General features: G+C 45.0%; 1 protein-coding gene across 1 annotated transcript; it reads right to left on the bottom strand.

Annotated features, from left to right (window-relative positions):
* Positions 1-134,518: 134,518 nt before the first annotated feature.
* On the bottom strand, positions 134,519-137,442 carry BPHL (biphenyl hydrolase like). Its single transcript, XM_078673994.1, has one exon. It carries the CDS (start codon positions 137,229-137,231, stop codon positions 136,368-136,370), a length of 864 nt encoding a protein of 287 aa, XP_078530120.1. The 5' UTR covers positions 137,232-137,442; the 3' UTR covers positions 134,519-136,367.
* Positions 137,443-144,179: the final 6,737 nt, after the last annotated feature.

The raw sequence follows: 144,179 nt of genomic DNA, 5'->3' as shown, positions 1-144,179 counted from the left end.
TGCAACTCTCTTGCCTCTTTCTGCAGTTCTCTTGCTTACTTCTGCATCTCGCTTGCCTATGTTTGCACCTTTGCTGGTTTTTTTGCACTGCTCTTGCTTCTTCTGCATTTCGCCTGCAAATTACTGCACCCCTCTTGCCTCCATCTGCATCTCTTTTACCTGTTCCTGTACCTCTCTTGCCTCTGTCTGTACCTCTTTTACCTCTTTTTATACCTCTTTTGCCTGTTTCTGCAACTCTCTTACATATTTCTGCAGATATCTAGCCTCCTTCTGCACCTCTGTTGCTTCTTTCTGCACTTCTCTTGCCTGTGTCTGCACCCCTTTCTGTACCTCTATTGCCTCTTTGTGTACCTCTCCTACCTCTTTCTGTACCCCTCTTGCCTCTTTCTGCACCTCTGTTGGCTCATTCTGCACTGTTCTTGCTTCTTTCTTCACTGTTCTTTCCTCTTTCTGTATCCCATTGTGGTATTGGGTTCAAATCAGGCCTACATACTCTGCTAAACTCTCGAACACCTTAGTATAGAAGTTGGCACGGACACTGGAAAAGGTAAAAGACAAATTTATTAAGACCCCATGGGGTGGTGATACATTCCCACAGCACCCTTCGGTAATGTAAGAAGTAGCACACCGAACATTGGTGCGCGACCTCTTTTATACAGTTTATTAGCAATAAAAAGATAGGCGGTTACAAGTTACACATTTTAGGTACATATAAGGTCATTTTTGGAACACGGCCAACATGTGGGAGGAGTTTCAACAGCACTGGTCAGTTAGTGTGAACATTCCTAAAGAGTGACCAATTGGTGCGTAATGCGCATGTGCGCTTGACCAGTACTAAAAATAGCCTGTTGCCGAGCAGACTAGTGACCATGGGTATCGAGAAAGGACAAAAGGGCACACTGACCACGAGGCAGCGTGTTCATAGGAAACGGAAGTCAGAGGGATTCAAAATGGCCCCCGTTCGTTTTGGTCAAGTTAACAGAAAAGACCGTGTAGCTGTGCTAAACGCTAACTCAGGAGCTGCCAAAACACGACAGACGGCCCTTTTAGCGTTTAGCAAAAGCTACCTCATAGTGAACGTAGTCAGAATGTTCATCCTCAATGTCAATAGCCATTATTTTCAATATTTCATCATTGATCAGTTTCTCTTGCTTAACAACAGCTCGTTTGGACGGAATACAGGCTGTGATACATACAGAACATAATGTAGGGACACATTGAATACATAGACAAAGGAAAAATAGTACTCCAATAAAAACACAGAGAATCGTTAATAATTTCCAACCCCAAGTACTAAGCAGGGTCCAGAACCAACCAGAAAAGGTCCATGTTCCATTTTCTGGATGGATCTCAGCAGCTATTTTATGTAATTTTGTAATCGAATCATATACAGAAGGTGAGTTATCTGGTACGTAAACGCAACAACTACTTCCGATGACGCGGCATGCTCCACCTCTATCAGCTAGTATCACATCTAGAACCATTCGATTCTGGAGCGCTACAATTCTGGTAATTTGTAATTCCTCAGTAATATTCCCTAAAGCAGAGGCGGTTTCATTAGCGACGGCTTCCACCACACGTGTAAGCCGCCTTATCTTCCTGCTATTTAGTGCAGCTCCTACGAATGAAAATAACCCCAAATTGAAATCTACATATTGTTGTAATGTGGTATCAGTCTGGTCTATTTCATCAAAATCTATTGTTCGTTTCACTCTATTCAATATGAAATCATGGTACAAAACATAATCATTGTGATACATGGGAGGAGCAATAAATACAGGTGGTAATACAAAAGCTATATAACACGTTCCCAACCATCCCAATGGTAGACGGTGGTATCCCTTATTTCCACAAATGAAATATGTGTTACGTGAGGCTACAAATGCAATTCCAGTTGGTGTATCAAAGGTAAGTGTAATATTACATTCACTGCGGCCTACAGGGATTGTACCTTTATTTCTAATACACAAATCTGCTTTTGTATCAATGACTGTTATTATATGCATGTTCGTCACATTTATAAGTCTTTGATTCGTATATACGCGAGGTGTAGAAACATTGTCCGGACGGTACTCTTCCCATTCGAATTTAGTTCCTTCAGCGTGTGGATAGCCATCTTTATCGTTATAGCATATTTTATTCAACCGAAAAAGTAGTCCACCTTTCGTTGGCCATCGCAGAGTAAAAAGAAGAGTGTACCAAGCATGACAAGAACCATTATGAGTAAACGGGAGAGGAATGAGTGGTGTTCCTCCCTTCTTCTGATGTCCGGGCAACATTCCACATACCCAACAATTGGACGTGTTGGTCATATTATGAGTATGATGCAAAATCTTAATAAAGCTGTTGTTCAAATAAGTCTGCCTATGTCTTTCTTCGTGAAAAGGCAGAGTGAAATTAAAATGTTCGGATGGACTTGGAGTGGTGGGCAGCAAATGTTCTCGTACAGGAAACAACAGTTCTATAGTCCAGGCTAATACTGCGATCACCACTACGGTCAAGACAAATAAAACAGCACCAAGAATTCTCCCTCTTCGTGTCGAAGGAGATGTCATAGTTCACAAAACAATACTCTTCAAAAACAACACTAAGCCGGAAAAATAAAAAAAACGATGGTTCTGAACCGAGGCTGCCGTTGATTTGTTCTCCGGGATTCAAGACGGGTGTCGCTACACTGGGCAGAACTGATCCCCCCCCCTTGATATTCCCGGCTTCCGTTTCACAAACCTCAGAGCGGTTACCAACCAGTTTCAAAAACACAAAAGGAATCTTATTTCCTGGGGCGTAGATTATACTTCACTTTATCAGAAACAACGTGGTCCGGGAAGGCTCCCTCCAATTCATCAGACGTAACAGCCGGGCTCTTTTCTGTATCCAAAATCTTTCTGTAGTCGGATAGCACCACAGGGCTCACCAGGTCCGGAGAGACACGTCGGCAGTGCGTTGAATGTATCCACCGCTTCTTGTTGGTGACTCTCACAGCAGTTCGCGTAGCCAGCAGCACTTGCTCAGGGCCATGCCATCTCGGTTCCAAACTGCTGGATCGCTCAAAGACTTTGACCATCACGTGGTCCCCAGGGCGGAGATCGTGAGCCTCACCAGTGGAGTTATCAGGGAGCGCCTCTCGAACCTGTTGATGAATAGAAAGCAAATCATTTGTTAATCGTGCCAGATAATCGTTCATCATTATACAAGGCATATCATGTATCAAACGAGGTTTTGGAACTCCCCAAATATTCATAGGCCTTCCAAACACCACTTCGTAGGGTGTGAGGCCAGATCGAGAATGTGGCACTGATCGAATGGACAGCAATGCCAAAGGCAAAGCATCCGGCCATTTCAGAGATGTAGATGCCACTATCTTTGCTAACTTCAGCTTCAGAGTTGCATTGTATCGTTCTACTAAACCTGCTGATTGCGGATGAAAGACAGCATGGAATCGTTGCTTGATTCCCAATCCTTTCAGGACGTATTCCACTACTTTCCCGATGAAATGAGGGCCATTATCACTCCACATAAGTTTACAAACACCGTAGCGCGGGAAGTACTCTTTCAGTAACACCTTAGCTGTTGTCAATGCTGTATTGTCTTTCGTAGGGTAAGCCTCAATCCATTTGCTGAAGGCACACACCACTACTAGGACATACTTGAGAATATTACAGCGCTCCAGCTGGATGTAATCCATTTGTAGTACTTCGAATGGTGCAGTAGGTGGAACAAACCCACCTTTAGGAGTATGAGTCCCTTGTCCAGGATTGTGCTGCAAACATATCAGACAGGTCTGCACTACTCTCTTAGCCGTGCTAGCAATGTCAGCATTTTCCCAAACTCGTGTAAGCAATTTAGTAATTGCGAGAGCTCCAATGTGTGCCAGCCCGTGTGTCATTTGCACCATTGTTTGTACATAGGCCATGGGTAGTTTCCATCTCTCCATATCTTTACTACGCCAGCAACCCTCATCATCCAATACTCCTTCAGTGGCCCATTTCACAAGTTCGGCCTCTGATGCTGACTTCTGTATATCTAGTATTTCTTCTCTAGCATCATGCCACCGCTCAGCTTGTGACTTCACCACATACATGGGGAAATTATTTTGCAGCATAGCGGTCTCTCTCGCAATGCGGTCTACGAAAGCATTGCCTTGCCCTATTTTGTCCGTCACCTTTTTGTGTGCACTGCACTTGACTATTGCAACTTTCTTTGGGCATAACAGTGCATTCAGGAGATCGCGTACCAATTCTCCATGCATGATGTGTGCTCCGTGTGAAGTCAGGAATCCTCGTTCCTTCCAAAGTAGGCCAAAATCATGCACTACTCCAAAAGCGTAACGACTATCCGTGTAAATGTTCACATATAGTCCAGCACTTAACTCACATGCCTTCGTTAAGGCTATCAACTCAGCCGCTTGAGCCGATTTTTGGGGTATTCGTGCTGCTTCTACCACAGTCTTAAGTGTCGTGATCGCATAAGCTGCGGAAGTCGTACCATCTGGTAACCTCACGCACGATCCATCAACCCACAGTTCCCCATCTACATCTGGAAATGGCGTATCCTGTAAGTCGATACGACCCTTTGTCTGTTCCTCAGTCAGAAAAACACAATCATGTTGTTCTTCCTTCTGGGTCTCAGCAACAGGGTCCGGCAATAAAGTAGCAGGATTTAGTGTTGCACATCGTTTTAATGTGATGTGAGGCGCCAACAACGTTAGCTCATATCCTGTAAGTCGGGCACTGGTTTAGATGCTGCGTTTTCGTTTGATTCAGTAACGCATCTACCGCATGAGGAACTAGCACCAACAATTTGTGTGACAAAACTATTCCCTCACTTTGTCGTATCGCAACTGCTGTTGCTGCAACTGCTCGAAAACATCCAGGCAATCCTCGAGCCACAGGGTCGAGTACCGCCGAGAAGTATGCACAAGGCCTCTGTTTGTCTCCGTGTGTCTGCACTAAGACTGACAATGCGCACCCATCCTTCTCGTGTACATATAATGTGAAAACCTTCGTATAATCAGGTGTACCTAACACTGGTGCAGAACAAAGAGCTTGTCTCAATTGTTCAAAAGCATTCTGACATTCATCCGTCCATTCAATGGGAATCGGTGTATCTTTAGACAACAATGCTAACAATGGTTTAACAATATGCGAAAAACCCAATATCCATTGCCTACAAAAAGACGTCAAACCTATAAAGGCGCGAACATCCTTCTGAGTGCGAGGGACTGGAGTATCTAGAATTGCTTGAATTCGATCTGGTGTCAATGCACGGCCCTCCTTAGACAAAAGATGACCGAGGTAGGTCACCTTTGGTCTACAATATTGCAGCTTTTTCTTCGAAACTTTATGATTATGTTTGGCCAGGAAGGAAAGCAAGGAAAAGGTACTCTTCTCACATTGTTCTGGCGTATCTGCAGCAAGTAAGATATCATCTACATATTGAATGAGAACCACTCCCTCCTGTAAGTCAAAGGAATCAAGCTGTCTTTTTAATGCCTGACTATAAATGCTAGGACTTTCAGTATAGCCTTGAGGAACTCGACAGAATCTGTACGATTTATTATTTAATGTAAAGCCGAATAGATATCGACTGTCAGGATGTACAGGGATCGAAAAGAAGGCATTCTTCAAATCGATGACTGTAAAAGTAGTTGCCGTCGGTGGAACCAACGTAAGCAATGTGATGATGTCAGACACCACTGGATACTGAGGCACTACTATCTTGTTTATTTCCCTCAAATCAATAATGAAACGGTAAACCTTAGCATCTGTATCTCTTTTAAGGATTGGTAAAATTGGGCTATTACAAACATTGTAGGGGACTTCCTCAACTACTCCTGCCGAAATTAAATCATCTACAATGTGTATCAAAGCAAGTTCACCTTCTCTGGAAATCTTATATTGTGGGACACGTGGCAGAGATACTCCCTCCTTTACAGTAATACGCACTGGAGGAATTATCATCTGCCCTACATCCGTATCGGAAGTGGCCCACAACGTTTTCGGTAAGGAGGCCAGAACTTCAGATTCATGGAGAAAACACACTCGCTCTAATTCCGGGTAATTCTCATTCAACACAACTCGCACTCCTTCTGGGGCACAGCGAATAGTAGCTCGAAAGTGTTTTAACATATCGAGTCCAATAATATTATCTGGTGTATTTGGAGACAACAAAAAGGGACAAGGGGCAGCAAATTTATCAACATGAAATGTAACTGGTTGAGACAGTGGGCTAGAAGTAGGTGTTCCATCGAACCCTATTGCTGTAATTACCTCGCCAGACAGGGGAGCCCTTGGAACCAAGTATTTGGACAAAGCGCTACGAGTAGCTCCTGTATCGACCAGAAATTTATCAGTGGAATCCAGAACATGTGCTTCTATGTATGGACCCCTCTGATCAACTGGTACCTCAACCGATTCCACACCCCATCCTACGCAATCCTATGCGTAATGCTCATCCCGTGGTTCAGCAGGACCACCCTCATTTATCTGATATTGATTGCGATTATCAAACGTATTATAATCTGACTGACCACGACCCCTTGCTCCATATCCTCCACGATCATTCATGCCATAACCTCCTCTTGACCCTCCATAATAGTTCCTAGATCTCCCACTTCCTCGTCCCCTCAAATTACGCTGCTCTCGAAACACCGGACAGTCTGCAATCCAATGCCCAAACTGTTTGCAGTATGCACATTGATTCACAGAAATGTCAGAACGAGGGGGAGGAGCATTACTGTATGATCCTCGCCCTCCTCTACTGTTTCCCCTCGTAGCCTGAACCTGAGCTAACATTACCTTCGTTTTCAATTCCTTCGCCTTCTTTTCACTACTTTCTTTCGCCTCCAATTCCTGTCTTTCATAATATTGAGCCATAGTCAATAAAGAAGCAGGGGTTGCTGTGGTCCATGAACTTTCACTCGCTTTTAATCGTTTCGCAATCTCCGGTAGGAGATTGGCTACATACTTGTCAACGAATAGATGCCTGCCAGTATCTTCTGTCAATAATTGACCACTGTAATCATGGAACGCTTCCTCGAAGCGAGAGAAAAAATCGGAAACTGATTCATCCGTTTTCTGCTTACACGAGGCTAATATAGTCCAATCAATCTTTTTAGCGGGAGCAAGAGTCTTTAGTTTTGTTAGTATGGCCCCTGGAAGGTCTAATATTAATTGACACGGCTTACATGCTGGTTCTCTGTCTAAATCAGCCTGAACAAGATCTTTCCAAGTGGCCCCGAGAGTCGTGAGGTCATCAAACCTACGAATTACTCTCCACATATCAGGGGGCAATATCAACCCGAAAAATAGATCAATATCAACTAACGTCATGATACATGAAGAAATTGCACTTTCAACATTTTCATAAAAAGCCGCAGGGTTTTTACGGGGATCAGGTAAAGCATTCTTAAGCGCCATGACATCTGCTCTATTCCAAGGCGTATAAACCCAATTATATACAAAATTCCCTTTCGCGTCTTTGGATCTTTTATCATCATCTGTGCCATCCCCTTTATGAGGGACATATAACGGCGCAGCTTCTCGCATAGGTCTAACATTAATCGCAGCGATCTTATCTGTTTCAAAAATAGGGCATTCTTTGGATATCCCCGTCGCTCCGGACGTAGACGAATTCTTCGACTTTTCCAACTCCCGTAGTCGTGTCGCCTCATTACGCAGTTCAATCAAACGCTTGAAGAAGTCATCCGCATCTGAAAGAACAAAAAGACCTTTACGAAAATACTCACGACCCTTGGATATCTCCTTCGGTTCTAACTCGAGAGAATATTTTCTATACCGCTCAACAACTTCATCTCCAAAATGATCTAAAAAATACAGTCGTTCCTTATCAGGCCACTGTTCCATTTGTTCAGTAACGTCAGAAACAGTAACAGTATTAATATTTAGTTTTCGTGCAAATGAACGTAATTCCGCAGCTCGTTCCGCATGTAACCTGGTACGCTGTGTTCGATCACTATCCTCGTCTGATCCCTCGCTCGGAGCCGTTGGCGTGACGTACGGGGGCGGACAACGATCTAGTAATGAAAAATCATCCGTTTCATTAGTAAGGACTGGATAGAGAGGACGCCTGATAGGGAATTGACCATTAACCTGTAAATTGCGTTCTCGTCTCTCCCTCTCTTTCTTTTCCTGTAATTCCTTCTCCTGTAGCTGTAAAGCTTTGTCATGTGCAGCCTTCCGCTGCACTTTCTCCGCCAAGGCTTCCTCACGCTTCGCTCGTTCACGCACCTCTTTCTCCCACATGCGCACACAATCAAACATATCTTGTCTAGACCTTCGCTGAAACAAACACTGTTCCACATACTGTACCTTTCGAAGGTCAAACGACCCATATAGTGGCCACTGTAATTCACGATCAGTTTTAGTATACTTATGCCATAATGTACTATACATTATTGGTGGAATACCGAATTTGACATACATTTCACGATTTGGAGTCCCCTCTGGGGGAGCCGGCTGTTTTGCACTTAATCGATAATTGGTACCATTTTCAGAACAGCACATCCTACGGAGTGTGCTAAAAACAGGCATGTTTCAAAAGGTACCACGAAAACGCGATACTACAAAAATGCCACCTAACACGGTGTACCGTTCAAATCAAATAAATCAGAGAAATATCCCTACATGCCTGCCTATGTGAGGTGCACTTCACATATTCAAATTCAAATTCAAAGATTCAAAACGTTAGCTAACAAATTCAAATTCAAATTCAAAGTTTCAAAAAGCCACAGTGAGTGTCAGCAGACTACCTCATCAATCAAAAGCTTACCAATTTCTTTTCAAACGTCCAAAGTCCAACTGCCAAGTTCTGTGGTCAAATCAGCCAAAACGGCACATCACGACAATCCAAGATCAGAATCTCAGTCGAAGACCGGCGCCACCTGGAAGGTCAGATCGGAAGGACGGGAAAACACACCGTGGGTGCCGAGACTCGGGTCACTCAGTGGCAGCGTACGCGTCCATGGCGAGTTTCCTGACCTTCGTCACGACCTCTCCTTCGGGCATCCGAGTCGCCGATGAGTCCCTTCGTGGTCGCCAATTGTGGTATTGGGTTCAAATCAGGCCTACATACTCTGCTAAACTCTCGAACACCTTAGTATAGAAGTTGGCACGGACACTGGAAAAGGTAAAAGACAAATTTATTAAGACCCCATGGGGTGGTGATACATTCCCACAGCACCCTTCGGTAATGTAAGAAGTAGCACACCGAACATTGGTGCGCGACCTCTTTTATACAGTTTATTAGCAATAAAAAGATAGGCGGTTACAAGTTACACATTTTAGGTACATATAAGGTCATTTTTGGAACACGGCCAACATGTGGGAGGAGTTTCAACAGCACTGGTCAGTTAGTGTGAACATTCCTAAAGAGTGACCAATTGGTGCGTAATGCGCATGTGCGCTTGACCAGTACTAAAAATAGCCTGTTGCCGAGCAGACTAGTGACCATGGGTATCGAGAAAGGACAAAAGGGCACACTGACCACGAGGCAGCGTGTTCATAGGAAACGGAAGTCAGAGGGATTCAAAATGGCCCCCGTTCGTTTTGGTCAAGTTAACAGAAAAGACCGTGTAGCTGTGCTAAACGCTAACTCAGGAGCTGCCAAAACACAACACCTGTTCCCTCTTTCTGTACCTTTCCTGCCTGTTTCTGCACCTCTCTTGCCTCTTTCCGTAACTCTGCTGCTTTTTCTGAACTTCTCTTGCTCTTTCTACACCGTTGACGCCTCTTTCAGCACCTCTGTTTCTTCTTTCTGCACCTCTTCTGCCTCTTTCTGTACATCTCTTGCCTCTTTGTGCACCTCTCCTACCTTTTTCTGCACCCCTCTTGTCTCTTTTTGCACCTCTGTTGGTTCTTTCTACGCTGCTCCAGCTTCTTTCTACACCGCAATTGCCTCCTTCAGCCATTATTTGCATCTTTCTACAGCTCTGTTGCTTCTTTAAGCAATTCACTTGCCTCTTTCTGCACTTCTCTTCCTTCTTTTTGCAACCCTGCTGCCTCTTTCTGTACCTCTCTTGCCTCTTTGTGCACCTCTCTTGCCTCTTTCTGCACTTCACTTGCTGTTTCTTCACCCTTCGCGCCTCTTTCAGCATCTCTGTTGGTTCTTTCTGCACTGCTCTTGCTTTTTCCTGCACCTCACTTACCTCTTTCTCCACTTCTCTTGCTTCTTTCTACACCTCTGTTGCTTATTTCTGCAATTCACTTGCCCCTTTCTGCACTTCTCTTCCTTTTTTCTGCACCCCTCTGCCTCTTTCTGTACCTCTCTTGCCTCTTTGTGCACCCCTCCTACCATTTTCTGCACCCCTCTTGCCTCTTTTTGCATCCCCGTTGGTTCTTTCTGCACTGCTCTTGCTTCTTTCTGCACCTCACTTGCCTCTTTCTGCACTTCTCTTGCTTTTTTCTACAGATCGGTTGCTTCTTTCAGCAATTCTCTTGCCTCTTTCTGCACTTCCCTTCCTTCTTTCTGTACCCCTCCTGCCTTTTTCTGCACCTCTCCTACCTCTTTCTGCACCCTTTGTGCCTCTTTTTGTACCTCTGTTGGTTTACTCTGTACTGCTCTCGCTTCTTTCAGCACCCACTTGCTTCTTTCTGCACTCCTGTTCCCCCTTTTTGTACCTTTTCTGCCTGTTTCTGCATCTCTCTTGCCTCTTTCTGTACCTCTGTTGCTTCCATCTGTACTTTTTTCCTTCTTTCTTGCCCCTCCTGCCTCTTTCTGTATGTCTCTTGCCTCTTTGTGCACCTCTCTTACCTTTTTCTGCACCCCTCTTGCCTCTTTTTGCACCTCTGTTGGTTCTTTCTGTGCTGCTCTAGCTTCTTTCTGCACCTCACGTGCCTCCTTCTGCACTTCTTTTGCTTCTTTCTACAGTTTTGTTGCTTCTTTCAGCAGTTCTCCTGCCTCTTTCTGCACTTCACTTCCTTCTTTCTGCATCCCTCCTGCCTCTTTCTGTACCTCTCGTCTCTTTGTGTACCTCTATTGCCTCTTTTCGCACTTCACTTGCTCTTTCTGCACCCTTTGCGCCTCTTTCAGTACCTCTGTTTGTTCTTTCTGCACTGCTCTTGCCTCTTTCTGCACCTCTGAATTAGAGGTAGTTTTAATCCCCCTGCCCTATTTTGTAATAGGGCCTTACAGGGGAGGTCATGCCTATCACAGGTGTACCCTAGTGTATGCAGGTATTTCCACTGTATTCCAGGTGTCTTTCACCATACCACTGGCTCCGGGCCTAGTTAGTCAAAGTCAGTTACCACCAGTACCAGTCAGCAAAAAGCTGGGGGCACAGGATAACTTTGCAACAAGGCCTCATTATGCACTTCTGTTGGATCTCTTGCTTCTTTCTGCACTTTCCTTCATCTTTCTGGACTTCTGTTGCCTCTTTCTGCATTTTCCTTGCTTCTTTCTGTGCCTTTATTCCTCTTTCTGCACATGTCCTACCTCTGTAGGCATAGTTTGAAATTAGCATTTAAAAAACCTTTGAAATTCACTGAAAAAACATAGGTTTCAGGGACATTATAGTTAGAAATGAGCATTTAAAAAAACTTTGAATTTCACGGAAAAAAACATAGGTTTCAGGGACGTTATAGTTAGTTGGACATTTCACTTGTACAAAACCAGAGAAATTCAGCCGTTATAGTTAGTTGAGCTAAGTATAACTCGCAGCCCGCAATGCACTTCTGATCACATCACATATTACATCACTCATTACATGGTCAGTGACATTACTGATGACATCACTGATGACATCTCAAATGACATCATCCATGTGATCCTCTGATGCACCTCCTCACAACCTAATATAACCTTTGATACACCCACTCTAAAACACAGCCTGCCATTCTCGAAACCATAGACGTACCAATACCAGTTACCACATACCCACTCACTTATTCCTAGGTCTACACACACATCTACTCACTCACCCATACAGTCACTCATACAGTCACTCATCAATACAGCCACTATCATTTACACTCATACACCTATACAGACACTCACACACCACCACTCACCCATAGAGTTACTTACACAGCTAATTAGTCATGCAAAGAATCAATCACAATCTCATTTACACACCTATACAGTTATACACACACCACCTCACTTATTCACACAGATACTAACACATACTTAATCTCTTATACAATCACTGACACAAGCACACACTCATCCACACAGTCACTCTCACAATCACTCACTCTCACATATAGTCATGTAAACACCCCAACACTGACATATACTGCCTTTCACATATGTAGTTACTCACATATGTACCACTGAGACATCCATTCACTCACCAACACAGCCATACACACACTCACCTACCCATACAACCCCTCACAGATGCACTCTTGAACCCATACACCCAGTGAATCATCCACTCACACATCCATGAAGTAAGTCACACACACCCAACACATCCACACAGACACTCAGGTACGCATATAAAATACTCAGACAAGCAATCAATAACCCATATAGACACTCATGTAGCTACTCACCAACCCAAGCAACTGCTTACACACCAACAGACTGACTGATACAGGCATTCACACAGTTTAGTCACTAACCCATGCATTCAGTAAGACATGTTTAATCACTCACTTATACAGTCAGTCACACACCACCTAAATCATCCATTCAGTCATACACCCACTCATTCTTCAATACACCTTGCCTTATATATATGTACAAAACATATTTAAACTTTACAGAAACACACAGTCACTGGATGATATCATCAGTGATGCCATTTGAGATGTCATCAGTGATGTCACTGACCATGTCATGAAGGATGTAATATGTGATATCATCAGCAGTGCATTGCGGGGGCACAAGTTATACTTAGCTCAACTAACTATAACGGCTGAATTTCCATGGTTTTGTACGAGTGAAATGTCCAACTAACTACGATGTCCATGAAACCTGTGGTTTTTCAGTGAAAAAAAAATATATATATAGTGAGCAAGGCGGGAGGAAGCCGCCGAAACGCGTCTGAGCAGCAACTGAAGTTGGAATAAACAGTTTGAACTAAGATTCACGGAGTCAGCGCCTTCTTTTTGATGGGAGAAGTTTGGTGTGGTAAAGAATATATATATATATATATATATATATATATATATATATATATATATATATATATATATATATATATATATATATTACCTGCTGGCGGTCACCAGTAGGTAGTTATAGTTAGGACCTAGTTTCCATAGGAAATCCGCAACATTCTATTGGCAATAACTTTGGTGCCGGTTGATGAATCTTCGCAAATTTCTCAAAGAAGATGGCCTGCTCGGCTCTGCTCCTTCCCTGAAAGTTTTGGGGGGATTCGTCAAGTGGGGGCTGAGAAAAAAGGGGGTCCCAAAACGTGTTTTCCCCTTGTTATTTTCCATAGGATGATTAGACACGGCTACAGCCCGAACTGCTGAACGGAATTACAAGAAATTTGGCAAAATTGTAGAGTCTGATTCGCAGATCACGCTTTTGCTCAAATGGTGTAAATCCCTCCAGTAGTTCATGAGAAAATCAAAAGAAAAAAAATATATATATCTAGGCGCGAGAACCGTACGCGTACCTTCCCGAGCAGGAGCTGCATGCTGATTGGCTGTCAACTGGCTGTCAACACTCCGTCCTTATGGGACCCCCTGAGCAGGCCTAGGGGGTCAGGGTGCTTCTATCCTGCCCCCTTTCCGAGCACGAGCTGCATGCTCATTAGCTTTCAACACTCCAAACCAGGAAGTGTTGGCAGCCATCTTGTGCTCGGTAGACCAAGGCACAAGAAAGCAGAAAAACTAACATGTAGAACGGAAAAAGGGAGCAGGGTAGAAACACCCTGACCCCCTTGGCCTGCTCAAGGGGTCCCACACGGACCCCCAAGGCCCCAATTTTTTGTTTAAAAAAACCCGTTCTGCTTCTTTTCAAATTACCCCCGGGGGTACCAAATCCCAGGGGCATAGTGAAAAAGAAGTGTAGGGGGGGCCAAACCCCCCCACACTGCCCCGGGGACCGCCAGCCATGGGGCAAAGCAACACAGCCCTCTGGCGCATACTGGAGGTTCCAAGGGGATTTGGTTCCCCCTCTGCAAACGTGCCAGGGGGCTGAGTTGCAGAGAGGTGTAAAAAGGGGCGTGGTCTCATTACACCTCTCTGCAATGCAGTCCCCTGGCGCATACTGGAGGTTCCTGGTGGGCTAGTTGGCCCCTATGGTCCCCCAGTATGCAAGGGGAATTAGTTTCCCCTCTGCAAACGCGCCCGGGGGCTGCGTTGCAGAGAGGTGTAAAAAGGGGCGTGGCCTCATTACACCTCTCTGCAATGCAGCCCCCTGGCGCATACTGGAGATTCCTGGTGGGCTAGTTGGCCCCAGGGACCCCAGTATGCAAGGGGAATTAGTTCCCCCTCTGCAAACGCACCTGGGGGCTGCGTTGCAGAGAGGTGTAAAAAGGGGCGTGGCCTCATTACACCTCTCTGCAATGTAGCCTCCTGGCATATACTGGAGGTTCCCGGTGGGCTAGTTGTCCCCCAGGGACCCCCAGTATGTAAGGGGACTTAATCCCCAAACTTAGAACACTCTACAGGGTGCGTTAGCACAGTGGTGAAGGTAGGGGGTGGGGCTTGAGGTGATGTGAGTGCAAACATGCCCTGAGGCGCGTTTTAAGTTGGGAAATTAATCCCTGTTCAATCCAGAGGTCCCCTAGGGGGCAACTAGTCCAACACGTATCTCCAGTAAGCGCCACAGAGCTGTGTTGCAGAGTGTTGTAAAAAGGGGGCGGCACTTTGAACACCTCTCTACAACACAGCTGCCTGGCGCATACTGGAGGTACCTGGTGGGCTAATTGGCTCACAGGGGACCTCAGGATTGAAGAGGAATTAATTCTCCAATCTAGCTCACTACTATTCCTGAAAAGTAAATTTAACTGTACTTACCAGTAACTTGAATTTCCTTCCATAGAATATCATTGCCTGCTATATAAAATATATATACATTAAAAAATATTAAATTAAAAAAATATATATTACAATTAAAATATTGTTAAAACATTTTTTTTCAATTTATATTAAAAATATGTAATGTAATTTAAAAAATAAAACATCTCAAAATAAATAGTTTAAAATAATGTAGTAAATCGGTATAAAGAAATATAACAATTAATACATTTAATAATTATCATTTACAAAACCTTTGAAATTCACTTAAAAAACCATAGGTTTCACATACGTTATAGTTAGGAATTAGCATTTAAAAACCCGTGCGAATTCACTGAAAAAACCATAGGTTTCACAGACGTTATAGTTAGGAATTAGCATTTAAAAAACCTTTGAAATTCACTGAAAAAACCATAGGTTTCACACCAGTTATAGTTAGCTAGACATTTTACTCATACAAAACCATTGAAATTCCCCCGTTATAGTTAGTTGTACTCACTATAACTCGCGTGCCCGCAATCCACTGCTGATGATGTCACATATTACATCATTTATGACATGGTCAGTGACATCACTGATGACATCACTGATGACATCTCAAATGACATCACTGATAACATCATCCATGTGACAAAGAAATATACCTCATCACACACTAGTATAATATTTCATCACTCACTGTAAAATAGAAAGTTCCATATTTCAAACCATTGACACACCAATAGTAATTTCTAAACCCCCACTCAGTGATTCATAGATCTATACACACACCTAATCACTTACCTATAGATTCAGAGTTATATGCAGTGAATAATTAACAGAACACTATCAAATATACTTATACGCCTATTTCAACATTACACACCAGCACACATTGTATTCACTTATAAAGACAATCTTCTGACTTATGCAAACAATTGATTATACTTACATTTACTCATCTACACACTTATACAAACACCACTTCATCTATTTATATAAATAGTAACTCACACTTAGTGTGTTATACAATCACTATTGGAAGTATACAGAAATCCATATAGTGACTCATACAATCACTAAGTCGTAAGCACACTTAATTAGATATAACTGTCACATACACTGCCTTTTTATTTCAAGTTAATGGAGATGTACCATTGAGAGAAATATTTCATCACCACCACACCCATACACTATACACTCACTGAAAAAACTGTTATAACATACAGTCTTAACCTCATATACCTACTGAATGAACTATTCACACATTTTTGAGCAATCACCCCCCCCACCAAACCACATAGACATTCATCTACCCATACAAATACTCAGTTAAGAAACCAATAACAAATATACAGGCAGATGCATCAACCAAAATACTTCCCGGTAAAATAGCGATTCGCTAAAACAGGCTGATACCGACCGCAAAATCCCTAAATGCAATGCATCAACACAAATCAGTAAAAAATAAAGAATCGCTAAAAAAATCCCCCCCGGTAAATTACCGAATCGCTATCCAGCCAATCGGAAATAACGAAAACCAAAGCAGGCCCCGGAAAAACCGAATCGCTAAAAAAGAATCGCAACGGAATACATCAAAAATCGTAAATACCGAAAACCTCAAAAATCGCTATTTAGCATGAGCAAAATAAGGGGAATCTCAAACTGGAGGTAAAGTTATTCGAATGAAGAAAAAATAATAATAATACTGACCCTGGAAACCATGTTAGTCAACCAAAAATGGCTGCCCCCTACGTGCTTGCTCGGAGGAGGAGAATCAATGCCCTGGCCCAGCGAAGGAGGATGATCCAGGAAAGGGTCTTCAAGGTGCGCATCACATTGCTGGGGCAAACAGAGGAGCAGGTGTACGATAAGTACAGACTCAGCCCTGCCATGATAATGCGTCTAATAGCAGATCTGGAACCACAACTCCAGCACCAGACCCTTAGGACCCACGCAATACCAGCCCATGTCCAGGTCCTATGCAGCCTGCACCTGCTGGCGTCTGGAAGCTTCCAGGGGGTAATAGCAGAAGCCGGAGGCGTGTCGCAAAGCGCACTATCACGCTTCTTCCACAGGTTCCTGGATGCCATGCTAGCATCGATACATCGCCACATCACCTTCCCCACGACCCCCCAAAAGTTGAACCGCACCAAGCATGAGTTCTACCAGGTGGCACAATTCCCCCATGTGATGGGGTGTGTCGACTGCACCCATGTCCACATCTGTCCTCCCTCAGCCACCGAATACATCTTCGGCAACCGGAATTCATACCATTCCATTAATGTGCAGGTTGTGTGCAATGCCAAGCACATCATTACGGACCTCGTAGCCGAATTCCCAGGGAGCACACACGACGCATACATCTTCCGTCACAGTGGCATCCACAGGCGCCTGATCAACGGTGATTTTGGAGTTGGACACCTACTAGGCACGTATTGATGCAACACCATTTAATCCATCCCCACATGTACCATTGCATTCATGCCGCTAACCATTCTCTCCCAATCCTGCAGGTGACAGCGCTTACGCCTTGCGTGAGTATCTACTCACTCCCTACCTCAACCCACCAACACCACAAGAGCAGCGCTACAACAGAGCACACATCAGCACAAGGAATGTTGTAGAGCGCACATTCGACATCCTCAAGAGTCGCTTCAGAATATTGCACAAGACAGGAGGTGCCTCGCAGTATGACCCAGTGACCTGCTGCCAGATCATAGCTGTCTGTGCCATCCTGCATAACATCGCAAAAAGAAGGGGGATACCCATAGAGGTGTACGGTGAGGACGCGCTACGTGCACACAGCAACCCCCCCTGCAACAACGACAGGCACATGTGCCCAACACAGCAGAAGGGCAAAGGAGGCAGACATACATCACACGGCATCACTTCTGAGACAGGTAAGAAAGAGCCATGACAAGATGATATGCATTGCAAGGGTTTAATGCCCATTAATACCTGACTGGTGCTGAATAATGTAACAGAAACATGACGCAGCGTAAATTAGAACAAAAAAGAAAATGTCCATTGACAACACAGGTGCTGCATGTGGCACTACAGTTGGCCCATGGTTACCTCACCATGGCCAGGGAGCCATTGCATCATGGCAATTTACGTTTGCCATGGACACCCAGCCTCCTGTCCCGTGACTCCTCAACATCTCCTTGATGACTTTCAGTGGCTGGCGCGCTGCGCCTCCTCCCGCTTGTCTCAGGCATGGTGACGCTGCTCACACTTGAGGCTGCCTCACTCACCTCATCCCCTCCCACACTGCTGATACTGGCAGTTCCAAACTGCAGGTGCTCCACTGCAGTGGTCACTCTCTTGAGGGTCCTTGACACATCTCCACAATAATGGCCCATGTCCACCTGCAGGGACACCGATCGGCGGGCTACCACAGCTGTGCTGTTGCACAGCTTCTTAATGGCCTTAATTGTGGCATTGGTACTGAGTGAGTACTGCTCATGTCTCTGGCGCTCACTCCGTTGGCCTGCAACAACGGCGAAAATCTGCTGGACATCCTTGTCATGCTAATTCTCATTGCACCCATGTGTTTTGCCTGCAGGCGCTGAACACGCAGCATCCGGCTCTCCACGACTCCATACACATCTGCAGGATCTGCTGTTGTCGCTGCAGCCCTACCCAGGGATCCGGCCTGCTGTCTAGCTCGCAGACGTGCTGCTGGTCGTGCGGTTGGGGTGACGACAGCCTGCTGCTGTACATTAGTGGCTGCTGGCCTCAGCTCCGTCTCCATCTCCTGCAGGGAGGGGACATTTGCCCTGCGGCTATGTGTGGTTGGCAGGACTTGTGGAGGTGGAGGTGGTGTTGGTGTTGTGGTCCACGGTGGTGGTGGTGGAGGTGGTGTTGGTGTTCTTGGCCGCGGTGGTGGAGGTGGTGTTGGTGTTCTTGGCCGCGGTGGTGGTGGTGTTCTTGTCCACGGTGCTGGTGGTGGTGGTGATGTTTGCGGTGGTGGTGAAGGGGAAGGACTGCCTCCATGTTGAAGCGTGTTCTCCGCATCGGTCACCACTGGGGTCCCACAGATGACTACGCGGCCGCTGTCATCTGATTCCATGGGGGAGGCCTCTGTGTGTGAAACAGAGCATTGTTATGAATTTGTGGATATTGTAATATTTGCTTTTGTCATCTACATAAAGGACATATGGGAACTGACATTTGGCCCTTGGCTGCTGTTTTCATGTCATGCACCTCAGGGGTCAGACAGGAACCCTGTCATGTTATGACTACAACTCCCATGATGCAACACTCTGTTGAGGGATTGTGCTTTAGGCACGGCTACTTGTGCACTGTGTTTGGCTTGGGGAAATGGGCAGGGGTTGACAAGACGCTGCATATCTGCGCTGGCATGCATCTTACCTTGTCCGCCTTCGGCAGCACCTGAGGTGTCCAGATGGGTGACCCCCACAACAGCTTCCGGTTCGATTGTCGACTCCACAAGGTCCTCGAGGGCTGTGTTCGGTGTCACATTGGAGGACCCACCACCTGTGGCAGCCGCATCCTTCACCCTTTCCGCAATCCTCTCCTTAGCTCTTTTGCGGAGGTCGTACCACCGTTTTTTAAGGTCCTCGAAGCTGCGGTGGGTGACTCCCACAGCATTCACACTGTCCTTGATGCACAGTCACATCCTGCGCTTCTCCGCCTCTGGCACCTTCAGGGAGAGTTTGCCAAACAGTCTTTAATGCCTGCTGCTGACACCCTCTATCAGAATCTCAAGTTCCTTGTCAGAGAACTTTCGTTTTCTCTTCCTGGGGTGTCCTTTCCCTTGGGTGCTTCTTTCTCCATGATGCACTGCTGTGCAGGTCCTGGTCACTGCTGGCTATGTTTTGCTCCTCTGCTCCTGTGCTCTGCCTCCGCCTCTGAGCTCCTCGGGCACCGAGTGAAGCATGGGCTGTGCTACTTCCTGGCTGTGATGTCATCAGCCTGCTTCCAATGCAACGCGTTTTTTTGCGATTTCGCTAATACCGATTTCGCAGATACCGATTCGGTATTTGCTAATCGGTTTCTCACAGACATCTCGCAATGTATTACCGATTTGTACCGATTTGGTAATATTTACCGATTTTATTGATGCATCGCGGTTTGCATGTCCTTATTAGCGATTCCTTATTTTTCGCTAATAAGGACTTGGAATACCGATTTTTTATGCATCTGCCAGATAGTCTTTAACATACCAATTAAGACAAAGCCATAAAGACTTTCACACAGTTTAATAACTACACATTATATATAGTGAGACTCTACAAATTAGTCAAGGTCACAATCAATGACACTGTTACTAAATCCACCATTCACACATTTATATTTATATATCCACTCATTCTTCAATGCAAAGTAGTGTATTTATAATACATATTTAAATATAAAAGCAAACTACATTCACTGGATGATGTCATCAGTGATGTCAACAGTGATATCATTTGCGATGTCATTAGTGATGTCATCAGTGATGTCACTGACCATGTCATGAATGATGTAATATGTGACATCATCAGCAGTGGATTGCGGGCGCGCGAGTTATAGTGAGTACAACTAACTATAACGGGGGAATTTCAATGGTTTTGTATGAGTAAAATGTCTAGCTAACTATAACTGGTGTGAAACCTATGGTTTTTTCAGTGAATATATATATATATATATATATATATATATATATATATATATATATATATATATATATATATATATATACACACACATACATATATAGAATTTATACTTACCTGTAAAATACTTATATTTTCAAACGTAACTTTAATCACGCATATGCCTTTACCTATCATGCTATTACAACAAAATTTGTTGTAAAGGCATGCTTTGTAAAGGCATATGCGTGGTAAAAGATTGCGTTGTTACAACCATATTGTAATGGCATGCGTTGTAATGGCATACAATGTGGTGTTATACAACCCTTAATCCTTTGCACTCAAAACTACTCCAGTGTGTGATCCTGCTCATGAGATGTCAGGTCACAGGAGATGTCACAACCCATAGTGCCTGTGCCAGAGGAAGAGCTACAATTGGCCCTATTGTCAGACCATGAGGATGGACATGAACTTTGCCCTCAACCCAGGACAGCAGTTCTGAGGCAGAATCTGGGTTGGGGGACTTACTTTTATTTTATGTTTGACTCATTGGACTTTAATTTGAATCTGGACTTTACTTAGGTACTTGAGAATATTTGTTTGGACTGTTGTTTTGTGGATGGATCCCTTGATACTAAATGTAAAAGACAGATGTTTCATATTCCTTTCACATGAAGAAACTGATACATGGACAGACACTTTATGAAATGATAAAGGGAAAAAATGAGTTGCAAATGGGTGCAAATAGTAGTAAATGTTTTAATGGCCGGCCACAGACTTATCTGGCACACAGATGGCTGAGTTCCTGCCTGCAGCAAGCACGTCCTCCTATGTGGTCTAATGGGTGGGGCATTTTGTTGACACTAGCAGCTGATACATTACTGCAGTTGTGGAGGGAGACACTTACAGGTATTGAACTATGCCAACACACATAGTACAGGAATATTGGAACATATTAGTGTTAGATAATATTTAAAGATCCACAGAGTCCAATCCTTTGCACTAACACAAGGCCTGCCTTTGGTCCCACTATATAGAACAAGAGGTCTTAGCCCTGACAGTTCTCCACCCAAAGGTCTATTTACTGGACGGGGGTTTGAAGGATGGAGTGCATGAAATCTGCGTTCCAAAACAGGTGCATGAACGTGTTCAGCTGGTTCCCAGGATCTATCTTCTGGGGAATAACCCACTTAATCTATAAGGTACTGTAATTCACCCCTGTGTCTTCGGGAGTCTAGAATGCGTCTTACTTCATATTCCTTCTCTCCCTCTATTATAACAGAAGGAGGTGGTTCTTTTGGTTCAAGAGGGGGGGGGGTTATACTTCCTAATTAATGAACTGTGAATCGCAGGATGGATGCACATTTCTTCTGGCAGTTGTAATCTTAAAGTAACAGGAGTTATCACCTTTTGTACCACATAAGGTCCTATGAATCGGGGCCATAACTTTCTAGAGCCCTCTAACCTTAAGTTTCTAGTAGATAACCAGACCTTCTCTCCTATCTCATAGGTAAGAGCAAGGCGACGGTGTTTGTCTGCCTGCTGTTTCATCGCTTCTTTGACTCTTTGTAGTTCCTGTTTGGCATTTTTCCATACGGATAAAAGGGATTCATGGTGGGCTTTGACTGCAGGGATACTTTCTACCATGGAGGTCAGAGAGAAAGGTAAAAATCTTGGATGGTGTGCGTGAGAAAAGAAAAAGGGAGAGATTCCAGTAGAAGAATGTGTAGTGTTATTATAAGCGACTTCTGCCATTGGAAGGGCCTGTACCTAGTCGCTTGTGATGGTGGTTAATAAACGACGTAAAAATTGTTCCAGGGTTTGGTTTGTTCTTTCGGTCTGGCCGTCGGTCTGAGGGTGGTAGGCTGTAGATAATCTATGGTCAATACCAAGGGCGGTACACATTCCTTGCCAAAATCTAGACACAAATTGCACCTCGCTATTGGATATATTGATGGAAGGGAGCCCATGTAAGCAAATTATTTGTTCAAGGAATACGTTCACTAGCTCTCTAGGTGAGGGAATCTTTTTTAGAGGGATAAAATGAATTGGCCATCTTGGTGAGCATGTCTACTAACACGAATATTGTGTTGTATCCCTGACTTCGTGGGAGATCTGTGATAAAAATCCATGCTAATGGATGGCCAGTGTATTGGAGGAACAGATGTAGTTCGTAACAACCCAGCAGGGCACAATGCGAAGATTTTTGTCTAGCACATATCGAACATGAACTAACAAAGGTTTTTACATCTTCAGCCATCCCCTCCCACCAGAACCATCTTTGGCATGTCTGTAAGGTCTTTTCTCCTCCGGGATGCCCTGCTACTGGGCTATTGTGACACTATTGTATTATTTGGACCTGTAATGCAGAAGTGGGTACAAACAACTTGTTTTCATGATAGTACAACCCATCTTTAACTTGATTTACAGGGTTTCTTTCCCATTCATCTGAAGGAATTTCAGAACAGGAATTGATTAACCATTCCAAAAATATTGAGGGTTTGGAATCCCTAAGGTCTCCTACTCCAATGATTTTAGGACAGAGGATGACTGGAGGGTGTGAATCTAGAGTAGCTGTTCTTTCTTGTCCTATTATGGATAGCGCATCAGCCTTTCCATGTTGTAGCCCAGGACAATAAGTGATGACAAAATCATATTCAGAAAAAATGAGACCAATCTCATTTGTATAGGTGTAAGGGCTCAGGCAAATCTAAACAAGCATTTACAATGCAATGGTTTCGCCTTTGGAAAAGTTAGAGCTATTGGCAATGTAAATGACAATGCCATTTATTTATCTGTTTTCAAAACCAACACATAAATACAAATTTAGTCATTTACAATGCCAATAGCTCAAACTTTTCCAAAGGCGAAACCGTTGCATTGTAAATGCTTGTTTTAAATATGGTATAGTTATAAAAGCTCCTTCTGCAAAATTGTGCATAAATTGAGTACTTTTAAGGCAATAATAAAAGCGTCAAGATATCTCTGGTGATTAATCTTCCTGCTGGAGAGAGCTGATGTTTATAAGTAACAATAGTAATCTATCACAGTAAGCTATGAACTGTCAATAGCCGAACCACATGCTAAAGGTTAGAAAGTTATGTTTTTTTCACTCTTTCATTTTCCTAATATTGCTAAAACGGGTTTGTTTGGGTAGAAATAAATTTGTATTAGTAAATGTAACCCTAACCACTGTGTTACATGTTAAATCCTGTTTGTGCTTCTCCAGCAAAAGCACTCTTAAAAATGCCTAGACCTCGTAGTGTCCTTTGTCTTATGTAACATTTCCTATACAGTGGAGAAGTGTGGCTCAGGGGTTAGAGGCGGCAGACCAGGAAGCTGAGATCGGTCCTGGACCAGGGTTCAATTCCCCGCCTCGGCGTGTCTTGGGCTCAAAAATTCCACGGACTCGATAACTCTCGTTCCGATGCCTACTCGACTCACGGGTTCACACTCTGCGACTCTGGGCAATAGCTTGCTTAATCTCCACTACGGCCCCTCGTGGCGGGATGCCTGGCTTTCACCTTGTGGATACCCTGCTGGGGTTATCTCACAGGGGAATACCAGGACGGGTTCCCAAGGCAAGCGCCTTGATGCCTTCGGGTGAAACGTGCGCTATATAAATCGCAATACAATACACACACATACACTGACTTACACACGCATTATTCATTGTCTCTATGTGAGTTTGATGTAAAGTACTCCAACCCCATAATATGGTATGAGAGGCACTGTAAAACAAATTAAAGACTTGTGAGATAGGAGCTATGAAGAGATAGGAGGCACTGTTGCAAGGAGAAAGTGAGGGAACCATTAAAAGGTCCCAATAAAGATTGTTGTATCCTGGTGCATTATAAGGTCATCCATTACTATGCTTTAAAAGCTTTTACAATCAACTATATAATGAAAATTTGTTTTAGGAAGCACCATTTTTGCTATTTCCCCCAAATTTTCATGTAGGGAGAACACCCCCAAACCCTCCTTGTAGTGGTTGAGCTCCCTCATTGTGCTCGTTCTCGACGCAACGTACGGGGGCTGGTCTAACAAAATGTGCCAGGGCTACTTTGGGTTCCCATTTTGGTCCTGCTCACATGACAAACACAGCTTCTCCCCAAAATACCACTACACTAAAACAACTCCCACTCCCTGAAATGCAACCCTAGTCCTTGACATCTAACTACCCTGGACACACAGTTATGCTGAAACTCCTGTGCTCTTCCTAGTAACCCACTCCTCCCCAATTCCCCTTTGCTCTCTCTCACACCTATCCAATCTGGGATCCCTTTCCCCCTTTCAAAATAGCCCTGCCCTCTTAGCACTAAGCTCCTCTCTCAAGCTTCGCTCCCTCCCCTTTCACTCTCCTCTTCTACCCATCACACCTGCCTCCTGAGGTATATCCAGTCATGTACCAGCACCCTATTTGCTGGTGGTGATGGCGAAAGTTGTTGTGTGTGCCTGATGTGATTTTACAGCCTGACTGACGCGGAAAATAATACTCTACACAGAGCGGAATTCCACTTGAGTTCACAGGTGTGAATATCGATAAGATGTGCTTGATCAGGTTATTCCCGTTATTATAAGGGTCAGAGACAAACTCTGCCCTTCATTGAAGGCTGAGAGGCAGTGATCATTTGCCTTCTATTTAACCTCTACCGACAGCTTGGTTCCTGTCACTTTAAAGCTCAGATGCAGCTTTTCCAGTTACCTTTAAGACCTCTTTCAAATCAAACGATCGGGGTTTTTATGTTGCACTCAATTTGCGTTGGTCTCATTTATGATAGCGTTAGCATAATTTCCCGTTTCGTGAAAGATCAGCAATCGCATTTCTTATTTAAAGTTCGGAAATAGTCTTTTCTGCAACTTTTAGGATGAGGCGCACTTTTGCCTTCTGTTTTACGCCCCGACGCGGTCAGCCCCCACCGCCTCTATTTAAGGCCCGGAGACCTGCGAGCCTCCGTTATTTACAGCTCAGAAGCGGTCTTGCCCTGTCGCTTTAACGGTCCCAGACCGTCATTTCCACTTGTTTCCACGGCTCGGCGAGTCATTTCCCAGTCCCCGTAAAGCCCTGGGGTGCGCTTACAAGGGATGTTGTATTGCTCCGGGACACGCTTTCTCCTGTCCCCACACGGCGGCGGGACATACCTCCTAGCACCCCGGGGGCGCCCGCGCGCTCCCCGCGCGGCCAAAGTGTGCGCGGAGAGCAGGAAGCGGCGCCCGCGAGGACGGTGCGCAATGAATAATGAAGCGTGTCCCTGTGATTGACTTGAACGTTTCCTCGACGCCTCTGAGGGGAACTCAAGCACCCGCTCCCCCCTCCCGCCTTCCACCGCACCCTGATAATCCACCGGGCACCCGGAAGCCTGCACCCCTTCAGATAGCGCCCTTTCTGAGGAAAGCCCCAGCCCCGCGCACTGCGCGAGCCCAGGATGGAGCGACAGCCCTTCCATTGTCATCCCGGCATAATTCATGGCAGCTCCGGAGGTCTCGCGGCAGCAAGCTTTGATGAGCCGAGCCCGACTCAGATCGTCCATTTTTTTTTCTCTCCGAGGGCAGCCCCTCTCCTCCAGCAGCGCGAGCCTGACCTTGAGCCGCCCAGAGCGCACTTGTTATCCGCCCTCCCGGCTCCCCAAATCAGCGGCACCCGGCCCCGGGCGGCGCTCCGTGCCTCAGGCTCAGCTCCCCGGACTCCCTTCCGGCACCCCCAGCCCACACCCAGCGCGGCGTCCGCCCGGAGAGGGTCTTTACCTGCTCCCGAAACTCTTCCAAGTCTTCTTTCTTGGGGGAAAGTCTCCCGAGTCCCGGTGGACAGGCAGCACCCCGAGCCTCGCCAGCCCCCGCGCCGGCGTTTAGCACAAGTAATCAGCAATAAAATGACGCTCATCTGCACTGTAACCTTGTGGCGAATTTAATGTAAATAAGCCAGTTATGTTGCCAATCGCAGGCACACAAACACATAAAAGGTCCTCGGCTCTGCTTCCTCCACCCGCTCAACGCTGTATTTACAGACACACAAGGCATCGGATAATGTTAAAACAATGCCACTGCCAAATGATTATTAAAATATGATTGTAATTAATCACGTAGTAGGCAAGGAAATTAGCATACGGTAATTAAACTTAGAGAGAAAGGGAGAGAGAGAGGCAACGTCATCGAGTTGCTCTGCCTTAAAGGTTGGGGGTAAACATACTCGAATTTGGGGTGGCGGGGGCGGTGAAGCGGGACACGAGCGTCCGAGAAATAACTTTTCATATGTCGGGGGAGCAACTTTGAAAAGATTTATGCCCCGAAGTTGGGTCCTTTGGAAACAATGTACATTGATGCTTAACGTGACTGGTTAATTACGTTTTTTTACGGAAAAATGCAATTATAAATTACGAGTCCCATAGTTGACAAAAGGACAGTGCATGAATGGATTCTTTGTTTGGGGGATTATATAATGTCCGGAGTCCAATTATGGGGTGAAAGGATTTTAGTAATAAAGAGAAAATGTATCAAAACACACAAACGAGCGGCGTCTTTAAAAGAAAATGCTGGCATGTGACATTGGGAGCATGTTGGTCACAGAGAAAAACAAGTCAGGTCCCGGGCCGGCAGCCAATCACAGCGCGGCCCGGGAATGACGTCACGGGGGTGTCCCGGGCCGGCAGCCAATCGCAGCGTGGCCCGGGACAAAGGGGCGGGGCTTAAAAAAGCCCGAGAAACGCCCCCGAATCGCATTTTCCCCGAGAAAGCGCGATTGACAGCCTCTGTCTCCCAATGGCTAGCCTCCATTTATGGAGCTAGCCAATGAGAGGCAGAGGCGGTGCCGACATCCATACTGTAGACAAAAGTTTTCGATCTGGGAGGGGCACTTCGTGCCCTCACCAGGTCGAAACCTAAAAACTGTAGATTTCTATGAACTGAGTAAATGGTGACAGTGTGTGGGGTGCCCAAAAGATAGTGTCTCCATTCCTGGAAAGCTGGTTTAATTGCTGGTAGTTCCCGCTCTCCTATAGTATAGTTCTACTCTGCCGGTAGAAGAGCCTTTGTAAAATAGGCAACAGGATGCAGCCACCTGGTGTCTTGAACTCTTTGTTATAAAACCCCTCCCACCGTGTATTGGGAAGGATCTGCTTCTACGTAGTAGGGTTGTTTATTATCAGCGTGTTTGATGATGGAAGCCGTAATGAATCGCTCTTTCAGTGTTACGAAAGCTTGTTCTGCTTCTTTAGACCATACAAACGAGGCACCTTTACAAAGTAGTCGAGTGATGGGAGAAAGTATTTCAGAAAAAATGGTCACTGAACCTTCAACAGAAGTTATCAAATCCTATAAAGGATTGCACTTCTTTTACATAACTGGGACTGGGCCATTTTTACTAAAGCTTCTATTTTCTTTGGATCCATGTGGACGCCTTCAGGGGTAATCACAAAGCCAAGAAAATCCACCTGGGTGGTATGAAGAGTGCTTTTGTCTAGCTTGGCAAACAACTGGTTTTCTTTTAGTCTTTGCAAGATCTTTTTTACATGTACAACGTGTTCTTGTTCTGATTGAGAGTAAACCAATATATCATCCATGTAAACGATAACAAATACATCAATGTATTCCCTCAGGATCTAATTACAAAAAACTGAAATGCAGCGGGGGCATTCCAGAGGCCGAACAGCATCACAAAATACTCATAAAGACCAAACTTGGTACGAAAAGCGGTTTTCCACCTGTCTCCCTCTTTTATCCTGATCAGATGGTAGGCCCCACTAAGATCTATTTTAGTAAATATCTTTGCTCCTCGCACTTGCTCTAGTAAGATCAACGTAGTGCATGGATTTGTCAAACCTCTGGCATTAAAGAGCTCAATCACCCCTTCACCCACTCTCTGTGAAGACCTAGCCAGCTATTTCCAGGAGAAAATCCAGACAATTTATAGTTCCTTCTCACAGTCGGAGAAGATAGACAAACCACCCAGTCCTTCCCAATCATCTAATCGCTGGTCAGAATTGTACCCTTTTAGCCTGGATACTTTACTTGCTGATCTAAAGAGCATAAGCTCAGGCTCACCAACCAACCCTTGTCCGGCCAGGTTTTTTAAGCTACTAGCCACTTGCCTACACCCGATCCTGAACTCTATTTGGAACTCCTCTTTGAGATCAGGTTCCTTTCCTGCATCCTGGAAGGCAGCATATGTTAGACCTATCTTAAAGAAGGAGGATGCTGACCCTGCCATTCTCAAGAATTATAGGCCGATCTCTTTACTCCCAGTAACCTCGAAAATCTTGGAGAAAGATGTCCAGAGACAGTTATCAACCTAGCTGGAGTCTAACTCCCTCCTACACGACTCGCAGTCAGGCTTCACGACTGACTATATTACAGACACAGCTCTGCTTGAGGTGGCAGAGACTGTGCATGTCACAGTTGACCAGGAAAACTGTGCAATGTTGGTGTTACTGGATCTCGTCGCGGCCTTTGGCACGGTCTCCCACCGGAAACTGATCAAAAGGCTGGAAATTATGGGAGTAAAGGGTACCGTACTTGCTTGGTTCAAATCATTCCTTGAAGACAGGTATCACCTAATCTCCCTTCATCCCCACATCTCATCGACAAAAGCCCTAACATGTGGTGTGCCTCAGGGGTCGGCATTGAGCTCGACCCTCTTTAATGTCTATCTGGCCCCTTTGGCCTCTCTGGTTGAGGAATGGGGTGTTAAGGCTGTCTCCTACGCTGATGACACCCAGCTGGTGTTCTCTTTTAAGGAGCACACGGAGGCAGCATTCTCCAACTTCAGGCAGTATCTGCTCAATATTTCATCTTGGATAACAGACAACTGCCTGAAGTTAAACACCGATAAAACAGAGGTGCTATTTTTCAACCAGATGCAGCGGCTAAGATCAGAACTTTGGAGGCCGGTTGAGCTCAATCCCCCTCCTGAACATGTACAGGTGGCAAAAAACCTAGGTTTTATATTTGACTCTGCACTCACCGGCAAAGCACAGGTCAATTATTTCTCCTCTCAATGTTTCTGGAAATTAAAAACTCTACGTAGGTTTCCTCATTTCCTCCCTATGGGCAGCAGGAAGACGGTAGTTCATGCTCTGATCACCTCAACTAGACTATGCCAACAGTCTGTCGTTGGGCCTTCCTGCATATTTAATTAGGAAACTTCAGATTATCCAAAACTCAGCTGCAAGACTGATCAGGAACGTCCCACTCCGTCATCACATCTCCCCCCACCTACGGAGCCTCCACTGGCTTCCAGTAAAGAAAAGAATAGAGTTTAAAGCACTAACCATAGAATATAGGGCTCTGAGGGAGAGAGACCCTAACTATCTTAAAGCAAGAATACAGAAATATACCCAGACTAGGGCCCTAAAATCCAACCTCCAGGAACTATTAGTAACTCCTTGTTACAAAAAAGCGAGAATCGGTGGATGCTCGTTCTCTGTAAAAACAGCTGCACTATGGAACACCATGCCGATACACATAAGGAAAGCCAATACAGAGAGATTGTTCAGGAAAACATTGAAAACCTGGCTGTTCAGCCTTCCATGAACCGTTCAGCTATCGCTATCTCTGCTGCTGCTAGCGCCGGGACACCAACGCTGGGGGTAGCAGTGCGATTTATAAGTGGTAATAGTAATATTAATAATATTAAGACCGAAATAAGAGGGAGGGGATACTTCTTCGTTATGGTTACCTTATTCAGGGCACGATAATCCAAACAAGTGCACAACCCTCCTTCTCGTTTGGGAATAAAAATTAAAGGATAGAATACAGGGGAGGTGGAGTGTCTTATAAATCCCTTCTCCAGCATTTCAGTAATATATTTTTGCAAGCACTCAGGCTTAGATGCTGTTAGGATGTATATGTGACTGACTGGCAATTCTGCTCCTGGTACGAGAGCGATCCAGCAGTCATAACTTCGATGGGGAGGTAAAGCAGTAGCTTTCACTTCATCAAAGACTTCTTTTTATTCCTCGTACATAGCTGGATGACTGGGCGTGTCAGATACCATGTTCACGGCATAGCATAAAGAGTTATCCCACTCACTGGCTTCTTTGTGGCAGTGCAACATACAGTGGTGAGATTTCAAAGTAACTGTATGGGAGGCCCAATCAATGTGAGGATTGTACGTTTGCAACCATGGAAAACCAAGGATAGCACCAAAATTGGGTGTGTCTATTAGATCAAACCTAAAGGGATTCTGAATGACCGTTACCACAAACCAAAATGACCTGAGGAGTCTGATAGGTGATCAACCCTGAAGACAGCTCTGTTCCATCTACCGCTCTCACCGGTTCTGGATGAGCTTTAGTTGAGAATGAAATCTCTAATTCATGGGCCAACTTGATAGCAAGGAAGTTCCCAGTGGCACTTGAATCCAATAAGATAGATAAGGTCTTCCTATTCTGAGAGGAAATAATCAATGTAACAGACAAGGTAAAATGTTTGGGTATGAGTGTAAGGGTATTTGCCAACTTTTTTGAGACCTTAAAGATCACAAAACTTGAAGAACCGGTCTCTTGTTTCTCCAAGTGTTCTAGTTTCCTGCTGGGGGTGCATAGTTCTCACTGCTCGCTATGTTCTTAGGAGCAGAACGGGGTCTTACAGGACAATCTCTGGCATAATGCCCTCCGTTTCCACAGTATAAACATAGGTTATGCTTTCTTCTCTTTTCTTTTTCTTCCGTTGATAGAGGACGCTTTAGTCCGCCTATATGCATGGGTTCACAAACATCCTTGGAGTCTTTACTCTCCTTTTTCTCTGTCCTGACCACTAGAAACCTAGAAGGGACACTGCAGGATTTCTCACCTTTTCTTTCGTTCAATCTATGGTCTAGCCTTATGACTAAATAAATAGGACAGTCTCTGGAGGGTCTATGATTTGAGACAAAAGATCTTTGAGCTTATCACATAATCCTCAATAAAACTGAGAGGTTTTTATCTCTTCCGGCCAGTGCCTCTCTGCTGCCAACCTATTGAAACAGGTGATGGATGAGATGTCCTTAGATCCTTGTCGTAGGTTAAGAAGAGCATTATCGCTGCCCTGCATGAAATTATGTTTAGCAAAAAGGCTGCTCATCTTTTCCTGAAACAAAATAAAGTTATATAATAAGGGATCATTATTCTCGACCAAAGGTATGGCCTAATTGGCAGCATTAACTACTAAATACAAAATAACAAAAGCGACCTTGGCCCCGTCATCAGGGAAGGCAGCAGCTTAACATAGAAATTGGAGGTGACATTAATTCATAAAGACACTGAACTTAGAGCTGCCTCCATTAAATCTCCCAGACATTTTTTGGGGAACAGGACTAGGTGTATGTACCATAAAATGCACAGGAGAGATGCTTCCTTTCCCTTTTTTTGGCGCACGTGCATTATGAGAAGGCACAGAAAAGTGAGCAGGTTGTATGTAGCTTCTTTCGTTCTTTTGTGTAGTGCCTGAAGCTATAGTTTCTGGGGGGGTCTGTGATTTAATCTGGATTAGCTCTGTATGAAGGCGTTGATTCTCAGACCTCAACCTTCCTACCTCAGCCTGTAAATCTACTAATGCCACCGCAAGCTCCTCTACTGAGTGGCTCTAAAGGGTGGATTGCAGCGATGTGTCTAAGGGGGCGCAAGCCCTGTTTGGGTTCATCTTCATTCGGGTGGAATACAATTCTTGGCCTTGGCTTTCTGTCGCTCCACAGGCCACTTGATGGACCTGTATCTTGAATAGATTCCACATGAACGAAGATGCGTTCTCCACACTCCCCGAAAACAGTGTCTGGACGAATAGTAAAAAGACTCCTTCACAGGTAACTGTCTCCAAGGAGTTGGGGCAAGGATTTAGAGAGTGACCACCACTCTTTCCCCTGTTGAGGAACTGGTAACGCTTGTGAAGAAGGACCGGGAACAATAAGGGCTGTTTGGAAAATAGGGAGACCTATTAGTACTGAATATAATGGAGTTAGTTACAACATAAGACTGTGGTAATGCATGTCAAGTCCATGGATGTAAATCCACTTACTTGCCAAAAGAGCCTCAAAAGCTTCCCTAAAGAAGAGATGGAGGAGTTACCGTCACTTACCTTGAAGCTGCAGGAGCAGGAGGCGTGTGTCGAAACTTGACAGTATCAAAAATAATATAAATGTAGTCCATCCTTAGACTAACAGGCTGCCGAACCCTAGGGCGACGAAGCACAGAATGATAAAAGGAGGTCCTCACAGTCTGTATTCACAAATGGGTTAGCAACATTAATGGAGTCCTCTAAAGCAAGGCAATTGACAAGGGAATAACAGGAACAGAGCTGGAGTGCTGAGGAGGCAGAGCATTGGAGAGGCGGGTACGAATATCAGCCTGGGAATACCAAGAACTGAAGCAGAGTGCTCAGTAGTACCAAATGTGGGAGATCACAGAAGAGGAGTGGATGTTTTCTGCCCGGGAGGTTTTCAAGTCTGCAGCCGATTGTGAATGCGCCATGGGCGGGCAGAGCGGCATAGAGCTTCAGGTAATGGCCGCGCTAATCTGTCTCATCGGCTGGATCCAGCTGAGCAGAAGCACAGATTTTAAGGCACACGCAAATACGGGACATACAATTCTTGGCAGGAGGTCACGGGGCGGACGAGCTAGGTAAGCACAATAAATGCAGATTTTAATGCCAAAGGCGAGTGGGATACATTGTAGCAATTCCTTCCACAGTTGATAAAAAAGAGGTGTGGTTACGGGGTCGGAACAGTAAGCCAAACAGTAAGCCAAGAAAAGGCTTGTTCCTGGCATGTCACTTTAAACAAAGGAGGGGACAAGTCAATAGATACACTGTTATTCGCACACACTCGGAAGCAGTAAGGGATCGTCTAAAAAGAACATACATCCTTAAACACAACATGCACTAACACAAAGCCTGCCTTTGGTCCCAGTATATGGAACAAGAGGCCTCAGCCCTGACAAAACCAACCTGAACATGTCCGTGCCTGGATGGCGCCAGGTGATGGGGAAATACTGGCACCCTCCCAGAAGCATATGAATGAAACTCACCAGACATAGCAGGTTTGCTCAGAAACAGAGTGAAATTTATTTAATGGTGCCAAAAGCATGCATCATTGCTAATTAGCAAGGAAGAAGTTAGATCTACCAACTTAGGGGCTCTCAGACCGCTTCTTCCCAGAGTGACAGATTTCTAGGTGTTATATACCTTGAGTAATGCCATGTCAGTGGAACTAGAATAAGGCACCAAGCCAAATATGGCTGACATGGATGTGCAATGTCTGCACCATGCAAAACAACCAGATATGGGCAGACCAGAAAGGTAGGCTCTGCACTGTGTAACACTTGTATATCATGTAGTCAAAGACAAGCAAAGTGACCTCTAAGGGGGTACAGAATAGCTTGTTGAAGCTTGTCCAGTCAAGGTCAGATAGGAAGCCCTTTTGAGCTCCAGGCCTCATGTTAATGTGATCTTATATAAGCAAGAAGCAAGAAATCTTTGGAAGTACATGCAAATGAATTTATATGGATATTCATATACATTTTGTAACAATCCCCCCTTTTGGATAGATCTATCCAACATTAATGTAAAACCAATATATATATATATATATATATATTAAGGAAACATTAGTTACATATCTTTGGATGGCATTACACAGTGTTTGCATACAATGCATGTATTGTCACATTGATACAGCTTGATGAGATCAGTATCATATCAGCAGGCTGTTGTTATACCAGCAGTAAGTGTTCAACAAATATTTTTCTATGTTCAATACATAGTGCTACAGTGCCACTTTAGTCACTCAGTTTCTGGGGACTTTTTGCAAGTGTCAGTAATTTAAAGGCACGCAGTGAGCGGTCAGCTGCTTCTCCTCCTGGTCCGCAGTCATCTTGTTCAGGGGCAGTGTCACGGACCTGCCCTGCGTTGTCCTCATCAGTCTATTTTTCTGTAGGTGTAGACCATCATGTGGGCTTCACTCAACATCATCAGTAGATGTAGATGTCGTGTCCCTCTGATACTTTATGAAGGGCCCTCATGGATCGTGGAAATGGTCTGGTCTGTCCTCTTCTTGACTGCTGTGTTGCTCAGGTCCTCTGGTGACAGATGGTCATCACTTTCTGGTACTGTCCTCTCAGGCGTTGAGGCGCTGCCTTGCGTCTTCTCCCCTCAATCCATTCATGGCGTTGGTTCACCGTCTGTGGTCCAGTCCACCTAGAACTAAAAGAAATACCTTTTATTTTTCTCGCAATCACCATGTATCCATAATCACTTCAGAAGTCTTTGCCATATTGCAGGCAGCACTAAAGTCAGAGCATCAGGCCTTTTCAGGAATGTTCTATCAGTTGCTTTTACTAATAATTTATTTATTTATTTTTAGGTCTCGACTATTCTATCCCGCAGGGATAAATAGACGAGAGTATAGTAGGCAAAACAAGCTCTTGAACCACTGCGGATTTAGTACAGTTCATATGAACACAATCACGCGCATTCTCCCCACGGGCATTTTTTTCAAGAGCTTTCATTGGCTCTTCACATTGTGCACGCTGCATTCAGCTGCCCAGTCATCCCACCCCCTGCCTCTCCAGCGCGCGCGTCTCGCTCATCACACCCCCTCCCTCTCCAGCACGCCAACACGCAGCCCACAGCCTCTCTCCCATTGCGCATTCTCCCCACGGGCATATTTTTTCAAGAGATTTCATTGGCTCTTCACTTTGTGCACGCTGCATTCAGCTGCCTAGTCATCCCACCCCCTGCCTCTCCAGCGCGCCAACACGCAGACCACAGCCTCTCTCCCATTCAGCTGCCCAGTCATCCCACCCCTTCCCTCTCCAGCGTGCGCCTCTCGCTCATCACACCCCCTCCCTCTCCAGTGCGCCAACACGCAGACCACAGCCTCTCTTCCATTCAGCTGCCCATTCATCCCACCCCCTCCCTCTCCAGCGCGCGCATCGCTCTCCATTTGTTTACAAACGCCAACAATCAGCCCACAGACTCTCTCCCCAGCGTGCGCCATTCTTTGTTGCCACGTGACACAAGCCCTCCTCCCTATGTTCTTTGTTACAGTTGCAGGCAGCCCACCCCCTCCCTCCTTTCCAGTGCGCGCCTCGCTCTCCACAACATCAGTGCACACTTTTCCACCAGGCACACACACCACCTGCTGTTAGTGTACACTTCCCCACCAGGCACACACACCACCAACAGCCAGTGCATGCTTTTACACCAGGCACACACACAACCAGGCCATCAGTACACTCATCCGCCAGGCACACACTACACCAGCCATCAGGGCACGCTTCCAACAGGCACACACATCACCAGCTGTCAGTGCACGCTTCCACCACGCACACACACCACCAACAGCCAGTGCATGCATTTACACCAGGAACACACACAACCAGGCTGTAAAGGGAATACTTCCACCACCACAACACCACCAGCCGGCAGTTCATGCTTTTGCACAAAGAACACACACCACCAGCCATCAGTGTACACTTTTCCACCAGGCACACACACCACCTGCTGTTAGTGCACACTTCCACACCAGGCACACACACCACCAGCCGTCAGTACATGCTTCCACCAGGCACACACACCACCAGCCATCAGTGCATGCTTCCACCACGCACACACACCACCAACAGCCAGTGCATGCTTTTACACCAGGCACACACACAAACAGGCTGTCAGTGCATACTTCCACCACCACACACACCACCAGCCGGCAGAGCATGCTTTTGCACGAGGAACAAACACCACCAGCCATCAGTGCACACATTTCCACCAGGCACACACAGCACCTGCTGTTAGTGCACACTCACCCACCAGGCACACACAACACCAGCCGTCAGTACATACTTCGACCAGGCACACACACCACCAGCCGTCAGTGCATGCTTCCACCATGCACACACACCACCAACAGCCAGTGCATGCTTTTACACCAGGCATACACACAACCAGGCCGTAAAGGGAATACTTTCACCACCACACACCACCAGCCATCAGTGCATGCTTTTGCACCAAGAACACACACCACCAGCCATCAGTGCACACTTTTCCACCAGGCACACACACCGCCTGCTGTTAGTGCACACTTCCACACCAGGCACACACACCACCAGCCGTCAGTACATGCTTCCACAAGGCACACACACCATCAGCCGTCAGTGCATGCTTCCACCACGCACACACACCACCAACAGCCAGTGCATGCTTTTACACCAGGCACACACACAACCAGGCCATCAGTACATGCTTCCACCAGGCACACACACCACCAGCCGTCAGTGCATGCTTCCACCATGCACACATACCACCAACAGCCAGTGCATGCTTTTACACCCGGCACACACACAACCAGGCCGTCAGTGCACACATCCACCAGGCACACACAACACCAGCCGTCAGGGCACACTTCAAAAAGGCACACACACCACCAGCAGTCAGTGCACCCTTCCACCAGGCCCACACACCACCAGCTGTCAGTGCACACTTCCACCAGGCACACACATCACCAGCCGCTTGTGCACGCTTTTCAAACATGCACACACAGGACCAACTGTAAGGGCATGCTTTCACTACCACACACACCACCAGACGTCAGTGCATCCTTTTCCAGCAGACACACACACCACCAGACATCAGTGCACACTTTACCACCAGGCACACACACCACCAGCTGTTAATGCACACTTCCACACCAGGAACACCACCACCAGCTGTCACTGCATGCTTCCAACAGGCACACACAACAACAGCCATCAGTGCATGCTTCCACTAGGCACACACACCACCAAATAATACATACCCGAAAACACACACACCCTCACACACACACCCTCACACACACACCCTCACACACACACTCTCACACACACACTCTCACACACACACTCACACACACACACGTTCAACTCGGTCAAATGACCCAAACCCACAAAAAAATAAGAGACACAGGTGAGTCGATAATCAGTGGATAAAAACAGTCAAAATCTCTCGCACTGTTGGAACTTAGGCGCAGCTCCATGTTATTACTGCAAAAAAAAAAACTAACACCCCCCAAATGTTCATATTGATTACATTCATGCTATATTTGAAACATACATATTTGGACGCGTTTCAGCTTAAAAAAAACGATACTTGCCTGTTTTAAAAAAAAAAAATTCTGAAGAAACAAATATGGAGTTTAAGATCAAACGCATCTAAACATATCCTGTTAAAGTCAACAAGAAATATCTAAACAACTTAGCATTGCAATAAGTATACAACTTTACAAATGGGATCAAAACACAAAGTATACGTAACAACAACCAAAATTACCCACAAAAGAAACAAAGCACAAGAAAGTTCACAAACTATCACAACCTAAATCCAAATAAACGACACCTACAAAAAAGTCTTTACCTCAAACACAACGCTAAACAAACACAAATTAATGAAGGTTGTTGCATACCGATAGTGTGTAAATTCTTCTCATCCTTAATTAATAAAAATCATTATAAACACATAATAAACGTGCAATAAATATAAACACAATAAATACTACATACCCAAAAACAAAATAATAATATTAAAATTCAAACTTACCTGTCAGACGACGCAGCAACAACACAGGAAACACGACACGCCTTTCACACATGACTGTTCTCGAAGATCTGGGAATTTCCCCGTTGGCGCACAACAATCGCAACGCTATGTAACAAAACCTAGCAATGCGATTGGGTAAAATAAACGTCAATCAAAAACAAAAAAGGGAAACTAAAAAAAGACTAGAACGCTAACCTAAAAAACTTAGGTAGCGTTTAGGAACAAAATTGCGTCCGCCATTTTTAAATTAAAAAGTACATCCGCAAAACAAAAAAAGGACTCTATTACATACTATCACACACGCCACACACAAAATCAACACACACACAAACACACACACATACAAGTTCACAGCAACAAAACAACACACACTTCCAACACACTTACACTCACACAACACTATCACATCATCAACAACACACATCACACACTCAGCATAACACCACAAACAACAATACACTCAAATAATGATCACATTCACACTACATCAACATCACACACTCACACACACATACACACCCTCACTCACCCTCTCACCCACCCTCTCACACTCACACACCCTTTCACCCTCACACACCCTTTAACACTCGAGCACCCTTTCACCCTCAGACATACTTTCACACTCACACATACTCTCACCCTCACCCTCACACACACTCTCACCCACCCTCAACACCCTCACCCTCAAACCCCCTCACCCTTATACACCCTCTCACCTACTCTCTCACCCACTCTCTCACACTCACACACCCTTTCACCCTCACAACCCTTTAACACTCGAACACCCTTTCACCCTCAGACACACTTTCACACTCACACATACTCTCACCCTCACCCTCACATGCACTCTCACCCTTACACACCCTCATAACCCACACTCGCACATCCTCACACACCACTCACTCTCACACCCCCTCACCCTTACACACCCTCATAACCCACACTCGCACATCCTCACACACCACTCACTCTCACACCCCCTCACTCTCACACCCCCTCATCCTCACACTGCCTCACCCTCGCACCCCCTCACACACACTTGCACCCTCACACACCCTCTCACCCTCACACACACTCTCACCCTCACACAACCTCTCACCCTCACACACACTCTCACTCGCACACTCACACCTCCACACCCTCACCCTCACACACACTATCACCCTCACACACACTCTCACCCTCACACAACCTCTCACCCTCACACACACTCTCACTCGCACACTCACACCTCCACACCCTCACCCTCACACATACTATCACCCTCACACACACTCTCAACATCACACACTCACTCTCCCACATCCTCACATCCTCACTCACCCTCTCACACACTCAGAATCCAAATCCACCCTACAACTCATAATCCAAATCCACATACCAAAACCAAACTCCAAATCAAATTTCAAAATCAAACCTCCAAATCCACCCTCTAACTCCACCCTCCAACTCCACCCTCAAAATCCACCTTCCAACTCCACCCTCCAAATCCACCCTCCAACTACACCCTCCAACTACACCCTCCAAATCCACCCACAAACTCCACCCTCCAAAATAAGACTCCAACTCAACACTCAAAATACACCCTCAAAATACAACTTCCAAATCCAAATTAACACTCCAAATCCTCCCTCTAACTCAACACTCCAAACACACCCTTCAACTCAACCACTCCAACTCCACCCTCCAAATCCACCCGCCAAATCTACCCTCCAAATCCACCCTCAAAAACCACACTCCAACTTCACCATCCAAATCCACCCTACAACTACAGCCTCCAAATACACCCTCCAACTCCATTCCCTCCGAATCCACCCTCCAAATCCAACTCCACCATCCAAATCCAAATCAAAACTCCAAATACAAATCCACCCTCAAACTCCACCCTCCAACTACAACTCCACACTCCAAAATCAACTCCACCCTCAAATTCCAAATCCACGCTCCAAATCCACACTCCAAAAACAACACTCAAAATTCACCATCCAAATCAAAATCCATCCTCCTAATCAAAATCCACCCTCCAAATCCACACTCCAACTACACCCTCCAAAAGCAACCTCAAAATCCAAATCCACAATCCAAAAACTAATCCACGCTCCAAATACAACTCAAAACTCCAAATGAAAAACTAACCACCAAAACAAACTCCACCCTCCAAATCCACCCTACAACTCCACCCTCCTAATCCTACCTCCAAATCCACCCTCAAACTAAACCCTCCAATTCCACCCTCAAACTCCACCCTCCAACTCCAACATCCAACTCCATCATCCACCCTCCAACTCCAAATGCAAAGAAACCACTCCAAAAACAGCATCAAAATCCACCCTCCAAATCCACCATCTAACTCCACACTCCAAAACAACACTCTAACTCCACCCTCCAAATACACCCTCCATATCCAAGTTCCAACTCCTCCCTCCAACTCCAGCCTCCAACTCCACCCTCCAAATCCAACTCCACCCTCCAAATCCAAACCAGTGTTGTTTGTAATATCAATACATGTAAGTCACATAAATACAACACATATTGCATTACAAATTACTTAACTCCCTGTTCTCTTCTCATGTGCTGATCTGCTCCTCTTCCACCCACCTCCTTATTTAACTACATGTTCTCTTCTCCTGTGCTGATCTGCTGCTCTCTTCCACCCCACCTCCTTCTTTAACTCCATGTTCTCTTCTCCTGTGCTGATCTGCTGCTCTCTTCCACCCGCATCCTTCTTTAACTCCATGTTTTCTTCTCCTGTGCTGATCTGCTACTCTCTAAAACCCGCCTCCTTCTTTAACTCCATGTTCTCTTCGCCTGTGCTGATCTGCTGCTCTCTTCCACCCGCTTCCTAATTTAACTCTATGTTCTCTTCCCCGGAGTGAATCTGCTGCTCTCTTCCACCCGCCTCCTTCTTTAACTCCCGGTTCGGTTCTCCCATCCTGATCTGCTGCTCTCTTCCACCCCGCCCCCTTCTCCAAAACTCTGTTCTCTTCTCCCGTGCTGATCTGCTGTTCCCTTCCACCACCTACTTCTCTAACTCCCTGTTCTCTTCTCTTTTCCTGTGCTGATCTGCTGCTCTCTTCCACCCCGCATCCTTCTTTAACTCCATGTTTTCTTCTCCTGTGCTGATCTGCTACTCTCTAAAACCCGCCTCCTTCTTTAACTCCATGTTCTCTTCTCCTGTGCTGATCTGCTGCTCTCTTCCACCCGCTTCCTAATTTAACTCTATGTTCTCTTCCCCTGAGCTGATCTGCTGCTCTCTTCCACCCGCCTCCTTCTTTAACTCCCTGTTCGGTTCTCCCATCCTGATCTGCTGCTCTCTTCCACCCTGCCCCCTTCTCCAAAACTCTGTTCTCTTCTCCCGTGCTGATCTGCTGTTCCCTTCCACCGCCTACTTCTCTAACTTCCTGTTCTCTTCTCCTGTGCAGACTGCTGATCTCTTTAACACGCATCCTTCTTTAACTCCCTGTTCTCCTATAATATGCTGATCTGCTGCTCTCTTCCACATACATCCTACTGTAACCGCGCACTCACATACACACAACCATGCACGCACACACATACAACACACATACAACCACACACACACACAACCACACACATCTATCTATCGCCCTCACTCTATCTATCGCCCTCACTCTATCTATCGCCCTCACTCCATCTATCTATCACCCTCACTCCATCTATCTTTCGCCCTCACTCCATCTATCTATCGCACTCACTCCATCTATCTATCGCCCTCACTCTATCTATCTAACGCACAACAACAGCATCACTCAGGGGCACCACAACATCACTATGCGCTACCACAGCATCACTGAACGCCACAGCATCACTTGTCGCCACCACAACATCACTCAGCGCCACCACAGTATCAATCTGTGCAAACATTCAACAACAACTGGTTCAAATATGTTCTCTCAATGTTTCAAGCTTTATTACAAATGTCACAAAATATTTTGATATTTCTCTTCTTTTCTTATATTTTAGTCACGATAAAATACACTGAACATTATCTTCACAAAAGTTATTTACAAAAGTTTAAGCTATTGCCATTATAAATTACAATAACTTTTATTTAAAAAAAAGAAACATTGTTATTTGTAAAATCAATACTTTTAAATCACGTAAATACAAAACATGTTGCATTAAAAATGCTATTGGTGTCACATTGTCAAAAAATAAAAGTATTAGCATTGTAAATGACAAAGCTATTCATTTCACAATTTTCAAAAATAACACATAACTAACAAATTTGTCATGTACAGGACAAAAAACTCAAACTTTCCTAATGCGAGACCTATTGCATTGCAAATGCTAGTTATTTTAATTTTTATTTTGGAGTTCATTTATTCCTCTTGGCCTCAAGTTGGAGGGTGGTATGGGGTATGCATGTAATACTTTATTCCCAAAAACAACCTCTTTAGCATAAATGTAGTCACTAAGTGATCTCCTTTTATCACTATTTATGGCCTGGTGGGTCCTAACCTTGTAGAGATGGCTTTACTGAAGTACTGTGCCTCAGTTGCTGCAATATTCTTCCCTGTTGGATACACCTCCATTCATTTTGAAAACATATCCACCCACACCAGCAAATATTTAAATCCATTCACTGGGAAGCAACATGCATCTGCGCATTCATCCTCCCTTGTGCAATATCAGAGGGTCCCTCCTCCAGTCTTGTAAGGGAAAGGAACATACTGAGTAGGGACACAGGCATCTATCTCATCCTGGTAGGCCCATACTCTCTTCATTATTCGGCTCGCATCCATCATCAATCCTCCCTCTATGTTCATTTGTTGTTGCAGACCATTGTGCTTCCTTTACATTAGCTTGCTTGCTACAATTGTTTCTGAATGAGCTGTATTTTTGGAATGCTTTATTCATTAGTCCCATCTGCACTGGCTGAAACATGCTTTCATGTAATGCTGTGCCAGCAATGGCGTTATCTTTGGCTAACTTAGTATTAGCTCCTGTGTATGCTTCACATTTTATTACCGCTATCTTGGTGTATAATAGTATTGCTTTTAACAAGATCCTTACTAAAGGACCATTTTTTAATAAGACGCCCTGCTTCTGTTATGAATCTGTGATATTTTCACCGCTGGCCACAAATAAGAACTGCAAAGCATAATGCGAGTCAGTTTAAATGTTCACAGTTTTACCTTGGACTAGTATTCATGCTTTTGTCACAGCATACAGCTCATCTTATTGGGTAGGTGTTCCAAGTGGCAGAGCTGTACTTTAGCTATCGGTATAGAGCTGTACTTTAGCTATCGGTATAGCATACCCTGCTCTGCAATCATTCTGCTAGAGGAACCATTAGTGTACCACCCCTATAGTCTACCTTTTTTAATGGTGTCTAATCTTTGTGTGGTGCCGTTTTCTACAATCTCAACACCAACTTACTTGGGGCTCTTATCTGTTTCTAAGAGAATGGATCTCATCAGAATAACCTATTACAGGTAATATTTTTGACAAATTAACAGGTGGGCATCTTATTATGACATTTAGACAATGCCATTATAACCTGTGTGCCTGTCAGCAGAAAATGTTGTGTTGATCCAGACAACAACAATCATACCAAATGTGGCACCTAGACAATACAGGTATAGTCCAACACAATGAGAGCAATCCTCTCCACCATCACAGCTGCTGACCCCTAATCACTGCAGAAAGCAAAGTCACATAGTTGTGTCCCACGGGCCTTTCTTTTCCAGCTGTGTCAGCACATCATTGGCAGCATCACTTCATTTGCAATGTTATTTTGCTCTGAAACAGAGATGGAAAGGCAGTTTGTAGTCCAGCAGTCCCCGTGAAGGTATAGTACACAATGTCTCTTTCAATTTCTTGAAACAGTTTGCAAGTTCATTTTGTAACAGTCATAGCATCTGCATTTATGGACCCATTGATGGCTGCAGTTCATTATCCCCAGGAAGGACATCATTCCTTTTGTTGGTGAGCAGGAGCTGATTGCCCTGAAACAATTTTATTCTGTCAGGTGATAAGCGGCGTGTACCTTGGAATATCACAAAACCCAGGTAAGTTACCTCTTTTTTTTCACAGCACTGGCATTTTGACAATGAGTCTCCTCTTCTCTCCTGGAGGTAGTTCAGCAGAGCTACAGTGTCTTTTGTCACAGGCTTTCACAGGCCTCAATTGATGGAGAAGTCACAAGGAGGTTATCAGCATAGATGGTCCAAGTCTCGCTTTACTGCCTGCGCATTGACATTGGGACTCACAGTGAACATAGTGGACTTGGTATCTCAGTATGATGGCAAAGAGGTTTCCACCCAGTGGATGGACTTTAATGCTAAAAACCCACTGAGGAGAGAAAAATACTTTGCCTCTACAGGTATAAATAATATCATACTGGTGTCAGGCACAACAGGCTCTAAGGGAACCACAAGTTCATAAGGTAATTACTTTATGGGGACAACATGTTTTCACCAGCCTCTCTTTTTAAAATCTTATTTATTTTAAATATCACTTTATGGTGAGGGCATTTTTCCAAACCTCTCCATTCCCTAGATCAATAACCTTATTGTTAGTTATGTGTACATCCATCCATTTCCTTTTCATATGTAACAAACTGCAGTCTAACCGCATCATTCATCATATCTCAACACATCCACACGTGCTCTACAGGGGGTGCATACAACAGAGAATCCATACTCAAGCAGCAAGCAGCAAGTGCCCTGTTCTAACCTATCGTTAGGTATTTGTGAGAAAAAAAAAATATATATGTACTGTTGCAAAATTATATTTATTTATATTAAAGTTGTGAAATGTATCCCTTTATCTCCCACATTAGTGGAAATACCTTCCACTTTAGTGAAACCATGAGATTCTCCTTGGGCATGTCTGATATCTTCATCTTGAAACACTGTGCAACAATAAAACCGATACCATACTCTTATCTACTCTCTGATATCTACGCTGCACCCCTTGAAAATTTTATTCAGTGGAATAAACCCACCCTGCATATCTCCAACAAAGGTATTATTTCTCAAGAAAACAGTGATATCCTAAACGGATCTGTGGTGTCCAATCTAGCTCCCAGGAGGCCTAATCAAGGCCATAATTTCACTATGTAAAATCTTTCATTCATTAAATGTAGTTAAATTACTAATGGTGATATCCCTAATAATATTACCATGAAGTGAGAATTAATTGTGACCCTAATTTTCCTAGGCTATTATAGATTTAGACATCATTAGAGCAAAATTTACATTTACCTGTAGTGTTGTACCCTACAATGGTAGAATCCGGATATTTAATTAATATAAAGGAATTTAAGTTGTTAAACTACTCTTCAACATTACAAGCAGGTATTATATCCATGTTTTTTTCTTTTAGAACAAGTTGCACTGGAGTTTGCATTTGCTTTAACTCTTATTTGCTGTAGGCCAAAATAGAAAAAAATCTGCTAAAAAAAGGAATATGTTCCCCGTTCAATCAAACGCAGCCCTGTACACACACACAGTGGCTTAACCTCAGATAAAAATGCTCAAAAACTCCCTAAACTATGTAGCATGAGAATACCCTACAATAATGGTGTTATCACCTGAAAATATTAGAACAAAACTACCCAAATCTAGTTCCCCTTAAAGGTCAAATAAGAGAAAAGCAATGTAGACTACTCATCCTTTCAGTGAAACATTAGACAAGATGGGCAGTAACATAGCATATATATATTTATTTTATTAATGCTAACCATTTTTAAAACAGTATAACGGAATAGCCAATTAAATGTATCATGGCTATTTCATAGACAGTTTAGACAGGCTCAAAAGAGATTGAGAAAAAGAGAGAGCAACCATATTTTTTCTTACCCTTAATTTGTAGAGGAGCTAGCCTCCTTCCCCCATTTTGACAGTAGGAAACCTGAAACAGGTTTCACTTCTGTCAACACTATCAACCCCTATTCGTAGAAACTGGGCATAAACCATCTCTGAGGAGGTAAATAGTATGTTGAAGCTTAAAACATGAATACGTTGAAGCTAAAAACATGAATACCCAACCAGCAATTACCTTAGCATGAGTGCGTATAGTGCTTCTTTTTGCCCCCCAAAAAAAGCAAACGTCTCCTTCTCTCCCTGCGCTGCATCTCGGCTTTCAAAAAGTTTCAGAGGTCAAAATGTCAAAGGCAACCCTTGCAGTGAGCCCTGGTAGGCTTCTAAATGTGGAACTAGTCCTTTTAACCCATTAGCAGCTGTTCCATCTTGTGTGCAAGGCTTTCCATGCAGCCTTCCCCATGAGGCCATCACAGTTCAATTAACTCTCGAGAAGCATGGCTGAAAAAATATTGCTGCTCCGTGCCATTGTGCTGATATATTTTATTTAAGGTAGGATGTAATTTATACTCTTTATTATTTGTTTTATTCTTGTGTACTACGCTTTTCTAGTAACCTAAAAAAGAGGCTCAAAGTATTTAAATTTTCAGAATGTCATAATTTTCTCCTAGTATTCTTGTGCATAAAAGCAAAAGATTGCATAAAGGCTTGCAATGTAATTCTAATGTCTGTACGGCAACTTATTGCATAACTTTGTAAGTGCCCTAATATTCAGTAATACTGTGATTGCTAGAGAAACTTAATATTCACCATTTTAATTTGGTGTAAGCACAAAAGCTTTACTGAAACATAGAAATGTTCTTTCATCCTTTAGAAATAAATAATTATTTACTAGGAGATGCACAAATATGGAAAAGCAGGATAGGAAGTACTGACTTGTATTCTTTCTGTTTTATCCAAAATAATCAACTTCTATTTTAAAACTTTCATGAGTGCTGCAAAATTTTGCATCTATTTTTAATATTTGTAATATCCTAGTTTTGTAAAAACACACAAATTCGTTTTACTCTGCGAGGTCTTCTTTTTTCTACGTAGTGCCTTTTCCTAGAAACAGTCATTAACATTCATCATGTAACAATTAGTTTTAAATACACACTGAGGTAACCAGGTCCGTCTCTACCAAACCACTCCCCCGCACTCCTACAAATCTATTTCTGCCTGACCTTTTCTGCCTTTTTTTGACATATCCTGGGTTAACAGCTGCTGCCAAAAGCCTCTGATTCTACTGAAGGTGGTTCCGGTATATATTTGGCCACACATTTTAAAGTTTAGTACTATGAGGCTATGTATAATGATCCCAGAATGCTCTCTTATTATATTCAAATATTTGCAGATGCTTGAAAGCAAGTGTGATTATTATTTGCTTTCAAAATAAAACGTTCACAGGAAATGCAAGCAGGAAAAACATTTCGCTAAACTACTGTAATATTCTAGGTACTAAGGGCCAGATGTAGGAAGCCCTTTACCGGTCGGTAACGGCCGAAAATCGGTATTTTCGGCCGTTACCGACCGGTATTGAGCTTTCGGGATGTAGGAGACCGAAAATAGCCCGAATCGGTAAATGTACCGATTCGGAAAAGTTACTGAATCGGTAAAATACCGAATCGGAAAGTTTACCGAATCGGTAATTTTACCGAATCGCAACGGTTTGCGATTCGGTAAATTTACTGAATCGGTAACTTTTCCGATTCGGTGAAAAACCGAATCGGTAAATAAGAAGTGGTAAAAATGGATATTGAGATGTAAGCAAGCTCTTAAATACCGAATTTGTTTCAAATTCGGTATTTGAGAGTCGGTATTTACCATGGATTGGAATCAGGTGGTAACCAGGTGCAACCTATAAAAATGAACCCAAAATGCTATTCTGTTTGCACAATGGCGGCATTTTATGTCATTGCAAGACGGCTACGGCTACAGGAGGAAGGAGAGAGGGAATGGCAGAGAGAGGAGCAGGTCTACAGGCAGAAGGTCACCTTGTTCATGCTCACAGAGGCAGAGATACTGCAGAGGTACAGGTTGGCCCCAGACACCATCTTGGAGCTAATCAAGGACCTCCAACCACTGTTGCAGCACACTACCCCAAGGGCACATGCAATTCCACCCCATGTGCAGGTGCTGTGCAGCCTCCACCTGCTTGCGTCTGGGAGCTACCAGAGCGTGGTTGCTGCGGTAGGTGGGGTGACACAGAGCAGCCTGTCAAGGTTTTTCCACAAATTCCTTGACGCCATGTTACACAGCATGGAGCATTACATTTCTTTTCCTGGTACCCATGCTGAACTGGTGCAAACAAAATCTGACTTTTACCAGATGGCTAGATTTCCAAATATTATTGGCTGCATAGATGGCACACACATTCCCATTTGCCCCCTGCTGACACAGAATATATCTACAGGAATAGGAAGTCAACCCACACCATCAATGTGCAGGTGATTTGCAATGCAAAGTGCACCATCACTGACATTGTGGCAAAATTCCCTGGGAGTACCCACGACTCCTATATTTTTCAAAACAGCGGCATCTATGCACGGCTGACTGCAGGGGAATTTGGTGAAGGATACCTCCTAGGTAAGACACAGTGTCTGACCCCCATAATACCTATTGCAGTAAGAAGTAAATGTATGCATGTGAGTAATGTATTACCTTTTCCTTTTAGGAGACAGTGCATATGCCCTCTGCTCTTTTATACTCACCCCCTACCTCAACCCCTCAACACCCAGCCAAAGGAGATATAACCGGGCCCACAAAAGCACACGGAATGTTGTTGAAAGGACCTTTGGTATCTGGAAAAGCAGATTCAGATGCTTGCACAAGAGTGGAGGTGCAAGGCAGTATACCCCCATCACCTGCTGTAAGATAATTGCTGCCTGTGCTATGCTGCACAACCTTGCTGTTAAGAAGGGTACTGAGGTGGAGTTGTCTGACTACGGGGATCATGACGACGACATTGCTGTGCCTGAAACACAACCTGCTGGAGTGACAACACCAAGTGATGGCAGATACAGACGTGAGGAGATTACACGCAACTATTTCTGAGTAAGTAATGAGACACAGACAGGTTGCGAATGAGAAGAACGTAATTTAATGTTGCCACAACGTTCATGCACTGAAGTGCAACAAATTAAACAAAAGAAAGGTGGGGACTACATGTCCTGGGTTTCATCACCCACACCGGCAAAGTCATTTGCGCCCGCGCTTCCCAGAGCCACTGGGATGTTGGTCACTGCTTTCCTCATTGCCTGCAGCCTCAGCTGGGCGCCTGCTGCTCCTACGTGGCTGAACTACAGCGCTTGCCAAGCTGCTGCGGCTACTGCTGTCGTCTCCCTCAGCCACATCCAGGGCAGGATTCAGTGCAGTGTGTGATATTATCATTGCCTCGAGGGCACTGGTGATCCTGGCCATGCCTCTGGTGACCTCGGCCGTGTTCTGAGTGAGGCTCTCCTGCATGTTAATGCCTCTACGGCATAGCTGTGATGTGGCAGTGGCCAGACGATTCATGGCCCTATTGTTGACACGGGCGTCCCTGCGCCTTGTGTGCTCCAGGCTGTCCAGTTTTGAGCACAGCTGGGCGATTGAAGTGCTCATTTGCTGCATTCCTGCAGCTAGGTCAGCATTGGTTTTTGATATCTCCCTGTTGCTTTCTACCATGTCTCTGATGCCCTTCCCCATTTCTCCAATTTGTTCGTTTAGGACACGAAATTGGCGGTGGCAGGCCTGTATGGATTTCCCCTGCATGCGTTGGATGCGCACCATGCTCCCCTCCAGCCCACGGAACACAGTGCCATCTCCAGGTCCACCTGCACTGCTTGGCCTGTGTTGCGGTCTGCGCAAGGTGAAAGACTCTGTGGTGGGCTGCAGTGCAGCAGGACTCCCAGGTGCAGTGGCTTGAGCCTCACCCTCTGCTGCCTCCATCACTGGCAGTGGGGCCACGACTCCCCTCCTGGCTGGTGAGGTTGCAGGTGCAGGCAGTAACAGTGATGGGGAGGGCTCAGGAGAGAAAACCAATGGAGGGGATTGTGGGATTGTGAGAGGTGTGGGGAGTGGGGAAACTCGGGGGTCTGGACTGTCTCCTCTTCCTGGGAGATGGCAGTTGTGTGTTCTTCCTTCTGCGAGGCATGGACATGGCTTGGCCCTGCCTCGTCACTCTCCTCCCTCGCTGGTGCAGTCCCTGCTTTTGCTGTGGCTCGACTGGCTGATGTTGCCCCTAGGTATAAATAAGCGTATGTCAACTGAGTGCTACTGTGTCACAGTCACTAAAATAAATGCTTTACACATTTTACTGTCATTATTCAGCATTACTTTCACTGCCTTGCTGATGTCTGTGCAGTTACACATGGTCTTACATTAGCTGACTACATTTCCCATAATGCATTGCTCCTGTATAGTGCTAGCAGTACTGGACTGGGGTTGCCCTGTGCACAAAGGGTTAAGGGTAGCAGGTTGGTATGGGGTGTCATGCTGCGCATGCGTCTTACCTTTCCCTTTGGCTCTGGCTGAGCTGTCCACATCTCCTAGTCCCACAACACTGTCTGGCTCGATGGTTGAGGCCACCAACTCCTCCAGGTCAGTCAGGGAGGGCGCTGGGTTCCTGCCTCCACCGGTGACACCAGCCTGCTTATGAAGCTCATACATCTTCTTTTTTGTAAGGCTCCTGATGTCATAGAAGCGTTTCTTAAGGTCATCAATGCTCCTGCTTGTAACTCCCACTGCATTGACCCTTTCTCCAATAGCAAGCCACAGCTTGCGTTTTGCTGACTAAGCTACAGTGAGGGAGTGCCTGCCAAACAGTTGCTTGTGGACTCTCACCACCTCCTCCACAAGTACCTGCAGCTCCATGCTGCTGAACTTAACTTTCCTTTTCCTCTCTGCCTTCTGACTCTCACTGCTGCTAGCCATTTTCACTGTGGTAAACTCCCAAAAATCACTCCCTGCTGCTCTGTGTCTCTGCTCAGCTCTGACTGCCTCTCCAGAACCTTCTAATGAGTTGCAGCTGCCTGGGTAGCCACTTCCTGGTAGGGAGGGGAGGGTGGTTGCACCTGATTGGCTGTTTTCATTAGTTTCACTTTTGCTTGCTTGCCGATTCGGAATTTACCGAATCGGTATTTACCGATTCGGCATTTCCAATGCATTCCTATGGGCCTTTTGGCCCATAGGGATGAATGGGAAATACCGATTCGGTAAATACCGATTCGGTAAATACCGATTCGGTAAATTCCGAAAGTCCGATACCGAATTTTACCGATTCGGTAAAAAATACCGATTTTTTTACCTACATCTCATTTACCGATTTTTGAATAGCGAATCGGTAAAATTCGGTATTTAAGAATCGGTAAAATCAGATTACCTACATCAGGCCCCAAATCTTTGCAGCATTATTTAGTAAGATGGTGATGTATGCTGTTATTTCCCTAAATATTCATATTGGAAAATCGGTTTAACCAGTTTAAATACATTTATAGAAAACAAAAATAAATAAGCATTGCCAAAGCCAGTAGGTATGAAATTGGAGGTCTCAGTCTTTTGATTTTTTTTTCAAAGCTTGCCTTTTTCTAAGCATGTTTTTTGTAAAACCATATCAGTGTTGGAGCTGCTGGGCCCTCACCATTCTAACAAGCATTGGCAAAAGCAAAAATCGTTTTTGGTCTCAAAAATTACACTTTGCCACAGGAAATCAGGGCACTGCATCAAAACTACTTTTTGGGTCAATATGCTTCTTGTGAAAGAGCAGAATACAGTCACTCACAGTGATGCCAGCTGATAGAGAGAGAGATAGTGACAGGCCTAATTTTAATATATACAAAAGGTGCATGTTTAGATTTGCTCATGTGAAAATCTGAATGTTTCCAAGTTCACTTTTCCTCTAACCACTTTTACCTAACCTTGGAAGAAGTTTTACGTCTGCCACTGTCAAGAGTACATTGTCAACCTTTCTCATAATGAGAATATTTGAGAAGAATTAGTGAAAATCCTTAAACATGCAAGTCATTAGGTTTGCACAGACTCAAAAGGTCATTCCAACCCTGGAACTATTGCTTACCACTAACTACAGCCCCAGGATGTAGACCTGCAGAAATGTGGCAACATAAGGGAATTGCTAGTTTTTAAACCCTTACTATGGTATGAGCCCTGGCATAATCAGAGATGCTATAACAAAACTATTATATAATGAGATTACTGCCATTGCATGGCACAAAAGGGACAAGTAAAATACAGGACAATGTATGCAAAACCAGTCTCTTTTTATTTGCTATACCTTGTAACTGCTTCACTGTCCATAGTACTTAACATATTTTCTATACTTCATATTCTTACCTTCATTTGAATTTTTCTCTCCTGACGGTTTTTTAAACAGCTTTCTAGTGCGTTTACCATGATTTTCATCTGAGATCCTGTATTGTGATGTCTGCTTTGTACTTACAATGTGCGCGTACACCCTGAAAGATAAATTCAAAAAGTCTCCTGCAAGGGAAAGGTGTTAGGTGAGGGATAGAATGAGTTAAAAAGAGGGAAATCAACAGTACTGGACCAGCCAGAGATTTCATATATAAAACCCATTTCCTTCTCTCATGCACTAATGCGATTCATTTTTTATACAAGTCAAGGAAACATAGAGGTTCAGTACTGAAGATCAATACCCTATTCAAATGCAGTCAATCATCCATGAAATAACTACGCATATTTCAAAATGATTCCCTGTGTTCCGGTGCAACCAGCAAATCAGAAGCTCCACTCACTATATTCTGGGAGGGTTTCTTTTTGTGTGTAAAATCAATACCCCCTCCTAGCATAGGGTCTCCTGAAATGGACTATATAAAACCCCCAAAGTCTCTAGCCATTTGTCAATATGTATTGACATCAAGTACCTTAGTTACTTATCAGTCACCTGTTTCACTACTTCTTATATGTGTAGGTACACATACATTATTCTCTAGCCCAGGCTCTCCTGCAGTGTATGCCACATATCAATTAGTAAATTGATACAGTGAATATTTTTAAAAACATTCTCTACAGTCCCCTGTCTATTTTAAATGCCAGTCAATGCCCCTTTTATTAATACTATGTGTTAAATACATATTTGAAAGACTGAAAGGTCATTTGCAGCAAGGCAAGTTAGTTATTTAGCTTACATCTCACTTACCAACTGGTGCCATCACAGTCCTCCAATACGTCCCACATTCTGACACCATTCTGATGGGGGAAATACTGGCCCCCTCCCAGGAGCATATGAATGAAACTCACCAGACATAGCAGGTTTGCTCAGAAACAGAGTGAAATTTATTTAATGGTACCAAAAGCATGCATCATTGCTAATTAGCAAGGAAGAAGTTAGATTTGCCACCTTAGGGGCTCTCAGACCGCTTCTTACCAGAGTGACAGATTTCTAGGTGTTATATACTTTGAGTAATGCCATGTCAGTGGAACTAGAATAAGGCACAAAGCCAAATATGGCTGACATGTATGTGCAATGTCTGCACCATGCAAAACAGCCAGATATGGGCAGACCAGAAAGGCAGGCTCTGCACTGTGTAACACTTGCATATCATGTAGTCAAAGACAAGCAAAGTGACCTCTAAGGGGGTGTAGAATAGCTTGTTGAAGGTTGTCCAGTCAAGGTCAGATAGGAAGCCCTTTTGAGCTCCAGGCCTCATGTTATTGTGATCTTATATAAGCAAGAAGCAAGACATCTTTGGAAGTACATGCACATTTATATATATTTTGTAACACCAGGGGCCAGGACCCCTGCCCGCTCAGACCACCAAACCATCTGTTACATGGCTATCAAGATCCAGCAGTTTACCCCTGCCATTGTAGAGGTCTTTCAGCACTCTCTAGATGTTTATCAGGATATCACAGGCTGTGGTAAGTGTGGCTTTAATTTCACATGTCCATCTACAGGGTCTCCTTCTGGTAGGTGGCCTTTGCAGCTATCTTTGCTGGATCACTGCTATTTACTGAACTGCCACTATCTATCCGAACATAAGGTTGAGAGTCTTGACTCTTTAATAGACGATCAGCCCAAAGCTCTATTCTTATGCAGAACTTGCCTTTCAAAAACAATGACCCTGAAATTCTTACTGCAATCCCACCACGCTACGCATTAGTCAGGAGTGATCAGAAGACCTCTAAAGGTGGTGGGATTGCTATAATTTTTAAACAAGCCATTTGATGTTCCTTTCAAGAAATTGACGTTGCGGATTATGAATCGTCATTTTTTCACTCTGGCCATCTCTAGCAGCTGCACACTGGAAGCGTTCTGAATTTATCGAGCACCTGGTTTGGCTACTAACTTTATTTCTTCTTTAGCCGATATATTGCCCTTCTTTTCACGGTGCTTCGCAAAGTATCTACTGCTGGGTGACCTGAACTTAAATTTTTATGAGGCAACGTGCCACTTGGCCTCTGTTCTTACGGAGGACCTTGAAACTCTCCAGCTTTCGCAACTTGTGCATTATCCTATGCACAATTTAGGCCATGCGTTAGACCCTATGATTCCAACTCAGTAGAAGTGAAGGTGGATTCCCCCATTCCTGTTATCTGGTTTGATCATTATGTCATCTGTCATCTGTTTCAGTTTCCTTTGATGACTCAGATACCTACCTGGAAGTGAGGTAGGCAGCATAAAATTTGGAAATGGGCCAAAGTCACCCCCAGGGCCTTTACAGATGCTTTAACATCTAACTTCCCCCACTCTAAGTGAGTCTGTTGACATGGCAAAGCATCAAATGGAGGACTGGTTCCCAGGGGCCTCTGATCAGATTGAGACTCTGATGACCCACTCATTCATTCGTTCTAAGCCATCAGCCAAATGGTTTAATGAGGAACTCCTATCGCTTAAGAAGACCTGCCAATGCCTGGAGCGTATTCGGCTAAAAAATCTTAGTGTCGACAATATTACTACTTATTATAAGGCCCTTAAGGACTACCACAAGCAGATCCTAATCACATGTAGCGAATATTATGCTCACAAGATTGAATCAGCGCATAACTCTTCGCGAGAGCTCTTCTCTGTTGCGAAATCTTTGTCGTCCCTGAAGCATGTCTCCACTCATATCATTCCATCAGTCGTGCGTTGCAACTTGATTGCCCATTTCCTATCCAATAAGGTCTCCAAAATATATGACACTTTCCCTGAGGCAGCTAGGGACACTCCATGCCTTGAAGCATGGTTTAATCCATCTGACATTAAGAATGGGCTCTTAAATGTTAACACTCTTTCTTTAGAAGAACTACGGGCCCTTCTGACTAAGGTGAAATCAGGTTCACCTGTCGATTCAGCCCCACCTAGGATTATAGCCCGTGGCGTGGAGGCAATTCTACCGGCATGATTAAAAATGTTCTCACTCTTGGCCAGATACCTTCAAGATGGAAACATGCTACTGTCATGCCACTTCTTGAAAAACCCACTCTGGACCTGGCTGTTCCAGAAAATGACAGGCCTATTTCTCTGCTTCCTTTCTTCATGAAAGTGGCTGATATGTATGACAACAAACAGTTGATGAGTTTTATAGAGACCAAGGATCGCCTATATAACACCCAATCAGGGTTCCGGGTAAAATGTAGCACAGAATCAGCACTGTGGCTGGCCTTGGAATCTCCTAGACTCCGCGTTGATAGTGGCAAAACAGTGGCGTTGATAGTGCAGGATTTAAGTGCATTCAACACTGTATCCCATGGCCTTCTGTTAGAGCGCCTATGAAACCGCAGTGTCAGGAACACAGGGCTGAGATGGCTGTCTTCCTTTCTTCAAAATCACACCTTTCAGGTAATTCAATAATCTTTCTCCTCTAATGTGCTATCACTGCAGCAGAGGGTTCCTCAGAGCTCTGCTCTGAGCCCTATGCTTTTTAACTTTATTTGCACCCCTTTCCATGTGTCGGCGAGCAATACGGTGTAAACATCATGTCATATGCTGACAACATGCAGTTGATCATCACGTTATCACAGAATGAGGGATCAGCTCAGTTCAGATCCTGTAAGGATGAACTTGTAGAATAGATGGACCATAGCTGCCTTATGCTCAATGCCAGCAAATCCAAGGCTCTAATCCTTTGTAAGCAGCCCTCCGTCTGGTCCTCCTCTTGGCGGCCAGATATAATTGGTCCCACACCTGATCCCAAGCCTAAGGTAAAGAACATTGGAATTTTCTTTAGTTGCAAAACTGCCTTCAGCAGTCAAGTGGCCTGCCTAGCGAGGAACTGTTTTGGCATTCTTAAAACTTTTAAGAAAATCGTTGGCCTCCTCCCTAAGGTGGCCAGGAAAACAATAGTTAAGGCCCTGGTGATGTCCAGGCTGAGCTGTTATATTCTTTTATACATCTGTGCCTCTCAAGCCAGACTGCAAAAACTTAAACAACAAAACGTGGCTGCTCGGCTACTGTTAAAGTTCCTTAGGTGGTCTCCCCCAGGTTCTGATCGTGCTAAGCTACACTGGCTTTCAGTGTGTAAAAAAAGTTTCTTTGAAATCCTTTTGACTGCACCACAAAATTGTAAATGGTAAAGGACCCTGCTACCTGTATCCACTCGTGACCCGCCCGAGACTATTAGAAGGCTCAGGTTGAAAAACACAGCGCTTGCTGAAGACCCTAACATCAAAAGAGCTCAAGTGGGTGGATGCTCCTTTCACTTCTTAAGCCCCAACACTGTAGATCATCCTTCCCCTATACCTGAGACAGGAATGTTCGGAAATAGATTTTCAAAAGAAACCCAAAACATGGCTCTTTAGACAGAAGTAGGATCTGACAGTGAGTGGTGTGCATTCTCTAGACTAGGGCTTATTTGTTTTTTTTAGTCTTCCTTCCCTTTATGGTTAGTGAGATTTCTGCCTCTTGGGCTCCTTTTGAGTTGCAATCCTAGCACGGGATGCTCCATTTGGAGTAGTCATGAGCTTTATACGTTTTGGTATTATTATTATTCCTTGTAGCGTGGATGGGCCACAAGGCAGTGGGGGCCAGTCATAGGAAACACTTAGGTCCAGATAGGCGGTTACCTGTCACTTTTCAGCCGCCCTCAGTGTCTTTTCCTCCTTTAACGAGGTTCAGCCAAGAAGTGCTGCTGATGCTGCGGGCTGAGGATGTTGAGTTGATGTAGATGCTAAGGATGCTGGAGATGCTGCAGAGATGAGTATTTCTGAGGCCACTTTGGTATCCACAAGCATCAAGGGTTGTGTCTGTCCTCAGGTCTCAGTTTCCTATGGTGCAGAGAGGGAGTGCAGTGCATGTCCAATTAATACTGGTCTCCTTATTCCAGCAGTCATCAGCGGTTGCCTGTAGGTGAATGTTTCTTTCTTGCAGGGCAACCAGAGTCCTCTTTGACTTCAGCCATTGGTCTCATGGACTTGGAGGCATCCCACGTAGGTCAGGACTCAGTTGCCCAGCTGGCATTTTGTCATCCAGTGGCAGGCAGGCGTTTCGGCCAGCTGGGCATTCGACATGTGCAGGTTCCTTTAGCTTTGAGTGGCCCTGAATTTAAAAGGGGGCTAGCAACCGAGCCCTTGGAGTAATTTCATCCATCCTGGTACAAGCGGAGCACTGTTCCATGAGTTGGGACAGCAGGCAAAGCCATCTTTTCGGGTCTCTCGATGGACCAAAAGCAGTGCAGTCTTTAGTGCAGCCTCTCTTTGCTGGGTAGGCAAGGCAGTCCTTATGTCATCTTTCCAGTCCAATAGTAATCTGAGAACTGAGGGTTTGGGGTGCCGCGTTTATGCTATCTTCTAATTTGTGGGAGAGGCAGACTCACTAGCGAATGGGGCAATAGCTTCCATAAGGCTACCTTTCCCACTTTTCATTGCTTCCTGTGGGTTTGGCCAACAAAGAATCCCAGGATACACTCCTCTACCCAGATACAAGATTATGCTAGCTTTCTTCCCCTGTGAGGAGCCCTGGCCAGTCCCCTAGTGTGTGCCCAGCATAATGATCCACTCTTCCTGGAAAACCAGTATTACAACTGTTTTCCCTCTCTAGAGGAGATGTTACCTAATCTGCCTATACAAAAGAGCACTCAAGCAAATGTTTGATTACCATTCACTTCACTGAGGTGAGAACCGCTTTGAAGCTGGGCCATCTGTAGCCACTGGACAGTAGACATCCTGTTGGAGGAGGTCACTCCTGCAGCAGTTGACTTTGTTGCCTTTTCCTCGGAGCGCTTCACACTTCCTAGCGGGGGGTGTGTTTGTAGGTGACAATGGCTGCAGATAGCCAGGAAAGGCTACAGAAGGTTTGGGCAACAAAGTGGTTACTTTCTAAAGTCACCTTTCTATTAAAAGTTACTTTAAATCTGATCTTAGCAATGCATCAGGTTTAATGCAATGAATAATTTGATACTTGGAGTAATATCTCTGGTGGTCCCAAATGGAAGATAGCACGCAGCGTGGTGGCTAGTGAAACTGCATGCTAGCCAATGGAACCACGGGCTTTTCTACAATGAAAATTGCAATTTTGTGTTTTCACTGTCAGGGCATGTTAAATACAAAAAGGAACATGCCCTTCTATTTAATACTAGTTACCCTACCTGGTAGGCTGCCACGGCTTTCCATAGGGGGGCTTATCAATAGTCAAAAGTTTATTCGGTTACACATAAATAACCATAAAAGCACCAGGAAAACCTTTTTATTTTGCTTTCTTGAGTTGGCAGGTTTAAAACTGCCCTACTAGGCTGCAGTGGCAGGCCCAGAGTCACATTTGTATCTTATCACTGTAGGGTGGCACAATTAAGTGCTGTAGTCCACTATCTATAGTAAACGTGCTTTAGGTGTCAGAGCACATGCAATGGGACCTGGACAGCATTGCCCTGTGCACTACAGAGCCGGAAGACCAGCCGCATCAGTCAACATTGTTTTGGGGATGGGTGATCATACAAAAAGAGGCCCTTTTCAACCGCTACTAAACATCCAGATGAAAGGTGATAAGCAACTTGTCCTTATCCTGGTAGTTTTCATAATCTAAGTGGAAAAACCTGGAAATGCCATCTGCATTGGCATGGTTACTCCCAGGTCTCTGTTCCACTGTAAAATCCGTTTCCAGTGAGGAGCTGGACCACCTCAACAATTTTGTGTCTCACCTCCCTTCTGCATGAGCCACCTGAGAGGTCTGTGTTTGGTTTGAACTTTGAAATTCAAACAGGTAGGGACTCAACTTCTTAAGGGCCCAAACCACAGAAAATGCTACCTTCTCAATGGCATTACAATGCTGCTTGCTGGGGCAGAGTTGCCTATTGTCAGAGGCATCTGATTTTTCCTGGCCCTCATCATTTTCCTGTGACAACCTTGCCCCAATCCCTTGTTCTAAATAAATCATTTGTCTGGACTAATCAATCAATTAATCAATAAAAACTTTATTTGGTTACACATAAATAACCATAAAAGCACACAGTAAGAATACATTGTTAAAATATACAGGGCAGATATCAGTATTTACACCAATTAACACCGTTCTTCATACACAGCATACATTTCATTGTCATAATTTTCACATCACAATCGTTTTCCTACATCTAAAAACATTTTTTAAAAAGGCAGAAACAGAAGCTACAACAAATACTGTATCTAATTGTTAGTGAGCCCCAAAAGCTGGGCGACACAACCTCATACCAAGTGTTTTTAAGAGTGGATCAATCCACATTTTTCTCTGTACAGAGTATAATTTACAGAAATATAGGACATGTATAGTGGACTGATCAGAAATGTCATCACATGGGCATTTACATAGCTGTTTTGACCAGTCATTAACAGTTGGGAAACTTAAGGATCTATAGAGTCCCGATGCGAAAGAGCATCAATAATAATTTTTCGTAGTCGTTAGTTATAAGGCATAGGTATGGCTGCATTTTAAAAGTTGTTAATGTAAGCTTGAGTGCTTGTACTGTAACCTTACTCAATTCGACATTTAGTCTCTGTTCACTCAGATAGTGCAAGCATTCGTTCTTAAAATCTTTCCTAGAGTACCTTGCCAAAGTGGGAGGATCATCATAAAATTCTCGATGACCTAAATTGTATAGAAACATTTTCACATAAGACAGCCATCTAATGTTTGCCACTCCATCTAGGCCCGCACAATCTGATAGGATCCCACAATTGAACTTTGTTTCCTCTGTTGTCCATATCCTATGCCACAACAGAACCGGCCAAATTTTTAGGATGTCTTCCAAATATGGCAACCTAGTTCTGTGTGGCATATGAAAGAAGAGGTACCATTAGGGACCATTAATAAAAATCTCAAAAATGTATTTTCATCTACCTGAAGGGAGCTTACATCCGCATACCACCAAATACCCGCTCCATATGAAGCTACAGTAACACTTTTTGGCTTATAAATATTCATTAGTTCCACAGTGGGGAGTCTGCCTAATATCCTACTAAAATTTGCGAGTGCATATAGTTTTTATATACAGTAATCTCCTTGTTTTTACAGCCTGCACCCATGTACGATCAAATAAAATTCCTAAATAAGAGAATATCTTAGTATTTTCGATCCATTTTCCCTCAATAAAAATTTATCTGGTCTTAATACTTCCAGTACACAATTCATAATAAATGTTTTGGTTGAATTAATTGTAAGACCCCATTCTGTCATAAACTTTGCAAAGCTGGATACCACTCTTTGGAGTCCTAGTGGTGTGCGGGCGATTAGGACCGCATCGTCAGCATATAACAATGCGGGAATAAGGTGTTTACCAACCACAGGCAGGTCATTACATTTTTTCACCAAAACATTTTCAAGGTCGTTTATATATAATGTAAAGAGGAGCGGGGTGAGGAAGCAACCTTGCCGCACACCACGTCTTACATTAAGAGGACCTGTGCATTCCCCGCCCACCCCAAATCCTATTTTAGCCTTTGGCCCTACTCTCTTAGAAAATAAATTAAAACTGCTTCGACACCCAGCTCCTCCAGAATCAACCACAATTTATTGTGCCTCACGCAGTCAAAGGCCAATGATAAGTCAACAAATGCCAAATACAGGGCTCCCTTTTTTGCTTTAATATATTTATTCAGTATATTGTCTAAATTCAGACCTTGCTCAACAGTGACTAGTTTCTTACGGAAGCCAAACTGCAGATCACTTATCACAATCCTGTCCTCCGCCCAATCCTGGAGTCTATTTAATATGACCCGGCCCATAATTTTCAAAGTTGAGTCCAACAAAGATATTGAACGATAACAGGCCGGGTCGGACCTATCTCCTTTTTTAAATATTGGTACCAGAATGGACTCATACCATGTCGAGACAAGGCCGGCAGAGATACTGGCATTAAACACTTGTGTCAGCAATGGCCCCCATAAGGTGGTATTAGCTTTAAAGATATCGACAGGGATGCCGTCAGACCCTGCTGCCTTGCCACCCGAACTTGAAGCAATGGCCGAATTTACCTCGTTTCGCTCAAAGTGGAGCAAATTTCCTTGACCCATAAGGGAATTACCTGGCTCCACCACAGTGATTATACTGTCCTGTGACCCCGTGCACAGCTCATCATACAACTTGGAAAAGTGCTCTATCCACTGATGTTCTGGAATTGCCACCTCAATTGTGGCTGCATTTTTGTCCCTAAGAAAAAGTGCGTTGACTGCCTGCCGGAAGGCACTGGAATCTCTTGAACTGGAGGCTTCACGCAGGGTTATCCATGCATCTGCTTTTAGCATGTCTCTTCTCTCCTTTTAGGGCACATTTATATTCTCTCTGGACCTCTCTAATCTCGTTCCTATCCGTTACTGCCCTATGTAGAGCATTCTTAAGCTTTTTATAGACCTTAGTACAATTTGAGTCAAACCACCCTTTTTTCCTTGGATTCTTTTTCCTGTTATTTACATTGACGGTGAGAGCCCTCTTTATATAATCTGTGACATGAATAAATCCATCAACAACTCCTTTTGGTGAAGGGGTCTCATCCGAACAGGCCATGATATTGCCATAACAGTTTGTTACAACATCGGCCGTAAAATCTTTGGGTTCCACTTTGTCCCAACTTAAGGAGTAACCATTTTGCCTAGATAATAATATGCAATATGGGATTACGACTATCAATCTTACTCTTCTCCTGATTAAGAAGCAAGATATCCACGCTCTGTGCAAAATGATCACTCAATGCAATCTGGCGTTTATGAAAACCTACAATGCTTGAACTGTACCGGTTTGAAACCAGAATAAAATCTATTATAAAAAAGATTCTGCGACCATTAAAGGTAGGGCAAAAAGGATCAGGGGGGTACTTAAGGTATTGGCGAATCCCAAATCCAGTTGGGATATAGTTTCATTCAAACTATCGCCATACCCTGAATGTGGGAAATGTGAAAAAAGAGTCTCATTATCATATGTGATTCCACAGTTCCCTGTGTCAGCATACTGAAAAAGAGAGGTGTTGAAGTCACCTCCCAGACTATAATCAGATGTTTACTCCCTACCTCTTGTAGGTATTGCAAGTGGGCACTTATAGCTCTTACAATCCCTTCAAGTTGATTAAGCGGGACATTATTATAATAATTCACCAGTATTACTGTGCAACTTCCATTTACCCTTAATCTATAATCTGATAAAAGCAATCCTCAAATGGCATATCAATTTTAAAATTGACTAAACTAGAAACATAAGTGCAGAGCCCTCCTTTAGCCCTGCCAAGTAAAGATGTTATCGACGGTGTATGTAGGGTTTTATAGCCGGTGATATGGATTGGATCAACAACCCATGTTTCCTGCAAACTTATAAAATCAAACTTCCGGATAAACTCTTCCCACAAGCTATTTGTCACCTTTGAGTTTAAGCTAGCAATGTTCCAAAACATAAAATTACATTCCCCTATTCCTTTTACATAACCATTGTACTCCAGAGTTTCCTCTGTACTTAATCCCAAGGAATTGTCCTCCATTATAGGCGGCAATTTTGGTACAGCCCTAATTAATGGGGGCGCGCGACTTGTATCGCTAATAATAGCTGCATCTCCCCTCGAGAACTTATCTGTGGGCATGAAGTAGTCACAAGAGAGCTATTTGGCTGGATATTAGTATCCACTACCAGCAATAAGGGTTCAGCAGACAGTCAATCACATGCTTCTAAGCCCGACAAGGGAGCAAACCTGTTGGTGTGGTTAAAATCAATTAGGCTGCCTAAAGGTCTTTTTAGTGTAGGTCGGTTCCCCCTCCCTTCCGGGATGTAATGGTGCGGTCTGTAAAAGAACCCCAATGGCAACAAGGAAATTTTCCCTGTATGATATCCTAGGTTCCTACTCCCCAAATGCTCCAATAAGAATCTAACAACATGCCCGTTGTTAAAGTTAGCTACAACGCAGTCACCCCACCCTTTCTTTTTGAAGTGTCCAAGCCATGGGGCATATCTAGCCATAATCATTTGATTACAAATATCCCAAGATTGGGACATTCTTTAAGACCACTACCAGAGGGGCAGCTGCTGGTGGAAGATGTAGGGCTTTCAGTCCGTTTGTATCTAAGCTACAGGACAGGGGATTATACACTGCTGGGTAATCAAAATCTAAAGGGCCATGAGCAGTGGCAGATTGGTTACCTGTCCATTGATTAAGATGGTGTCGCATTGGGTTACTAAATGTGCCACCCCGAGTCCTGCTGCTGCCATCACCCACTTGGCCACCCGGGGGGACTGGATCAACAACAGGAACTGTTCCCGCTCCGTCATTAGTACCAGATGGTAAAGGGATTGTATTGGATGTTACGGGGTTTGCACAACTAGATTTCAGTATAGCTGGATTGGACAGGACACTAGTGACAGGTGTTCCGGGCCAATCTGTTTTTCCCAAGGTGTCCTTAATAGAACAAAGGTCAGGTACAATTTGCAATTCAAAGTTTGTTAGTCTGTCCTCAATCAGCGTAAGTCTCCCCAGGATCGGGGTCAAAGATGACAATATTATGGCCACCAGTTTGGTCAGCAAAGCTCCATAGGGTTCAGGAGGGAAAGCAACATTGCCGAGGCTTGCAGGCAGGGGGATTGATGACGAAGGAGATCCAGTCCCACCATTCCTGTTAGACGTTGGCCTTTTTGCACTTTTCTGCCTCTGCGGGCCCTCTCCTTTCTTCCTCTTTTTGGGCACTGGTGTTGTCAAATCCATATGTGGAGGATTATGTTTAGGTGCAGATCTCGTGGCAATACGTGAGGCTATACCACTAGGTGCACTTTCACGAGCATTCTCTGTGGCCAGTAAACTAACTGAGTCCTCAGTTATTATTGACAGGTCCAAGGGGATCAGTGGCAACTGGGTAGCGCCTCTCGCTAAATCATGTGGCTCAATTTCAGGTGCCGGTAAACGCTCAGGCGTACGTGCAGATTTCAGGCCGCCAAGCGACGAGCGTTTACCTTGTGGGAGATCTAAAGATAGGCAACGCTCGGTCAGTTCTATTTCATGGGCCATGACCGAGGTAGCCCTAATAAGAAATTGATCTAAGGTCCCTACAACAGTCTCACCAGGGAACCCAGATTTATTCTTCCCCTCGCGAGTGCTCATTCTAGTAAAAACACGTCCACAGCAAGGAAGGGAGAAAGAAGTAAACAAGAGGAGAAGAGTTCCGTGGATGATGAATAGCAGTAAGCCAGATGTACGTAAATGTCCACTACCCTGAGCAGATAGAGAGGTTAGAGGAGGGGCCCAGCCCAGCCTCTCCCGGCCTCTAACGGGCCCACCCTTTGCCCGGCTTGGCCCGGCGCGCGTCGTACGCGTTCCACAAAGCGGGGGCGGAGATGTGTTAATTTTCAACTGAAGCAGGCTCAGGTGCGGCAATATCAATGGCCCCTTGGGACTTGCAGTACCTCTGCTGACAGCGTCCTTGCTTGTATCCAGGCGCAGGGGCTCTCTACTCGGCCGCCCACGGCTTCGCGATCCCAGCAGTGATCCCAGTGGTCACGGTCACACCTAGTCTACGGAGCTCTGCCTTTGAGCCTATCTCAGTGCGCCATATATTCCCATGGCAGTCAAAATGTCCCAGGACCGCTGCTGTAGTACAGCCCCCCACACTGCGACCTCACCTTGCTAGGCTTAATCGGCCTCACCTCCTTCCGGTGGCAGCTTGTGAGGAGGACCGAGACTGAGAGCCTTGGTGAGGGTGAGAGTGACAGTGGTAAGCAGGGGGTTTCAGTGAAAATCTACAGTGGTCCAATGGCAGCGGCTCCGTGTCAATAACAGAGCGCTTTTCCACAACAACAGCCCCAACTCTCTGTTCGGCTTCACACTGCCTTTCGCCTCACGCCACCTCCGTAGAAGAAATGCCCATGACAAGGGGGGCTCTGGGCTTTTGGGTGGAACTCTGATGGACCTTTTCCAAACAGGGAGAGCGGGTCTGCAATCCTCCGTCATCATCCGCCGTCGTCGTCCCCCTCCTCCACTCTCAGCGCAGAGCAGAGCGTTCGTGAGAGCCCTGGGTCCTGGAATCTGCTCTCTGTGCACTGTGCACCATCCGCAACCCAGCTACAACAGGTTCTGTGCTCAGGTGCTCAGGAAGAGCAGAAGGAGTAGTGGAGCGGCAATGCTGGCAGCACTGGTCTGGTGGGAAAGCGGTTAGCTGTTAGGAGTGCGAGAGGGTCGCGTGAGACAGCGAAGGTCGCGTAAGCGGGAGCCGGCTGTGGTAATGCCCCGGTTACTTACCGGTAATCTTCATTACTCCGAGTCCATGTCTTCCTCGCCACAGTATTTACCCATGAGCCTCCGGCTCCACACAGAACTCCAAGTAAAAAACAGCGCTCTAGTCTCCCTCTCCCTCCTCCAAGATGGCCCCCAGTGGCTCCAGCCAATCCCATAAAGGGACACAGAAGCACCAACACGACCTGAAGAACCAAGCCGCAGACATGAAGCCACCACCAGGGCCAGGAGGGAAGGGAAACTATACTGTGGCGAGGAAGACATGGACTCGGAGTAATGAAGATTACCGGTAAGTAACCGGGGCATTACCTCCTCGTCCTGTCTTCCTCGCCACAGTAATTACCCATGAGCCGATACCAAAGCAATCAGCTTCATGCAAGGAAAACACTCCACAGAAACATGCAGAGAAACATCCAGCAAGCACAAGAGGTATAAAAATCCCACAGAAACATACACCTCAAGGAAACCCAGCCGAAGGACAGAAGAGGCAAAGGAAAACAGAACCTCCACCCCCAAGGCCGAATGCGACAAAGGGACATGAAAGCAAGCGGGGATGACCAAGCGGCAGCCCGGCAAAAACCCACCATGGACACATCCGAAAAAGTGGCCCATGATACCAAAACAGAACTGGCGGACCGACCCCGAACAGGAAGAGGGGGAAGGACAGAAACAGAACCAAAAGCCAACAGCATGGCACCCCGAAACCCACGACCGACAGTGGACAACGAGGGCCACAGGACCTGGCGATCCAAACCAAAACGACAAAGAAAGTGGCAACCACCCCAAAGGAAGAAGTGCGAGATGAAGAAACCAACAAGCACCACGCACATCCAACAGGAGGAGAAGGCAATCCCCTGTCGAGGAAGGACCAGGACAAAGAAACCGAAGAACCACTCCAGCAGAATGGTGAAAATCAAACCACCGCAGGAACAAAGTAGGACGAGGGCGCAAGAACCCACGAGCAGACAAAGGACCAAAATCGTAGCAGACCGCAGGAAGGCATCCAGCACACCAAGACGCCAGGCAGAGGCAAGAGTCACAAGAAACACCACCGTGAGTGTCAAGAAGTCCACGACCACTGACACCAAAGGCCCGAAAGGAGCCGACCGCAAGGAATGCAACAGCAAAGGACAAACCAACTAACCAAAGGCAGGACACGGAACGCCCGAAAGGCGGTCCAACGAGCCCCGAGAGTGGAAAGGTGAAGCCCAAAAGGAAACCACCACCCACAATCCAGAAGGCGAGTAGGGTCCAAAGAAACCAACGACAGACCCGTGACACAAACACCAAGAGGCAAAGTCAACCCAATGCTCAGCATAGGACACAAGAGTAGAAGGCCCCTGAGACAGCGTCACGACGCCAGCAATCGCAAAAGAACAACCCGCATCCAACAGCGATCCCCACACAAGAGCCAGGCCCGCAGACCCAGGGACCGGCACAGAGGCAGAGGAAGAAGAGGAACCATTAGAAGAGAGGGCGCGAACGGCAACGTCCAGTCCGTAGACACATCCAAATCCAGCAACGGGGGATATCAAGAATGACAGCACCACCGCGGAGCAAGCAGAAGGAGAAAAAAACCCTTCTCTCCCGATCCCAATGCAAGACCAACGGGATCAGGGAGCACAGAACAGGCCAAAAGGACGACAGGGCGTCCACCCCCCAGGCAACCCGGCAAGTCAAAAACGTGCAGAAGCAGAGGGGCCCGGCACAGCACCGGGAGGCAAACAGGTCCACAAACGGACAGCCAAACATCACCCGCAAGCACCCGAACAGCAACCGCGTGAGGGACAAAAGACCCCACGGAAGGAAAACACCCAGTGCCGTCCAATCCGCCACATGCATGGAAAACGGCAGATAGGTAGGCTAGGGCCACCCCTGCCCAACCACAAAAACCGAAGGCAGAGGCAACCGAGGGAGAGAACCCTGCACCCCCCAAGAAGGACCACAGAAGACAGCACCACCAGAACCGTTGACCGGAGCCACACGACCCCGAAGAAGATCAGAGAAACCAGCAGACCCAAAAGGACTGGCAGCAGCACCTCGAAGGAGGAGGAACACGATAACCCAGAAAGAGGCCAAACTCCCTGAGTCGTCGAATCCGCCAGAGTAGCACCCAACACCAGCAGGCGGTCAGCGGCAGTGACCACGCGGGTGGGAATAATCAGAAAAAGAGCGGCCGCAGGACAGAAGACCCTTGGCCAACCACCAACCCAGGACCACCCGAACAACCCCCGATATAGGAACCAAAAACACCCATAACGAGGGAATAGGGGTCCCAAAGCGACAAAAGCGCGATACCACCGGGTACACGCGGAGGTGAGCCTACGGCCCAGTCAAAAAGACGCCGAACCAGACCCCGAACCCCCAACCACAGGTGCACGGGACGAAAATGCCACAACAACAGAGAACGAACTGCAGACATAAGGGACAGAATCCGGGGGGGGGCAGTAACATCATCCCCAAAGGAGTCCCGAACAGTGCCCAATGAAAGACAAGGCCCGTGCAGGAACCAGGGAGGACATCGGCACAAAAACGAGGAAACCGTGATGCCCCAGGACATGGCACACACCCCGGACATGCAACACCGCCTCAGAAAGAGAAGAAGCAGAAAGCAAAACGTCATCCATAAAAGGAAGAAATACAAACGCCATCCCCATGCAGGTGTCCAAAAACAGGGGCCAGAATCACATTAAAGACCCCGGCAGAAGAGCAGAGTCCAAAAGACAAAACTCGGAACCGGTAATGACGACCCAGGACGAAAAACCGGAGAAACTGCCGAGAGACGGGACGAACAGGCATAAGCAGACAAGCACCTCCCAAGTCCAAGGACACCAGGAACCGACCAGAGACACCAGAGGATGGATCAACCACAGGGAAACCCGTCCAAAACAGGGGCGAGGGACGAAGGACCGACCCACTCGACTATCACAGGTCGAGGAACCCCAGAGCGTGTGGACACAAAAATGGGACGGAAGACACGCACAACCACCACAGATCGCTGGGCACAGGAATCATCGCATGAGAGGGCACCAGGGAATCGATGCCCTCAAAACAGAAACAGTCCGGGGGAGTCCAGTAAACGGCAAGAAGGAAAAACCGCCGAAACACTTGAAGAACCCATCAGGCCGACACAGTCAACCGCCAAGAGTCCATGAATCAAGAGATGCGACCCCCAACCGGACCAACACTCCAGTCACGAATCGGAAGTGGGAGTGGAGGAGGCAGAAGCACCAGAGAACTGGAATCCGCCAAAGGAAGGAGCACCCAGGCTACGCCCCCGCCCACAAAAAAAGGCTGACCAGCACGGCCCCACCCAGAATGACCAAAAGCAAGTCGGGCAATCACATGCACGGAAGTAACCAGTACGCACAGGAGCAACGAGCCCACGGCCCATGGCAGTGTACCTCATCATGTCATACAAAGGAGGAACAAAAAAAAAAAAAATAAATAACCCAACAAGGGACCCTCAGCAGGAGAAGCCACTGCGCAGCATCAGTCGTACCGGAATGAAGCCACAACTGACGCCTGTCAGCGACAGACGACCCAGCTGCAGAAGCCGCCGCCCCCAATGAATCAAAGGAAACACCAGTCAGCAGGCGGACATGCCGGCCAAACATCTCCACAGTAGAAGAAACAACCCCCCCCCGATCCAAGAAAGCAGTCAGAGAATGAAATCTCCAAGCAAAGACAGGACCGAGCAAGAGGAACAGGCAGCAGCCCGACAGAAAAATCGCAGCCGCAAAATTGCGCACCGTTGATTCACAACAGAACATGACAGAAAAACAAACGAGAAGCTCAGGATCACCCGACGGAGTCCAGGCGCTGAATAAAATTGAAGTGATTAGTCCAGAATCACAGGAGGTTTTAGGCTTCATTACCGAGACTCGAACCCAGATCCTCAGGTCCGAGGTCGAGCGCCCTAGCCGTTAGGCCAACTCCTCTCCCCTGGACCCGCCGGGACCCGAACCAGTGACCCCGAGGCCGAACACAGCCCCTGCAGCGGTAGAACGAGTCCACAGAGCCACCAGACCCCGTCTGAGAGAAGAAAACATCAGAAAGAGGAGAAACATAAATTTCACCGGCCTCGGAGGGGTGTCCGGGCGTACCCCTCTCCCTTCAGGAAGCACCAAAAGTACGCGAATATGCCCAAGGACCAACGGAAGAACGGCCCCATGCAAAAATCGTTCAGAACAGTAACCCCCTCTTCAGTGGCCGAATCGACAGCAGGAACGCCAGCACAGCGGCGCATGATACAGCAGGAACCGGCCCCCGACTCCGAAAAGCAGCAGTCTCAGCAGAATCAAACATGCGCTGCAAGAACTCCAGAGAGGGTAACACTATCCCAGAAGGAGAAGATATAGAGAAGGGACCAAGAGTAGGCACGGCAAAAGCAACACGCACCATGTCCAATTCAAAAAATTTAACATACACAGGCAAACGTGAAATCCACACGTCCGGCAAGGAAGGAACCGAGGTTGCTAGGCAACCGGCCCAATCAACCTAACACACGCCCATCAAAAGAAAAAGAGCGCAAGCATACCGGCGTTTCGCCGAAAGCCAAAACCCACGGCCGAGTCCACACAAAGCACCACCGGAACAACTCCACCGGATGACGGTGCCCAGACTCGGCAGAAGGGAAGCGGAGGGGAAGAGGAACCCGCCGATCCCGAACATCACCGCACCCGGCCGCGCCAAGCCAGCTCAGCTGACGCGCGGCCCGGAAAGAGAAATCCCGAAAACGGCCCCGCTCAGCAGGACCACAGGAGCCCCTACATAGTGCAAGGTCCAAAGCGACCGAGCACAAGCAAACTAACGCCCCCACGGTCCGCTACAGCAGGACATGGAGCGCGGAGGCAAACGAATGGGGGATAAAAAGCATGAAAAATACAAAGAAAGAAACATATCGAATACAGAACAACAATAAAAACGATAACACATCCCCCACCGAAATACCCAAGGCCAAAAGGGGCTGCTCAAGCAAGACCCCAGCCTTTTCCATCAAAGAAACAACAACAAACACTCACCTGACCAGCAGGGAACACAGCACTCGGAGAAGTGCAGAATAAAAGAACAGGTCGTGTTGGTGCTTCCGTGTCCCTTTATGGGATTGGCTGGAGCCACTGGGGGCCATCTTGGAGGAGGGAGAGGGAGACTAGAGCGCTGTTTTTTACTTGGAGTTCTGTGTGGAGCCGGAGGCTCATGGGTAATTACTGTGGCGAGGAAGACAGGACGAGGAGGTAATGACTGTCCTTGCGGGTGCCGGCCACTGATTGCTTATTGCCTATCCTCAGGGTTTTGGGTCGTGGTTACCGGCCTCAGTAACTGGCCTCTGGAGCCGCAGCGGCAGCCTCTCCCCTCCACTGCAAGTTTCGCGTGCAACGGCGGGTTAGCGGAAAACCTGAACTGGAATCAGGCACTTGAGAGTTGTACTCTGGTGTAGTCAGGTGCTTGTACGACAGGTGCTGTGCACATTGCTTCCTACACAGTGTCAAAGGCCTTCTGACACACTGCAGATCAAATGTATTTCTTGGGCTGTTTCTTAAAGGTTATTGCTGTCAGGGGGGCCAAAATAGTCTCATATCCCTTCAGAGAACTCCTGTAATACCCATTAAGGCCCAAAAATGATTTGAACTGGGTCTGAGTCTTAGGATGCTCCCAAGCCAGAATTGTCTGAATCTTACTAGAGAGAATGTACATGCCCTCCATATATATGATAGACCCCTACAATATTTGGCATTTACTTTGTTTAAAAGTCAGGCCAGCCTGTTGCAAGTCCTGAAGCACTTCCTTCAGATGGGTTAGGTGTCTTCCCAGGTGGAGCTGAATACAGCAATATCATCCAGATATGTTGTACTGAAGGTTTCCAACTCAGACAGAACCCTGTTTTCCGATCATTGCAAAGAGGCAGGTGCATTTGTCAGGCCACACGGCATCACTTTAAACTAAAAGTAACCTGCTGGCATTGAAAAAACAGACCTCTACTTTGCTCCTTGGCTATGGGCTATCTGCCAGTAAACTGAAGTCAAATCAAAGCTTAAGTACTGAGCAGCACCCCAATCCGTCAGTGAGCTCATCAGCTCTTGGGATGAGGTGGGAATCAGTGTTGTTAACTTCATTAAGAAGACGCTGTAGTCCACACAGAATCTCATCTCTGGGGTTCAGTTGGGTTTGGGTACCACCACCACTGGGGTGGCACAAATACTTCTTAAGGGCTCAATCACCCCCGTCTCTAGCATCTTTGGGACCTCAGCTTTGATGCTAGTCTTTACCTGGTCAGACAACCTATAGATTTTACTTTTGACAAGTAAACTGCCACCTGTTTTGATATCTTTGATATATTACTAGTTCTAACCTAGTGTGAGAAGACAGTCCAGCAAACTGTCTGAGTAGCTGACAATGGTCGTTCTGCTGCTGTTCAGTTAGGGTAGAGAAAGCACAGCTACATCCACTGAATCATCATTGTCATTGCTTGAAAGAATGTCTGGCAGGGGCTCACTTTTTTCTTCCTCTCTACCATCTGTTCAGTCACCATGAGTATAGTCATGTCAGCCATGGCATGGTGTGTTTTCAAACGGTTATGGAGTGGTGGGGCTCACTGGTTAGAGGCGGCAGACCCGGAAGCAGAGAACAGCCTGGGACCAGGGTTCAATTCCCGACGCGGCAGGGTCGTGGACCAGGGTCAGCGGACGCGACAATTCTTGCCTCGGTGCCTACTCTAACCAGGGATCACACTCGGCAACTCTGGGCATTAACCTTGCCTCATCTCTACAACAGCCCCCCACAGACGCCGGGGATGCCTGGTTTCACCTTGGAGATACCCAGAAGGGACCATCTCACAGGGAAAGCCAGGACGGGTTCCCCAGCGGTCTCCAGCGCCGGGACGCTTACGGGCAGCCATGCGCTTTACAAATCCAAAACACACATTACACATTATCATGGATCATCCGGTGGAGGTGCCTAGGTCCACCAAGTTGGTGATGCCCCTTTCCTTTTCCAGTACCGTGTAAGGTCCAGACCACTTGTCCTGGAGGGCCCTGGGAACCCATACCTTCTGATCTGGCTTATACTCCACCATGGAGGACTTCTGATCATACCACTGCTTAAGAAGCTCCAAACTGGCCACTATATTTTTTATTGCCTTTTTTATGCACTCTTCCAAAGGCCTAGTACATAGTCTACTACATCTTGCTTTGACTCTTTAAGGGGCTACACCACACTGTCTATATCACGCACAAGAGACCTCTCACAGGGTGTTCAAACAAACGTTCAAAGGGGCAGAAGCCCACTCCCTTTTGTGTGGGCAAGTAGTAGGCATGGAAGGAGAACATTCCATCTCTTCTTGTTACTCTTTTTTCTCCTTTTTTTTTACCCTGGATCGATACAGCAGACATCGCTCCCTTTCTTTTTTCTTTTGTTCTCCTTTCTCTTCTCTCTTCCCGAACAATCAAAGCTAACTTGCAAATTTAGACACATATAAGTCATAAACATAGTTACAGTTCTTCAATCAGACGAATCGGTCTGCGAATAGTTTGTCGTGGTATCCGGAGAGTTCGACTCTTCTCTGTCCATGCTCTGAGACGCAAACTGGTTGTTGATACTGGTCTCATTATTTCTTGGTTCTCCACTAACGGGACTGTTCAACATTGCTTGGACTTTATCAGTACACTTCTTGTGTACTGATGTTGTTCAGGTGGGCGCAGAAACAAGACTCCCAGCACCGCCATGTGACCAATGGCGGTTGGCGCTAGGCCTTGCTAAGGCGGTGGTGTGGTGGACATTGCAACAAGGCAGGGACTTCCAGGCGTAAAAACGACAGTCACAGCCACAGGATACTCAGCAACCTCCCTGTGTCACACCTCTTGCTGATCTCGTAATTAACAGTACTGTAAATTCCTCACTTGGACGTGAGAAGGCAAAGAAGGACTAATCCTTCGAAAGCAATACGCAAAACATGTACCAATTTGTCTTTGCTCAGTTTTAGTGTAGTCCTTGACGTAAACGCTTGCCCTTATCACTTGCACTACCTTCAAATTTGTAGTATCCAAGGCCGTTAGTAGGTCTGAATAGACACAATCGCTCTTATTTGTCTTGAAAAAGCATTTCCAAGTTGCCATTGCCAATGGTTGAGGATTTTCGCCTCTCTGCCTGACTCCAAAATGGCCGTCAAGCAACCCTCGCAGGGGATAGCCTGACCTTAAGATGGCCACCGCCGAAATCTCGTGGGACTTCGCTCCCTCTTCACATTAACGAGGGCTTTCAGGATTCAGGACCACAGCAGGGCACTCACCGACAGGTAAGGCGGCCCCCGCACCACGCAACTGGGGTGAGCTCACAGATCGCCACATGCAGTACACGCGACTGGGGTGGGCTCCCAGCTCGCGTTACAGCCAAGCACAGCGCGACATCTCCGCGCATCAGATAACCGGGGTGGGCTCCCGGACTCCCGCAGACCAGACAGGATACACGCGGCCCGGGTAGGCTCCCGGACCGCACCACACCTCCTTTGGCGATCCGAGCCGCCGGCCGTGCAATCTCCAACCCGCGCCACCAACCTAGTGACACCAGCGCACTCCTGGGTGATCGCGACCACTCCTCGTCGCCAGATGTAATGTCCAAGGTCACAGACCACGCAGACACAGGAGTTATGGGAGGAACTACTTTATTCTCTCTTGCTCCTTCGTATCCCACTTTCTAACTGCCCGCTTCCTGTCCCGGCTCCTCCTGTTCCGCTCTTCTCGTTCCGACATTCACAGGGGGCCGAGCAGGACCTAACGCCTTAACACTGCCCACTACATTACAGATATGTTCACCAAAAGGGGTGCAACCCTAGTGGGATCTGAGTGCACCTTCAGGTCCCATCTTTACCCTGTAAAACGTCTTTTTATCCCATTTCTACCTTATCCTCATCCTACCTTATTTTTCTTTAAATATCCCTTGTGCATTCTCTTCCCCAATGCATTCACCTTTCCAGTGACCTCCTGCTACATGTCTGCTTTCACTGCTCCACTGATGGTGTGGGTAGGCAGAGCATGATCCACCACAAAGGAAACTACAAGTTCTGTTTCCTTTTTAGGTCTCGGCTAGAAACGTGCGAAGCGCGTTCTCGCCAGAGAACTATAGTGATCGGTTCAGCCGACAAAGGGAGACAAGAGCTGTGCACGCGAGCAGCATTGTCAATGGGAGAGGGAGAGACAAGAGCTGGCCATGCGCATAGGATTTGGTTGCGCGCGTGAGTCAGTCTCCATTTTAGTTTCGGAGCTGCCGATGTGCACGCTCACGGCGCCAGCATCTCCGCCGCGCACCGATAACTGCTCTCTTCCTGGCCGGCTTAATGGAAGGCAGCATGCTTGGAGCCCGTAGGCGCCCCCTGTGCCCCGTTGACAGATGCGCTGCGCGTGGCACCCGGCGCAGAGGGCATTCCTCTCCCTGTCACTGGCTGGTGCGAGCGGCTCTCAGTCCCATCGGAAGCCCCAAATGTATTTCGGCAGAGCTGGCCGGTCCCTCTCTAAGACTCGGTCCGCAAGTGTTGGGCTGGCATAACAGAGGGCGGCAGCAGCAGCAGCACGCGGACATGCGTCACGCTGCCCCTAGCGCTACCAGTGCTTAACAGGCACTACATGGCCAGAGCTAGACAGCGCAGAGGGCAGCAGTGCCGGTTCTCCCACTGCGGGACATGCACACTTATCCGGCCACAGAGAGTGCTGTACTGAGAGCTCACACCCCCTCGGTAACCAGCTACTGGAGCCTCAAAGCAGCCCACCCCTCCCTAATAAACACGCCACAGGATGCGATGTGCTCGAAGCACCCTCCCTACCCCCCCTATATTTTAATGGCCACAGGAGGTGCCAACGCAGCCTGCAGCCTCCAATTAGTCCCGGTCCAGGAGGTGCTGGCGAAGGCATCCCCCACCCTGCAGTTCAGTACTCCTCTGCGATGTGCTGTGCGGACAGGGGCCTACCCTTCCTGTATTACTCACTCCAGAAGGTTCTCTGCTTAGTAGTATCACCCTTCCCTGCAGTGTCAGCTCTGTACAACAGAGACACAGACCTACGCCCGTTGGTTGCAGATTCAGTCCTGTGCAAAGAGCAGTCTGGCCAGCACACCGCCTACCGTGCAGGGCCCCAGCCAACCCCACCCCCTTCCTTGCGCTCCAGAACACGCTGTCTGTCCTTCCTTAGTGGCATTACGGTTCCTCCTCACTCCCGCCATTTCCCTGCAGCGCCAGCCCCAGAGGGCCCCAACCACAGTGTACAGTGGACAAAGCTAGAGCTTGGGATATATTGTTGGAATGCCTGAAATTACCTGATGCTGATTCCCCCGACAGTTCCATACACACTGGTCTAAATCCCAAGGATGACCAGGCAGCAGAGATACCGCATGAGGCCTGACTTCATTCATACTCAACCTGTGCCCTGCCCACACTGGAAGTAGATAAACTTGGTATTATGTTATGCGGGAAATTCAGGAAGCACGGTAAGGGGGAATAGCTTGGGGGGGTTTGTTGAAGTTCTGTGCAGGAATGGGGCACAAGCACTATTTGTATATGCATATACTAACGTGGCCTACGAATACTCAAAATATGAACCTGATGCGGAAGTTGAGCAAACAGTATAATGTAATATAACTGTGAACGTCTTGTTATTTAACTTGCCTGCATAGTATATGATTTTGTTGCCATGCAACAATAAAACATATGTTTGCAAAAAAAAGAGAAATTATGCGGTTGAGACTTTTGGACACTATTGAACTGAAATGTTTGATTGGCAGAGTGGAAATGTCATATTTCTATGATATACAGTGGGCACAATATGATTATTCACACAGCTCTGATGATGCACCTCAGGCAGGGGCTCACAGCTGTTATTATTCACACAGCTCTGATGATGCACCTGAGGCACGGGGCTGACGCAGTTATTATTCACACAGCTCTGATGATGCACCTCAGGCACGGGCTGACGCAGTTATTATTCACACAGTTCTGATGATGCACCTCAGGCAGGTGCTCACAGCTGTTATTATTCACACAACTCTGATGATGCACCTCAGGCATGGGTCTGACGCAGTTATTATTCACACAGCTCTGATGATGCACCTCAGGCACGGGCTCACAGCTGTTATTATTCACACAGCTCTGATGATGCACCTCAGGCACGGGCTCACAGCTGTTATTATTCACACAGCTCTGATGATGCACCTCAGGCACGGGCTCACAGCTGTTATTATTCACACAGCTCTGATGCGCTCTCTAATACTCTTTACTAATAACTCTCTCCTACTCACTATCAACTTCTCACTCTACTACTTACTGTGTGTGTGGGTGCTAATGCAATAGGTCTCGCATATGCATGCGATGAAGCTATTGGCAATGTAAACGACAATGCCATTTATTTATGATTTTAAAAAAAAATCATGAGCAGTGCTAATAGCTCTACCTTTGATGCTGCCGAGACCATTGCATTGTAAATGCTTGTTATTGAAGTTCCTATTTCTCTTGAGTGGGATATGCTACGTCCTGGAGTTTGGAGCTGTATTCAGTGTCACACGGTACAAAAGGAAGAGATCTGAGGCGAGGGTGTGGGCTGGACCTTTTTGTTGTAGGGTTAGTGTTTCTCAGGTGTGTATGATTTCCCTCAAACAAATGCTGTTCTCCTGCTCTCTCCCATTTCTAGTTCTACAAAACATAAGCAGAGATCTCTGCATCTGCGTTGAGCTCCACTTAAAGGCATATGCCTTAAATTTGGTCATAAAGTAACTTGCCGTAGATTTACCATCATAAATTGACTCATGCATGTCTTCACCCCCTCATGTAAGTGGGTGGAGACAGATACTTAATACTGGGCAGAGGTTTCCACCCGTATTTGGTTAAATGCATCTAGTTGCAGATGTCCACCGAGGTCTCTACCACACATGTGGCACACCTGCAGAAGAAAATGGTGATAATTAATTTTGTGGCCCATAATGGAACACTGTTTAAAATGGCGCAGCAAACAAAGTACTGTTTGAGCAACACTAGATTAAAACTACAATAAACTATGTTTTCCTCACCTTTTCATTGTTTTTACATAGGGAGTATCTTTCATTGCAAAATAAACTTCTGGAAATGGCTGTATATACCACGAATGAAGCTGTTGGTATGCTTGTTAAACTGGAAAAATCACAGATTGCATCATCAATACTTGTCAGGGCTATTAAAGAAAATATTTTAGGTTATATTCTGATATGCACAGATTGATATATTAGTTTTAGTAGCACATGAATGGTTGTGGAGTTGAATACTAATGACGGGTGAAACCTGTGAAAGGTTTTATGCATAAAATAGTGATTAAAGACGTTTATTATGACCGGGGTACTTAAGAGATGCAATTATATATACCTGTTTAGAACAGCAATGGTTAGGTGATATTTCAAAGGACTTAATATGAATCAAAATAAATAATTATTATTATGAAACAGCCACCTAGCCCTGCTTTGAGGGTGTGTTAATGCGGTCAAAAACATAATGACAAGTGTAATTTGAAAAATTACGCAAGCTGTATCTTGCAAAACCTCTCTGAAGACAAATACAAGCCTGGTGAAATTGTTAACACTGAGTTTATCTTGTTAAGTAAATTAAAACAATACCAAATCTTAAGCCACGGCTAAAATCAAAACTTGAAAAAAAGGCATATGAGTGTCACTGGTGTAAGACAAATAGTGGTTATGTAAATTTGTGTTTGGTCAATCCTGTATAAATCACATGTAGGGTAAACAGTTTATGTGTTAATGGGTAAAAAAACAACTCTACAAAAGCTACATGTCAATCACCAAGAGTACACACAAATATTAAAACATGCAGTGACAAAATTAAAAAGGCTGGGATTAATATGACGATGCCTGCTAGCACAGGCCTCTGTAAATGATGATTATATGTTATAGCTCAATGTATTTTGACGATGGTGGGCAGTAGTCGTAATTGTAGTTCAAAGATGTTGGCATTGGTGGTAGTGATATTGGTAGTCTGGTGGTGGTATTGGTGGTGGTAGCAGAGGTATTTGTGTGGTACGCGGGATAGTGTTTGTGACATCTGAATTGGTGGTGGTGGCGGCACATGTGGTGATAGTATTTGATTGGTAATGTTAGTGATAGTATTGGTTGGAGAGGTATTGATGGCACTGGTAATTATGTTTTTTAGATGCCTGCAAATGCTTTTAAAAGTATTTATACACTAGGGAGGGTAACTTGGGATCTGTTAGTGCAATCTAGCGTTGGACAATAAAACTTTGAAATACACTCATATGTGTTGTTAGGGGTGGTGGTGTATTATTGGTCATAGTAGTTGGTATTGGCTGTGGTGGTATTGGTTGTGGCGGTATGGTATTGGCGGTGAGGGTGTCATTGGTCGTAGTGTTATTTTTGCTGAGGGTATTAGTGTTCCTTGTGGTATTAGTTGTAATGGTTGTGGTGGCAGTATTGGTGGTGGTAGTATTGATGGTGATATTAATATTAGTGGTATTAATAGTGGTGGTGGTGTGGTAACGATAGTTGTACTGGTGATGTGGCTGTGACATTGGTATTGGTGGCAGTGGTACTGGTGGTGTGGTATTGAGGGTGGGTGTTTTGGCTGTAGTATTGGGGTGGTATTGGTAGTGTTATTGGTTGTCTTGATGGTGGTATTACTGTTGCTATGTTAATGTTATGGTGGTTGGTGATGGGTGATATTGGATGTGGTTGGTATTGGTGTAAATGGTGGTGGTTGTGATATTGGTGATATTAATGGTGATGGCAGTTGGTGCTGTTCATAATTGTATTGGTAGTGGTTGTGATATTGATGGTGGCATTGTTAGTACGGGGTAGATTTAGTGGTGATATCGATTGTGGTGGTGTGATAGTGGTGGTGGTGGTATTTGTGTTAATGATAGTGGTGGTATTGGCAGTATTTGTAGTAGTATTAGTGACATTGTTGGTGGTAATGTGGTCTGAGCAGATTTATTGATAGTGTGATGGTGGTGGGATTGGTGGTGCTACTGTGGGATTGGTAATGGTATTGGTGGCGGTGGTGGTGGTAGTTTTGCAGATGATGGTATTGGTGATAGTACTGGTCGTACTAGTGTTGGTGCTGGTATCGGTGATGTTAGAATTATTGATGGTGGTGATAATAGCATTCACCATCCGAGATCTAGGGTCTGCGGTACAAGTGAGAAATGTGTATAGCAAAAGTAATGACATGCCTTTGTTGTTTGTTTCTGGGATGTGAGGTTTAACAACTGTGACGTATAATTATCAAGGACCCCCTGAAGACATAGATATTATGATTCCTAGGTCAGGGATTAGTAAACAATTGACATAAAACAACCTAGGCAATCAATGTTTTGAACTTGTTAAGTGAAATATTAAAAGAGGAAAAGCTACCAATCAGATCAGTTTCTAATATTTATTAACATTTGTATTTAAAAACATCAATTACATGTCAAAAAAAGGTATACGGACAAATAAATGAATCACAGTACCTTAATGCAAATGGGTACAACAAAACAAAGTTGGATTACAATAATAAAATTTTGTTTAAAATAAAAGGTGGCACAATAATTCTCGACGCGTGTTTCGGCGACCAGCCCCTTCTTCTGGAGGGGCCACATATTTTCTATGAATTGAATTTATAAAAATAAGAGATAAAAGACAAAGGAGAAATACAATTAGAAAAAGAACAATTCAATTTTAGAAAAAAAAAATTTTTGATTGACAAGTAGCATTATATAGACCTCTTATATTGAAACAAGTTCACTAATAAAATAAATTCAACATTCATTTCAACTCCTTGTATATTTCCAACCAGAAAATGGAAATATACAACAAGTTGAAATGAATGTTGAAATTATTTTATTAGTGAACTTGTTTCAATATAAGAGGTCTATATAAGGCTACTTGTCAATCAATTTTTTTTCTCCTAAAATTGAATTGTTCTTTTTCTAATTGTATTTCTCCTTTGTCTTTTATCTCTTATTTTTATAAATTCAATTTATAGAAAATACGTGGCCCCTCCAGAAGAAGGCGCTGGTCGCCGAAACGCGCGTCGAGAATTATTGTGCCACCTTTTATTTTAAAAAGTTTTTATTATTGTAATCCAACCTTGTTTTGTTGTACCCATTTGCATTAATGTACTGTGATTAATTTATTTGTCCGTATACCTTTTTTTGACATGTAATTGATGTTTTTAAATACAAATGTTAATAAATATTAGAAACTGATCTGATTGGTAGCTTTTCCTCTTTTAATATTTCACTTAACAAGTTCAAAACATTGATTGCCTAGGTTGTTTTATGTCAACGGTTTAACAACCGTTCCCTGTGAAAGACTGAAAAAAGCATGTTGAGAAAGAATGAGCTATATTTCTCATTCTTGAAAAATGTGTCAGTGTCAGTTGTTTGCTCCGACATACATTTTCTCTATGCTTTTTCCAATCTGCAGTGGCAGATAAATTACAGCATCGCTGCGGAACAATATTCATTATTGGCACACCATTTTCTGCTGAGGGTTCACACAAGTGAAATCCCTCATTAGGAGTGGTGGTATTCCACCCAGAGCTGTAGTTCCAAGTAGAAAGGGAAATCCACCACTCACAAGTCAGAGAGGCCCGACGTCTCCGGGTCTGGAATTACCAAGTGTGCAAAAAAAACCCTGACCCAGGTAATCCTGGGTCAGGATTGCAGAACTAAGGGGGAGCATGCAGCACTCCGGCCAGAGCCCAGTCTACGCCTGACCACCTCCATTCATCTCTCTCCCAAGCAGCAAGGCCTGGTGCAGAGCCACATGTAGACCTCCACCCTACAGGCTTTGGGCTGGACCAGGCAGTCAGAAAATGTCAGCGGGCGGCTGGGGAAAAAAACCTCAAAAAAGACACAGTATTCCCTGATCACGTGGTTAATTCTCATTCCATGCCTCCTCCGGCCCTCGAGTAATACCTCCGACTCTTGGTCTAGGTCCACTCTCTCCCCGCAGCTCTGCTGTGCCATCTTTTGCCTCTAGACCCCGACCTCCTCCTTGGGAGGTTCGAGGCTGCTGCCCTCTCCTGTGCCTGCTGCCAGCTCCAACTGGGACCAGACTGCCTGCCACCACCGTAACCTTTGCCAGCCGTTTTTTTCTGTTAATTTGTTCCCTGTTGTGCCACTGTTATTGTGCCCATCTGTGTCTTGCTCTAATTCCACCACTGTTTTTATTTTCTGGTGCCTGCCTGTTCCTTTTGCCTTTCACCGCTGCTGCCCCTGCGGCCCCTTCCCCCCCGGAATTTCCCCACTCCTCCTCCCAGCCTCTCCTCCCTACCACCTCCCCTACTTATTGGCGGCCGCTGTGCGGTCGCGCCGTGGATGAGCACAGCGGGCGCGCCCTAGGCAAGCCCATCTGCACCTGTTTGTAAACGGACCGTGGCCGGCGCCACGAACCCTGGACCTCCCACTACCCATCACTACCACCCTCCTCGCACTCAACCCTGGAAGACTTAGAGAATGCCAACAGGCCTCGCTGAACACGACCCACGGCCAGTTCTCCTGCCCGCACTGCCGCCAGACCCTCACCGCCACCCCAGCCTCCAACACCGCCAACGCCAGCACGGCGACACCATAAAATGCATCCTCCTCAACGTACGCTCCGTACACAAACACGCCATGGATATCTGGAACCTACTCGACTCTCTCTCGCCCGACATCGCATTCTTCACAGAGACCTGGACCAATGCATCCTATGCCTCAACATCAGTACTGCCATCCCAGACGGATACAAGATCCAGAGGAAAGACCACCCCAACAACCCCTAAAGGGGCCTCGCCATTCCCCACAAGAGCACCCTCCACCTCACCACTTCCAGCGGAACTTTCCCCTCTGCAGAACACCTGCACTTCTAGATCCAGACCACCCCCAAAGCCACACTCCGAGGAACCCTTGTCTACAGACCCCCCGGCCCCTGAACACCCTTCGCCACCACCATCACCGACTTCATCACAACCCACGCCATCGCCTCAACAAACTACATACTCATTGGAGACCTGAACTTCCACCTCGACGACCCCAACTCCACTATCCTTTGTGACAATCTCGCCAGCATCGGACTTAAACAACTCGTCAACACACTGACCCACAGAGCTAGAACGCACCCTCGACCCCATCTGCGCGGCAGGAAACAGCATCCAATTCAGCCACACAACGCAGCCGCCTTGGACCGACCACCACTTCGTACACTTCGCCATAAACAAACCCAAGGCACCTAAACCAGCCCCACGCCCATCACAAAGCCAGAAAACTGTACACCTGGATCTCCAACTGCACAGAAGAGCCCGCCCCGCTACGCAACCCTGACAGACAACGCCCCAGGAAAGCCGCCTGGTTCACCACCGCTCTCCAAGAAGCCAGACACACCTACAGACGCCTAGAGAAGAAATGACGAAACACCAAGACAACAGAAAACCACACCACCTACAAGGACACCATGATGGACTACCAGATCAGAGCCCCCAGGAGGAACTTCATCCACAACAAAATCCTGGCCCACTCCACCAACTTTTCAGTGTCATTCAAGAATTCACCAACCCACGCAGTGAAGCCACAGACATCTCCCCATCCCAAGATTTCTGCAACAAGCTTGGAACCTATTTCCACCTCAAGATCAAAAACCTCTACGACAACTTCATCGACCATCCACTAGGCACCACAGATGGCCCCCCACCCACCAGAAACACCAGCCAGCCCACCATCACCAACTGGACACTGATCACGGCTGAAGACACCGCCTCGACCATGAAAAGTATCCACTCAGGGGCACCCACCGACCCCTGCACCCCTCAAATCACAGAGCTGCGGCAGCCATTACACCCGAACTACAATGCACCATCAACACCACCTTCAAAACAGGCACCTTCCCAGATGACTGCCCACACCTGACCCCACCGACCTCAAGAACTATCGGCCCATCTCGCTCCTCCCCTTCGCAGCCAAAGTTGCAGAGAAACCAGTCAACAGGAAACGGACACCCTTCAATGAAGAGAACGCCGTCCTTGACCCATCCCGATCTGGATTCCGAAGCAACCACAGCACAGGGACCACCCTACTCACCGCCACAGATGACATCCGAACCTTCCTGGACCAAGGCCACTCCGCAGCCCTCTTCCTACTAGACCTATTAGGTGCCTTCAACACCGTCTCCCACCACACACTAATCGCCAGACTACATGATGCAGGCATACAAGGAACAGACCTGGACTGGATCAGATCATTCATCACCGGAAGAAGCCAAAGGATCAGACGCCCACCCTTCCTCTCAGACTCCACAAAAATCACCTGTGGAGTCCCACAGGGTTCATCACTGAGCCCCAACCTCTTCAACATCTACATGGCCCCCCTTTCAGCCATCGTCTGACAACATGGCCTCAACATCGTATTCTATGCTGACGACACCCAGCTCATCCTTTCCCTCACCAAAGACCCCACCACTGCCAAACTCAACTTCGAGAAAGGAATGCAAGACGTCGCAGTCTGGATGACCAACAGCTGCCTGAAGCTCAACGCTGAGAAGACAGAAGTCCTCGTCCTTTACCACCCCTTCTACATGGGACGGCACCTGGTGGCCAACCGCCCTCGGAAGCCCACCAACCTCCTCAGACCACACCAAGAACCTCGGCATCGTACTCGACTCATCACTGACCGTGAACCAACAGGTCAACGCAGTCACCTCCAGCAGTTTCAACACCCTCCGCATCCTCCACAAGACCTTCAAGTGGATCCCCCCTGAGTCAAGGAAGACAGTCACCCAAGCACTCATCACCAGCATACTGGACTGTGGAAATGCACTCTACTCCGGCATCAACAATTCCCTACTCCGCAAACTCCAGACAGTACATAACACCGCTGCCAGACTTGTCATTGGCATCCCCCGACACGAACACATCAGCCAACACCTACAAAGTCTCCACTGGCTCCCCGTGGAGAAAAAGAGTCACTTTCAAAATTCTCACTCACGCCTACAAATGACTACACAACAACGGACTCAAATACCTCAACGGCAGAATCAACTTCCACGTACCCAAAAGAAACCTCCGATTTTCCAAACTCGCACTGGCCAAAACCCCGCGCATCCACAAAGCCAGAACAGGCGGAAGATCCTTCTCTCACATGGCAGCCAAGACCTGGAACTAGTTACCGGCAAACATCAGACATGCCCCCTCCCTGAACACTTTCAGGAAGACCCTCAAGACTTGGCTCTTCGGTTAAACAGATCTGCGGACCCCCCAGCGTCTTGAGACCCTCACGGGTGCGCTTACAATTCCCTGAATGATTGATTGATTCCAGGGAGAAAATGTGCAATCGCCGGAATTTGGTGCAGAGATACCAGCCTGAGGGTATCCCATTAATCCCTGCAACACATTCCGGTCCACTCATGATAAAGCCACAGTTTGCGTGCGATGAAGGTAAGCTAAATGAGTGTTTGTCTTTTATCTGAGCAGTGTATCCCAGAAAATTTATGAAATATGCAGCACAGAAAAAAAAGACATCGCTCAAAGGAGACATGCATGGCACTGACGCTCTCTTTCTCAAGCAGCTCACATAGCATGGTGCTGGGGAGGAGCAGAGCATAGGTGTGTCTTTGCAGTTATCCCAGCTAACATACCTGCAGCAGTGCTTTGCATCAAACAGCAGCTGGGTGCAAAAACCTATGTCTCCCCAAACCTTGTGATCTAGGGTTGCCATACATAAGAACTTCTTAGAGATTTGGAATGTGTACCCATTATAAAGTGTACATTACAGAATCCAACCACTCGGCTTTATTAGGAGGGATATTTGATATCAATTACCTACTGCAATTAGAAAAGACCAAATATTCGACGTTAATACTAATGACGGTGAGCATGTTATTCCCACAATTTTTTTCCTTTCCTTTTAGTCCCCAACCACCGTGTCATAAGCCTCAATGTGCAGAACTACACAAGATATATATTATTTATCCTTGTTCGAATATATCTTCTATACAGCTGCCAGAACACTGACTTGCAAACTATGCAAAAATATATTTCTTACATTTCTCAACACTAGCCAAAAGTTTCAGATAAAACAGCAGCCATTTGTCATATCAGAGAACTGCATTTTTAAGTATATCTGTGATGCCAAAAATAATAAGAGGCAATGTTACCTTGCTTGATGTATTGCTGGTACACTCCATGTAGGATCTTAACTATTTAGTTTGAAAAGTGCAAACCCATCTGCTTGTTTCTTACTGCATTTCTTACATCTGCCTTCATCGTGCTTCAATAACGTGGCAATACTTTTTGGTGAACTTCTTCGACTAGACATCAAGGTAAGCCTTGGTTTAATTATCTTCGGGAACATGGAAGAGACAGTGTCAGTGAAGCTGAGTACAGGCAATGTTAAGTTGGTGTTTTACCTGCTACTGTTGGCAAACAGTGAGATTTGTAGGAAATTGATATCAAATATCCCTCCTACGGGGGTGTCACCAAGCTGCAACCTTTTACCATACTATTTGGGATTGCCCATTCTTGCATCCCATGTGGGAGGGGGCAACCACACACATGCAAGACGCACTGGGCAAAACAATCAGCCTCACTCTACCACTGAGGCTTCTCAACATTTGGTATTCAAATGCAGAGGATGCCCTAAGAAATGGGACAGAAAATGGAGTGGACTGCATACCATGGAAATCCTTGTATATCTCAGACTGTAGAATTGGAAATGGCTAAGGGGAAACATCTCACATTTTGCATGACTGAATGATTGTATGATTATGTTCAGTAATACATGCCTGATATTTTAAGATTGAACTGTCTGCAACTTATACCTGTGATGATTGGAATATGTTACTAATAAAAAGAACATTAAAAAAATGTATCCCTCCTACTAAAGCAGAGTGGTTGGATCTATTCTGTGCACTTTAAAATGGATACGCACCCAAAGCTCTAAAAAGTTCTTATGTATGGGAACCCTTGATTACAAGGTGTGGGAGAGACTATAGAGGAAACGCCAGTTACACAGTACCATTATTACATGAGACCACCGGATGGCGTGGGCGAGATCTCATGGGTTGACTATATCGTCCCAGACTTGTGAACCTATGACCACTGGCAAGCTAAGAGAGCAGTACAAAAGGGCTGGAGGGGGTAGGTGGAGGCATACAAGGCCAATAAACACAGAAAAAACAAAATAAAACCTTTTTGGCAACCAATAAATTGTGAAAATGGCAAAGAGATGATTTCTCCTAAGTGATGCAGATTTAATCATTTTATATAGGGACAAGTCATAGTTGGTCTGTCGTCGAGGGTAATACTTCTATCCAGATTTTATCTAGAGCCAAGCATTTTGTCTATTTCTTCTCTAGCAATCCTGTTGGGATCATTGTACTCCTAAAATCCTGCACCTCAAAAGACATCTCAATAGCACACCCACATGTGGGTGGATAGGAAACTGTGTTAACCTCAGTTTCATGAGGCAATGTGTCCCAAGATAAGGCACAAAATCAGCATGTCAAAAATACAGTCAAATAAGGAAGGATTGACTTAATAAGTGAGTTCTGGGGCTGAAATAGAACTTTCATGAAGAATTAATACAAAAGGTACAGCACAGGATAATTAAAATGCAAATGCAGGTAATCTCAGTTAAATGAATAAAGTCATTGCCATTAAGGCTCTTAGAAATAGGATGATGCATGACAATAGGCAAAATCAAAAATAGAGTAAGGGCGTGATTTAGATCTTGGCGGGGCTACCATCGTCCCACAGTACTCTGTCACCGTCAGGCCATCGAGTTTATGTTGAGCCGATTTAGATGTTCCTGTTGGTCTGGTATTGTCCTGGCGGCCGAGTCCAGACAGAGTGAGGTAATGGTGGTCTGGAGACAGGTAAGTACCACCATCTTTATCTCACTACACATATATGTTTTGAATGTGTGCAAATGTATATGTAGATAATGTGTAATGCCCTTTGTTTTATATATAGAAATGCACACAAACATACACACACTATTGAATGTACACCCACAACCACCTCCAACAAATAAATATTTGTGTGTCCCTATACATTTTACCACGATAAACTGTGAAATGAACACTTCTGTATGACACATTAAAAAATGCATGTACATGTAAGAGCAACATCGGGGTTGCTGAGCATCGTGGTCAAGTAGCAGCAGCGCAGGAAGGACCTGGACAATGGGGTTCAAGACGGAAACGGAGTGGGAACCTGAAAAAAAGTATGTTTCTCCTTTTATTTATATTTCGGCCAACTCGAGTTTGGAGGTTTCCTCATCACAGTTGCCTCGACGGAAAGGCGCATCGTAATCTGCTCTGTGGTAATTTTGGCGGAACTCCCTCTGAAAGCTAGACTCAGACGATCTTCCTTCTAAAAATCCACCCCCATCTAAATAAAGCGGGTGGACTGCTAAGCCAGCGGGCAGGGAAACCATCGGAAAAGAGACACCTAAATCAGGCCCTAGGTCCCAAAAGTGCACCAAAATCAGTAAGAAATCGGACAGCATACCTAGTAGAATAGGGAAGGTCTCAAGGCTCACCTACAAAATTGAGGCAGCATATAGGAAATCTTGTCATAGAAAAGCATGGGAAGTGGTAGAACCATTAAGGAAGAAAAATACATTTTAAAAAATCTGAAATAAGACTTTAGCATGATCACACAGTCTTACTATCTAAGCACTAACCCACTAGATGAATATTGATTCAGCCCCCTCTGACCTACTGTCATCCGGAGGTATCAGAAAAAAACTTGTTACAAAAGCAACAGTGAACCATTGTAAATGAATGCAATACTTCGCATAAGTGGATGGTCCTTGGAGAAAAGAGACACTACGGAGCCCATGCTAGAGACTGTCCTTTAAGATCAATCATAAATAAGCAAGCATGACTTGTTGGACTACATCAGGCAGAAATAATAAACAGAGCACAAACAAGATGAGACATCCATTTTAAAAATGATTACATCGAGGCCTCGCTGAGGCCAATTCATCATAAGCCAGGATAATTCACTTTAATAGATTATATTAAAATTGTGTTAAAAGCAATAGCATCATGTCGGTGTATATACGTGAATTTGAGTGTAGATTCTTTGAGGAGCGCACCAATAATATACACAGTTTTGTACCAGAATGCAACCTACTTTTCTTTTCAGGGACAGGTTCTGGAGTGCCTCCTCCACTTCCAGTATGGTTTCTTGAGTACATTTTTGTTTGGCGCACTGTGAATTTACTTGTAGGTCGCCCAGAAGAGTTATGGTTCGTTTGGTTTGTTTGTGCAGTTTTTTTTCCATGAATTAAATTTCTCATCCACTATCAACGGACTCCATCTTGCTATCTTTCCTTTTCCTAGGAGAAGCTTCAGATAATCTCTCAGGAAATCTGGTGTTCCTGTGGAGTCGCAGGTTGGTGTTAGATGTCCATAATATTGAATTCCAAATCAGTTCCTTACCCCATACCATCTTGCTGCTGTGTTTAGTACCTTTAACCTGACCTTTTTAAAGTAATTAGGTGTACCAAATGTATTAAGGAACTGTGCCACACACAGCACTGTCAACATTTTTTGAGAGAATAGACCCAGCTTTTTGCCCCCTGGGAGTCCGATTAATGGCCTACAGGTCTTACACTGTAAAACCCAATAGTAAAACTGGAAATCTGAGAGATATAATCCACCTTTACTTTGTTTCTTCATTAGCGTTAAGGACTAGTTAAGGCCCAGTTAGCATAAGCCAGTGTGAGAGTTGTTCTTTCTTTTCCTGCTAAATGTGGTATAAACTAGCTTTATGCTACCATAGACTGTGTTTACATTGTCCTTCATCATGCATCAATGTCATAATACGCCACGTGAGGGCTACTGCTTTGTTTCTAGTTCTCAATAAAGAATTGTGTGTTTTACTCAAATAAACAGAATGTTCCCAGAGATCTATCCCACACTGTGCCTTGCAAATGATATTCCAACTGTCTCAGGCTAACATTATTCAATATATCAACAAGTATGGTTGAATAAACTGTGAGGACCACTAAACTCCAATGCAATGCTGCTATAAGAGAATCCCTGAATGTGTCTGTAGTGAAATGTTTCTTCTTGCTTGCTTCGGTCTGGTGCATATCCTGAGAACCATGTACTTGAGTAGAATGTAGGAAGGTATTTGTCTGAAGCCCTATTAAAAGTCATGTCTTTCTCTATACCCATAACCCCTTATTCCCCACCTTTAGAAGGTGAAACTATACCGGATTTCATAAAATACTGTACTGAGTTCTTCATACTTATGATCTGTACCATTTGCTTCTAACCAATGATGACACATTTTATGTACTCTGCTCATTAATTTCGTATATAAAGTCTTAAACTTATTATCCAGCATCAGCCATTCTTATGAGAATGTTTCAGTATTGATTTTTGAATTTGATCACAAATGTTTTTGTGACAGGTACAGTTGGGAAGCTCCAAAGTCTCTATCAGAACTTTCCTTGCTGGCGGACTCATCGCGGTCACTGCGGGACGGACTTTTGATACTATAGATCGTGCATATTAGATCACGATCTATTCATCATATATAGATCCATCTGCTTGGACCCACATATATTGGTAACACTGATCATCGTGGTTACTTTCATTGGTTTACCATTGGATCTCTTGTCCCCAATCTGGCGAGACGATCCTCTCCATCGATAGCAATGCTACTCCCTCAGATCTTTATCTATTCACTTATTACATCGCTCTTTTGAAGACTCTTCTATCAGCATAAGCCCTGAAGAAGTCCTTTTTAGGGATGAAATGCATCGGCTGTATGGTACTTCATTTTTCTATTTTGTAATAAAGAAATCAAACTGAGGAACTTCGATCTCCGTGGCTCATTGGAACTGTAGACCAAATACTGACTTGTCTTATGTTAACTATTGTGGTGCGCCTGTGCTGTTATTCTTCTCTATCAGAACTATACTACTCACAGACCTAGTTGTTAGCGTGCCTTTTGTATGATTATTTAGGATGAGTTTGCACGCAACAGATCTGGTAACATAGATGATGGTTCCGATTAGATCCAACTAGTGACCAAATTGTATACAGAACCAACTACTGTACCTTCATGGTACAGATAGTTTCCCTGAGATCTGGCAGTAGAATGGAAGCCCGGTCAACTAGTACAACCTTACAAGATAACTTGCTAAGTGCAGGGCAAAACCCACAGTGATTTATAGTCGCCCAACTAAAATTTAAATAAATTGTTAAGGGAAACGTGGGAAGGGACTATTTGGGGCACAACAGTGAGAGTGAGTTGCTCTATATGAGCACAGAATCAGCCAGAGTGGCAAGAGAGGCACAAGCGAGGATGGAAAGGTTGGTGGAAGAATGCGGGATTGACATAACACAGTAGAAGAAGTCACGGAAAAAACGACTACTGTACCTTCATGGTCCAGATGGTTTTGCCCGAGATCGAAATTGATCCAGTTCCAATCCGACCCTGGTTACCAGAAACAAAGTGGTTGAAGAAGAACAAAATGAGTCTCAATAGGGATTTGCATGCATATGAAAAGTAAATACGTTGCGGAGCAGAGCATTTTGGAAGTTGCAGTTGGAGCATTGTGGTGGAATGCTGTAGACGGATTTTCAGAGTAATCAATACGGGATTTTGGGGCTGATTACGTTGGCGGGTGGACATCGTAACGGTGTTTGGGACCGCCACCAGACATGGGGCGGTCCCACCACTGCGATTAGGATGTGCATCCATATTGGCGGGCGCATCCTGGGCTTTTCACATTGCGGGCGGTGCTACTGGCTACAGCACTGCACGCAATGTGAAAAGTGCATGCACAGCATTTCCCTGCACTATGTGGCAGGCACCACGCGGTGCCTGCCACTTGGTGCATGGAAATGAGGGGGTACCATGGTTACCCCCCCAGTGCAGAGACACCCCCCCACACAAGGGGTCCCGCAACAGGCCCCCAATCCCCGCCAGCCTTTCCATGGCGGCATCGGTGCGTTTGCCTTTGGCGGACAAGCGGCGGACAGAATTTGCTTCTGGTGCGATACCCACCGCCATCCTAATTTGCCTGTGAGTAATGAGCTTGGTGATGGCGGAAGGACTGCCACCACTGGCCCGGCAGTGGCGGTCCTTCCGCCCTCATAATGACCCCCTTGGATCTTTGGATTTGTGGGAGCCATAGTTATTGTGTTCTTGATGACATTCTTGGATTTCTCTTTAAATTGACAAATTAATGGCTCGTTATACATATGATATAGAGCTAAAGAGAGATACCATATGAGAATATTTCTTCTTTTCCCAAACAGGTGCTAGTTAGCACACCAGACCCTGATGTGTGGCTCATGAAGCATTTATAGCAATCCAAAAACAGTATGTTGTGAATATACACAAGCATGAAACATTTCCTCTTTTCTTGACAGTGGCACAATATGAATACTGCCTGTATTTTATTTTATTTTTGATTTTGCTTACCATCAGGTGTTATGGTCACAAAACGAGTTTAAAAACCAGAACTAAGTTTAACAAGTGTGTGCTTAATGTTTTATGTCAGTCTGTCTAGTGTGTTGTTTTTTTTTTTTTTTTTATTTGATTCCACCATAGGCACATTTTTGCAGCTATTGTTTGTCACCTGAAACCACTGGTCATTTTCCCTATGGTAATTGAGAAGTAGACTACCAGAAAAAAATATGTTGTTGCCTTCTCTTCACAGGTTGATCAACGGACAACATTTTTTTGCTAGGTACATTGTTTTACCTGCACTATAGATTTTCTCACTTTTATTACTAGATACGAGTGAGAGAAACGTGAGTAAGGTGGGGATTTGTGCACCCCGTCCTGAAGAAGGTGTTGTTTTACACCGAAACATGTTGACGCACACAGAGAGGTGGTAACGCACATTGTTTAGCGTAAAACCTCCCACACTTCATTTTACTAGCACCAGCCCGGGGGCTTATTAAATACTCTTTAGTCACCCCACGAGCCAGGTTCTTTTTAATATTCACTAATTTCTAAAACCCCACCTAAACACTCACATATATAAAAAACTCTCACCTACACCACACATAGTCCACCAAGTGCTCCCGCGTATCCATAGGTCGCAGCACGCCGTACCCCGTAGAGGGGTATGATGACCCCGATGATGAAGCATGACACCAAGGGGCCTGTTGGTGTGTGAGGGGACCTAAAACAAAAAAGTTGTTCCCCAATGTGGAGGATACACCTAACCCAAGGAATGGATTCTGTTTGTTTAGTTACATAGACTTAGGGAGAACGAATCCCTTCTGTTTTCTCTCTCTCCCTCCGTTGTTTGTTAAGCAACACAGACATGGCAAGGGTGGGAGAGAAGCAGCAACAGGGACACAGACGGAAGAAGTAACAGAGGCAACAGAAGGGTGAGAGGGAAGAAGCAACACAAACAACATAAGGTTGGGAGGGCAAAAAGCAATGCAGACAACGGGAGGGATAAAGCAACGGGAGGGAAAAAGCAACACGAAAAATGGGAGGGTGGGAGGTAAAAAGCAACACGGACAACGGGAGGGTGGGAGATAAAAAGCAACACGGACAACGGGAGGGAAAAAGCAACACAGACAACGGGAGGGGGTAGGGAAAAAGCAACACGGACGACCAGAGGGTGGTAGGGAAATAGAAACCCGGACAATGGGAAGGTGGGAGGAAAAAAGAAACACGGACAACGGGAGGGTGGGAGGGAAAAAGCAACAGGGACAAAGGGAGGGTGGGAGGGAAAAAGCAACAGGGACAAAGGGAGGGTGGGAGGGAAAAAGCAACAGGGACAAAGGGAGGGTGGGATGGAAAAAGCAACAGGGACAACGGGAGGGTGGGAGGGAAAAAGCAACAGGGACAACGGGAGGGTGGGAGGGAAAAAGCAACAGGGACAACGGGAGGGTGGGAGGGAAAAAGCAACAGGGACAACGGGAGGGTGGGAGGGAAAAAGCAACAGGGACAACGTGAGGGTGGGAGGGAAAAAGCAACAGGGACAACGTGAGGGTGGGAGGGAAAAAGCAACAGGGACAACGTGAGGGTGGGAGGGAAAAAGCAACAGGGACAACAGGAGGGTGGGAGGGTAAAAGCAGCACAGACAACAGGAGGGTGGGAAGACAGCACAACAGGGGAAGAAGATAACAAGATACTATCTGAATCGCAGCATGAGCAGTGGAAGAACACTAATCAAAAAGAAATCAGTATTCGGTCCATGCTTCACGGAAGGCAGAAACGTCAGAAGAGGATGCGAACCTGGCACGAGCTGGCCAGCTGGGAGGCAGCAAAAACAAGTTTCAATGGTATACTCATGCTGTGATGTTGAAACGATGAATGTTGAACTAATATATATGTCTACTGTTTGTATCCAAACCAATGTATTAAATAAAATTGGTTGAAAAAGATAGTTATTGTTATCATGGTTGTATTGAAAATGCCCTTAGTGGGTTTTAAAAACACAAAGCAAGACTTGTCATCTGGGCATCTTATGGCACTTACAAAAGACGTAAACAGTGGTCAGGGTCAGACATACAACAGTATTCTGACAGAAACAGGCATACAATGAGGCTCTGCACCCACTCCCCAAACCTTCCAGTGGGAGAAACATAAACACCAAAACATTAGCAGTGACTCGAATTAGGTAACGTCCAAATACCCGAAGTGGGTTTCAATGTTGTACCCCAGCTAAGGATTATGAGCAAAGCTCTACACAGTATCCACTTCACGAGAGGTCAATAGCTCCTCTATGTTTCCATACATGCCTCTTTAAGAAACTGTACGCGCATGCGTAGTCTCCTGTCCCTTATTCTGCACTATTTTTGTTCATTTTTCCTTTTAATAGCGCAACGCCTATACAGACGCGGGAAATGTGAGTGTGGTGAAGACCTGAATATTTCTTCTTTTCCCAAACAGGTGCTAGTTAGCACACCAGACTCTGATGTGTGGCTCATGAAGCTTTTTCCGCAATCCAAAAACAGTATGTTGTGAATATACACAAGCATGAAACATTTCCTCTTTTCTTGACAGTGGCACAATATGAATACTGCCTGTATTTTATTTTATTTTGGATTTTGCTTACCATCAGGTGTTACGGTCACAAAACGAGTTTAAAAACCAGAACTAAGTTTAACAAGTGTGTGCTTAATGTTTTATGTCAGTCTGTCTAGTGTGTTGTTTTAAAAAAAAAAAAAAATTTAATTCCAACATAGGCACATTTTTGCAGCTATTGTTTGTCACCTGAAACCACTGGTCATTTTCCCTATGGTAATTGAGAAGTAGACTACCAGAAAAAAAATGTTGTCGCCTTCTCTTCACAGGTTGATCAACGGACAACATTTTTTTGCTAGGTACATTGTTTTACCTGAACTGTAGATTTTCTCACTTTTATTACTAGATACGAGTCAGAGAAACGTGAGTAAGGTGGGGATTTGTGCACCCCGTCCTGAAGAAGGTGTTGTTTTACACCGAAACATGTTGACGCACACAGAGAGGAGATAACGCACATTGTTTAGCGTAAAACCTCCCACACTTCATTTTACTAGCACCAGCCCGGGGCTTAATAAATACTCTTTAGTCACCCCACGAGCCAGGTTCTTTTTAACCTTCACTAATTTTTAAAACCCCACCTAAACACTCACATATATAAAAAACTCTCACCTACACCATAAGTAGTCCACCAAGTGCTCCCGCGTATCAGTAGGTCGCAGCACTCCATACCCCGTAGAGGGGTACGATGACCCCGATGATGAAGCATGACACCAAGGGGCCTGTTGGTGTGTGAGGGGACCTAAAACAAAAAGGTTGTTCCCCAATGTGGAGGATACACCTAAGGAATCCACTAGGATAGATTTGGTGATCCCTACAGTGGTGGGGAGCAACCCGTGTTGTTTAAATACACCTCACACACCAAAGGCCTCTTGGTGTCATGCTTCATCATCGGGGGTCTTCGCAAACCTCTACGGAATGCGGCGTGCTACGACTCACGACTACACAGGAGCACTGAGGGTGAACTATGTGATGGTGTGTGTAGGGTAATAGTGTGTGAGTGGTGAGGTGAAAGTGTTGGTTAAAAAATACCTGGCTCGTAGCAGGTAAACAAAAATTTTTATTAAGTCCTCTGCTGGTATTATTAAAAAAGTGCAGGGGAGGTTGTTATTTACTGATTATGGTAAGACAACCAAAAAAGTGCGTCGACATGTTTCGGAGTAGAAGACTCCTTCAGGACGAGGATGTGCACTAGTTATCCTCACCTTACTCACATGTATTATGTAGATGTCAAAGTGTGCTCTACAAAAATAAAATATAGTGAAATGTACCTATCTGGTTATTAGAGAGGACGTTCGTTGCGCCCAATTGGCGATATGTCGAACCTGTGAATGAACAAAGGTAATATAAACAAAGGGTCTTGATATAGAACACATGTTCAAGAAAAACTGTGTAAGTACACAGAGGGGTAACGGCGAACCAAAAATAAGGTCCAGGAACCCTGAAAAAGAAAAAAGAAAAACACAAACAAACATATAGACTAGGACACACATTAATTCTCTCTGAAGGTCTCCATTGGATTCCGCAAGGTAAAGGAAGCGGATTTTAACAATACACAATTATCAACAAAAGTACATTGCTTACTTATGGTAATGGGTTAAGTAGCCTCATGAGCCAAAAGCGTGGTATTGGGGGTTCACTGTTCTGCTCAATGTAGCAACCTGTGAGGTATTAAAGGAACTGAGTTTTAAGATCTAGAAAAAGTCGTTCCCGGTACAAATATGAGTAATCACACATTACACCATCACACTCACGGTTACAGCATGACCAGGTAGGCTCTCCTCCCCTCAACGCGGCACCGACGAAGTGTCGGTTCACTGACAAACCCACTCCTTTTGTAGTGCCCCAGGAGGTTTTAATTGACACTTAATTGAAAGAGGAAAAAGCCCAAACAAGGACTTAGCCCTTAAGTTCTGATCCGGTTCTGCGCAAGTATGGTAGGCGTGTCTGATGTTCAAGACACATGTGCAAAGGAAAGACATTACCCACGAGGGCATGCGCGATGCGGTAGTGTCTTCAAACACGCCTGGGCATTTCTTGTGCAGCTGGCAGGAGGACTTTGCAGGCGTTCGCGCATGCGCGTGTGAAGTACCTCGATTTTCTCTGTGTTACTGGAGCTTATCCTGTAGCAAAGGGGTTGTATAAGGTCTGCGTATTACTGTGCAGCATGTAAGTGCACTTTGCAGATATTATTATCAGTGTTGCTGGGACTTTTTCTTTACAACCAGGGTTATATACAGAGACCTCTACAATGCATGGGTATATTTGTCAAATCAGAACAGTGAGAAACACATTTACTACGGATTGGTAATATTCAAGAATAGTGTGACAGTCACTTGTGGGCTGTCATCGCAATTGGCTCCATGGAATGGAGTCATTTAATCCAGTGGTGTCCGTGCCCAAACGAAACACCCACCTTTGTTCTTTTTCAAAAAGGCCCCTTTCTGATGGCAGTTGCTCAATCACAGTTCAGTGTATTTCATTCACACAGTGTTGTGCCTCCAAAAAGTGTGTTGCCATATTTGTGGTTTGTTTTTTACACCTAACATTGCTTTTGTGTTTGTTTATTCTTGTTTTTACAGCACGTGTTGTCATACCCACATATTCTTTTCCACATGGGCATGTGATCAGGTATACCACATTTCTGCTGTTGCAGTTTGTGAATGCACGTTGTTCCCATTTTGTGCCGTTTTTGAAGGTGAGAGTAAGACTCTTCTCAGTCAGGTGGCAGCTATTACAATTTCCACATGGATGGTGTCCATGGAGACCTTGTAGTCTGGTTTGTTGGATCACCTTGGTACAAGGTCTAGTATGCACCAGGATGTCTTTCAAGTTCCTTCCTCTCCTGTGTGCGAATAAGGGTTTTTCTAGATCCAGACTACCACTTGTCAAAATCCGCCAATGTTTATTTACCAGCTTAGAGACCTGGTTGGAAACAGAACTGTATTTTGTCACACAGACTGTTCTGTTTTCTGCTTTTTCTTTTTGAGTGTTATCTGATTGCTGATATTTTTTCACCTGAGGCTTGAGCCGGGGGCTTGATACTTCTACTAGTTTTAAAAACTGCTTATTATTATCCTCTGTGTCCTCTCCCTCCCCCTGGCATCAGCGCGCTACGCTTTACTTTCCGAGGCGCTAGAATCACGCACCGATTTCGGGGTGCGGATTCCTCGCCCTTAAGAAATTTTAATTCTAAACTTGCACTTGGCAGATTACTTGCCTCTGCACGCACTCACTGGCCGAGTTAGGGCCGGCATTTCTGAGGGACTGGGACGAGTGCTCTGTGGCGGCCATCTTAGTGAGGGCTCTCCTCCTTTGCCCCTCAGGCGCCATATAAAAACAGAAAACGCACTTCTCTCTGAAGATTGCTGATATTTTTTCACCTGAGGCTTGAGCCGGGTGCTTGATACTTCTACTAGTTTTAAAAACTGCTTATTATTATCCTCTGTGTCCTCTCCCTCCCCTTGGCATCAGCGCGCTACTCTTTACTTTCCGAGGCGCTAGAATCAGGCACCGATTTCGGGGTGCGGATTCCTCGCCCTTAAGAAATTTTAATTCTAAACTTGCACTTGGCAGATTACTTGCCTCTGCACGCACTCACTGGCCGAGTTAGGGCCGGCATTTCTGAGGGACTGGGACGAGTGCTCTGTGGCGGCCATCTTAGTGAGGGCTCTCCTCCTTTGCCCCTCAGGCGCCATATAAAAACATACGATGGCGATGGCTCCGCGCAGCGGACGCGTACAGCGGGCGCGCCGGTCGCGCGCCGGAGCCAAGCCAGAGTCCTGCCCGCGAACGGACGGGGCAAGGGGCAGGACTCCCTGATCCAGCTAACCGTGAGTCACTGCAAGATAAGTTAAATCATCTCCTATGTTATACTAAAGCGGAGCTGCTGTCACTTAATCATAAATCGGGCCGCAGCTGCTCCCACACGTTACCGGTTAATACACTACCCCTCTACTGTAAAACGTGTAATTCAATGCTACCACTGCTCAGAGGAGAGACTAAGGAAATAGCTAAATTAAAGCTGCTATTACTGAATTGTAGGCCCATGAGGAAGCACAAAGTCGAGATTCACGACTTACTGCAAAATAGGCAAACGGACGCCTTGTTTCTTACCGAAACATGGTTGGATGAAACATCCTCCCCGGAGGTTCTTGAAGCAATCCCCCCTGGGTACAGTTTACTGAGATTAGACAGGCAAAAGCAACGTGGTGGGGGATTAGCTATAATCTATAAACAAGAACTAGAATGTGCATTTATTAAAGCCACCATACCTAACACAGAGTGCGGTAAGTTCACCCTTAAAATAGACCCCAAAAACACGGTTAATGGTCTGCTGATATATCGCCCCCCAGGGAGTGCAGCTAACTTCGCAAACCAACTCTTGGACCTAGTACATCAACCTGTAATCAGACACAAAAAGTTCCTGGTCTTGGGAGATCTTAATCTCCATTGTGAAGACAAAGAGTGTAAAGAGGCACAAATTGTGATAACAGCACTAAACTCTGTTGGGCTTAGGCTACTATCCACTGCTCCCACACATCAGCTGGGCCATACTCTGGACCCCATTTTTTCTAATTGGGAAGGTGTTGTGGTCCTACTCCCGGTCCAGTTGATCTGGTCAGACCACTGCATTGTCCCGTTCGAAATAGAAGATACCCCCCTGCCAACTAAATCTAAAGGATCCTTACCTATTAAGCGCAGGGTCTGGAAGAAATTCTCCCATGAACTATTCGAACGCTCCCTACTTAAACATCCCATGTCCCAATGTAACACACTTCAGGAAACGTGGAACAGCTATGAGAACTGGATGTCCAAGGCTCTGGATGAAGTAGCACCCTGGGTGTCTAAACCCCCGACCAGGCAATCCAAAACAGCTTCGTGGTTCTCTGAAAAACTCAGATTGGCTAAAGCCAAATGTAAATCGCTGGAGCGGAGGTGGAGGCAGAATTATGCCCCTGAACTCAAACAAGACTATAAGATAGAGATAAAAAAATACCACAAATTATTAAGATCAGAAAAGGGCATCTATTTTAAAAATAGAATTGAATCAGCAGACAACCCCACCAAAGAACTTTTTGGTATTTACAGAGAACTCACGACCCCAACCAGGCTTGAGGCTCAAGACATCTACTCTAATGAGTTATGCGATCTTGTAGCCGACTATTTTGTGGACAAGGTGGACAAAATTCATGACACCTTTACAGCTGGTAACAACCTGCCAACTGGCCCTGGGGTTAATGTAGCTGTTCCCACACAAAAATCGCGGCTATCATGCTTTACAACGCCAGAAAGAAACAAACTTCTGGGAGTTGTCAAAAGCATACAATCCGGATCTCCATCTGACACATGCCCAGTGGCGCGGTGTAAAGGTGTTATGGAGAGCATGCTAATCGACCATATTAGCCACATGATCACTCTGTCTTTTCAAGAATGCCATGTACCGGAAGCATGGAAGACTGCCCAGGTCATTCCCCTAAAGAAAAAACCCAACATCCCCATATTACAACTGCAAAACCTTCTCCCCATCTCCCTTCTTCCCTTCTGTGCAAAGATTGTGGAGAAAATTGCTAATAAACAGCTCATTAAACATCTAGAAGAAGAAACCCATCTTCACTCATCCCAATCTGGATTTAGAACCGGCTACTCGACTGAGTCAGCCGTTCTGTATTCCACTGAGCGCATGAGGCAGATAGCGGATGAAGGCGAGACAGCAGCATTAGTTTTATTAGATCTGAGTGCAGCGTTTGACACCGTGCTGCACTCCACGCTGATGTCTCGCCTGACGGAGATGGGGGTGACGGGGTCAGCGCTAGCCTGGCTGAAGTCTTTTCTGACCGACAGAAGCTTTCAGCTACACTGTCCTCCCTTCAGATCGTCCCCACGCAAGGTAAGCCATTGGGTTCCTCAGGGCTCGAGTGTGAGCCCCACCCTGTTTAACATCTATATGGAACCCCTGGCTCGCGTGGTGGAGGCTTTTGGGGTGGACATTGTTAGCTACGCTGACGACACCCAGTTGGTGTTTAAACTCACACCCGACCGTAGTCAAGACGCCATCAACTTCTCGAACTGTATGTCAGCAGTGGCAGTATGGATGAATGACAACTGCCTACGCCTCAATGGTGAAAAGACAGAGCTGTTGGTGGTCGGGAGAGCAACATCTACATGGTCAAGGCTATGGTGGCCCAGCGAACTTGGGGACCCCCCCATTCCGAGGGAGTCGGTACGCAACCTTGGCGTTATGTTGGAAACCGACCTCTCGTACAAGACCCACGTTCAGAAAGTCACAGGGAGATGCTTTGGCCTACTTAAGGTCCTTCGTAAGGTCTTAGACCTACTACCTGCAGTAGCCAGAAAAACCATTGTCCACGCCCTAGTGACTCCACACCTTGACTACGGCAACGCCTTACTGCTAGGGCTAACACAAAAAGCACTTCACCAACTTCAGTGCGTACAGAATGCTGCCGCACGTCTAGTGCTTGGCCTCCCACGCAGAGCATCAGGGAAATCTGCCCTGGCTAAGCTCCACTGGCTTCCTGTCAGGGAGCGTATTAAATTTAAAGCCCTCTGCTACGCACATCGCATAGCCCAGAACAAAGGTCCGGATTACCTTAAGAACCTCCTGACCTTACATCGCCCTACTCGCAATTTAAGATCTTCGGGCGCGATGCTGTTTAAAACACCCCGTATTCTTAGGGCCAGAATGGGCGGACGCTCATTTAGGCACTTAGCCCCCAAATATTGGAATGCTCTACCACTGAACATGAGGATGGAGCCATCTGAAATAGGATTCCGGAGGAAATTAAAAACACTCTTTTTCCCCATTTCATAATCCCGTTACCCTCGGTCCTCTGTAGAATTTATCAGTGATCAGCGCGGGGACACACTGTTCTATGTGTAGCCAGGCGCTCTATAAATGATTTATTATTATTATTATTATTATCTTCTAGGAGGGCTTCCCGATTGTTATTGCGGGCCCTTTTCATTGCTTGCTTTATGATTCTGTCGGGATACCTTCTTTGTTGCAGTTTTTTACTCAGATCTTGTGCTTGGGATTTGTATTTACCCACATCGCTACAATTGCGGCGTAGGTGTAGGAACTGACCGTATGGTAAGTTCTCTCTTAGGTGACGTGGGTGGAAACTGTCGTACCTAAGGAGGCAATTCCTAGCAGTGGGTTTAAAATGTGTTTCGGTTTTTAGGTATCCTGCCTCATGGTAGATGTTCAAGTCCAGGAACACCATTGATTCACTGGACATCTGGTGGGTAAACTTCAGAAAGGCATTCTGATTATTGATCCACTGCATGAAATCCATGACTGATTGATCATTCCCTTCCCAGATGACCAGGACGTCATCGATATAACGCCTCCAAGTGAGAATTTTAGTCCTGAATGGATTACTGGGATGCAGGATTTTGGTAGTTTCCAAGTGGTGTACGTACAGACCTGCTAGGCTCGGCGCGAATGTGCTTCCCATACTCGTTCTGTGACGTTGTAGGTATAGAGTGCCTTCATACTCGACAAAGTTTCTGGTAAGGGCCATAGAGATACATTCCATCACTACTCCTCGTGGGGTATGGTAGTTCCATTGTTTGGTATGTAGTACCTCCTCAATGATTAGGAGGGTTTCATCGTGTGGGAGACTGGTGTAAAGGCTCTCCACATCGAGGCTCAGTAGCATTTGGGAGTCTGGGTTGAATGGTTGGTTTTGTAACATCTGGAGCACAGCCCTTGTGTCCCTAAGGTAAGTGTCCGTAGCTTGAACCAGAGGTCTTAAGAAGGCATCGGCAAAAGTCCCAGCAACACTGATAATAATATCTGCAAAGTGCACTTACATGCTGCACAGTAATACGCAGACCTTATACAACCTCTTTGCTACAGGATAAGCTCCAGTAACACGGAGAATATCGAGGTACTTCACACGCGCATGCGCGAACGCCTGCAAAGTCCTCCTGCCAGCTGCACAAGAAACGCCCAGGCGTGTCTGAAGACACTACCGCATCGCGCATGCGCTCGCGGGTAATGTCTTTCCTTTGCACATGTGTCTTGAACATCAGACACGCCTACCATACTCGCGCAGAACCGGATCAGAACTTCAGGGCTAAGTCCTTGTTTGGGCTTTTTCCCTTTCAATTAAGTGTCAATTAAAACCTCCTGGGGCACTACAAAAGGTTTGTCAGTGAACCGACACTTCGTCGGAGCCGCGTTGAGGGGATGAGAGCCTACCTGGTCATGCTGTAACCGTGAGTGTGATGGTGTAATGTGTGATTACTCATATTTGTACCGGGAACGACTTTTTCTAGATCTTAAAACTCAGTTCCTTTAATACCTCACAGGTTGCTACATTGAGCAGAACAGTGAACCCCAATACCACGCTTTTGGCTCATGAGGCTACTTAACCCATTACAATAAGTAAGCAATGTACTTTTGTTGATAATTGTGTATTGTTAAAATCCGCTTCCTTTACCTTGCGGAATCCAATGGAGACCTTCAGAGAGAATTAATGTGTGTCCTAGTCTATATGTTTGTTCGTGTTTTTCTTTTTTCTTTTTCAGGGTTCCTGGACCTTATTTGTGGTTCGCCGTTACCCCTCTGTGTACTTACACAGTTTTTCTTGAGCATGTGTTCTATATCAAGACCCTTTGTTTATATTACCTTTGTTCATTCACAGGTTCGACATATCGCCAATTGGGCGCAACGAACGTCCTCTCTAATAACCAGATAGGTACATTTCACTATATTTTATTTTTGTAGAGCACACTTTGACATCTACATAATACATGTGAGTAAGGTGAGGATAACTAGTGCACATCCTCGTCCTGAAGAAGGAGTCTTCTACTCCGAAACATGTCGACGCACTTTTTTGGTTGTCTTACCATAATCAGTAAATAACAACCTCCCCTGCACTTTTTTAATAATACCAGCCGAGGACTTAATAAAAAATTTTGTTTACCTTCTACGAGCCAGGTATTTTTTAACCAACACTTTCACCTCACCACTCACACACTATTACCCTACACACACCATCACATAGTTCACCCTCAGTACTACTGCGTAGTCGTGAGTCGTAGCACGCCGCATTCCGTAGAGGTTTGCGAAGACCCCGAGATGAAGCATGACACCAAGGGGCCTTTTGGTGTGTGAGGGGTATTTAAACAACACGGGTTGCTCCCCACCACTTTAGGGATCACCAAATCTATCCTAGTGGATTCCTTTTGTTTATGCATATTACCAGGGGAGACAGAATCCACTTCTTCCTCTCCCTCCCCCCTTTGTTATTTATTTGAGGATACACCTAACCCAAGGAATGGATTCTGTTTGTTTAGTTACAAAGACTTAGGGAGAACGAATCCCTTCTGTTTTCTCTCTCTCCCTCCGTTGTTTGTTAAGCAACACAGACATGGCAAGGGTGGGAGAGAAGCAGCAACAGGGACACAGACGGAAGAAGTAACAGAGGCAACAGAAGGGTGAGAGGGAAGAAGCAACACAAACAACATAAGGTTGGGAGGGCAAAAAGCAATGCAGACAACGGGAGGGATAAAGCAACGGGAGGGAAAAAGCAACACGAAAAACGGGAGGGTGGGAGGTAAAAAGCAACACGGAAGACGGGAGGGTGGGAGGTAAAAAGCAACACGGACAACGGGAGGGTGGGAGGGAAAAAGCAACACGGACAACGGTAGGGAAAAAGCAACACAGACAACGGGAGGGGGTAGGGAAAAAGCAACACGGACGACCGGAGGGTGGTAGGGAAATAGAAACACGGACAATGGGAAGGTGGGAGGAAAACAGAAACACGGACAACGGTAGGGTGGGAGGGAAAAAGCAACAGGGACAATGGGAGGGTGGGAGGGAAAAAGCAACAGGGACAACGGGAGGGTGGGAGGGAAAAAGCAACAGGGACAACGGGAGGGTAGGAGGGAAAAAGCAACAGGGACAACGTGAGGGTGGGAGGGAAAAAGCAACAGGGACAACGTGAGGGTGGGAGGGAAAAAGCAACAGGGACAACAGGAGGGTGGGAGGGTAAAAGCAACACAGACGACAGGAGGGTGGGAAGACAGCACAACAGGGGAAGAAGATAACAAGATACTATCTGAATCGCATCATGAGCAGTGGAAGAACACTAATCAAAAAGAAATCAGTATTTGGTCCATGCTTCACGGAAGGCAGAAACGACAGAAGAGGATGCGAACCTGGCACGAGCTGGCCAGCTGGGAGGCAGCAAAAACAAGTTTCAATGGTATACTCATGCTGTGATGTTGAAACGATGAATGTTGAACTAATATATATGTCTACTGTTTGTATCCAAACCAATGTATTAAATAAAATTGGTTGAAAAGGATAGTTATTGTTTTCATGGTTGTATTGAAAATGCCCTTAGTGGGTTTTAAAAACACAAAGCAAGACTTGTCATCTGGGCATCTTATGGCACTTACAAAAGACGTAAACAGTGGTCAGGGTCAGACATACAGCAGTATTCTGACAGAAACAGGCATACAATGAGGCTCTGCACCCACTCCCCAAACCTTCCAGTGGGAGAAACATAAACACCAAAACATTAGCATTGACTCGAATTAGCTAACGTCCAAATACCCGAAGTGGGTTTCAATGTTGTACCCCAGCTAAGGATTATGAGCAAAGCTCTACACAGTATCCACTTCACGAGAGGTCAATAGCTCCTCTATGTTTCCATACATGCCTCTTTAAGAAACTGTACGCAAATCTGGGACCACAATATGAAAATGAGCGACAGCTAAGTAAGGGACAAAGAGATTTACAATGGAGAAGCATAACTGGGAGGGGTAACTCAAATCCCCTACAGTGTGTAACAGAATGTAAAATGAAAAGCAAGCAGTGATTAATAGCAGCATCAATCAGACTAAGCACAAGGACACACAAACTGTGAATTTAGCTCCAAACCTACAACAAGGACTGGGCGAGAAGGGAGGGGGGAATGCCAGCAGGGTAAGTGACGGGGGGGAGAAGCACGCGAGTGGTGCGCGCGCAAATCTTGATCACTTTCACGTCCACTTTGATGTTCTCAGAGGCCGCGCGGCTCACTGAGATCAAAGCGGCTGCGAAAGTGATCACGCAGGCTGACAAATGGTGCGCGCGCCCGGCGCACATGCACTGTACCCGATCCGCCTGCAGCCTTTGGGAGCACATTTAAAAGCCCCTTACTTAATATCTCACATAGCATCGCTCACGCGATAGCTAGGCGAGTCCTAAAAAGGAGAAAGACATAAATAAGGAGGGAAAGTTTCCCCTCGAAGGTACCCCAGCTAGCGGGATTGCAGCCAAGAAAGGGTTACACACATGCATGTGGCTTAGCCAGCGGCACGAATATACATCCAAGGAAGGAGAACCGCAATTCCCATTGAACAGGACATTCATATCCCTTCAATATGAAGGGATATGAATGTCCTGCTCACTGCATAGGCCCAACCAATTTGAAGCCTTAAATCTTTGGAAACAAATGGGCAGAGAAAAGAAAAGAAAGAAATTTGAATACAAAATCTGCATGGAGAGGCACTCAGGATGCAGAAATGCAGAGAAAGTGGAGGGAGGATGTCATTGAGACTGTTGAGGCCTAGACCCTAATAGAAAATGAAGAGAATGAAAAGGAGAAACCAAAAAGGGAAAGTGTGGATGAAGATACTTTCATAGATGAGATCTTCACTCTAAGACCATGTTCATACAATGCGGCAGCATCTGCATCAAGTGCCACAACCCCGGCAATAACAGAGATCAGGACAGTTGCAGAATCCCCTAAAGAAATTTGTGCACTTCTGATTTATACAGAAACCACTGCCTCATCCGATGTTCTGGTCCCCATCCTTGCAGCAGGAAGGACCCTGTTTTCATCAAGCACCACTATTACTTCCTCAGTTGAGACACTTGTTAGTGCTCTACTGAGTCTATATATACCAAGTATACCTCAGGGCTCAGTTCCGAGGTCTGGAGTAATGGCATTAAGGTCCCTGCAAGGAGAGGGCTTGCCTTGCAGTAGGATGGAAAGCCAGAAAATAAGTACAGCCTTACAAGTTAAATCGCTAGGCGAAGGGCAAACCCCACTGAGACTTAATGTCGCCCAACTGAAAACAGAACTTGAATAAATTGTTAAGTGAAACATGGGAACAAACTATCTGGGGCATTACAGTGAGAGTGAGTTGCTCTATGTGAGCAAGGAAGCAGCCAGGGTGACAACAGAGGTGAATGCACGGAAGGAAAGGGTGACGGAAAAATGTGGAATTAACATAGCGCAGCAAAAGAAGTTGTGAAAGAATGCTAGGATGACGATGAGTGAGGAGTTGAAGCTTCAGAAATTTAGAGGGTTAAAGACTCATGTAAACGAACTGTTCGAGAACATTAGGGAACGGGGTGACTGACAAATTCAGAGAGCTGTGGTCTAGGAAGAAGGTCTAGGTGAAACATAAGAAAGAGAGTTTGAAGGAAGATGGTAAAAGATTATCATTTAAGAGAAGTATAGGAAGGAACATGTATACATTTCCCATGTTCACAATCAGAACTTTTCCCCTTTCCAATTCTCTTCCTAACTCAGAGAGAACCCCAATAAGTGGTATATACATATGGAACAAATTGCGACCATTTCCATGGTCCTGTTGGAGGTTTTGGAAGCATTGTTTGAGGTGGCAGTCCCAAATCATCTGACTGGCCAACACAGGAAACCCCACGGGTGGTAGGGACAAATGCCCCTTTGCCCATAGTCAAAACCAAATATGACAAGGTCAAAGACAAAAGTTCCTCAAAAGGAGATGGATTGTTCCAAGACCTTCCGAAACTCTCAAGAGCCGAAGGCGTCAGTGCATGGCTACTTTGAGAGGTTGATGCAGGGAGCACAGTGAATGAAGCATCTGCTGGGGGATATATGGGATGGTTTATTGCCTCCTTTATGCAGGGACTCTGACACAAGATCAGCAATCAAATCAATCAAAGAGTACTCTGCTGGCAGAGCAAAGCTGGTGACGAGATCATGCAGTATGCAATGTACTGTAGTGACATGATAGAAGAAAAGCAAAAGGGGCTTAAAGAGAAGTATATGATAGCCCAGATGCAAATGGCACAGAGTTGGGAGAAAAGGGACTTAAACCCCCAGGACCTGAAAAAGACCCCAGTTACAGAATGGCAATGCAAAAAGTCTCCAAGACCTACGGTGGGAATGTCTCTGGAATAGTAAAATGTGAGGTGACATGTCAGGGACCAGCATAGGTGCCCCAAAGAAGGTTACCCATGTTTCATTTGTTACAAGGTGGTGCATTGGAAGTGGGAGTGTTGTTACAATCCCTACTGAATCATGACCGACACACAAGCTGCAAATCCTGCAGGCAGGGAGAGCTTATCCCAATACCTAGACTGCCCATGTCAGCCCCAAAGGCACTTTAGTCTGGCATGTTGCCAAATTCTTTTAGTCCGATGCAGATGCAAGGAGGTCTTTCACATTCCCAGCTGAGCAACAAAATACCCCAAAATCCAATGATGTTTCAACATAGCCAGGTTTCCATGACGTTCGAGACTTCCACAGATTTCAATCAGGACCAATGACAGTGCCTGAGGGGGCAGGAGGATTGTGTACTGGAAGTGGACCAGAGTGGGCCATTTACGGATGGAGAGGTTAATGGGCACCCCGTATCTTTCTTAATCGACACAGGAGCTACTTGTTCAAAGGTTACAACAGTTGAGGTCCCTAACCTACCCCTCTCAGGAAAATAATTCCAAGTTTTAGGCATTATCAATCAGCAGTGTGCCAATCAAATGACTGCCCCATGCAGTAAAGATAGAAGACATCGGAGAGCAACATCAGTCCATGGTGTGAAATTTGTGTCCTGTAAACTTGTTAGGAAGAGACCTTCTTTGTAAACTCACCTGCGTCATCTATTGCATGCGGAGTCGGGATTGAAACATAGGCAGAAAATTACAGTCGCCAGAACCTGTCATCAGGTTATATCTGTTAATTGCCAAGGAGGACCTACCAGTCGATCTGCCAGAGAGGATGTGTGGGATTTCAAAGGAAGAGAAATTGGATTAATCAAAGGTAGCAAATCCCTATAGGTCACCCAATTATATTTTTCCTCAAACCCGTTCTTAAAGAATGGCACCAGAGGCCAGTGCATGGATTACTCTTGTCACTGAAAGCAAGATAGAACAAGGCATTCTAAAGGAAGTCATCTGGAATCCATGCAACTCACATGACTTTACAAAAAAGTGGAGAAAAGTTTAGGAACTTTGAAAGATTAACCAAATTGTTATTCAATGCTATCCTGTGGTGCCGAACCATGCTGTCATTTTGTTCCAAATTCCCCCTGAGGCCGAATGAATCACGGTCGTTGACCTTTGTCAAGCCTTTTTCTCAGTTCACTTACACAAAGAGAGCCTGGCTCGGTTCCAAAAGGAAACCCTTGTGTGGTGTCACGCCCCCACAAGGGTATACTGAGTGCACATCCTATTTCAATCAGATAATTAAAAATAATCGAGAGTCTCTGCACCTACCATGTAGTTCGACCCAAATACAGGACTTCAAAGATCTCAATGACAAAGGAATCTTGCAAGCAAGACAAAAGTTCTCTGCTCAACCATTTGACTGAGAATGAGCACATGGTCTCTCCTGTGAAATTACAATACAGTCAAAAGGAAGTCATGTATTTGGGACATCAGCTAGAAAAGGGAGTGAAGCGAGTATCTTATGAACACATAGAGACAGTCCTAAAATGAAGTACCCAATCACACATAGAGGGCATGGTTGGCTACTGCAGACAATGGATCCCAAACTTTGTTTTTGTAGCAAAGCTTCACTGAGGCTAACGCACACTAATGTCAATGACTCAGTACCAAAGGATGACGAAAGCATGAAGCCTTCCAAGAGCTAAAAGATATTCTTTGTAGTGCACATGCTCTTGAAATGCCAGACTATATGAAAGAATTTGTGCTCTTTTTCCATAAACGAGATGGGTGTGCATTGTCTGTACTATACAAGCCCATAGGGAGATTAGACCCCTATCGGATATTTCTCAGCGTTTCCTGGTTGTCTCAAAGTGGTTGCAGGAGTGAAGCTTAGCATTCACCAAACTGAGGGGATAGTGATGGGTTACTCCCTAATTGTGATGGTACCTCACTCCATTGACATCCTTAGGACCCGTACTCTAGCACAACATTTGACAAACAAATGCTTAGCCCGCTATGAGATAATTATTTTGGCAGCAGAAAATGAAGAGATGAAACACACTAAACCCTGCTGCTCTGTAGCCGACCACAGAAGGAGATGACGAGGGTGAATTTGATCATGCCTGTGTTAGTGTTACTGGGTTGTGCACAAAGCCGAGAACCGATAAGCTGGATATACCCCTTCCTGAATCTGACAATACTTGTTTTCTTGATGGGTCATGCTTGAGAGACCAACGTGGTATTTTAAGAGCAGCTCATGCTGTGTGTATGCTGAGTGAAATAGTGGAAGCATCTTACTTGTGCTACGTAACATTTGTGCAAGTAGACAAACTGATTGCCCTCACCAGAGCCTACTGCACATCTCAGGGCTCACGGGTTGCTATTTACACTAACAGCCAGTATGGGCTCAGAGTTCTGCATGACGTCAGGCAGCTGTGGTCACAATGAGGTTTCATGACCTCTACTGGTTCCTCCATTAGGAATGGACCGTATGTTTCAAATGTTGTGCATGCTTTACAACTGCCAAGGTAAATTGCTATGGTGAAGTGTGCTGCACACAAGAGTGGCAATGATGTTGTCACCAAGGGCTATGCAGAAGAAATTGCCCAATATTGTGCTCTTGAGTCCAGCTCTTTCCATTTGGATTTACCATGTAATGCAGTGGTAGGCACTATTTCTAGTATGTTATTGAATACTGTACATAGTTTGAATGAGCTGCGAGAACTCTAACATATGGCCCCAGAGGTAGAAAAGGTCAAGTGGGAAAAGATGGGGTGTGTTAAGGATACCAGTGACATTTGAATGTCCTGTGACGGAAGGCCAGCTCTACCCAATTCTCTTTTGCCCAGGAAGATGTGTCAGATGCCTGGTCCAACACATGTGGGTAGAGATGGAATGGTGTCTACTTTTAGACTTTATTGGTACAAACCCCATTTCCGATCAGTAGCAGAAAGTCTGTGGCAGCATTGTGCAGCCTGCCAGAATCTGAATGTGGGCAAAAGAGTTGTGTTGACCATGAGCCACATTGGGAAGTCTGAAGGTCCCTTCAAAAGTCTCCATATTGACTTTGTGGAGTGGCCCGATGTAATCAACTGAGGTATATCCTTGTCACTGTACATTTGTTTTCATGATGGATTGAGACATAGCCTACCAGGAGTTGTGACAGTTTAACAGTTGCCAGTTCATCTTGAATTGGATTAAGGAACTCACTTTGAAAGTGAGGTAGTGCAGTTGATGTGTACAGCCTTAGGAATTACCCAGAAATTCTATTTAATACAGTCCTGAGGGGTCCGGCATTGTAGAGAGACTAAACAGAACAATCAAAGTTAAACTGGCTAAAGCCTGTGCCTCCACATCACTCAAATGGTCTGATGCTCTTCCTTTGGTCCTAATGAGTATCTGACGTACTCCCTGTAAGTGAAAAGGATTGTCTCCTCACCAAGTACTCATGGGGAGAACCATGCAAATTCCTCCTGTTCCTGGAGCTGCTTTTGTGAATATTACAGATGACCGGATTCTTGAGTTTTGCAAGTGAGTATCTAATGGGATGCATTCTATCTCTCGTCTGCAACTCCTGGGGTACGACAAGCTCCAGGGCAGGATTTGAACTCTGGCAATTGGATTTTTCTCAAGAAACAAGTCCGCAAATCTTGCTTGGAGGAACACTGGCGAGGCCCTTATCAAGTGATCATGGCCACCAGCACTGCAGTCAAGTGTGCGGTGTGCCAAACGGACACAGACCTCCCATTCCAAGAGGGCAAGATGAGAGGAAGAAGAAACGAAGTCAACATCTACTAACTCCTCAAGTCGCCCGGGTCTGAAGTGTTCGAGGCTTCTGACAAAAAGGAATACCAGTCCAAAGATCCAAAATCTCCAGCAGGCAAGCATCATCAGGGACAAAGGCCAGACAAAGACACTATATTTTCATCGACCACTGTGATACCAACCAATGGACTGAGAATACATATTCACTGGCGCAGTGAACACTCATAGAAAGATTAAATTAACTTACCACAGCCAAGAACGGGGGAGTCAGAGTACAGCGTGTACAAGGGAGTTCCACTTCCGATAGTGAATCAGACTCATCAAACCAGAAATATCAAGCACCAGTTGCATTGCTAGTGCACTGGCATTGCCCTGATCGGGAACATGGCGGCTTGCTAGAGAGCACAGCGGAGTTGTACATGAGTCCAGAGATGGGCGCAACTTACAGAGTGTTAGGTTCGAGTGACAAGGCAAGAGGTGAAGGGAAAGCAGAGAGCGGTGAGTGGAACATCAGGATGGTGCAGGAAGAGGCTGAAAGAATGGCGTTTTCATCTGCTCCCGTGGTAAATGAGCCTGGGTGCTGGTCGCTTGCAGCCCGTAAGATGCAGTGGGCTAAGCTGCAGTACAGTGTGATTCGATGCAAGTGAAACCAGGCAGCATCAGCACATGCAAGCTGCTGTGAAAGAGAAAGGAGGTTGTTGGCAGAAATGTGCTCTGCGGTGAACATGTCGCTTCAGGACAGGGGGAGTCGATACAGCTGGAGACAACAGTACCTCGGGGGCAATTGGTCGAAGGGGTGCATGACCAGACTTTGAATTGACTGTGGAGCTTGGCAAAAGGAAACATTTGGTGACAGACCTGGAAGGAAAGGTATCAAGTGGAAAAGGTGGAGCGGGAAAGACTGGGAAGTTGTAAGAGATTACAAAGAGCTGGCAGGGGGCTTCCAGATACAGTTTGAGATCCAGAAAGTTGGGGGAGACCGATCTGGATAACAGTTAACGGGCTGCAAGAGAGTAGTGGTGGGGAGGTCAGGGTGGAGAGTGGGGTGCAGGGACTGAGTCCAAGACATTCCAAGACAGCCAGTAAAAGACAGGCAGCACAAAAATTAAATCAGAAAATTAGCTCCCAGATTGACACTGAGTCCACAAGAGGTAAAGGGCAAGTTGATGCTAATATTAAGGCAGAGATGGCTGAGAGATCTGAGAAGTGTATAGAGCTGAGCGAGGGTAGGAGAAGTATGGGCCCACTACAGGAAATTATATCAAAGCCCAAATAAGGGTCTGGAAGAGCAAAACAGTGAGGGACTCAGAGGTTTTCCTGTTTCTGCTTGCAAACAGTTAGAGGGGTATAGCTTAGAGTTGCAGCTAGGCGATGAGGAGCAGGGAGAAGGTGAAATGCGAAAGGTGTCTCTTGGTTTATTAGATACTGCAGAATATTTAATTAAAAATGACGAATGGCTTTGAGATCTCAGTGGCTAACCAGAAAGGGATACAAGAGACCTATAAGGTATTAGAGAAGAAACTGGATAATCTGTCAATAAGAACAGAGGCTCTAGAGAAAGGTGTTTGTGACCTTACTAAGGCAACTGAGATCAATATATATGAGATTCAGTCAATGAAACAAAAGAGTAGGAAAATGTTAGATAGAATAGACAGAGAGGTTAGAGAATAATTCAAGAAGAACCAATATAAGGTTTCTTATTGTAACTGAAGGGCTGACAGGGTAGATGGGGGAGACTTGAAGGTATTTGTGATTTAGTTGCTAAAGAGTACAGTGGTACTGGATGATGTAGGTATTGACTTCACCCATGAAATTCTGAGGGTTCATTGTGATCCTTTTAAATTGAATCAGGGTGGAGAAAACAGAGAAGGATTCTGGATATTTTTTTAACTTATAGGGTGAAGGAGCAGATACTGGGTGCAGGTTTGAAAGCGGAGTCACTCCAGTCAAACAGGGTCAATTTTAGCATATGGTCAGGCCTCTCTAGACAGCCTCAGGACACACAGTGAGAGACGGGAAAGTCGATGGAAGAGTTGAGAGAGATGGGAGCAAAGCCCCACATGAAGGTCCCAACGCTGTCGAAGGGTATGTACAAAAAATGCAATGCACAAGTTGAAGGATCCAGAGGAGATCAGCCAGTTCATATCATCCATTAAGAGTGATAAAAGTAAGAGGTCAGCAAAGGATTGGTATATGTTGTTGCTAGAGCCTCGCAGGCAAGACTCAAATTTGACATTCGAAGAGTGTATAGAGTCGTAGCAGGGAGGTTTCCCCAAGGTGGGACGGCATTAGGCGAGGTTGGGGTATGGGCAGCACAGGGCGGGGAGCATATGGGAGAGCTTCAAGAGTAGTAGCAAGGAGGGTTCCCCAAGGTGGAAGGGTACTGGGTGAGGTTGGGGTATAGGTAGCACGGGGTGGAGAGCATATGGGAAAAAGGAAAAAGGTCCTCAGATGGTGAATTAGAGTTTTTATAATTGTATGCAAGGAGTGAGAAGAACAGGAATTGTATGGCTGTGAGAGGTAAGGCAGCCAACCAAGTAGTGCCATTGTCGACATGGATTGTAAATGGTTTGAGGGTATGGACAAAGCAGAGGCTGGTGATACTGTATCTTATAGACCATGGGGCTATGATTATGATGTTACAAGAAACCCATCTCCCGAGGAAATAATGCGTGACACTTTTTAAGAAAGGGGCATGGGTAGGGCAAGTAATTTCTACCAATCAGGCATGCTGCACAAAGGGAGTAGTGATTTTGATTAGGTGGAATTCAGTGTAAGTAATTGTTTTATTTGATGATTAGTAAAAAATCATTTCAAACAGAGATAAAAACACAGTATGTAAACAAAGAACAAATTTAAAATGAAAAAATGAAAAAAAAATTAATAGAGGACAACAATAAATAAGATGCATTAGTGCAAAGTTGCTACAAGGCAATTTCCAAACCCTATCATAAAATTTTTATATAACGCTTTCTATTCAGTCTTCAAATTAGTAAATCCTGTAACAGTTATAATATAATATTTGGGCATGGCTTATTAAAAGTAAATTAAAACAAGTTTTTCTTAGCTATAGCCAGGTTCTGTACAACTCTTGTCAAATCTCCTTTGGCACTTATTACTTTGACCAGCTCTTCTTCTAATATGGTGACTGACCTTGTCTTCTCCTCGATAGCCTCCTTCTCCCGCTTATTCCGCCTGAAAGAAAAGCTGGCGGTTTCCCCCCCTAATGCCAGCCTTCAAAGCATCCCATACTACTGCTAGAGAGGCTAACCCCCTATTAATCTTCAAAAATTCCCTTAGCCAACCTTCCATATGAGCGACGTACTTAACATCTTGCAGTAGAGCTCTCTGAAATGTCCAGCTAGTTGTTACTTTTGGAGAATTTGGGATGAAGATTTCAAGAACTAGCGGGTTATGGTCTGACATCACCCTCGGCAGCCTCTTAATCTTGGCCATAGGTATTAACAGAGGTGATATCAGAAAGTAATCTAGGCGTGCTACAATCTTATGAGGTGCGGAATAGTATGTGCTGGCCCCCCCTTAGCGTTTTCCTGTATCAGAGCTCTATGGCTTTTCTTCTTCCTACCAGTAAAGCTAGCGGGGTCATTTTCCCATAGGCCATTTAGGCCGTTTATATTCAAGTCTCCGCACATTATTATTGGCAGCGACCAGTTGGGCAATTGTATGTTAATGTGATTTAGAACCTCCGGGTCGTCCACTGTCGGAGCATAGTGTGAAATTAAATCCCTGCATTTGACATTCAGCTAATACCCATCGGCCATACTTATCTGCCCTCTGTTTTTTCAGTATAACCGTCTTTGCTTGTGCCAATATCGCCACCCCACGTGTTCTAGTCCCTTGTGTCGTGCAAGTTAACAACTGGTATCCCAATTGTTCCAGTAAATATTTTTGAGAGATCTCTACATGCGTTTCCTGCATGCAGATGATATCTGTATGTAGAGTCTTAAAGTATTCTTTCAGGTCCCTGCGTTTCTTGGCATCATTTAAACCGCAGATATTAATAGTAACTATCCGCATGAATTTTCTTTAGCTTCCCACTTCCTTCTCCTGTGTATGCATCTCTGAAATTGTTTCCTCCCTGATGATGATTTTTTTAACCTCATTTTTGCCCCAGTTCCCCCCTCCGTCCCACCCCAACTCTGCAAGGCCTCGCGGCCCCTGCCCCCTCCCCCCCTCCTGATGAAGCAAGCAGGCTTAAGGCCTCTGTGATGGAGTCTGCCCGTCAGCCTCCCTCTGTCATTCTTTATTTAGCTTGTGCATTTTAGACACTAATGTGCATATACCTGACATACTATTACCAACCATAATTGCCCGTGCGCATTGTTACTTTGAAACCCCCATCCCAAACCTGCCATCCCCACTCACCCCCTCCCGTGACTCCAACCCACTTCAGCCCAAGAAAATTACACCAAAGAAAAAAATAATTCTACGGTTAAGAGAATCACGGGCTGCGGGATCCCCATTTCCTGGCTTAAGCGAGTCCATATACACTTTTGCTTGTATTTCGGAGGTAAAGACTCTGGTGTTGTTATTGTGTATGATCTTCAACCTTGCTGGGTTCATTAGATACGCCTGTAATCCCATCTGATGACATGGGTCCACCAGCTCTCGCAATCTCCACCGCCTTTCCACAGTCGAGTGGCTGTAGTCTGGGGTAGTAAAGAAGGACTGGGACTCAAATGATCATTTGGAATTAGGCCGAGCTTTAGAGTATACCTTCTCCCTTAAAAAGAAATTGCCAAAAAAATCAATATTGCTCTCGGCCTTGGGGTTCCTCCTTGTACTCTAGGCTGGTTCTTCTTCATCACCATTGGGAAGCAATGTACTCTTTGGATCTCCCTTTCCCAATCCCAGTGACTTAGCTCTGGGAATGCTCCTTTCATCAATTTTAGAACATAGGCTTTTATATCGTCATCTTCAGCTCCTTCCTCTGTGTCCAGGACTCTAAGATTATTTCGCCGCTGGCGATTTTCTAAATCTTCCAGCTTCCACTGGACATCAGTAAGCTGTTTCTCATAGCCATTTATCCTTGCTGAGTCTTTAACTTGGCAGTCTTCGAGAAAGCTTGTGCGATCCTCAAGTTGCGTCACCCTCGTGTTTGTATCTGTTCATATTTTTGTGACTTTTCTGATTGCGCCTTGAAGGTTCTTGGTTACCAGCTTATTTTTCTTCTCCTCAGTCTTTATCTCGTCTTGTACTTGCTTTATAGAGTCCAAAATCAACTGTACCGAGGAGGTGTCAACAGCAGCCCCTCCCCTGCGAGGTTTGCTCTAGATAAGTATTAGCTCCCCTGGCTCCGCTTCCCTCGGCGGTGAACCACAGAGACCGCTGCACCCAGAGCTCCGCTATCACCGCCGCCACAGCTGACAGAAGCATGAAGATCAGCTTCTCAGCCGCCCACAGACAATCGCCACCGCTACGGGCTATTTCCATTAATGGTACGTGGCTCTATGCACTCAGTGCTCTGTCATCGATAGCGCTGACATTGGGAGCGTTCTCGACCGCTGCTAGCCAGACACCATCTTGCTTCCTTGAGGCTAAAGCTAAGGCAGCAGTAGGGGAAGTATTTGCTTCGAAGGTGGCTGGAAAATACTTAGCTTGGAAGCAAGATCAGTATGAGTACAGCAAGCAAATTGGGCGTATCTTAGCTATCAGAACTCGGCAGAGAGGAACATCAGAGCTTGTATCGGGGGCAGGCACAACCGCTACTAAACCAAAGGAAATCTGCTTGGTATTTCAGGATTTCTATCAAAAACTATATAACCAAGATAAGGGGGTGGGCAAAAAGGAAACAGAAAAAGAAATAGAACATTATCTAGAGGAAGCATTAATTGAGTGGCTAACATTAGAAGATAAAAATGCTTTGGAAGCCAGCTTCACTCTAGAAGAAATACAGGGAGCAATTAAAGACCTCCCCTCTGGGAAAGCAGTGGGGCCTGACTTTATCCCACTCGAGTTTTATAAGAAATCTCCCCTAATTTTAGAAGCAGATATTAACAAACTTATGGTTTCTACACAAAGGGGAGCAACACCGCCTAGGTCTTGGGGCGAAGCTTTAATTGTGGTCTTTCTTAAAAAAAAATAAAGCCCCTACTGATCCAGGGTCATACAGACCTATAAGCCTTATGAATAGTGACACCAAGATATATTCGAAGATTTTGGCTAACCGCCTGAGCTTGATAATTGGCAAGGTCATCTCCCCTCGGTAACACAGGTTCATCCCCGGGAGGGGCACTTCATACCATATAAGAAGGGTGTGTACTTTATTTGATGGGACGGCAGCCTCACGAGATCCTATTGCTTTAATACTCCTGGACGCTGAGAAAGCGTTTGACAGGGTCTCATGGGGTTTCCTATGGGCTGTATTGAGAAAAGTAAATATTGGGAAGGTCTGCATAGGGGCCCTGAAAGCTCTAATTAAGAACCCTAGGATCAGGCTCAGAGTAATGGGGGAGCAGAGCGAGACAATTAACATCGAGCGTGGAACTAGACAAGGGTGCCCCTGCTCCCCGCTACTCTTTGCCTTTTATATTGATCCTTTCATAAGAAGAATTGAGCTAAATAGGAACATCTTGCCAATCACTCTGAATGGGTATGAGACTAAAATATTAGGGTATGCAGATGACCTAGCCGTTACATCTCCTGATCCTGCTTCTGCATTAGTTGAAATAGAAAAGGAAGCAGAAGTCTATGGGATTTTATCTGGATATAAACTGAATCAAGGAAAAACACAAATCGTTGTAAACACAGGTTATAATTGCAGATCAGACAGTTACAGAAGCTGCGGTTTATCTTGGAATAACCATAACATCAGAATTAACGAAGGTCGTGGAAAAAAACCTGGGCCCGGTGATTAAAAAGGCTAAAGAAGATCTAGACAGGATGAAAAACCTGCACTTAACAACTATTGGCCGATGTAATGTAATAAAAATGCTATTCCTGCCTAAGGTTTTATACCTATTTCGAACTATCCTGTTAAAATTTAACAATAGCTGGTTTAAGGAAATTGAGGGACTTACCAATCGTTTTATATGGGCAAAAGGTAAAACACAGAGGGCAATAAAATTCCTGTCATTATCTAGGGATCGGGGTGGCCTAGCGGTACCAGATATTAAGGCTTATTATTTGGCGGCAGCCTTGCAATATATTAGAGGTTTACTAGGTGGTAATACGAATGATAGGTGAAGGGGCAATGATGGCATCCCAGATATATTTGAACTATTAATAGTAGATTCTAATAAGGGACTGCTTACATTTAATTAACCAAATTACTATAAAAAAACAAAATTCAAGGTACTTGGGGCTGCATCTTCAGGATGGTCCCTGGTTCGGAAAAAAATGAATCTTGGCAGGATGAATTTTTATACCCCTCTGTATAAGAACCGTTTATTACCAGAGGTGTTCCATGACCAGGTGATGAAACGTTGGGACATCCTCGGGGTCAGTATCATAGGAGACCTTATCGATCATACAGGCTTATTCGCTTTTGACAAAGCACAGCAATTATATAATCTTGAGCGCAGAGATTTCTATAAGTATTTGCAGATTAGGTCAGTTTTATTAAAAAAACAGGCGGGTAATATGAACTTTAAAAGGGAGGATATCATGGAGAGATTGAGAGATGAGGAGGGTTGGTCGATATCACAATTATATGATGAAATATGCAGTATAAAGAGGATGATCGGTTGAAAGTATTTGAAAAATGGAGAACAAAGCTAAATTTAACAGGGGACGAGGGTGAAAAATCGCTTACTTTAGCAAATACAATATTAAAATTAGCGGATTTGCAAGAACAGTATTAGAAGACCTTGTTCCAACTTTATTATACACCACATAGAATAGCCCGGTGGGGCGGAACAAGTGGGATAACATGTCCGAGGTGTCAAAGCTTGCAGGCAGATACAATACATATGTTCGCTTCATGTCCCAATTTAGATCCATTTAAACGGTCATTAGAACAATTCTTGGATAGCGTATTAGGGATATCCATTAGCTTAACCAATGAAGTTATGGTCTTAGGTGTAGCGAGAAAAGGGCATGAAATACCTCATCAAGAATATATTTTTCTGGCAATGACCCTGAGTCGGTTGTGTATAGCAACTCTATGGAAAGACCCAAATCCACCGACTTTTCAGCAGTGGTTGTCACGGTTGCTAGCCATATATACCTTAGAGAAAGCTTTGTATGACAGAAAAGGGTGGAAGGCAAAGCAATGGGGGAAACGGGTCTGGGCACCGGTTGTAGAATGGAAATTAAGGATGGATGAATATTAGAAGGAGTAAAACTGAGGTAGTTCCTATATAGGCTGGGCATCATGGCCTCTTTAAAGGCATTCCTAGTATTATTCTTTTTTTTTTATGCCTGTATTCTTCACTCTGCCTTTTTTCCTTTTTTTATTCTTCTTTCTTTTCGTATTAGTATTTCCGCATGTGTGCTTATATTATGCTATTTTCTTGTATTCATTACTCCAAATGGCGTATATTTCTTTTATTGTATATACTCAGTGTAATATCGTATTGGAAAAGATTTATACCTGATGATGAAGAATACATTTAAAAAAAAAATTACAAAAAATGTTTTTCATTTTCATCACCATTTTGCATGAACAATATATTACAGAACTAACAATTAGAGTCAGTTTTGGCTAATAGTTTTTTTTCAGCTATAACGATAAACTTTACAAATTGGGAGATCAGGTGAATCGTTGACCCAGCGAGACAAGTAATAATGGCGTGTCGACATGTTCTTGCCCCCAATTCGTTACAAATAGGTCTTAAAAGAGTCTTCCGCTCTTCTAGCAAATGGGGGCATGCAGTCACAATGCGTATTAAAGTTTCATCATGGGAACCACATAACCTACAAAGGTTAGAGGACCAGTTTTTTTCCCATTTAGGTATTCCGTCCTTAGTGGGATATCTCCCAAACCGCAGTAACATACATTTTTCCCATAAGAATGATTTTAGGTGGGTCAACAAATATAATTGGGGTTCTAATTTAATGAATGAGTTAGTAATTGACCAAGCGTGGTACTTTATTCTAAGCTTATCTTTATCTAAGATCATCAATAATAGGTTGGCTGATCTATTTAATGTTTGTTTATAAACTGATTTGCTCCTCCCCTCTTCTTCAAATGTTGGACAATTAAAATGATTTAAACTCTCATTTAAAAAGGATCTCCAGCTGCAAGCATGCTCATACTTTGTTATCTCCTGCCAACATTGGTTGGCAAGGGTATCTTGTGGAATTCAGTGATTGAGATATTGGATAGCAGAGTAGATGATAAAGGGAGATGGGTAGTTGTGAGGGTTAGGAAAAAGTCAAAGATCCTTATATGTGGCGATTTCTATGGTCCGAATCTAGATGATCCAGATCCATTGAGGGAGGTGTTTCTGGGCCGAATGGATTGTGACTCCCTTATCGGGATAGGAGGGGGTTTTAATGTCCTGAGGGACAATGGATAGGTACATGGTTCATGCTCAACAAAATTCCCCCAAATCTCACGCTGTCTTGTCTTACATGTCGGAGCAATTGGGGTTACTATATGTATGGTGAGTGAGAGAAGGAAAGTCAAGAGGGCACGCGCACTATTCCAAAACGTATGGACATTGTTCTTGCTTAGACTATTTCCTGATAGATAGAAGGGAGATGGAGAAGGTGAGGTGATTGGATCACCAACCTATACATATATCTGCTCATTCAGTAGTGCATCAGGAACTTACAGCTGAAGAAGAGAGGATGGGAAGGGAATGGACGACCGACAGGCAAATATTGTAGGTGGAAGAGGGAATACAGAACTTGAAGATTAGTTAGAAGGCTTTTTTCTAGGTATATCTAGGTTCAGCAAGGACCTATGTAGTATGGGATGTGTATAAAGCTTTTTATGATATGGCAGATAGCACGTTGGAACTGTCACCGGAAAGGGATAGAAGGGTAGAGGTATGTAGAATGGTGGGGAGATTGGATAAGCTACAAAGGCTGCCGGAGGAAGGCAGTCTGGTGATGGAAAAGTAAAGAGATATAGAAGATTAATTTTAGGCAGTTCATGAGGAAGTAAGGATTTTTTTAAAGAGAGCCCATTCAGAAGTGAAAGGCAAGTAAGCTAGTATTGAGAGAAGGTTGGGAAAATGTTAACATGGAAGATTTAGACAGACCAGAACAGGAACTACACAAGAGATTAGGGATGAGAGAGCAGATATCATTTTCCATATAAGAAAGGGAATTGGGAAAGTTTTTTTAATTCTTTGGGAGGCTATATCAGGAAAAGAGGTCACCAGACAGTGTACAAATTAGGCAGTGGTTGCAAGATAAAACTTTGAAAAATTAATTAACGAGCAGCAGCAGATCTTGTCCAAGGAAATAAGTGAAAGCGAAATGTATGGAATGTTAAGATCTAGTATGAAATGGAAGACAACGGAACCTGATGGGATGCCAACTGAGTTATACGCTAGCATGAGAGAGGTGGTAGTTCCAGTATGGAAAATACTTTTAAATGAAATTCTGGAGGGAAAGAGGCAAATACCAGCAACTTAGAACAAGGCCACTATCAGTATTACTTTGAAGCCTAATAAGTCTAAAACTAAATGGAAATCACGCAGACCTAAATCCCTCCTGTAATGCAACTATAAAGTCTTTGTTTCTGTTATGGAAAAGAAGAGACCCAACCAGTGACTGAGTTGATAAAAGAGGACCAAAAAGGTTTTGTGCAGGGGAGGCATCTGTGTGAATTAACTCAAATGCTGTTGGGGGCAATAGATATGTCTGTAGCCATTTCACTACCACTACTAGTGATAACATTAGACACAGCTAAAGCCTATGACCAGGTGACTGATGCTATTTGAGTGACGTGTTGGAGTATATGTGGCTGAATGATACGTTTTGCAGGGTTAACCAGTTGATATATAGTGAACCCAAAGCAAGGATCTTGGTCAATGGCAAGCAAACAGAGCAAGTGAGCATTACAAGAGGTACTAGACAGGGCTGCCTTTTATCCACACTCCTGTTTAATTTGCACTTAGAACCATTTTCACAAAGCCTGAGGCTTAATAAACGAATGACACATTCTCTTGCAATGATCTTGGCATGAATGTAGCCTTATACGCAGACTATCTCATGGTGTATACGCCTGAAGTAAATGAGACAATGAGACTGGTAAAGATGGAAGTAGCGATTTTTGGGTCATATCAGGCGAATGAAGGAAAGACGCAGCTCATGAAATGGAGCTGTATCTGGGAGGGGACAGAAAAGAGAGAAGTGACAAGATATCTGGGAGTACAGGTCACAGGTGACTTGAGGAAGCTAACTGACGTTTACTTGACTATAGTTATCAAAGAAATTAGCACCTTGTTGAAAAGATGGAATAATCTCCTACTGACTTTATATGGGCAAGTGAATCTAGTGAAGATGATGGTTCTTCCAGTACACCTTTCTTTTTGATTGTATACCTCTGAACTTTGACAATGATACTTTGAAAAAAGCACAAGGCAACATGACTAGTTTAATTTGGGGCTGTAAGTGACCAAGAATAGCCTGGAAATAACTGAGGAAAAAGTTAAAGTGGGCTTAGCGCTACTGGACATGCAGCTTTACTGTTGGGTCTTCCAGCTTAAATATTGCAGGATGCAGATTGATTGGCCGTGTGGATGTACTGGGGAGGATGCTGAAGAGTATCTTAAAGAATGATGTGGAAGTTGATTTTGTGTCTAAGCCCTGCTGCCCCGGAGCCCTACAGCTCCGGAGCCCTGCAGCCCCGGAGTCTTGCAGCCCCGGACCCTTCCAGTCCCGAAGCCCTGCAGGCCCTGAGTCCTGCAGCTCAGGAGCCCTGGAGATCCCCGGAGCCCTGGAGATCCCCAGAGCCCTGCAAGGGCAGGCGGGAGCCCTCCCGCGGATGCTCGGGGCTGGCAGATTGGCATCATTTTGGTCCCGGCCATCTGGTCGCACCTTTCCACTCGCCCATCTGGTCGCACCCAATGCTTTTCAATAGGGCGACCAGATGGCCCGGCTTCCCTGGAAATCCTGATGAGGTGTCATTTGCCTCCCGGATACCAGCCAGGGCTCCAGGAGGTCGGGCGCCTCTGCGCCCTGGTTCCCCCTACATCACTCAGTGCGCGCAGGTTCCCAGAAAGAGAGGTAGCCTTCCTTCAGATTACTAGGTGCAGGGTATGCCGGGACACCCCTCAGGCGCATTGATGTTTGGTCGCCAGCACTTGGAAGGAGAGCCTTTAACACAAAGCCAAAAGATTTAATCACGATCTGACTTGGTCTTCAGGGATGCAGCCCTAAACTCGCAACAAGCAGTTCAAAATACATGACCTGAATTCAAGGTCCTGCACTGCACTAAACCACGCTGATCTGCCCGAAAATCATCTGTGATACACCAGTATAACCGACGGAGGTTTTGAAAACACGTGAAGCCAAGCGCAGGCTCGCAACCGGTCCCGGTGGGCACGTCACAAGTCCCCTGTGTAATCACCGGAGATGCCCCATGCAAACATCTTCAGAAATCCCGGCAGGGACCACAATAAGCAACTGAACCCCCCAACTGAAACCCTATAGAAAAAGTGCGACGGCCTTTTGTAAGGAAAATCACTCAGCCCTGATGAGAACCCGTTAATTCATATCTCGAGTTCGAAACGCGTCGGCCTATTGGAGAATAGCACTTTTGAATGATTGAAACATTGATTCAGTGTTTTCTTTTCTTTCACTGATTAAGACTGTGCATGTTACTGATTCATCTGTTCTCCATTTGATTTCTTCTTGATTTTCTCTTAATTGTGTTTACCATTCCTTGATTGGAATTGCATCAATAATATGAACATTTTGGTAATGTATATATGATATTGACCAAATTTGAATATTGTGCAAATGTACATATGAAATGTGCATATGAAATGTTTTGCTTCATGTTTTATGTAGTAGTGTCATAATTTTGTACTATTGAGTTTTTGAATAATTGTGTATATATTGGATGTCTTTTTCGTCAAACTATAATGTGTTGTTTGAAAATGAATAATTCATAAGGTATAAATAAAAATACCATACAAATCCTCAATCAATAGGTGACTTGTTACTCCAATTAAGGAGACGTTACAAAGTATTTGTACGGCCAGCACTACGCTTTTTCTAAGAGGGACACCCCTCAGAGGCGGGTGGTTCCCTGCCGGGGACCAGATAGGCTGTGCCCGGGCAATACCTCCCAGTCATCCGGGGCTCCCTGCTCTGGCCCACGGCGTGGCAAAGTGCCTGGGACGGGCTCCATGGGCCCCTGGCAGTCCTCCCCCGGGTATCCGGGCCCGGAGCTCTGGCAGCCCCACCTGTGCCTGAGGCCCAGCAGCCGGGTTCTCTGAGCCCCCGGAAGCCGAGCCCCTGAGCCCTGCGTGGGCAGGCGGGAGCCCTTCCGCGAAGGCCTCGGGCGGGCAGATGGGAGTCCTTTCAGGCCCGGCCATCTGGTCGCACCTCTCCCCTCGGCCATCTGGTCGCAGCCAATGCTTTCCTATGGGGCGACCAGATTCCCGGGCTTCCCTGGAAGTCCCGATGAGGTGCCATTCGCCTCCCGGATCCCAGCTAGGGCTCCAGGGGGCCAGGCATGTTCGCACCTAGGGTCCCCTGAGCCTCGCGGTGCGCACAGTTTCCCAGAAAGAAGGGTAGCCTTCCTCCGGATTACTAGGGACAAGGTACTCTGGGACCCCTCTCGGCCTAGTGGCCCTCAACCGGCAGCTGGACGGGCCAGGATGCGGCCCTGGGTCCGTCCCTGGGCCTGCCGTGTGGAAGGATGCCCAGGGCGGGGTCCGGCAGGCCGGGGTAGACTCCCCCTGATGGGCTGGTTCCAGGGGCCCCGGTGAGGGCGGCCTCCCTACCCCAGGCTCCGTCCTGGGTCCTGCCGTGTGGCATGGTGCCCAGGGCGGGGTCCGGAGGGCCCGGGGAGGCTCCCCCTGCACCTCCGGCTTGGGGCCCCCGGCTGGGTCCAGGGGCCCGACCGGGTCGGGTTCTCCGGCCCTGGGCCCCGTCCCCCGGCATGCCGCACTTGAAAAGGCCTGGGACGGGGTTCCGTTGTGCCCGGGGAGCCTCCCTTGGCTTGGCTGGGTTCAGGAGCTCTGGCCGGAGCCCCTGAAGGCCCCAGGGAGGGCGGCCTCACCACCCCGGGCTCCGTCCTGGGTCCTGCCGCTTGGCAAGGTCCCTGGGCCTCCTGTCCCCCATGCCCCGGCACCCGCTCACTCTTTAGTTGGGGCACAGGGTGACCAGATGGCTTCACTTTCGTGACTGGCCATCTGGTTTCCCGGATCCCCTCAGCCATCGCACAGTATCCCCCTCGGCCATCTGGTCGCACCGGTCTCTTCGGCCATCTGGTCGCACCCAATGCTTTCCTATGGGGCAACCAGATGGCTGAGCTTCCCTGGAAGTCCCGATGAGGTGCCATTTGCCTCCCCGATCCCAGCGAGGGTTCCAGGAGGTCGGATACTTTCACGCCTTGGGTCCTCTCTGCCACCTCGAGTGCACGGATTACAAGAAAGGGGGGTCATTTTCCTCCGGATTACTAGGGAGAGGGTCAGTCAGACCTCTGTGAGGTCTGGCGATTCTGAATCAAATCAATTTGCGATTCCTTAAATACAATGGCAATTTAAGTAATCGCAATTTAGAGATTACTTAAATTGCGATTTTTTTCATTTGGGATGATGCATCCCAAATGCAAAAATACCGGTCGCAAATGGGCAGATTCAGAGAACCTGCCCGTTTGCAACCGGTTTTTGCCTTGATGCATGTGGGCCCTTATTTCTTATAACAACCTACTTGCCTAAAAGGAATAAAAACCCTTGCCTCAAAATGTAGAAATGTTCTACTGCTTTACAAAGTAGGCTATTGACAACACCGAAGGGCAATGTAGGGTAGGGAGTTGTGCACCTGCTTCAATATTAGTGTTAACCAGCAGGTAACACAATTACACCCAGCCCACATCAGTCTTTCATCATTGTGTACTAGATCAAAAAGTGCTCCTATATGAGTTTGGTAGCAATAGTGGCTATTTCTTAAGCAGTTACAATGTAGTTCTGGTGTGCAGCATATAAATGGTTATTCTTGTTTATTAGTACTGTGACTCCCAACTTTTCAGGTGATAGCAGCATTGAAAACCCTAAATTATCTACCCAGTTGTTATTTATATTTTAGACACCTAGCAGTGCAGTGGTATGAAATGGAAGTTTGCTGTGAAAAGCGGTGCTGTATACCCTTGCCAAGAATGAAAGGTACTGCATGAAAATATGGAAATCTGACATAAAATTACAAACAGTCCAAAAAATCTGCAACATTATAGAAACCAGTGTATTGCTCCAACACAAAATTTGAAAAACGCTCCCAAAACGTCCAAATTTCAGAATCCACTATCATCCTATTGTAAGCGCACTCAATCTGCCATAGAAAAAAACACAGAAAAACCAAAGGTGGTGATGGACGGAGCGTTGACAATACAAACACTCACCCCCAGTCAACTGATCTGGGTTTAATCCATCACCGTTCTTTAGCTCACTCCGCCACCCCAGTTCAGACATGCAAATCAGTCTGACCCTGTGCCTCATGGGAACAGTCCAGCCCAAACTGCTAAGCCATGTCTTCCCTGGACCGGAATCAAGCTTCCCAGGACCGGAATCAAGCTTCCCAGGACCGGTTTCTGGCATTACAGCCGTGTTCAACCGGGCTTGCTTGACTCCAGTGGCAAAGTGAGCAAGGGACTCACGTCTGAGCATACCCTGCCAACTTAGGGCGAACAAAGAAAAACCAAAGGTGGTGATGGACGGAGCGTTGACAATACCAACACTCACTCCCAGTCAACTGATCTGGGTTTAATCCATCACCGTTCTTTAGCTTATTCCGCCACCCCAGTTCAGACATGGCCATATGCAAATCAGTCTGACCCTGTGCCTCTTGGGAACAGTCCAGCCCGAACTGCCAAGCCATGTCTTCCCTGGACCGGAATCAAGCTTCCAAGGACCGGTTTCTGGCATTACAGCCGTCTTCAGCCGGGCTTGCTTGACTCCAGTGGCAAAGTGAGCAAGGGACTCACGTCTGAGCATACCCTGCCAACTTAGGGCAGACAAAGAAAAACCAAAGGTGGTGATGGACGGAGCGTTGACAATACAAACACTCACCCCCACTCACTCAACTGATCTGGGTTTAATCCATCACCGTTCTTTAGCTCTCTCCGCCACCCCAGTTCAGACATGGCCATATGCAAATCAGTCTGACCCTGTGGGAACAGTCCAGCCCGAACTGCCAAGCCATGTCTTCCCTGGACCGGAATCAAGCTTCCCAGGACCGGTTTCTGGTGGTGATGGACAGAGCATTACATATGGTCATGTCTGAACTGGGGTGGTGTGGAGTGCAAAAAAACGATGGATTTAGGCCCAGATCTCTGTACTGGGGTGAATGTATGACATTGTTCTGCATTCTGTCCATCAACTGTTGTTTTTGCATTTGTCACCCCGAGTGGGACGGGTATGCTCAGACGTGAGTCCCGTGCTCTCCACGCCACTGGAGTCAAGCTATCCTGGCTGAAGACGGCTGATAGCCAGAAACCGGTCCTAGGATGCTTGATTCCGGTCCAGGAAAGACATGGCTTGGCAGTTCGGGCTGGACTGTTCCCATGAGGCATAGGGTCAAGGCTGATTTGCATAATGGCCATGTCTGACCTGGGGTGGTGTGGAGTGCAAAAAATGATGGATTTAGGCCCAGATCTCTGTACTGGGGTGAATGTATGACATTGTTCTGCATTCTGTCCATCAATTGTTGTTTTTGCATAAGTCACCCTGAGTGGGATGGGTATGCTCAGACGTGAGTTCCATGCTCTCCACACCACTGGAGTCAAGCTATCCAGGCTGATGATGGCTGATAGCCAGAAACCGGTCCTTGGATGCTTGATTCCAGTCCAGGAAAGACATGGCTTGGCATTTCGGGCAGGACTGTTCCCATGAGGCACAGGGTCAAGGCTGATTTGCATAATGGCCATGTCTGACCTGGGGTGGTGTGGAGTGCAAAAAAACGATGGATTTAGGCCCAGATCTCTGTACTGGGGTGAATGTATGACATTGTTCTGCATTCTGTCCATCAACTGTTGTTTTTGCATTTGTCACCCCGAGTGGGATGGGTATGCACAGACGTGAGTCCCATGCTCTCCACACCACTGGAGTCAAGCTATCCAGGCTGATGAAGGCTGTTAGCCAGAAACCGGTCCTTGGATGCTTGATTCCGATCCAGGAAAGACATGGCTTGGCAGTTCGGGCTGGACTGTTTCCATGAGGCACAGGTTAAAGGCTGATTTGCATAATGGTCATGTCTGACCTGGGGTGGTGTGGAGTGCAAAACAACGATGGATATAGGCCCAGATCTCTGTACTGGGGTGAATGTATGACATTGTTCTGCATTCTGTCCATCAATTGTTGTTTTTGCATTTGTCACCCCGAGTGGGTTGGGTATGCTCAGACGTGAGTCCCATGCTCTCCACACCACTAGAGTAAAGCTATCCAGGTTGATGAAGGCTGATAGCCAGAAACCGGTCCTTGGATGCTTGATTCCGGTTAAGGAAAGACATGGCTTGGCAGTTCGGGCTGGACTGTTCCCATGAGGCACAGGGTCAAGGCTGATTTGCATAATGGCCATGTCTGACCTGGGGTGGTGTTGAGTGCAAAAAAACGATGGATTTAGGCCCAGATCTCTGTACTGGGGTGAATGTATGACATTGTTCTGCATTCTGTCCATCAATTGTTGTTTTTGCATCTGTATGATATTGTTCTGCATTCTGTCCATCAACTGTTGTTTTTGCATTTCTCACCCAGAGTGGGACGGGTATGCTCAGACGTGAGTCCCATGCTCTCCAACCCACTGGGGTCAAGCTATCCTGGCTGAAGACGGCTGATAGCCAGAAACCGGTCCTAGGATGCTTGATTCCGGTCCAGGAAAGACATGGCTTGGCAGTTCTGTCTGGGCTGTTCCCATGAGGCACAGGGTCAAGGCTGATTTGCATATGGTCATGTCTGAACTGGGGTGGTGTGGAGTGCAAAAAAATGATGGATTTAGGCCCAGATCTCTGTACTGGGGTGAATGTATGACATTGTTCTGCATTCTGTCCATCAACTGTTGTTTTTGCATTTGTCACCCCGAGTGGGACGGGTATGCTCAGACGTGAGTCCTGTGCTCTCCACGCCACTGGGGTCAAGCTATCCTGGCTGAAGACGGCTGATAGCCAGAAACCTGTCCTAGGATGCTTGATTCCGGTCCAGGAAAGACATTGCTTGGCAGTTCGGTCTGGACTGTTCCCATGAGGCACAGGGTCAAGGCTGATTTGCATATGGTCATGTCTGAACTGGGGTGGTGTGGAGTGCAAAAAAAACGATGGATTTAGGCCCAGATCTCTGTACTGGGGTGAATGTATGACATTGTTCTGCATTCTGTCCATCAACTGTTGTTTTTGCATAGAAAAAACCACAAGCAGATTGGGTATACATGAGAGGGGCTTGAAATCAAAAGGCGCGGAAGGTGCTGGCTCTATGGGATCTATGGCTGATGGAGGCTCGGAAGTGGTTGAGCTTGGGTGAGATTGTGGGGGTGTTGGCAGAGAGAACGATTCAGGGGAGAAGTTTTTTTCTATGTCAGATCACTCCGACACATCGGATGATTGCATATTAGGCCCTAAATCTCGCTCTCAGGAAAGATCAATAATGAGTGCTGGAAGCGACCAAAACAGTATAAACATGGAGTATGAAAACTCTGATTTGTTGACGGTACGCAAAAAAGCTGCAGTTAAGGAAAAGGGGCAGCAACCGGAAGAAGTGAATAGCTTGCTGTGGGACTATTCTTCCTCATTAGAGCTGACACCCGATGGAGTAAAACCTGCTAGCCATACTGTGGGAGATATAGTAGAAAAGCAGGGGGAAGAAATTTCGCTGGTGTCAATATATCAAAGTATCTTAGACCATATAGCTGAGACTCGAACACAGAATTTAAAAAAGAAGACTGCTTGCCGGAAACTACAGAACACTGTGAGGAGGATCGCTAAAGCTTGTAATGAATTTACGGATGGAATGAATGAAGCAGAAACACGTATATCTATGCTAGAGGATGAAATGGCAGCCCGTTTTTTACATCAGAGATACAAGCTAAGGAATACCTTCTATCTATTTAAGTATAAATGTCAGCAAGGCTATTACTAAATCAATGGCTCTAGTTTTCTCTTTGAACTGTTGTGGGAGATATAAGAGCAATATTGGGATGGAGTGTTGAACAATATGGCAATGTTTTCAATGTTTCTTAATGATGTGTTAATTTATGGCTCGGGCTGCTTTCCTGGAGGAAGAAGATAAGAATTTTTTAAAAGGGGAGCACATCAGGTAGCAGGGAACCTCCCCATCGCAAGGGCCACAGGCCCTATTGCTCAAGTATTGGGAAAAGGGCGGAGGGTTTGGGGGGGAAAGGTTGAGTGACAGGGGTTGGGGTGAATGGGGAGGGACACGGGGTGGTGAGTGAGGTGAAAACAATCCATAACACAGGAGATATGGCTATTATAGTTATGATGGCTGTTAGTAAAGTAAAAACATGCAAGTGGCTATACAGTGTAGCAAGTTATGGCAGGTAGGGGGACCGTCTCTGGGTCACGAATCTGTTTGTTCAATGTATATGGCTTAAATAATATTGCTAAAAGGCAACGGGTAACAGCCGATTTGCGACTAATGAAGCCTGACATTCTGTGTGTGCAGGAGACACATATACCTTGGGCCAAACGTACAGTATTAAGAGCTTGGATATACATTAATCGCAGCATCCCGACAGTCCACTACAAATAGGGGGGTGGCTATTTTGGCTCAACAGGAAATTTGTGGGTCATGGAGGATATTGGCAGATAATTTTGTCAGGTAGGCCATTGCAGAATGCTTGGTACGGGTGACCAAGGTTGTAATATGTACTGTATACAGATCAAATTTTGATAAAGAAGCAATACTAGAAGGGTTAAACTTTGAGCTGGCTTTGTGGGATACCTCGCAGATCTTATGTGGGGATTTTAACATTCATTTGGAATACCAGGCGAGGGAGTAAAACAATAATAAATACGGTGCGAAAACCCAAGGTTTTAAAGCACTACGGCAGCTTATTGGGGACCATGGGCTGGTAGATGTGTGGCAGACCCTGAACTATCCATACCCTAGATATACATTTTACTCTTATCCCCACCACAAAGTAGTTAGGCTTGATTATGTTTTTATGTCTAAGCTACACACGGTGGGGGCAAGAATGCAGGTGTGGCCCAGGATCACGGAGAATCATGGTCCACTGTTATTGGATGATTTTACTATCACCCAAAAGAAGTTAGGTAGAACTTTTACATTTGATAGGAAGCTCCTATTGGACAGCTCTTATATTAATCACATTAAAAGCTAGACCACACAATTTCCGGATATTAATAAAGGGTTCCCCACTAGTGCCATGGTATGGGATGCTCTGAAGGTAGAATTGAGGGGTGAAACACTTTGTTATGGATTGAGCAGGCAGAAACAACAGCAGGTTATTATGCAGGGTCTCCTAGATGATCTAAGGACTGCGGAGCAGAGGTTAATGCAGGGGATAAGGAGGGGAGCAGAGGTGAAGGGAATGCAAACTAGGATAGCCTGTTGTAAAGCTAAAATCAACAGGGTGTTGAGTAAGGAATTCGCTAGTTAGTATAAAATTCACAAGGAGGAAAGATATGAATATGTGGAAGGTACATGGCGCTGTTTGGCAAAAAGGCTACGGGTTAAGCAATCCTTACAAAAAATTACGGCATTGGTTGATCGTGTAGGGAATACGGTGGAAACAATGGAGGGTATTCTGGAAGTATTTCATGCCTTTTGTAAATAATTATATACACAGAGGGTATGTAATGAGCAAGCTATCAAGGCATTTTTTCAACAAGTAGAGGCAGTAGGCTTGAGACATGAAGACTTGGAAGAACTAGATGCCCCGATATCTATGGAGGAGCTTGAGGAAGCAATAGTGTTGTTGGTGAGGGGAAAAGCAGCAGGACCAAACAAATTACCACTTAAGGTCTATGGAACACTGTTCCAGGTGCTGAAGGGGGAACTAGGGGGACAAGGCAGGAATGTCCCTGTTCCCCTATGTTATTTGCTCTGTACATTAATCCGTTTATGAAGAGTGATATGATCAGCTCTATGTTTTGTGGGCAGTACCGGGCATGGCATGGCTTTTAGCTTAAGCAGGTATTGCGGTGGCGACTTCAGATCCAAGGCAAGCGATTTTATAGATAGAGCGGCTGGCTCATATTTTCGGGGACGCATCAGGGTGCAAGTTAAACTCAATGAAAACACAAATAGTATGTACCAAAGCGGCCTGCCCCGGAGATCTTCATCTAACTGAGAAAGCCACATATTTGGGCATTAAAATTAGGATGTGCCTACAGGTCTTAATAGAGGTCAACTGGGGAGGTATGTTGGCGGGGATTAAACAGCAATTGGATCGGCTTGATTGCTTGCATCGCTCACTTGTTGGGAGGTACAATGTACTTAAGATGAATATCCTCCCCAAAGTTATGTTTTACTGTAGGGCAGTACCACTAGAGCTAACACGAACACAGTTACAGTAACTAAAAGCCATGTGTGATAAGTTCTTGTGGAGGCAAAGGAAACCTCGGAGGGCATTTAAATTTATGATGTTGCCATGTAATCGTGGGGGATGGGCCGTCCCTAACTTCACATTTTATTTTTATGGATGTCTCCAGCATATGAGGATATTGTTAACAGGGGAGGAAGTGGGTACATTGGCCGAGACACCATCAATATATCAGAAACGGTTGGGGTCAGCCGCTCAAAACTGTTTATTTACATTTTTGGAGCCAAGTTATTTTAAGAAATCACGATTTAAGGTAGTGATGGCAGCATATAAGGTATGGAAGGCAGTACGGAGGATGTTAGAAATTTCTACTAATTCTACGATAATGTTCCCCGCGATATTTTTGGGATCTTAAAATGGATAAATGGAGAGCTATAGGGGATAAGGCAAGTAGGAGATTTATTTGAAAGAGAAGGGATCGAGTAGGGGTGTGGAATTTAATGAAATGTCTACTTGTACATGGGGCAGGTTGCTTCATAAATCTACTTGTCCTGTAACAAAATCCACTTGTCCCTTTGGTGCCATGTAGTGCGCCGACAAATTATGGCAGCAATCTCATTATATAAGAGCTCCGATATAGCCTCTCTGATTATGCCAGGGCTCATATCATAGTAGTGTTTGAATACTTGCAAATCCCTTATGTTGCCATGTTTCCGCAGATCTACATACTGGGACTGCAGGTAGTGGTAAGCAATAGTTTCAGGGTTACAATGCCCTTTTGAATCTGTGCAAACCTACGAACGTGCATGTTTTAAGGGTTTTCAACAACTCTTCTCTAATCTTTTCCAATACTGAGAAAGTTGGAAATTTACTCCAGACAATGGCAGATGTAAACCTTCTTCAAGAGTTGGGAAAAAAGTGATTGGAGGGAAAGTGAACTTGCAAACACTAAAGATTTTTGCATGAGCAAATATGTTGTTTTGCATGAGCAAATCTACAAACATATTTGCTCATGCTAAAATGCAGTTAACAAATATTTTCTAGGAGTACTATTTCTTGTCCTACTTCTGTAAATTATTGGGAATTCACGAAAGCCGTATAGCTGCACTTAACGCAAGGACATATACCATGGGTGCACTTTTGAGACTTTCTTTAATAATTGGGCCCCTAATTTGGTCTGGCATTGACCATGACCTTTTGCGTTCATTAAAGTTCTGTCTCTGTATCGGCTGACTTCACTGTGAGTGACAGCATTCTGCTCTTTCACAAGGAGCATATTGACACACAAAGTATTTTTGTCCAGTGCCAGTAACTACTGTGGCAGTGTGGGCTTTTTGAGATCAAACACAATTTTTGCTTTTACCGATGTTTGTTATAATGGTGAGGGCCCTGCAGCTCCCACACTAATAAGGTTGTACAAAAACCATGCCAAAACAATTCACACATTGAAAACACTAAACAGCCGACCACCAATTTCAGACTCGCTGACTTTGTCAATGCTTGTTTATTTTCTTTCTCATAATCTTATTGAATCTGGTTACACTGATTTTCCATTATGAATATTTTTGGAAAATATTAGCATGCAGCAACACATTTTACTAAATGATGCTGCAAAGAAATGATACCTGAAATTTCATAGTAGTTTAGCAAAAAATGTTTTCCCTGCTTTCATTTTTTACCTGAACATTTTATTTTGAAAGCAAAGAATCATCAATCTTGCTTTCAAGTTTCTGCAAATATTTGCATCAAATCAGAGAGCATTCTGCGAGCATTAAACATAGATTCATATTGCTAAACTGAAAACTTATGTATACATTTTCATACTGGAGCCACTGTCAGTAAGTAGTGCAGACAGAGCTTACAGCATTTACTTAGAGCGCTCACCATAATAATAAAGGCTTTCAATTATGGAACCATAAATACAACCTTGAGCAGCATTAACTTATTGATAAAAGTATTTCCTTAACTGCAGACACAGTGCCCTTCCCTGATCCATAATGTTGTACTGCAAATTGGCAGTCAAAGAATTTGTGCTGCAGGGGGTTGGGCCTACTTGTCCAAAGGACAAAATACGCATTAAAACGTGTTGCCCTTGACCCCCAAACAATATGCCCTCGGTGTCTGGCTATACGAATTCTACATCCCGGATGTTCGCACCATTTTCAGCTTAAGTGGATCGATTTAGCCTGCAAAAAAACTGACTTCTTTAAATATCTGCAAATACGAGATTATCTATGGAAACACCAGAAGATAGATTTAGCATGCAAAAAACTGACTTCTTTAAATATCTACAAATACGAGATTATCTATGGAAACACCAGAAGCAGAAGGGGATGAAGGCTAATCTTTTAGTTGAGGCAGTTAAATGTGCAGCTAAAATAGGGGTACGGTATGGTGCATTAATGAAGACACAACAGGACGATTTGGAAGCCCAAGATGGGAAATGGCGTGTACGGCTAGGACAGGAGGGGATGTATATGCAACAATCTATAGATATTGCAGGAAAAAAATTGATTTCAGCTAACTTGAAGGCCCAACATTTCAAGTCATTATTTAACTTATATCATACACCGGAGATAATGATGAAATTGAGGGGGATCAAATGATGGGAAGTCTTTTAGATGTGCAATGGAGAAGGCTGATATCATGCATATCTTTTACGCTTGAACTTACCTAACTCAATGGAGGGGGAATATTGAGGGGTTTTTGTCTGAAAATACAGGGTCGGATATCATAGAACAATGGATGTTATGTTAACCGGAGTTGGTGACACTCTAAAGCAGGGCCAACCGGGGTATCCATTTAGATATCCCAAATTTATGGCGGTGGCGGTAGCACGACTGTGGGTTGCGTCAGTTTGGCTGCAGCAAGAAGCCCCTTTGTTTGATATTTTTAGTTTGGAATTCAGCCTCTACTCTCTAAAATCAATGAAAAGATAAAAAATGGGTACCCAGATTTGTGGGGCCAATATAGAGCATATGAAATGAAATTGTCTTCTAGGAAGCTTTTACCATACCGGGTGTGTAATTATTAGCCACAATGCTGCATAGTTTGTATGATGTGTAAGGTTCTTGGCTGATATTTTTGGTTTCTAATGCTTGGTGTTAAAGTATTTATGTAACTGATCTTGATTGCCATTTGTTATGGATTAAAAAAGAAAAAAAGATAAAAACAAGCTGCTAGAAGGATTCCAACCTTAAAATACAAGTGTAAAAAAATGCAAATCAGGCCTTTTTTTATTCACATCAATTAATAAAGGTTTTCCAGATTCTAATGCATTTTACATTTCCGCAACCAACTCCTCCCTTAAGATATTGTGAACTTATTTTAAGAAGTCTTTAACTAGCCCATTGAATTCTTCTGCAAAGCGCAAATGTAGGTTATGTTTACCTTCTGGCATTACATGTAACTTTGAGTCTTTAATCTGCTTGTTAATAAACTCTGGGTGAAAAGGCGGGACCATGGCATCCTTCTCGCCATGTATGATTAATGTTGGGCAATCAATGAAAGGCAGCAAATGGCGACAAATGTTCCCGTTGGAATTCTTAACAAAACTCATCATTCCTTCCACCCAAGCATCAAAGGTTTTAGCCAGGTATTCTCTGCCGTATATTTCCTCCATCGGTTTCCTCATTTTTTCACTCCATTTGGAAATGTCTCGAACAGCGTTATATAGTTTCAGATCCTCTTCGGTTACATATGCATTTGCACCCCAAACAACTAGTTTGTAGACAAGAGCGGGGTACCTCCCAGCTGCAACGAGGGCTGTTATGCCACCGTCACTCCAACCCAATAAAGAAAACCGCTTGAATTTCAAGGCCTGCATCAGATCCACGGCATCCTTAGCATCCCTTTCAAAGAAATCGGGTGGATAATCCCTGTTGGGAGGGATTGAGCGGCCGTATCCCCGCGGATCCCAGGCCACAACCGTGAACATCTCTTTATTCAGAGTTTCGAGCTGTGGTCCAAAATCTGTCTCTCCACAGCCCATGGCCCCTGGAAGAAGCAAGAGGGCATGATTTCCGTGCCCTGTGAGTTTATAGTGCAGATGGACGCCGTTCACTTCAACCTTGCCGGAGGCCACAGAGGAGCAACGAGAAACAGACGGCTTGAATGGAGTCCAAGTCACAGTATTCACGAGTCTAGAAAGACGCCGTAGAGAAGACCTTACAATCGTTTGAGACATGCTCACGCCTGCCTCTGCAGCAGGAAACAGTACTCCTGGAGTCCAGCAATGAGGGTTATTTATTTATTTATTTACAGTACACTGAAAGTTTACGACCTGCCAGTTAGGTTTGCAAACCCAGCTTCCGTTTCCCCCCCAGCTATTTGACCGTAATTTAAATACTTCCTGGATGAACACAGTCACTCGGTGACTGAGCGTTCTGTGTAGGTGCCTCATGGGAGTGGGAGGGAGTACTGATGTGCAAAATGAACTAGGATTGGGTCGTTGTTGCACCTCAACCAATCCTAGAATACGGCACATAACCCTCAGTGTTTATTGGCTTTGAAGTTCCACGTGCCTCTGCTGTTTATAAACATCGTCGGATAGCTGTGCCCCTTGGTTACTGTTGACGTGACCTCTCTTCAAAGAGCTTTAACAGCCCGACGCTCTGAAGTTGAAGACAAGTCAATGCGTTTGGCACTTGTGCACCAGCTGTGTGTTTACATCGAGCCAAGGCAGCGCACGCTGCTCTGCGATGCATGCCGTATTGAGGTAGGGACTTGAAGCTCCACTCATGTCCCGACCATCTTTTCAATTGGCCCCTGTTACAGTCCTTGCTTGTTGTTGTTGTTTATTGTTGTTTATTTATTATGTTATATATTATATATATATTATATATATATATATATATATAATATTATATATTATATATATATATTATATATTATGTTGTGATGTAGGTCACAGAAATGCAAGAAACGAGTGAATTATAAGGTGAAGTATTTTATTAAATTAAGCGAGCTCACGAAAGGTGAAGGAACAGCTGTGAAGGAAGAAGCCGACTCCGTGACAGGGGCGTGGCTCTCCTATAAATATTTACTGAACATTCCTACCTACGTCATTATCATGACCAATGGGGAGGAAGGGAAAGGAAAGGGAAAATAAACTAGACCTGCAACATCTCCCTTTAATCAAAATGAATAAACAACATTCACATTAATTCATAATCTTTGAGGCCAATGGGTAATTTGGATATTCTTCCAAACCTGGTACAAGTACCTTCCCACCCTCCAAGACATTCATTTTTCTCCTCGTCGAATGTACCAGAAGTGCTAGGATTTTGATCAGACATTTTCTTACTGACATCTATAACTTCTGTGGTAACCTCCTCATCTATACTCCGTTCTATCTCGTCACCAGAACTACTCAACTCATTTCTATGACTTTCAACATTGTTGTACACATCATGGAATCTTGCATATTCTTTGTGTGGCATAGATACTTGTAGATCTTCATTATCAGTATACATATACCATGACAATTCGTTATCCAACACTTCCTTGTTTCTTTTCCCTTTGAACCATAAATCAACTTGTTCTTTGCTTAAATGTATAGCATCACTTTTGTTCCGCCAACCCAGGAATCTCAAACAAATGGCACTATCTGTGACTTCTACCACCTCTTCAGGGTCATAATACTTGGACACTCCTTTGACCTGGTTCTCATGTTTTCGGATAAGCGCCCAATCTCCTTTGCAAAACTCTTTGTAAACTGCTTTGTGCACCTTGTCATGATACACTTTCGCTTTGGATTGGTTGTCACAAATCTTCTGCTTGACTTGAATTTGTTCATCATTTAAGGCAACTGGCTCTGGCAAACATGACTCAAAATCTTCTAATTTAGGTACCATCTCGTTATCGCACCTCCTCCCCCTCATCAAAAAGAATGGGGAGAACCCAGTTACACTGTTCGGGGTGGTATTATACGCGAACACTCTGTCTTGTATGAATCGCTCGACTGGAATGTTGGAAGACAAAGCCAATTGGATACCGTCTTTGATGAATCGATTGACCCTTTCTATCTGACCGTTTGATTTAGGTGAGTGAAATGGAGTTTTCTCTTGTCTAATACCATGGAATCTCAAGAATTCAGTCATTTTACTGGACGTAAGTTGCTTTCCGTTGTCAGATACGAGTATGCGTGGGCTACCTTCCACAGAAAAACAATTGTCCAAGAAGTCTATGACTGTGTCCGAGTCGATGGTTTTAACAAACCTATGGTAAATCCATTTGCTGTAATAGTCACTCATGACAATGAGAAATCTGGATCCTTGGTTCAAAACTTGGAAAGGTCCCGCCATGTCAATGGCTACCTTGTACCATGAAGAATTAGGAATGGACACTAACTGCATCTCCTGGACTCTGGGTTTCCAGTGCTTGTCAGATCTGATACATTCAATACATTTTTCAACAAATAAATTTACATCCAAATCCATTTGGGGACACCAATATTGTTCTTTTAGTCTTTTTTTTGTCATGGTGGCACCTAAGTGAGCACTGTGAGCTATTTCAATGAGCTTTTTCCTTAGTTTACATGGAGGAACAACCAAATCACCCCTCAAAATGTACCCATCAACACAACTTAATTCTTCTGAAACTTGAAAAAACGTTTTGAATTCATGTGGCAAATTCCGAACAGGGGGCCATTTGCTGGACATGTATTGCTTAACCTTCAATAACACGGCATCATTTTTCATGGCTTCTACCCAGTCGTTTTCCGACAAAGCATTACCTGTTGCATAGCAGCTGGAAATAGCAGAGACTATGCATTCAGTGTCATCTTCATTCTGACCTTCATTATTTTCGGAAGGTAACCTTGACAGGAAATCTGCTCGAATATTGTCCTTCCCTGATATATGCTTAATGGAAAAATTATACTCCTGCAATTTAGCTAGAAGTCTTACCAATCTGGCCGAGGCCTTACCGTTACCTCTTCCGTAACCATCAAACATGTATGTAAGCGGTTTGTGGTCAGTAATTAATTCAAATTCTCTTCCCCATATATACATCTTCAATTTGTCCACTGCCCACACACAAGCTAGAGCTTCACGTTCAATTGTACTGTAATTTTTTTCAGCTTCTGTTAGTCTGCGTGAAATGAACGCTACTGTATGCATCTGTTTGTTAATTTTCTGGGTAAATACTGCGCCTATACCTACTGAACTGGCGTCTACGGTAATTATATTGGTTCCATTTGAGTCAAATGGTTTCAATGTAGGAGCCTCTACTATACATTTTTTTTATCTCTGAAAAGGATATTTCATGCTGTACATCCCTCTTAAACTGCTCACCCTTGCGTAAAAGAGATCTTAAAGGTTCCACTAAATCTGCGTAGTTTTCTATGAACCTAGAGTAGTACTCACTTAACCCTAAAAAGGACCTGAGCGCATCCCTGTCTTCAGGTTTGGGTGCTTCAGCAATGGCTTTGATTAAATTCATCTTAGGTTTGATACCTTCTTGACTGATCACATGGCCTAAATATTCCAATTCGGTTTTAAAGATCTCACACTTTTTTTTTAAACTGTCATGCCCCTCTCTTGTAACTTACCAAGGACTTTTTCCAGGATGACATTATGTTCTCCTATTGTTTCAGCGTGGATAAGTATGTCATCCTGGAATTTTTGTACTCCAGACATCTGTCCAAACATATTTTCCATGAGCTTTTGGAAAACGCTAGCTGAGGATGCCAACCTAAATGGCAATCTTACATATCGGTAGGCTCCAAGGGATGTGATAAACGTGGTCAATTCTTTTGATTCCTCATCAAGCCTGACTTGGTGGTATGCTGATCTGAGATCAATTACGGAAAAATATTTTGAACCTGCTGTGGCTGCAAGGATTTCTTGTATTCTAGGAAGAGGGAAACAATCTACTAGAATATTTTTATTAAGTGACCTCAGATCCGCACACAGGCGGAATTCACCATTCTTTTTTTTTATCATCACTATTCCCGAAACCCATTCAGCAGAATCAGCTGGTTCAATGATTCCTTCATTTACCAATTTTTCAAGGACCAACTTTAAACCATTCTTGACCGATAGAGGGAGTGATCTTACCCTATGTCTTACCGGTACTGCATCCTTCTTGAGAACTATCTTGTGAACAAAACCTTTCACACAACCTATTCTGTCCTCAAAAAGTGATTCATACTTACTTAGAATGATATTTACATTTTCATTTTCACATGTTATAGAAGAAACATTAATGTTGGAAACAAATCCATCATCCAGTATGATGGGGTCTTCTGCTCCGGGCTTCAAGATAATTTTGAGTTTAGCTAAGTCTCTCCAACCAACAATGTCCCTGCCTCGCTCTACAACATATATATTTGTATAGATACTCCTGCCTTTAATGTTCAAAATATCAACAAAATAGCCAAATATATTAATGTCAGATTCACCGAAGGCTTTAGGATTTACATCTGACTCAACCAAATCAACTTGTGGCCAATACTGCAGGAATTTTTTGTCGGACACTATTGTAATAGGTGAACCCGAGTCCGCCATAATGTTTAATTGTACTTCTCCCACAGTGGCTACACCTAAAGGACCTTTTATGTCTTTGTAATCTTCTTCTATAGTAATTACAATGTTAGAACACATGTTCTCATCAAACTCTTCTACACAATTTATTTTAGTTGGTGTAAAACGTTTCTGGCCAAATGTGCCACAAACCCCCGCAAAATGCCCTACCTTTGTAGTGTAGTTCCTATTATCCCAATAGGCTCTGCGCATTGGAATAATACCTTCAATAGTATAGGCCTAGACCAGACGTTAACTAGGTCTATTGTCGATATTAGACTTAAAGTTTTGGGTTTGCCAGCTAGCTCAGAGTTCACTAGAAACTTTCTCGAATAGGCAAGGAGGAGTTGAACCTCCCTGGATAGACAAGAAGGGATTTAGTTTCTGACAACCATAGAACATGACAACTTTGCTCTCCCCTAATCAAGAGTGTATCTCCAGAGTCGTGTGAAAACAAAAGACAACTTATTTTACTCAGTCAGTACGTGCATTCTTAGTCTCACCAGATTGTAGAGAAAAGGAAGAGACGGGCGTGTTCAATAAAAGATGGTATTTATTGATCAGTCTCTTTTCTCATACAAGAGAAATGGATCGATATTATCGCAATACTTATGGTTAAGTAAAGTGCATACAATAAAAGCAGAAGTATAAAATAATACTGTAAAAACATTTATATGGTTTCTAAGCCATAAGGTGGTTTAAAATTGATAAAATAGATATATACATATAAACATTTGACTAATCGTACTCAACTGGTGTTTCTAACTACGCCTACCCCAGTGTACCTGACCTAAGCCTAATACGTGGGCGGGAATACAAAGTAGCAGTTTAAGTTAAGTTTGTTTTGCCAAGTGACTGACTCAAGAATTCTCTGCGAGGGGTTATTCAGTTCTGTACCTGGAATTTAGGATGAATGAGGGATGGTATCTCTCGTCTCTGGTCTCGATATTCCAGGCTGCCTGCGAGGGCTACCCGGAAGCGCCGGAGCTGGATTTCTCGGCAGGAGAAAGCAGCGTCTCGTTCTCAGCGCGTCAGGAAGGCGGGGCTGTGCCAGCGGGGTCTGCTCTGCTCTGGGCTTCGGCAAGTCTGGCTGCTCCGATCTCGTCTTAGTTTATAAACATCGTCGGATAGCTGTGCCCCTTGGTTACTGTTGACGTGACCTCTCTTCAAAGAGCTTTAACAGCCCGACGCTCTGAAGTTGAAGACAAGTCAATGCGTTTGGCACTTGTGCACCAGCTGTGTGTTTACATCGAGCCAAGGCAGCGCACGCTGCTCTGCGATGCATGCCGTATTGAGGTAGGGACTTGAAGCTCCACTCATGTCCCGACGATCTTTTCAATTGGCCCCTGTTACGGTCCTTGCTTGTTGTTGTTGTTTATTGTTGTTTATTTATTATGTTATATATTATATATATATTTTATATATATATATATATATATATATAATATAATATTATATATTATATATATATATTATATATTATGTTGTGATGTAGGTCACAGAAATGCAAGAAACGAGTGAATTATAAGGTGAAGTATTTTATTAAATTAAGCGAGCTCACGAAAGGTGAAGGAACAAAGGTGAAGGAACAGCTGTGAAGGAAGAAGCCGACTCCGTGACAGGGGCGTGGCTCTCCTATAAATATTTACTGAACATTCCTACCTACGTCATTATCATGACCAATGGGGAGGAAGGGAAAGGAAAGGGAAAATAAACTAGACCTGCAACATCTCCCTTTTATCAAAATGAATAAACAACATTCACATTAATTCATAATCTTTGAGGCCAATGGGTAATTTGGATATTCTTCCAAACCTGGTACAAGTACCTTCCCACCCTCCAAGACATTCATTTTTCTCCTCGTCGAATGTACCAGAAGTGCTAGGATTTTGATCAGACATTTTCTTACTGACATCTATAACTTCTGTGGTAACCTCCTCATCTATACTCCGTTCTATCTCGTCACCAGAACTACTCAACTCATTTCTATGACTTTCAACATTGTTGTACACATCATGGAATCTTGCATATTCTTTGTGTGGCATAGATACTTGTAGATCTTCATTATCAGTATACATATACCATGACAATTCGTTATCCAACACTTCCTTGTTTCTTTTCCCTTTGAACCATAAATCAACTTGTTCTTTGCTTAAATGTATAGCATCACTTTTGTTCCGCCAACCCAGGAATCTCAAACAAATGGCACTATCTGTGACTTCTACCACCTCTTCAGGGTCATAATACTTGGACACTCCTTTGACCTGGTTCTCATGTTTTCGGATAAGCGCCCAATCTCCTTTGCAAAACTCTTTGTAAACTGCTTTGTGCACCTTGTCATGATACACTTTCGCTTTGGATTGGTTGTCACAAATCTTCTGCTTGACTTGAATTTGTTCATCATTTAAGGCAACTGGCTCTGGCAAACATGACTCAAAATCTTCTAATTTAGGTACCATCTCGTTATCGCACCTCCTCCCCCTCATCAAAAAGAATGGGGAGAACCCAGTTACACTGTTCGGGGTGGTATTATACGCGAACACTCTGTCTTGTATGAATCGCTCGACTGGAATGTTGGAAGACAAAGCCAATTGGATACCGTCTTTGAT

The sequence above is a fragment of the Lissotriton helveticus genome, chromosome 1_1 (assembly GCF_964261635.1).
Source record: "Lissotriton helveticus chromosome 1_1, aLisHel1.1, whole genome shotgun sequence".
NCBI classification, from domain to species: Eukaryota; Metazoa; Chordata; class Amphibia; order Caudata; family Salamandridae; genus Lissotriton; species Lissotriton helveticus.
The sequence above is the reverse complement of the archived record's forward strand: the minus strand, read 5'-3'. Positions and strand labels throughout refer to the sequence as shown.

Bases quoted from the DNA above. Each gene is read 5' to 3' on its own strand.
- BPHL (XM_078673994.1), bottom strand. From the start codon at position 137,231: ATGTCTCAAACGATTGTAAGGTCTTCTCTACGGCGTCTTTCTAGACTC.